This window comes from Leopardus geoffroyi, chromosome D1, assembly GCF_018350155.1.
Source record: "Leopardus geoffroyi isolate Oge1 chromosome D1, O.geoffroyi_Oge1_pat1.0, whole genome shotgun sequence".
NCBI classification, from domain to species: domain Eukaryota; kingdom Metazoa; phylum Chordata; class Mammalia; order Carnivora; family Felidae; genus Leopardus; species Leopardus geoffroyi.
Genome location: NC_059329.1, coordinates 66,064,525 through 66,186,171, shown reverse-complemented (window position 1 = coordinate 66,186,171; position 121,647 = coordinate 66,064,525). Strand labels below are relative to the sequence as shown.

Here is a 121,647-nt window from a genome sequence, read left to right as displayed (position 1 = left end):
TCTGGAACTCAGGTCACATTATACCTCCTTCTGGGAACCTTCCCTGACCATCTCCCAACCTGGGGAGATACCCAGATGCCTTGTAATTATTTAGCTCCCTAATCCCCCTCTACTGTCTGTGTCTCCAACATACAGGATGGGGGAGGATTATTCATATCATCCTGAATAAACTTTGTGAAGCTACTTTCTCCTCCCCACTTTTTGTCCCCTCAGTTCAGCCAGGTTACATACAGGGAGGGGCAGGTGCTATGGTTCCCAGTGATGTTGGTTGTGACCTCCAGGCCACCCTCCCCAAGGGAACCAATGCTTGAGAGAAGTACCCAGGAGAGAACCCAGGAGAGAGCCCAGGGTTAGTCCTTGGGGAAACCAGCTGCCTTCCAGAGTTCTTAGTAGCAGCCTGCCAGATCAAACCTTTTGCTGGAATAATAATAATTTATAATAATTATGGAGTGCTTTTTATGTTCCAGGCACTATTATGACCATTTTACCTGTTTGCACATTTATCTTATGTAATCTTCACAAAAATATGATGGCTGGCACCTGGAGAGTGCCCAAGGTCACATAGTAAATGACAAAGTCAGGATTCAAATCTGAGCATTCTGTTTCTAGAGCCCATGGTGGTAACCAAGATACTATATTACCTTCCTGGCTTCTGATCTCCAGTTTCCTGCCTACCTTCTACGGGAACCAAATCAGAGGGTCCCAAGACAAGGAGCAAGAAGCAAGTTTCTCTCCTCCTCATCCCCCACTTGTTCTCAGGAGGACCAGCTCAGAGACGGATCTGAGATTTCTCATAAGTAGAAAGGGAGCTCCTGAGTGGCTGGGGCCTCTGGAGGCCCTAGGAGAGAGATGAGGACAGCCTGGTGCATGGGAAAAGGCCTGGCTGAGGTGGTGGGTGAGGGAGTTGGGAGCTGGCAGCGAGCCCAGGATTCTAGTCCGGGTTTTGTCTCTTAGACTCTATATAAAGTTGGGGGGAAGTCTTTGCTTCTTTCTGAGCCTTAGTTTTCCCCATTTGTAAAACAAGGGTAAATACAGGACTGGCCGATCCATCTCCACCAAAAGAGGCGGCATCTTCAGCTCTCCTGCCCGAGGAAAGGGCAGGGCACGGAAGCCAGGGAGCAGGGGCAGGGAGAAGACGCTATCTGGGGTCTAGGTCTAGTCTGGAGATGGGACCAGGTGGGGTGTTGAGCTCAGTCTTGCGACCCCATTCCTGTGACAGGGCCGGTTAAGGAGGAGACGTCTGGACCGCCAAGTAGGAGGAAGAGGTGGGGGGACAGAACGTGGGCCAGGCTCTCGGCTCTGCAGGATGCGCCCACTCATCCCTCACCTCCTAATCCTGTCAAAAGGAGTCGCATCCTGAAGAAGGTAGCGGTTGCCGGCGACCCGGCAGTGGCCGGCGGCGCTGCGGCTGCCGCCTGGGAAGGTGCCTCCCTCCGGGCCCGAAGAGCATCACGTCATCCTTTCCGCCAGGCTCCCGCCCCCCCTCCCCGACGGCGCCTGCGCAGGCGCGGCGGGAGGGGGTCGCGGTGGGGGCTCTCTCCTCAGCGCTTTCCGCCCTTCTCCAAGCTCGCTCGGGTCGCGGCGCTCTCGGCGGGCGGCAGCGGCGGCGGCGCAGAGAGGAAGGCGTCCAGGATGCGGCGCGGGGCGGCCCGGTGCCCCCCTGACCCGTCACGGCAGCCGCGGCGGCCGCGGGGACCGGGCCAGGGCCGGGGGCGGCGGCCCGAGCCGCGGTAGCGGCGGCGGCGGGAGGGGCAGCCTGAGGGCGGACGGGCGGGCGCCCTGGTGCGGGGGCTCCGCACTCCGCACGGCCCGGCCCGGCTCGGCCCCGGCGCCATGAGCGGCGGCGGCGGCGGCGGCGGCGGAGGGGGCTCGGCGCCCAGTCGTTTCGCCGACTACTTTGTCATCTGCGGGCTGGACACCGAGACCGGGCTGGAGCCGGACGAGCTGTCGGGTGAGTGCGCGCGGAGCCCGGTGCTGCCTCCCTGCGCCCACTGCGGCCCGGGACCCTCGAGGAAACCTCCCCGCTTTGTCCCGGGATCTGGGCGAGGGCCGGTCCGCAGGACCCACGGCTGGCGCGGAGGAAGGGGGCATCGGGCTGGAGGTGGGGAAGCGAGGTTAGAGGCTCTGAGCCGCGAGGTGTCCGAACGGCCCCAATGCTTCTCTGCGCGTTGTCCTGTAGTAGGGGACGAGGAGGAGAGGGAAGCGTTGTGTGATCTGTCTGGTGAAGGTAGAGTGACTTAGTACAAGATAAAGGTAAGCTTGTTCTCGAACACTCGTTAGGTGAGGGAAGAAGGTATTTCACGATTAGTGCAAGTAAGTTCTACCCAGACTTTTAAAAAAAACGAAGGAGAGCAAAACAGAAACTTGGTGAGTTTTCCTGGCCCCTTCCCAAGAAGCCAGTTCCTCAAAACCAGCCCTGGGATGGGCCCCCTGTTTGATAGGTCATGAAGTAAAGTTGAGCCATGAAGTGAAGTTGAGCCACACGAAGAAGGGTAAGAACTCTCTTAGTTCTAGAAGGTCCTGTACCCCGAGGCTGTGCCTCTTTTTATGAAAAGTAATTGGTGGCCTTTTATGAGATCAGTGTCATTTGTGAATAAAAGCGCAGCAACCTAGTAGGAGAGTCTGGGTTGGGTCGTTAGGCTTCTCAAGTCATCTTTCAAAGAGGAAGTGGTAGGGGAGCGAAGATGGGGCCCAGATCAGATTTGGAAAGAATTGCAGAAGAATGTCATAATTGTAAAATCCCCATGAATTCCACTGCACTGTCATTGGAGCCTTTGAATTGCAACAGTTTTGAAAAAGTTTTTGTCTGGAGTGTCCAGTTTGTAGGTGTCATGTGAGTGGAGGTTTGTTGTTGTCATCCTGACTTGAGAGGGGATACCCCTTTCCAGTGCTCTGTCATGATGTGTTCACTTAAGTTTCCTGAAAGTGATTATGCTGTTGACTAATTTTACTTTGTTTCAGAGATAATGGGACAAGGTTGTTGGTTTATTTTTTAATTTTTTTTAATTAAAAATTTTTTTTTATGTTATTTATTTTTGAGAGAGAACGCGAGTGGGGGAGGGGCAGAGAGAGAGGAAGACACAGAATCTGAAGCAGGCTCTAGGTTCTGAGCTGTAAGCACAGAGCCTGATGAGGGGCTCGAACTCACCAACAGTGAGATCATGACCTGAGCCAACGTTGGAGGCTCAACTGACTGAGCCACCCAGGCACCCGTTTGTTTATTTTTGTCACCAGAAAAATTTCCATGTTTCTTATGAAAAAAAAAAAAAAATATTAGGTGCATACTTCAAGTGACAAAAATAGATCATCTTTTAAAAAACATGATAGGGGCGCCTGGGTGGCGCAGTCGGTTAAGCGTCCGACTTCAGCCAGGTCACGATCTCGCGGTCTGTGAGTTCGAGCCCCGCGTCAGGCTCTGGGCTGATGCCTCAGAGCCTGGAGCCTGTTTCTGATTCTGTGTCTCCCTCTCTCTCTGCCCCTCCCCCGTTCATGCTCTGTCTCTCTCTGTCCCAAAAATAAATAAACGTTGAAAAAAAAAAAATTAAAAAAAAAAAAATAAAAAACATGATAAATTGATGACTTTTATCAAGGTCAAAACAAATATTTTCTCAAATTTATAGCAGATGGAAAAGAATATCATGAAGCAGTAATGCCGTTAATACTAGGCCTTTTGTTGGGGTTGCTTTAGTGTTTCAAGTTCACTCTTTTAGGTCTTTAAATTCTTATAATAAAGATGCTAATTTTTCATCTCTGTTTCATATTTATTAAATTTTTGACTTTATGATGTAGTTGTTGGAATTCAGTTCATGATGTTGGAGTTGGGAGGGACCTCAGAGAGGAAAATGAGCCCCAGGAAGGACAGTAGAGCCTACATCCTGTTACTTAATTGGCTGACTTTTGGTTCATTGCTCCTTACACTAAGCTGCATCTCTGCCTGGCTGGGTCTTTAGAAAACGCAAACATGTTGAGAAAGAATAAAAATAACAAAGTTGTCCCCAGTGAAAGAAACTTTAAAGTGGTGGAATAAACAAGTGTTATTTTTATACTGTGCTTTTGAGTGTCTATTAAATTATATAGAAACTTGATTTTAGAAAATAAAGAGAATGGTTTGCAAATGATAAAGCATAAGAATGAAGCCGGGAATTGATTTGTTAGAGCATGGATTTTGCGGTTAATCATTCCCCTTCTGCAATACATTGGCTATCTTGGTGACTAGCGGCAATTTAGGTAACTGCTGGCATCTTCATGTATAAAACAGGTAAAGTAAATAAAAAGCATCTCATCAAGTAGACCCTCAAAAACGTTACTTTTCTTTTAGCGAATATCTGTTAATTATCTGTTTTTTCAGCAAGCTAAAATTATATCCCTGTGAAAGCTTGAGAGAATAAAGAAAAGGCGATCAATTGTATAAAATGTGTGAAGGAAGGGTATTTTTTTGTCTTTTTAAATGTGGTTGCAGTAGTGGAATGCCAAGACCATTTATTCAGTAGGTGGCCTTTGTTCGAATAGGCACTGATTGAAGGATTTCTTTTTTCCTTCATTTCATTTCTGGTGAGTTGGTAGGGGAATCTGGACTACCCAGTGGGAATCTGAATAAAATAAAACAGAATACAAATAGCTCTATGCAGGTCAGTATTGAGACTCTCCAGGGTGTATTTTCTCTCCTTAGCGAGCCTTATAGCTCCCAAACTGATGATGTCATAGTAAGTGAAACTATAGTAAATGGTGAACTGTACCCAGGTTCTTTAGGGAGGTATGAGGAGTCTATGTTCTCTCCAGGCAAATTAAGTTCTATACCTCACATAGCTTCTATGCTTTTAAAAAAGTGAATCCTGAACAAGCAAATCAAAGACATTCAGTGTTCCTTAGTTTTGTGGAGAAGGATTAAGATTCATTCTCTGGTTGCAACAATAAGCAGAGAGCTTAGATTCAATCTCTGGTTGCAACAATAACCATAGAGCTTGCTGCGTTGAATATAAACTCAAATCATTGGATTTTATAGGAGTCTCTCCCTGTCACCTCTTCCCCTTTTTTGCAGATTTAAGTATTTAGGCAAGTCATTTAGTTACTTGTTGTGCAGGGAACTGAGGAAGGTAAGAAAATTGTTTTCTTTCTGGTTAGTTGAGGAAGTATTTTGGGTTGTGAAGAGAGGAAGGTAATCAATGAATGAATCCTAAGTCTAGCCAACTTTAGGAAATAGTATCTGCTTGTTGGCTTTTTGAGCTTGTCGGATAGATAAGCAAATCTGTAAGAATTGCTTTCAATCTACGTTTTCATTACTGTTGGCTCAGCCTGAGTGGGGAGGCAGATGGCAGTAGAGTCCATTCCCACTCTTATCCTTTGATGGATGGGTGTCCTGGGCATCTTTGTTTCTCCCTTTTCTTCTTATGGTCACCACCACTGACTGCAGGAGAAGGCTTACCATGAGATAGGATTCCTGAGTTTACTTTCCCTGTTTCTGAGTGAGAATTAAGATTCCAGAATACTTGCGACCTGTTTTTTACCTTTTTTAAGTTCCTCTGAACTACCTGTGCCCAGCGTTGAGATGTAAGTTTTCTTGGTTCTTACATCCACTACTCCAGTTGTCCCAGGCTCTGAGCAAAGGACTTTGCCAAGAATTGAGGAGAAGGGCTTGGGAATATAGAAATGAGACTGGCCAGTATCCTGTATGAGCCTATTTAGAACACTGAGAATACACTGAAATCATCTCTTAATGTCACCGTTTGAAGAGAGGAAAAAATGTTTACTGACTAGGAAGGTCAGAGGCCTGGTGAGATCATACTCCTCCTTAACCATATTGAGCAATGAATTTAGAACATTAAGAATCATGGCATGTCAAACATGGAAGCACTCTTCAAGAGATTATATAACCTTATGATTTTACAGATGAAGAAACTGAGGACCTGAGAAAGAGAATATTTTTCTCCCTTGCCACATTTCATTCTTCTTTTCTGCTACTTAAGTGATGCTTTGAAGCAATCCATTGAGTAGAGGGGACAAATAAAAGGACAAGTAAAATATTTGTTTGGCAGGGGCAGGAGCAGACATTATGTCAGTTTTTCTAGTACAGGTTTCTGTTTCATTTTTTTTTTTTAATGTTTGTTTATTTTTGACAGAGAGAGAGAGACAGAGCATGAGTGGGGTAGGGGCAGAGAGAGAGGGAGACACAGGATCCGAAGCAGGCTCCAGGCTCTGAGCTGTCAGCACAGAGCCCGATGCGGGGCTCGAACTCGCAGACCACGAGATCATGACCTGAGCTGAAGTCAGACGCTCAACCGACTGAGCCACCCAGGTGCCCTGGTTTCTGTTTTATGTTAAGAAAGAATACTGTGTGTGATTCTCATGAGAGATATCTTATTTTTTTTAGCTTTTTCTTTTCATATAATTTCACACTGAACATTCACATGAATAGTAGAAAGATCTTCAACATATCCTTTTTCCAGATTCACTGATTAACATTTTGCTCCATTTGTTTTGTTTTATCACTTGTATGCGTATGTTCTCTCTCCTTAACATATATATAAACAACTTCATTGAGATATAATTCATCTACCATATAATTCACTTATTTAAAGTGTACAACTCAGGGATCCCTGGCTGGCTCAGTTGGAAGTGCATGCAGCTCTTCATCTCTGGATCGGGAGTTTGAGCTTCATGTTGGATGTAGAGATTACTTAAACTTAAAAAAAAAAAAAAAAAAAAAAAAAAAAATATATATATATATATATATATATAATTGAGTAATTTTTTTAGTATATTCATAGAGTTGCTCAATCATGCGTGTAGTCAGTTATTTATCACTGGTGCTCCTCCCCCCCCCAAGACCCACACCCATTAACAGTCACTCCCCATTTCCTTCCAACTCTCTCTCAGCCCTAGCCAACCACTAATCTACTTTTGGTATCTATAGATTTGCCTATTCTGGACATTTCATATAAGTGAAGTCATATATGGTCTTCTGTGACTGGCTTTTTTCATTTAGTACATTTTTAAGGTTAATCCATGTTGTAGCATGTATTGGTATGTTATTTCTTTTTATGGCTGAATAATATCCTGCTGTATGAATATACCATGTTCTATTTATCCATCAGTTGATGGACATTTGAGTTGTTTATAGTTTTTTTTTTTTTTTTTTTTTTTTAAATTTTTTTTTTTTTTTCAACGTTTATTTATTTTTGGGACAGAGAGAGACAGAGCATGAACGGGGGAGGGGCAGAGAGAGAGGGAGACACAGAATCGGAAACAGGCTCCAGGTTCTGAGCCATCAGCCCAGAGCCTGATGCGGGGCTCGAACTCACGGACCGCGAGATCGTGACCTGGCTGAAGTCGGACGCTTAACCGACTGCGCCACCCAGGCGCCCCATATATAGTTTTTGATCACTATGAATAATGCTGCTGTGAACATTTGTATAAATTTTTTTTAATTAATTAATTTCAGTAGGGCCCACACCCAGTGTAGGGCTTGAACTCACAACTCTGAGATCAAGAGTTATATGCTCTACCAACTAAGCCAGCCAAGTGCCCCACATTTGTGTACATGTTTTTGTGTGGACATATATTTGTATTTCTCTTGGGTATATACCTGGGAGTGGAATTGTTGGGTCATACGGCATCTGTTTAACCTTTTGAGAAATTGCCAGACTGTTTTCCAGACCAACTATACCAGTTTACATTCCCACTAGCAGTGTATGAAGATTCTACTTTCTCCATGTCTTCACCAACACTTATTATCTTTATTTTTGATTATGGGCATCCTGGTGGGTGTGAAGATACCTCATTGTAGTTTTGATTTACATATGCATGCTGGCTAAGAAGGATATCTTATATTTAACAAAAAAAAAAAAAGGGCTATTTCTTTCCAGAGATGAAGTGGCTGTAAAAAGTTTGATGAGCCAGGTTCAAACAGAGAGCCAATACGAGTTATTTATTTTTTATTTTTTAAATTTATATTTATTTATTTATTTATTTATTTATTTTTAATGTTTATTTATTTTTGAGAGAGACAGAGACAGAATATGAGTGGGTCAGGAGCAGACAGAGAGGGAGACACAGAATCTGAAGCAGGCTCCAGGCTCTGAACTGTCAGCACAGAGCCCAACACGGGGCTTGAACTCACGAGCTGTGAGATCATGACCTGAGCCGGAGTCAGATCTCAACCGACTGAGCCACCCAGGCACCCCCGAGGTTTTTTTTTTAAGGTTTATTTATTTTTGAAGGAAAGAGAGACAGAGCGTGAGCAGGGGAGAGGCAGAAAGAGAGGGAGACATAGAATCCAAAGCAGGTTCTAGGCTCTGAGCTGTCAGCACAGAGCCCATTGTGGGACTCACGAACCATGAGATCATGATCTGAGCCGAAGTCAGAAGCCTAACCGATTGAGCCACCCAGGTGCCTCAAACTAATTTTTATTTTATTTTTATTTTCCTCTACCAGTCTGCCAATTCTGTGCAGATTCTCTTATGGTCATTGTATAAAGCGTTCTCTGCTCTGAATCCCAGACTCCTAACTGAAGCAAAACTCAAATCCTGATAGCTTACCTTAGGCATCTTTGATAACTTACAGAGGTCAAGGTTGCTATAACAAGAGATTTCCTAAGTTAATCGTGTATTTCCTTTTCTAAAGTAGAGTAAAGGAGAGGTCAAGAGAAGAGACCAACACACAGAGAGCAGAGCAGTCCAAGGCAGTTTAAAATTACATGCTAAATTTAGTTGTAGAGACTGTATATTTTTCTTTTAATTTTTTTTAATGTTTATTTATCTTTGACAGAGAGAGAGAGACAGAGCATGAGCAGGGGAGGGTCAGAGAGAGAGGGAGACACAGAATCTGAAACAGGCTTCAGGCTCTGAGCTGTCAGCACAGAGCCCGACGCGGGGCTCGAACTCAACAAACCGCGAGATCATGACCTGAGCCAAAGTCGGAGGCTCAACCGACTGAGCCACCCAGGTGCCCCAAGACTGTATATTTTTAAACAGAACCTCACTTTGCACTCCTCAGGTATGGAGGATCACACTGAAAGTAAGTGGATTTTGCTTAAATGGCACTGGAGCCTTGCTCTTCTCTTCTTAGAAGGAAATCCTGAGTCACAGTGTTTGGTGCTTAAACCAGATTCTCTTAGACTCTGCTTGGTCCTTTCTTCCTTCCTAGATTAGAAATAGTTTTCTTTGCCTAAGGCGTCCTTTGGCAACACCCATTTCCAGTTTTATGTCTTTTGTAAGCTTGTTTTCTGGCTGACTCTGGCAGACAGGAATTCTTGGACTTGGCTCCTTAATTCCCTGTTGCTATCCCTGGATATGAATTACTGTCAAGAGGTCTTAGAAGTCTCTCAGAAACCTAGGTACACATGAGGGAACCTGCTGGATATGGCATAGGATCCAGCAAAAGAGAGAAAGACTTACTTTTTAGAAGCTGGTAACTTCTTAGGGAATTTAGTGCTTACACATAGGCTTTTATTGTTAGATTTTAAGATGTAGTTCTCAAAAGTTAACTAAAAATTTTTTTTTAATGTTTGTTTATTTTTGAGAGAGAGACAGCATGAGTGGGGAAGGGACAGAGACAGAGGGAGACACAGAATGTGCAGCAGGCTCCAGGCTCCAAGTTGTCAGCACAGAGACTGACTTGGGCTCAAACCCACGAACTGTGAGATCATGACCTCAGCTGAAGTTGGATGCTCAACTGACTGAGACACCCAGGTGCCCCTAGTTCTCAAAAGTTATTAAGTGAGGCAGATATTGAACATAAGTCTGTGTTCCAGATGTTCTGTGATGACTGATTTTAGTTTGGAGTATATGGAGTCCTGAACTGTAAATTTAGGAGTGACAGAGTCTTATTATGGTAGAAAATGAGAGCATATGCCAGCTCTCAAGCCATTTTCAGTATGCTCCCAGAGGTTCAGATATGACTCCATGAAGTAAGATGGAAACAGGTATAGGTATAGTTTAGATTATCAGGTTTCTCAGATATTATACTTAGGATATTTGCTTGATGGTGATCCATGGAATCTGTCATAGTTTCCTATTAAAGAGAGCCAGGTTAGTAATATTTTTTTGTTCATTAGTGTGATGGGTAAGTCGGGTCAGACTTTTGCTAGGCCATCTGTTATCTACTGTATGGGCTGAACTAACTGGGTTAGTCTATTTTTTTTTTTTTAAGTTTATTTATTTATTTTGAGAGAGATAGAGCAAGCAGGGGAGGGGGAGAGGGAGAAGGAGAGGGAGAAAATCCCAAGCAGGTTCCACACCGCCAGTGCAGAGCCTGATATAGGGCTTGAGTTCATGAACTGACATTTTGACCTGAGACAAAACCAAGAGTTGGATGCTTAACCAACTGAGCCATGAGGGACCGCTAGCTGAGTTAGTCTAAAATAGAGTTTCATGGAGTGCTGAGAGGCCTCAATAGGGAGAAGGTCTTTGGAGGTTCCTCTTGTTAAGCTTCATTCCTCTGTGAGTGTGGGATTCCTTGACTTCTAAACTATTTCTAGTTGGCACAACACACTAAAAAATGAGCATGCATTCATTAATATTGGTCATAGAATTTAAAAAGTCAGAGCTAGAAATCAGAGATAGTCTAGCCACCACTTGTGGCAGATGGTAATGATTAATATTTGCAAGTGACTTCATAGTTTTGCAGTGTACTTTTAGATAGTTTTTTAATTTTTTCAGCGCCACTTGAAAAAAAATTTTGGTCCATTGTTACCCAACAAGTTGGAAAGAACTATTAGAATCCAGGTCTTCTGTCTCCTGTCACACCATTGATGAGATTATTGTTTTGAGTCATAGATTTGGGAAAACTGAAGCAATGGCTTAATCATTGAATAGCAAGAGTTTTATATGATGTGGCCTCTTTAATTCAGTCCCCAGCCCACATTGCAGTAGAGGAGCTCTGTCAGAAGAATCAGGTCACTCATTTTCTGAATTGTAGTTAAGGTTGGTTGTTACATATATATTTTTTCAAGTCTACCCCACTCTTAATCAGTTCTGAAAATGTTTTTCATAGATCAAGTAGTTACCAAGGCTTTGTTTCTAAGAAGCTCCCTTTTTTCGTATGGCTATTTCAGGATGTTTAATGCTTCTTTGTCTGAGGTTTCTTTTCTTTGAAAAAAAAAAAAAAAAAAAAAGGTTTGCATCTGTTAGCCACAGAAATCCCTCAGTATAGGGTTAGTATATTTTGTGGTTGTAGTTTGTGTGCTGGCTGTGACTTTTGGTTTACCACATTCATTCATTCATTCATTCATTATTTATTTATTTATATTGTTTTTGAGAGAGAGAGAGAGAGTGAGAGCACGGGAAAGGCAGAGAGAGGGAGACACAGAATCTGAAGCAGGCTTCAGGCTCTGAGCTGTCAGCACAGAGCCTGATGCCGGGCTCGAACCCATGAACTGTGAGATCATGACCTAAGCCAAAGTCTGATGTTTAACTGACTGAACCACCCAAGTGCCCCCCACCCTGCTTTTTTTTAAGTTTATTTATTTTGAGAGAAACAGACACAGCATGGGTGGAGGAGGGGCAGAGAGAGAGGGAGAGAGAGAATCCCAAGTAGGCTCCGTGCTGCCAGGACATAGCCCGATGCGGGACTCAAACCCATGAACCGTGAGATCATGACCTGAGCTAAAACCAAGAGTTGGACACTTAACCAACTGAGCCACCCACATGCCCCGGTTTATCATATTCTGTATAATGAAAGAGTATGATGGGATACAACAAAGAAAGTTTCAGAATTCTTAAAGGCAGGAAGAGATGAGGAGATGATTTAGAAATAATAATCATAAGCCATGATTTATAACATAAGTGAATAAAACCAATTTATAACAAATTACATGCATTTTTATTATCATACTTTAGAATTACTTTCCAGGAATGTCAAAGGATTTGGTTCTTTTCCCCATTGTGTTGTCTCTGATGCCCTTTTCCTCTTTTTGCTTTTGTACTTTTAAAATAATGGCCCCCCAATCCTGTTTTAGCCTAGTTGTGAAGATAGATATTATTGTTAGATTGTTGAAGGAAACTAGAGATTTTATTTTAGGTGAGTTAGGTGTCTCTCCTTGTTTTTCCCAAAGTCTTTATTTGGCAACGACCATTAAAAAATTTCTTCTTATTTTTTTTGCTGATTCTAAAAACTATAGGTCATTATAAAAATTAAAACATTACAGAGCAATGTTATATTGGGGCACTGGGGTGGCTCAATTGGTTAAGCGTCAGACTTTTGCTTTTGGCTCAGGTCATGATCTTATAGTTTGTGAGTTCAAGCCCCATGTCAGACTCTGCACTGATGGTGTGGATCCTGCTTGGGATTCTTCCTCTCTCTCTGTCCTTCCCCTGCTTGTGTTCTCTCTGTCTCTCAAAATAAATAAATAGAAATTAAAAAAAATAAACAAAACAAACAAACAAAACAAAATATTACAGAGCTATGTTACAAATTCCTTTTGTCTGAGAGTCAGCTAGACAAATTTCTTAGAAGACAGTGCTTATACATAATAGTTGCTTGATAAAAGATTTGCTCTATTAATTATGAACTGATAGAGGCTGCCTATTCAGATTTTTTTTTAATGTTTATTGATTTTTGAGAGTGAGAGAGTGATCATGAGCAGGGAAGGGGCAGAGAGAGAGGGAGACACAGAATCTGAAGTAGGCTTCAGGCTCTGAGCTGTCAGCACAGAGCCTGATGCTGGGCTCGAACCCACAAACCGTGAGATTGTGACCTGAGTAGAAGTCAGATGCTTAACTGACTGAACCACCAGGTGCCGCCTCTCCACTTTTTTCCTGATATAAAGCATAGGACTTAACTTTTAGCATTTAAGCCAAGCTTCCACAACTTTTCTAAGTGCTGAGTAAGTGAAGAAATGTGGAGGTCAGTAGAAGAGAAGAATAGTATTGATTGTTTTCCCATACTCAAAAAGTCCAGGGCCAAAGTCAGGTGTAGCAGTAAGATGGTGATGGAAGAGACATTTTGTACTGCATTCCAATTGTTTTATAAATTTTAATTTATAAAGCTGAATTTTAGGGGCACTTGGTGGCTCAGTTGGTTAAGTGTCTGACTTCAGCTTAGGTCATGATCTCATGGTTCGTGGTTCAAGTCCCATGTCAGAGTCTGTGTTGACAGCTTAGAGCCTGGAACTTGCTTTTGATTCTGTGTCTTTCTCTCTCTCTGCCCTTCCTCTGCTCGCACTGTCTCTCTCTCAAAAAATAAATAAACATTAAAAAAAATTTCTTAAGCTAAATTTTATAATAGTTAAGATGAACCTGATTTTTTTTTTTTTTTAAATGAATCTGGTTTTAATTTGTCTAACCAGTTCTTTTGACTTTCCCACAATCTCTTGTTGGGGAAAACCAAAACAAATCTCTAGAAATATCAACTGCTAAACTGACATCCATTAAATTTGCTAACTCTGAAGTTCTATATGTCCAAATAGTATTTAATCCCTTTCATTGCTAGAGTTGTTTAATATTCTTCTCCTAGGCCATTTTTTTAGTTTACTTATTTATTTTGAGAGAGAGAAAAAAGCATGAGTGGGAAAGGGGCAGAGAGAGAGAGAGAGGGAGAGAGAGAGAGAACCCCAAGCAGGCTCCAAACTGTCAGTACAGAGCCCCGTGTGGGGCTCGAACCCAAGAATCATAAGATCGTGACCTGAGCCGAAATCAGACACTTAAATAACAGCCACCTAGGCGCCCCTCCTAGCCCAATTTTTTCACAACATCTATATGAAACACATTCTTTCCCCAGCATTTCTATTGTGTGGAAAGTAGTATTTAAGCACTTACGGTTTTATCTTTTAGGAAGGTATTTAGTGTTTTGTGAAGGATTGTTGGTCTGCTGATCCAGTTCTGTGGGCTGCTTAGCTCAGTTGGTTATGAGTGTGGTGCATTAAATGAGGCCAAGGTCATTGAGTCAGTTTCCATAAGGACCAGTTAGCTTTGTTCTATCTACGTTTGTGCTAGTCTTAGCCTGCCATCCCACTGACAAGGACACTGTAGGTCATAGGGAACACAGGAAGAAAGTCAGGTTAGAGTAGCATTTCATTCTTGTTATAATAGATGATAATTAAATTAATAAGTATCTATTGTTTATTGAGTACACTTCAATGCCAGGTGGGAGAGGGCATTATCCCCATTTTATAGATTTGGGACTTAAAGTGCAGAGAATTTAAATAATGTGCAAGAATTATATAGCAAGAATTGGAAGCCTGTTTTCCCTGTCTCCAAAGTTTGCTACCACAAACCTGTCTCTTACTGAAAGACCAACTTAGTGATGGGACACTTGTTTGCATAGCTGTGAGATACAATTGCTGTCTTTGAGCTAATAGTCTTCTGAGGAGTCAGGAATGGAAACCACTTAACAGCAGAGAAGGTCAGTTCCTTAAGAGAGAAGCAGATTGTGGTGTGTCCTTGGGGCTCTGGAGAGTGAACAAGTTCTGTTCTCCAGCTTTGTCGTTTATATCTTGCAAAATTTACTACGGAGGGCTTAGCTCTGGTGTGACCCTGAAAAAAAACATGGTCTCTGATTTATTCATTTGTGCAAAAACACTTGTGGACCTGTACATAAATTATAGAATCTGAGGGTTAGAAAAAACATGTTTGAAGATCATGGTATTTTTGTCTATCTAAAAATAAAACAGTTATAAAATACATATTTCTTATAGGGAATTTAAAAATTTTAGAAAGGTATAGAAATAAGTGACTCATAATTCTTCTATCCAGCTTTAAGCTGTTAGTATTTTGATGTCTTTATGTAGTTCCTTCTAGTTTTAAACATTTTTATTGCAGTATAACTTAAACACAGATCCTAAGTATATAGCTTGATATATTTTTATATGTGTATGCATGTGTATAACCATCACCCAGATCAATTCTTTCTAGTTTTTACTATGTGTGGGTGTATGTGTATATACTTTTACATATTGTGATAAAGTGAAATGTAAAATTTTGTGTTTTGATTTTTTTCAAATAATGTTGTCATGAGTTATTTCTCAATATGGAGTATTCTCTTGAAATTTTATTGATCCCAGTGAAGAGTTAATTCTAAGGAGCAGAAACTCATTCAGACAAACTGAAGTAAAAAGGGTATTTATTTCAAATTATAACATGTAATGTATTTATAAATAACATCTTAAAAGAATATCCTACGTCAGGAACATCTGGGTGGTTCAGTTGGTTAAGCCTCTGACTCTTGATCTCAGCTCAGACCTTGATCTCTGGGTTGTGAATTCAAGCCCTGCGTTGGGGAATTTCCTACATCAATATATAAATCTATGGAATATTTCAAATTTAATTAATTAATTATTTTTGAGAGAGAGGACGCAAGTGAGCAAGGGGCAGAGAGAAAGAGAACCCTACGAGGGGCAGAGAGAGAGAGAGAGAGAGGGAGGGAGAGAGAGAGAGAAGCAGGGCTCACCTGGAGTCAGTTAAGGATCTGACACTTGGTTTCGGCTCAGATCATGATCTCACAGTTAGATCCAGCCCCACATTGGGCTCTGTGCTTACAGTGAGTGGAGCCTGCTTGGGATTCTCTGTCTCTTCTCTCTCTGCCCTTTCCCCACTCGCGATCTCACACCGCCACTTTTTAAGATTCCAGTTTCTCTACATCTGTAATAAAATGTTCTGGTTTTTCTAAAATGTTTCCATTCTGCTAGGAGGAAAATATCTTGTTTTAATCTGAATGTAATTATTTGTGAGGCTGAGCATCTTTTCATATATTTCATGTACCTTTGTATATTCTAGGAATTACCTGTTCAGGTCTTTTGTTCATGTTTCCATTGTGTTGATTATCTTTTTTTCATTCATTTGTGGAAACTGTGTATTAGGAATATTTTGTCAGGAAATAAATCGAAACTTGAAAAATGCTTGCAGTGAAAAATATATATGTACACTAGTATGTATTTATAAATTGGGGTCATAAGAGAAGTGCAATTGTGTATATACTGCCTTTTGAATTATATGTCCATAATTTTCCCATGGTGATTAAAAATGTCTTAATTAAAAATATTCTCATGCCATTAAATATTCTTCATATATACGATTTTAAATGTTATTTAATTCCAAAGTACGGGTGAACTGTGGAATTTGTTTTTAATTTAAATCCAAGTTAGTTAAAATAGTATAATTATGATTTCAGGAATATAATTTAGTAATTCGTCATTTACACATAACACCCAGTGCTCATTCCAACAAGTGCCCTCCTTAGTGCCATCTCCCATTTAGCCCTTACCCCCACCCAACACCCGACCAGCAACACTCAGTTTGTTCTCTGTATTTAAGAGTCTCTTGTGGCTTGTCTCCCTCTGTTTTTATTTTATTTTTGCTTATCTTTCCCCCTCAGTTCATCAGTTTTGTTTCTTAAATTCCACATATGAGTGAAATCATGTATTTGTCTTTCTCTGACTTATTTTGCTTAGCATAATACACTCTATAAACTGTAGAATTTTTAATGATTATTTGGCACTTGGGTGATTTATACTTTTTATAAATAATTTTACACTGTATTACTTTATACAAATCTTGAGTATCTTATTGCTCTTTTTTTAAAAAAAAGTTTATGTATTTATTTTGAGAGAGAGAGAGGGAGAGAGCGTGAATGAGAGAGGGGCAGAGAGAGAGGGTGAGAGAGAATCCCAAGCAGGTTCTGTGCTGTCAGCACTGAGCCCAGTACGCTCAATCCCATGAACTTGTGAGATCATGACCTGAGCTGAAATCGAGAAAGAGTTGGACACTAACTGAGTCACCCAGGCACCCTTGCATCACTTAACTTTCTATATAATTTTGACATGGATGCAAAGTGGAGATAGGGTAATAGTACTACATACATTATCTCATTTGGGCCTATTAGCAACCACATGTGGTAAGTTCTGTTATTCCCATTAAAAATTTTTTTTAAACATTTATTTATTTTCAAGAGACAGAGACAGAGTGCGAGTGGGGGAGGGGCAGAGAGAGAGGGAGACACAGAATCGGAAACAGGCTCCAGGCTCTGAGCTGTCAGTGCAGAGCCCAATGCAGGGCTCGAACCTACTGTGAGATCATGACCTGAGCCGAAGTTGGACGCTTAACCGACTGAGCCACCCAGGTGCCCCTGTTATTCCCATTTTATATGTGAGGACACTGATGCACAATATGGTTAAATAACTTACGTAAGACTATTCAGCTAACAGATGGAAAGACTGGGATTCAAACTCAAATCTGTCAGAATGTGGAGTTTAGTTTTTTTAAGAGTAAAATACTTTATTGAAATCAATATATAATGCGGTAAAGTGCACATATCAAAGTGCACACTGTGATGTATTTTCACAAACAGATCATACCTGTGTTTCCAGTACCCCAAAATCCTTCCTGTGCCCTTGTCAGTCAGTATTTGCTCTTTCACCTACCAAGGGTAACCTGACTTCTAACAGGATTGATTAGTTTTGCCTGTCTGTAATTTATATAAATGTAATCAAAGGCTGTGCTATTTTGTGTTTGGATTCTTTTGCACATTATGTTTGAGAGATTCATTCATATTGTTATAAGTAGTTTTAGATTCTTACTGCTGTATAGTTTTCCATTATGTACCTGTATCACACTTTATCTCTCAGTTCTACTGTTGATGACACTGTGGGTAGTTTCTAGATTTTGAGTATTACAATAGTGTTATATTATGAACATTGCTGTATGTGGCTTTTTTGTGAACATTCCCTTTGTTCTTTTGCATGTTTACCTAGGAGTGAAATTGTTGGGTCATAGGTATATGTTCAGCTTTAGTAAGTACATATACTGCCATACTGTTTTCCACAGTGGTTGTACCACTTTACAATCTCTCCTGCAGTGCAGTAAGTTGCTCCCTGTTCTCATCAATACTTGGTATTTTCCTTCCTTTTTATTTTAGCCATTCTGGTGGTTGTGTAGTGGTATTGCATTACTTAAATTTGCATTTCCTGGATGACTATTAAAGCTGAGCACCTCTCAAAAGTTTATCAGACATTTGTTTTTTGTTTTTTTAAAGTAGGCTTCATGCCCATTGTGGGGCTTGAACTCACAATCCTGAAATCAAGAATCTTATGTTCTACTGACTGAACCAGGCAGGTGCCCTATCAGACATTTATTTGTATTCCCTCTTTTTAGAAGTATCCGTCTTTGGCCATTTTTCTTTCAGACGGTCTTTTTTTTTTCTTATTGGTCTAATGGATCAATTCTTTATATGTTTTATTATTTTTTTAAATGTTTATTTATTTTTGAGAGTGCATGCACAAGTAGGGGAGAGACAGAGAGAGAAGGAGACAGAGGATCTGAAGCAGGCTGTGCACTGACAGCAGAGAGCTGATGTCAGGCTTGAACTCACAAACTGCAAGAACATGACTCTGGCCGAAGTCAGATGCTCAACTGAGAGAGCCACCCAGGGGCCCCTATATGTTTTAGATAAGAGTCTTTTGTTAGTTACATGTACTGAAAATATTTCCTTTTAAAAATATTTTTACTTTTTTAGAGAGAGAGAGAGCTAGAGCAGGGGAAGGGGTAGGGGTTGGGGTGGGGGAGAGAATCTCCAGCAGGCTCCACGTTTTGCTTGATTCCATGACCCTGAGATATGACCTGAACCAAAATCAGGAGTCTGACACTCAACCAACTGAGCCACCCAGGCGCCTCTGAAAATATCTCCTTCTAATCTCTGTGTTTCATTTTCATTCTCTTAATGGTGGCTTTTGAGGAACAAAAGTTTTTAGTTATAATATAATCCAATTTATCAGTTTTCTCTCTTTATGTTTATTGCATTTTATATTCTGTTTAAGATATTTTTGCTGTTGCAAAGTCACAAAGATGTTCTGTGTTTCCTACTAAAAGCTTTATTGTTCTGTCTTTCACATTTAGATTTGCAGTCTCAGAGCTAACCCTCTTAATCACTATGCTGTGACACTACTCTGTACTGCCTGAAAAACACTCTTACCCTGCTCATGCGCGCATGCGCATATGCACCACTTTTCAATATTCTGCACAATGGAAGAGAAACATTTCTATTGCTCTCACAGCTGGGCCTGTGGTACAACAAGGCTTTGATATGACCAATACAGTGCTTTTAATAGCAGTTTAGTAAAACAAATGCGTGTCTTTGTGCTTTGATTTAGTACCAGCTGGTAAAATTTTAGTGCTTAGGAAACTGAAAAAAAAAAAAAAAGAAAAAGAAAAACGAATATTACTATAAGAGGTAGAGGTCTGAAGGGTAAAGAGAACTCACTTTTGTTATTGAGGGTAACCTGACAGGAGATTCTTAATTTTTTTTTTTTCTTTTTTCAACGTTTTTATTTATTTTTGGGACAGAGAGAGACAGAGCATGAACGGGGGAGGGGCAGAGAGAGAGGGAGACCCAGAATCGGAAACAGGCTCCAGGCTCCGAGCCATCAGCCCAGAGCCTGACGCGGGGCTCGAACTCACGGACCGCGAGATCGTGACCTGGCTGAAGTCGGACGCTTAACCGACTGTGCCACCCAGGCGCCCCACTGACAGGAGATTCTTAAATCTCCTTGTACACTCTAGAGGAAGTGAGGAGGTGGTCCTTTATTATAAACTGTGGGTTGGAATTTGGATTTAGGGATATGTTAGTGTTCTTGGTACAGCCATGTTTGCTGCTCTGAACTCTGCTTTGGGCAGATACACGATATATGTTGTCACTTTTATGCAGAAGAGGCTTCCTTCTTGGGAAGAATTTGGGAATTTCTAAGGCATTTCTGTGTCATTTTCATGGTTAAAGATTTAGAGGCGACTCTTGCATGTATGGCTGTCCTTTTGGGAGGAAAGGAGCTAATATTTGTTAGGTAGCTCTTGTGCTCTTTACAAGTATGTCCCTTTACATATGTTAACTCACTTAGTCCCTTAATGGGCCTATCAAGGTATTATTATCCCTGTGCTAAAGATGAGGAAACAGATTTATTGAAGAAAGAGCTTGGGCAGGTTACTTAAAATTCATCAGGGTATGCAACTAGTATTTGAATCTAGATTTGCCTGTGTTTAAAGTCTTGTTTCCTTTACCAATCATAGCGTTTATATCACAGGATATACTGTAGTACCTTCCTAGCTTCATCTGGAAGAGAGGCTTCTGTAGATTTGTAAGTCCTGTCTACCCAGAGAAGGAGATACAGATTTGTTCATATGTCTTCATGAATTCCAGGAGGTGTTGGTTTTTAATGATAAACTTTTATGTCTCTATAGCATTTAGCTTAGAGCTGTGTACATAGTAGGAACTCAGTCAAGATTAATAAATTGTTCGAGCATGGAATAATGTAGTAACGTAGTAGAACGGCTGAGTGTGGGGTAGACAAATTCTCTATCCCATGGTGGCTGAATGGAGAAAACATCACTCTGTGCTTATATTTATAGCTTGAATTTGGTGGGAGGGTATAAGATGTGAGGTTTTGGGTGAATTGTTTTAAATGTCTTGCACATTCAGTAAATATTTGTAGGTTGATAATATTGATGAGTTATGGAGATATTTTCCACCTTGAGGAAGAATTTAAATTTTTGGCTACACATTTTCTTGTCTCTCTGGTAGCAGAGGTGTATTCATTTTTAGAATTCTTCTTTAGCCTTATTTTGTAATAGATTGGCTAGTTCAGTGTTTGCTGCTGTGGTAAAAAGAACTGTTATAATTAGCATCTCCGCTTCCTCTCACAGTTTTATGGATTTGTTTTGAAGAACCTAAAAAGAAACAAACAAAAAGAAATGTTCATTGTGCTAAGTATTTCTTCAAGAAGGGTATTTTTTTTTTTTAATTAAAAAAAAAATTTTTTTTTCAATGTTTATTTATTTATTTTTGGGACAGAGAGAGACAGAGCATGAACGGGGGAGGGGCAGAGAGAGAGGGAGACACAGAATCGGAAACAGGCTCCAGGCTCTGAGCCATCAGCCCAGAGCCCGACGCGGGGCTCGAACTCACGGACCGCGAGATCGTGACCTGGCTGAAGTCGGACGCTTAACCGACTGCGCCACCCAGGCGCCCCAAGAAGGGTATTTTATGCTAGGTAGTACTCTAAATGTGAAATCCCAGATAACCACATTTGAAAAAACCAAAAATCCCAGGACTGAAATGAAATGGCCCCAAAAGCTCCTCCCTGCATTGTCATGGTAAATTATCTATAGATTGGAAAGGATAGAACTGAGTTACTGAGAGGAGACTGAAACCTGAGATCATTAAGCATTTATATTGGAGCATTTAATTCCTGTGAATGAATTCAAGTCTCTAGACCCAAACAAATTATACCCCAGAGTTCGGAAAGAGTTTTGGGATGAGATCATTTAGTTGCTGTCAGTAACATCTAAGGAATATGGAATTACCACAAAAGGACATATTTTCAAGACTCAGAAGGTAAGAGCTTGACATTTCTAGTCAAAATCTAGAATGACTTATTAAGGATGTAGTATGTGAATTTAGAAAAGGAAACTGATGAGTATTTTTTTTTTTAAGTTTATTTTACTTATTTTAAGAGGGAGCAGGAGAGAGAGCACAGGACGGGGTGGGGGTGGGTATGGAGGGAGGGAGGGAGAGAGAGAGAGAGAGAGAGAGAGAATGAATGAATCCCAAGCAGGCTCTGCACTGACAGTGGGGCTCCAACTCAACCATGAAATCATGATCTGAGCCGAAATCAGGAGTTGGTCGATTAACCAGTTGAACCACCCAGCTGCCCCAGGAAACTCGTTATTAAGAGCCCTTAAGGGGCCCCTAGGAACATGTTAGGTCAGATCAATCACATTTTCTTTAAGGGAGTAGACTGGTAGAAGTGGGAAATATTTCACCACCATTTTTGGATTCAGGGATTTATAAAAAAAATTTTTTAATGTTTATTTTTATTTTGAGAGAGAGCGCACGCGCACAGGGGAGGGAGGGGCTGTGAGAGATTTTTATTTTGAGAGAGAGAGGGAGAGAAAGAATCCCAAGCAGGCTCCATGCTGTAAGCACAGAGCCTGATGTGGGGCTCAATCCCACGAACTGTGAGATCATGACCTGGATTCAGGGATGTTTTGATGGGAATGATTAGGATATACATGGAGTAGGAGAGAGATTTGAGCTGTATGATGAAGCAGGTGATACAAAAGTAGCAGTATAAAAAGAAGATTTTCTAAGAAAAAAAAAAAATGTGACTTAATAGCTGTTACATCCACATGACTCCTGAAACAGAATGATACGGGCACCAGTGACAGTCACAATAAAATTTATTGCAGTGAGAGGCAACGCCAACTGATTGGGACCTACACTCTTGACCAGAGTGTGGTCTCGAACAGCCGGGGTGCAGTTTTTATAGCCGACCACAGCGTCTTATCATCACCTGGGAACAGAACAAAGAAATAGTTCCCGGATGGGGGTGGAAACAGTTCAGACATGCCCTTGCCCCAATCCAATCAAATACTAATCCAGATGATTTTCCTTGAACTTGTGTTCCCTTGATTGATAGGGCAAGGCTGTTATCTCTTAATCTACAGTGTTAAAACAAAGTTGTTGTTTCTTAAGGCTACAGGTTAGCCCTACACTACAATTTAACCCTTACAATAGCAACACTAAAATGTAAGGCTTTTGGTTGGCTGCAACTTTGATTTATGGCAAAAGTTGTGATTTTAGCTTGTGTTAATGGAGAGAGATTGTCAAAAAGAAAATGGATAGTCCTGTTTTAAATGACATCCGTTAGACCACACACCTAGATTCTAGTTCTAGGAGCTAGGGTAGTGAGGGAACTGAAAACCATGTTACATTCAAAGGAGATTTGTTTATGACCAGTAAAATGGCTCTGACAATAGCTCCCACAGAGAAGTTTCAGAAGAACTTGGAGCTGCAGAATTGGCAACATTGTTGGAATACCTTAGATTTTGATAGCAGTCACTTGAATAAATGTAGATTGGCCAGTCAGGCAAAGAAGGGTTTGAAGGTTATTCTAGGCAGAGAACAGCATCTACAAAAGAATGAAGACATGATAAAGCATGCCAAATTTTAGGAACTACAAGTGAGTTGGTGTGGATAATATCTATAGAGGGAAAGGGGATAGGTAGGAGGTAAGACTGGAAAGTTGGCAGGAGGTGCCTTATGGAAGGTGGAGAAATTAGAGCCTAGGAAGAGATTTGCATAAGGCTCAATTGATGGTATTGAACCAGGATGAATTCCAGGCTTTCTTTCTTACTTCCCTTCAGTAGCTCTCTCATTCCCTTCCTTCAAGTATGTTGTTTTAGGTTTACTTTAAAATGGTCATGGGATACCCCGTGTTTATAAAAAGATTCTAAATAAGCACACAGGACTATCTTTTACATTCTTTAGCAAGCTAAAAGAACTTATCAGAAAAGCTGTGACCTACAAGCAGTAGATTGAAATGTATTAACATTCCTAGTTATCATTGCCAGATATTATGGTTTTAACTTTTAGAGACAGGCAGCCGATGGTCTAGGTTATGCTAGAATCAAGACCTTTTTCCACTTTACCATGCTATTTGCTTAAGAGAATTCTTTCTTTGCCTAGTTTAAATGATAGATTCAAGGATAAATAGTTGCATCTATAGTGATCCAGCAGTTAATAGCTGTGCCAAGAAGATGTATTTATCAAGACCTTGGGATAATTTAGGTTGTGACTGATGTGGTTGTAGCTTATTGTTCCACTGCAGGTAGGGTTGAATTTCAGTATGGGAAACACGTTCTTCAGGCTTCTCTTCTCGTTCTTTAGTCAGGGCTCTATCTAGGGTTGATATCTAGACTATATACCATATGTGTATGGCTAGCATTTGTTCTCATTGGTTGGTGCCCACACTGTACTGATAGTTAAATATTTTGAAAATCATGTCTACTTCTAACCATCCCTATTCTCTTATTTTATCCCAGATCTAAAGTTTCTTTAATTTGTTTGTGGTTTGTTTATATAGGGAAATTGACTTTTTCTCCTCATGCTCTTAACTTTATAAAAAAAAATTCCTGTAAACAATTTTTTTTCTATTAAAGACCATGATACAGTATTTTTCTTTATATCCATTCAGTGATTTTTTTAAAGTTTATTTTTATTTTGAGAGAGAGATAGAGAGCAAGTGGGGGAGAGACAGAGCGGGAGACAGAATCCCAAGCAGGCTTCATCCAAGGAGGCGTCACACTGTCAGCACAGAGCCTGATGTGGGGCTCGAACTTAGGAACTGTGAGATGATGACCTGAGCCAAAATTGAGAGTCAGATGCTGAGCTGACTCAGCCACCCAGGCACCCCTATTCAGTGATTTTTTTTAAAAGCTAGTTTCAAACATGTATGAGATAACCAAGGAAATTTCAACACTGACTAGAGATTTGGCATTAATGTATTCATCATCATATTATGGTTATCTTAAAAGGAAAAAAGGTCTTTTAGAGACACATGCTTAAATATAGATAAAATGATATGTCTAGATTTGCTTTAAAATAATTTGGTATGAGGGAGTATAGATGTAAAGTATATTTGGACATGCATTGATCATTGTTGAAACCAAGTGATGGATACGTGGTAATTCATCGTACTTTTCATAATAAAAAGTTAGAGGAAGGTTTTGTCCTCTAAAAACCCCTCTGTGTTTATAAAATTACAATTAGATTTTTAAAAATTCTCAATCAGATATATTATTGGTAGTTATAACTTTTTTTTCATGTTTTTTTTTATTTTTGAGAGAGAGAGAGCGTGTGCGTGCGTGCTAGCATGAGCAGGGGAGGGGCAGAGAGAGAGCTGGGGGACAGAGGATCCAAAGAGAGCTCTGTGCTGACGGCAGAGAGCCCCATGTGGGGCTTGAACTCATGAACTTGAGATCATGACCTGAGCTGAAATGGGACACTTAACCAACTGAGCCACCCAGGCACTCTGGCAGTTACAATTTCTGATTGCCTTGTGCTATTTAGAAGTACAACTTGGGATTAATATACTTCTAGCCAAAGGCAAAGAAATTTGACCTTTTAGTTAGTTTATGTAATATTTTCACATATATTCCAATACAGCTTTTTGAAATATTAAAAATGATACCCCCCCATCCTTACTATTTCCTTTTGGACCTCTAGGTGGGAGCCATTGGCTTTAAAATTTTTGATCAATCTTGTTTATATTTAGATTTTTTTTTTCTTCTTTTTAGAGAGAGAGAAAGAGTGCAAGAGGGGGTGGGGCAGGGGAAGAGAGAGAGAATGCCAGGTAGGCTTTACACTCAGCACGGAGCCCGAAGTGGGCTCGATACCATGACCCTGGGATCATGACCCAAGCTGAAATCAAGAGTCAGATGCTCAACTGACTGAACCACCCAGGTGCCCCTGTAGCCAGATTTCTTAACTCAGCTGTAATTAATAAATGTTTTTCATTTTCTTTCTTTTACTCTGTGGATTGTTTTAATGGTTGGATTGTATTCCATTGTGTTGATGTATTACACTTTGCTCTTGTTATACATTTACTCTTCTTTTTCTTGTAAATAGCTCTACTATGAGAAATTGCTTTTTCAAAAGTTTTTTTAAAAGTTTACTTATTTATTTTGAGAGAGACAGAGACAGCACGAGTGGCGGAGGGGCCGAGAGAGAGAGAGAGAGAGAGAGAGAGAGAGGGAGATAGAGAAATCTCAAGCAGGCTCCTAGCTGTCAGCACAGAGCCCGATGCAGGGCTTGAACTCATGGAACCGTGAGTTCATGATCTGAGCAGAAACCAAGAGTCTGACTCTTAACCAACTGAGCCACCCAGGTGCCCTGAGAAATTGCTTTTTTAAAAAAGTGTTATTGGGGTGCTATGTTAGTGGGTGCTAGTTTTTTTTCTGGTTCCTTTTTGGTGGGATATAGCAGCAGATTAAAGGGCATGGATTTTTTTTTTTTTTTTATTTAAGCTTTTATGATGTCATGCTAGTTTGGTTGAGCTTCTGTCAAAGGTGTCGTTTTGTTGGTTTGAACCTTTTTCAATGTTTGATTCTCTGACTCCCATACCAAAGTTTTAAGGCATATTAACAGGCTGGAAAAAAAGAATAATTTGTTCTGTTCAAAAGAATTGAGCTTTCATTGGAAACCAGTTGAAGGATGGAAATGAATTAACTGTAATCTTGCCTTTAGTGAATTCATAGTTTGGTACAATACTGCCATTTAAATAGGGAGAACAGTTGCATATGCTGGCAGTGATCAGGGAAAGCTGCATAATAAAGGTGACATTTGAATACAGTTTTGAAGGATAGGAAGGACTTAGACCTAGAGGATATGGGTAGGATATGAATGGAGATGGGTAAAAGGTAGATGAACAAGGAACTGCTGGGCATGTTTAGGCACTATGGAGTCATCCTGTTTGGCTAGAAATATGCCATTCAGAGGATAGTAATGGAGGCTAGAGTGAACAAATAAAGCCAACAAGGATGTATCAGATAGATAGTATGAAAAAAGAATAGTGGGGGGAAATGGAGAGATGATGGTATTTGACTGTAATAGCTTGAAGACTATTGGCTGTCTCTGTTGCCTAATTAGTAACTCAGTTGCAGGAAAATTGCTACTCTGTTAGGCATTCTGCTAGGATCCTCAGCTTAGCATTTAGTAGTCCTACTGATTTTCCAGAAAAAGGGGGTTCTGTGTTTGTACAGTTGTTGATCTAAGTGGAACTGATTCATTTTCAGAGTTTGCGCAGACAAGAGAGTGTGAGAGAGAAGATGCTGGACATTGAGAAGGTGGAGAGAAAGAATTGACATAGTTTGCTCTTTAGACTCTTTCTAAGAAGCTGTGGTGGCTTTTCACCTAAAGCTTTGACAACAGTGGTGGCTTTTAGTCTTAGTTTTCTTCCAAGGACTGATAGAAGGCTCTAGCCTCATGTCTGTGTTTTCCTCTCAAGTAAGCGCGCGCTCTCTCTCTCTCTCTCTTTTTTTTTTTTTTTTGTTGTTGTTTCAGTAAGCTCTCTTACTGGCAGGTTGTCTCCTCCCCCATTCTCCACTCTCCACCTCCTACCATTTTAGCCTCATTTGTTACTCTTCCTGGATCTCTGCCATTCCAGGAGCAAGGAAAGGCTCTGAGGGGGCCATCTGCTAGAGGGTCCTAACTGCCAGAGAGTAGGGCAGCTTAGAGGTTAATATTGCTTGGTGCAGTGAAAGGATCCAGGAGATTTTGGGTTGATTTTAGTTAGGGAGGAAGCCTCTCATGACCTGTGGGTTGAGTATACTACTCTGTATTACAGTAGAGAATTTGTGATTTTATGGTTTTTAGACTTCTTGATGAAGATTACGTCATCTGTACTCTTAGAGTATTCCTTACACCAAAACTGTACTTCTTAACTCCTTTAAATTCTAAAGTTCTAAGAGATATCCACTCTGGTGTAGTAGGTGAAAAGAATATTAGAGTAGTAGGTGAAAAGAGTATTAGACAAGGGTGTCCGGAGAGGTTTCTAATCCCATTTTGTGTCCTACTTGTTGGGTGATTTATTATCTCTGAGCCAGTTTACTTATCTGTAAAATCTCTTTTAGGGTTGTAATGAATCTTAATGAAATAATATTTGTGAAAGTGGTTTCTATATATATATATATATACATATATATATATATATATACACACACACACACACACACATATATATGTATATACATATATATACATATACATATATATGTGTATGTGTGTGTGTATATATATATATATACATATATATATATATATATATACATATATATATATATATATATATATATATATATATATGGGCGTCTGACTCTAATTTCGGCTCAGGTCATGTCATGATCTCATAGTTGTGAAATCAGGCTCTGTGCTGGGCATGGATCCTGCTTAGGATTCTCTCTCTGCCCTTCCCCTGCTCACTCTGTCTCTCATAAAAAAAAAAATTATTTATATTTTTTAGTGTCATCTCTTTGTCATAGAGATTATACATGTTCATAGTAGGAAGTTCAGAAAATACAGAAAAGTATAAGGAAAAAATAATAGTAGTCACACATACTTCTACTTTTCAGAAGTCATGTAACAACATTTAATATTTTGTGTATTCATTTCTATAATTTTTTCTGTGTTGAATTTCTTAAAAATATATATTTCAAGAAAGCTGTCATTTGCAATTTTTAAGTTATGCCATAGGTGCTTATGAACATGTTTCTTTGCTTTAAAAATGTTGTGATTAAAAATTTTTTGTATAGTTTTTCTTATATGTCTTATTTTTTGAGGTAGGTAGGACATGAATTATAAAAAAAACCACCTCTCACTTCAGGATTTTATAAGCTCTGTAGAATAAGGTATCACGTTTCATCTGGAGTCATATTCACTAGGCTTTAACTGTGCCTCTATTTCCTTTCTTTTTTAAAATTCCTACCTGATGATATGCAATCAGGAAAACTGTGTTGATCTGCTTCATTACTCTCTACATTTCTTCTCTTTGAGATTTGCAGTATCTGAAAGATCCTTGTTTTTTTCTTTGTTTGTTGTTTTTTTAATAGGAGTCTTGGGGTGCCTGGGTGGCTCAGTCGGTTAAGCATCTGACCTTGGCTCAGGTCATGATCTTGTGGTTCGTGAGTTTGAGCCCTGCATCCGGCTCTCTGCCTGCTTTGGATCCTCTGTCCTTCCTCTCTCTCTCTGCCTCCCCCTCCCCCCCCCCCCAATAAACATTTTTTTTTTTTTAAAGAAAAATAGGAGTCTTGTAGTTTGTCCTTTGGGTGGGACTTATTATGGATATCTTTAAAGCAGTGGTTTATGGAAGTTTTGGTTCAAAAATCTCTTTGAGAATCTGATACAAGCTATGGATTCTTGCCCTAGCTCCATCAACCTGGGTTGTTTGATATATTGGCTCTCTAGGCCTGTTGCACAGTGAACAGCTTGGGATGTTCCTTTACTTTATCTTGGAGTTATCCTTTGCCACTCTCTTGTGATGGATCCAGCTTCCTGCATCCTGTATGTACATCTTCCCTGGTTGATTCTAGTTTTGGCAGAGCACCTCTTTAATTTCCATAAACTTATTGTTGTCTTTTTATTTTACACAATTTTATTGAGATATAGTTTACATACCATAAAGTTACTCCATAGCCCCCCATTGCAGGCAACTACAACTCTACCTTCTGTCTCTATGGATTTGCTTATTCCGGGCATTTTATTTATATGGGATATAATTTTTAAAACCTTTTCAGTAACATTTTAATTTTAGAATGGTTTCAGTTTTACAGAAAAGTTGTGAAGATAGTACAGGGAGTTCCCATACACTCCCACACCCAGTTTCCCCTAGTAGTCACATCTTACAGTAGATGGTACATTTGTCACAAATAATGAACCACTTTTGATACATTATTATTATTATTGTTATTACTTACTGAAGTGTGAGTCTGTTTTCATTTACTGTGCTAGATCTTTGGAGACCACTTTCATTTTGGGAATTCATGCCCTTTATTTCTGGAGAAGTTTTGTTGAATTATTGATAATATCTTCCCTTTTATTTTCTCTCTTTTCTCTTTATGGAGTAGTCCTATTTGGATAGTAGACTTCTTGGACTGACTCCATACATACTTTATTCAGATTTTCTTAGTTTTTTGCATAATACTCTTTCTTTCTGTTCCAGGATTCCATTCAAGATACCGCATTGCGATGAGTTGTTATGCCTCCTTACGCTCCTTTAGTAGTACACTTTCTTAGACTTTCCTTCTTTTTGATGACTTTGGCAATTTTGAAGAATATTGGTTAGCAGATTTGTAGAATGTCGATCAGGATATGTGTGATGTTTTTCTCATGATTAGATTGAGGCTATGGTTTTTTGAGAGGAAGACTACAGAGGTAAAGTGCCATTCTCATCATATTACATCAAGAATACATGCATATTAGCAACATGACATCACTGTTAATGTTTAATTTTTTTTTTTAATGTTTATGTATTTTAGAGAGAGAGAGAGCGCATGAGCCGGGGAGGGGCAGAGAGAGTGGGAGACACAGAATCTGAAGCAGGTTCCAGGCTCCTAGCTGTCAGCACAGAGCCTGATGCTGGACTCAAACTCATCAATCGTGAGATCATGACCTGAGCCAAAGTTGGATGCTTAACTGACTGAGCCACCCAGGTGCCCCCAACATCGCTGTTGATTTTAATCTTGATCATCTGGTAGTGTTTGTCAGGTTTCTCCAATATAAAGTTACTCTTTTTTTCCTATGAGCAGCCCATACTTAAGGGAGTTATTTTCCACCTCTTTGAGATCAGAGTATCTATGTAAATTGTTTGGTGTTCTTCTGTATAGGAAATTTGTCTGTTGTCCCTCTATTTACTTATTTAATCATTTATTGATATTAGTATGGACTCATGGATATTTATTTTATACTTTGGGTTATAATTCAGTGTGTTTGTTTTGGTCAGATTATCCTAGATTTGGCCATTGGGAATCTTTTAGTTGGCTCTTTGATGTGTCCTCATCACCATGGGTTTTTTTGAGTGCTTCCTTGCTTTTTGGCACTCCAAAATACTCCAGGCTCCTCCCATGTATTTCCTGCTCCAGTTAAAGAACGAACCATTTCTTTAAGCAATCCTGGTTCTTTTTATTGGTGAATAGTATTAGAAACCAAGATCTGGGTGCTAGCTGTGCTTGTCACTCGGGAGTTGTTGCTTCTAGGCCCGAAGATAGTCCTTTTTTTTTTTTTTTAATGTTTATTTTGTTTTTTGAGAGAGATAGAGCGCTAGAGCAGTGGAGGGGCAGAGATAGAGGGAGACACAGAATCCAAAGCAGGCTCCAGGCTCTGAGCTGTCGGCACAGAGCCCAATGCAGAGCTTGAACCCATGAGCCTTTAGATCATGACCTGAGCTGAAGTTGGACGCATAACAGATTGAGCCACCCACGTGCCCCAGATAGTAATTTTTGAAGCTTTTTTTTCTGCATAATTTTCTATTTTCTCAAAGTTGCATTGATTGATTGGCAAGAGGTGTCTTTCTTTAATCTTAGAGCCTTTCCCCATATATCTCATGATTCTCTGGCTATCCATTTACACTTAAGAATAATGCACCAAGAAGCTGATTGGAAGCTTGATGTTTATAATAGTGGGGCATTGGTTACTGAGGTTCACTATAGAATGATCTGGCTGCATAGTTTCTTCCCTGTAGTATGAGTATCTCTTGGTCTTTTTTTCTTGGGCTCGTCAGATTCACATAAAACGTTCCTCTAAATCTCTGCCTCGAGGGAGTAATTCTAGCTGTCAACTTTGTGAGAGCCAAATAGTGGAAGAGCACTGGGAAGTCTCAACATTGAGTATGTAAGATTTTTCTTATTTTTCTGTCTTTAGAATGATACCCTTGCTCTCAGCTGTGCCCGTGGTTTCCCAGATGTTGATGCTTGATGCCTCGACTATAATCCCAAGTATAGATACCCATTCTTTAAAATTTGTTTTTATTTTTCAATTGATATATAATTGACATATAATATTGTATTAGTTTTAGGTGTACAACGTAACGATTTTTGATATATGTATATATATGGCAAATGATTATCACAGTAAGTTTGGCTAACATCTGTCACTACATAGTTACATTTTTTTTTTCTTGTGATAAGAACTTGTAAGGTCTACTCTCTTAGCAACTTTCAAATATACAATATCGTATTGTTAACTATAGTGACCATGCTGTACACTACAGCCCCAGGACTTATTTATTTCATGACTGGAAGTCTGTACCTGTGACCACCATTACCCGTTTTGACTGAGACCTCACTCATTTCATTTATCCCTTGTGGGAGTAGTATGGGAGTAAGGTGGGGTCTAGTTCTTTTATTTTAAAAAATTGAGATATAATTCATGTAACATAAATAAACCATCTTAAAATGTACACTTCAGTGGTTTTTAGTTTACTCACTGTGTTTTGCAGCCATCACCACTATCTAGTTCCAGAACATTTCTGTCATCCCAAACAAACTGCACACCTATTAGCAATTAGTCCCCTGGCAGCCACTTTCTGTTTCTATGTATGGCTATTCTGAATATTTCATATAAATAGAGTAATACAATATGTAGCATTTTGTGTCTGGCTTCTTTCACTTAACATAATGTTTTCAAGGTTCATTTGTATTGTAGCATCTAACAGTACTTCATTCTTTTTAATGGCTGAATAATGTTCCATTTTACAGTTCTAAAACAATTTATATCTTCATGAGCTGATGCCATCTTCAATAGACTTTCAACCAGTCCTTCTGTTTTTAGTTCCATTTTTATCCCTACTTCCATAAGTGCCTGATGCTACAAGTTCCTGAGCTTTTTGGAGGTTGTATTATATCTTAGCTTTCTCTAGTCTGTTGTCAGGAACCACTCATCCATCTCCTTTTCAGCTTCTAAAATTTTGCTGCTCTCACCTTCATTTTCATTCTGTGGCTATGCCACCCTGACCCCTACCCTTATGTTGTTCTCATGGGGTTTTGGGGAGAGAGGCAGCAGAGGGAGAACTAAAGCATGCCTTCTCATAATTCAAAGGGGACAATTTCCATGCTGGGTCAGACTTGAGGCCCAACAGTCATTAAGTCATGAAATGATGAAGCTAGAAAAACCTTTATAGATCGTCCTCTACTTCTTTATCTTTTAGGTGAGGAAAGTGAGACCCACAAGACTCAGTAAATTGTTTAGGTCACACAACTAGTGAGTAGCCAAGGTGGGATCTTAACTCTGTCTCCTGCGTTCTGGATTAGTTGCTTACAGTTAATTTAGGCTGATTAGTTTACAATTTGGTGTTAAGGAGAGCATGAAGATTGCTCATATTTGTCCTTTGCCATTTCTTACTTAGAGATCCCAGTTCACTGGGTTTGCCTAAGCCTGTTTTACTGGAGGGGCTAGCTTTTAGAGAAAAGTGCCTATAGCATATGTATAGCCTCTGGGAGTTCTTACTCTATTTTAGTAATTCAGTATAGTATGTACTGTATGTAATTCAGTACAGTATATGTATATCCAGCTCACAAGAGGGGTTGGTTAGACTGCTCTGAAAGACCATGAATTTGATAGCTTGTTGCTTCCCATACAAAACAGAACAGATTATCTAAGTTACAGATGTTAGCCCAATGGATGTGTGCCCTGTAGGGTTTTTGGCTGGGCTAAAAGGGAGGCAATGCCTATACTTGACACCTTGTTACCAAAGTTTTGTCCTACCTGTTGTTTGGAGCAGTCCTGTCTGGATCGGTTCTCAAACCTCTGACTCTTGTTTTTTTTGTTTTTTGTTTTTTTGTTTTTTAAACCTCAGACTCTTGTTAAAACTGGGTACATCAGGGGCTCCTAGGTGGCTCAGTTGGTTGGGTAACTGACTCTTGATTTTGGCTCGTCATAATCTCACAGTTCAAGCCCCACTTTGGGCTCTGTGCTGAGCATGGAGGCTGCTTGGGATCCTGCTTGGGATTCTGTGTCTCCCTCTCTCTCTGCCCCTCCCCTGTTCTCTCTCTCTCTCTCTCTCTCTCTCATTTTCTCTCAAAATAAAGAAATAAACTTAAAAAAAAAACAAAACTGGGTACCTGAGAAGTTCAGCCATTTTAGAAATATTAGATGCAGGAGTTGGACTAGGTATGGTGCCTGGAAGATGTCAAGCAGGAGGCAAAGCATCAAAAAAAGTAATGGCTGTATACCTAAATCGAAAGTTATCTGACAAAGAAAATATGTTGAGAAAGAAAGTGAACAAATGTACCTCAAGGGGAACACAAAGGGGTAACAGATGGTTTCTGTTGCTTTTATTGAAAAGTCTGGTGAGCAGCTTTTCTGGGTTATTGCCTTAGAAGAGGCCTTGTGGTGTATCCAAAGTGGGGGGCAGCTCACTCCCTGCATTTTGGGTATTTGTAAATGTCTGACTCTTGAGCACAAGTCACCTGGTCATGTGGGCCAGGGTACAGCCTGTCTCTTCAAGGAGCAGTTACCCTCTTTCTGCTGCAGAAGCTGTACATTTGCCTCAATTTCATATGTAGAAGACATGAGGGAGAGCGATGAGTATAGTGTTAAATGGTTTTCTGTAGCTACCAAAACATACCTAGTCTTACTGTGTTTTTAAAAAATGTTTATTTATTTATTTTGAGAGAGAAAAAGAATGCATGCAGGTGAGCGGAGGAGGGGCAAAGAGAGAGGGGAGAGAGATAATCCCAAGCAGGCTCCATGCTCAGCACAGAGCTCAATGCAGGGCTCAGCACAGGGCTCAGTCTCCCAAATCGTGAGATCATGACCTGAGCCAAAATCAAAAGTCAGATGCTTAACAGACTGAGCCACCCAGGCGCCCCCTTACTGTGTTTTTTAAGCTATCTCCATTCAAAAAGTGCTGGTAGTAATGAAATGGCCATCTAAAAGGAATAGCAATGTTAATTTTTGTTTAGGTAGAAATTTGCATTCCCTTCTCTTACTGCACTGTGTCCCATCAGTCAAAGATGGCAGGAAACGATTTCTGATTTACAGGGGTTCAGAAAATTATCTGGAAGATAAGGAGAATGCTGAGGCAGCAAGTGAATTAAAGGTGAAACACAAGCTGGTTTTTCAGCATGCACGAGAAACCAAGTGTAGGTTGGTAGTAATACAATTTTCATGGGCAGTCTGTTTTAGAAATGTTTCTAACAGGAAAAATATAGTGACATCTTTTAGTGCAGGAAGTAAACTTTATAGCACGAGTGGCCCTGAATTGGTCACCATTGTCACCAAAATGATCAGTTTTAGGACATCCCAGAATGCCAGCATGCAAATGAAGGCATAGTAACCTGGTTGTATCCATTCCCAGAGGAAAAAAATTCTACTACTCTTGCTGTAGATAATGTGAATTAGACCTTATAGGATTGGTGTGGATGTGGTGAGATGAGGCAGCCCATGTGACACTTCTGTTTTGGGCCTGAAGGGAAAGATAGAGTTCAGCTGTCTTTGAAGAGTTCAGTCCAAGGTATAGCTTTGAATGCTTGAATTGTATTGCTTGAAGCCTCTGCTTTAAAACCTTGACAGGTTGTTAAAATCATTAAAAGTTTTTTTATTTTATGAGAGAGAGAGAGAGAGGGAGCGCAAGTGGGGGAGGGCAGAGAGAGAGACAGAGACAGAGACAGAGACAGACCGAAGTAGGCTCAAGACTCCCAACTGTCAGCACAGAGCCTGATGTGGGGCTTGAACCCACAAACCATGAGATCATGACCTGAGCTGAAGTCGGGTGTTTAACCAACTCAGCCACTCAAGCGTCCCTAAAAGAACTTTTTTTTGAAATTTTTTTTAACATTTATTTCTTGTTGAAAGACAGAGACAGAGTGCGATCAGGGGAGGGGCAGAAAGAGAGGGAGACAGAATCTGAAGCAGGCTCTAGGCTCGGAGCTGTCAGCACAGAGACCAACAGGGGGCCCGAACCCACGAATCAGGAGATCATGACCTGAGCCGAAGTCGGACGCTTAACTGACTAAGCCACCCAGGCACCCCTAAAAATTTTTTTTTAAATTAAAGAATGTAGTTTTTTTTTTTTTAATTTTTTTTAACGTTTATTTATTTTTGAGACAGTGAGAGACAGAGCATGAACGGGGGAGGGTCAGAGAGAGAGGGAGACACAGAATCTGAAACAGGCTCCAGGCTCTGAGCTGTCAGCACAGAGCCCGACGCGGGGCTCGAACTCACGGACCGCGAGATCGTGACCTGAGCCGAGGTCGGCCGCTTAACCGACTGAGCCACCCAGGCGCCCCAAAGAATGTAGTTTTTAAAGACATTAAACTTTTTATTTGAGGTAATTTTAGATTCATATGCAGTTGTAAGAAATAATACAGAGACGACTCTCTACCCTCTACCAAGTAGTAACATCTTGCAATGCTATTGGATGCTCTCACAACCAGGATATTGACATTACTGTACTCAAGACACAGAATAATTCCATCACCACAAGGATTCTTGTGGGTTGCCCTTTTATAGACACCCCCTACTCCCCATTTCTGACCTTTGGCAATCACCAATGTGTTCTTCATTTCTAAAATGTAATTTCAAAATGTTATGTATGTGGAATCATATAGTATATAACTTACTGGGATGGGCTTTTCTTGTAGCAGTACACTGCATGGTAGCAGTGAATTCTCTTAGTTTTGTTTTACTTGAAAATGTTTTGATTTTTCCTTCATTTTTGAAAGATTTTTTTCTGCTAATAGAATTCTGGGTTGACAGGTTTTTATTTGTTTGTTTCAGTACTTGTATGATGGTGTTCCAGGTCTTCTGATCTCTATTGTTTCTGGTAAGAAAGCCATGGTAATTTCAATCATTTCTTTTCCTTAATGTATCATTTTTCTCTGTCTCCTTTCAAGATTTTCTCCTTAATAGTTTTCTTCTTTTTTTTCTTTCTTTCTTTCTTTCTTTCTTTCTTTCTTTCTTTCTTTCTTTCTTTCTTTCTTTCTTTCTTCTTCCTTCCTTCCTTCCTTCCTTCCTTCCTTCCTTCCTTCCTTCCTTCCTTTTTTTTAAAGTTTGTGATGTACAGTTTTTATTTTCTTGGTATGTATCCTGCTTGGAATCCACTGAGCTTTTTGAATCTGTAAATCTATGTCTTTTACCCAATTTGGGAAATTTTTTATTATTTCTTCAATTAAAAAAACTTCTTTTAAAACCTCATTTGCTCTCCTTTTTTTCCGGGGCTTCAATTATATGTATATCAGGCTTGTTGCCCCAGAGATCTCTGGGGTCCTCTCCCCCACTCTCCTTTTCTCCTTAATCTTTTTTTCTCTTTATTTTTCAGATTGGATACTTTTTTTGCTCTTTTTAAGTTCACTAACTCTTCTGCATCTCCAATCAGCAGATTGTTAAGCCCATTTTCTGAATTATAGTCTATTTTTGCTGTTGAGATCTACTATTTGTTCATTTATTATGATCATAGCTGTTTGCAAATCCTTGTCTGTTAATCCCAGTATTTGGATCAAGTCAGGATCAGTTCCTGTTGACTGACTCTTCTTTTGAGAATGGGTCAATTTTTCTTCTTTCTTTCTTTCTTTCTTTCTTTCTTTTTTTTTTCTATTTCTTTATATGCTGAATAGTTTCGTTGGGTTGTGTCCTTGTTATTGAGTATGACATGTTGTAGACAGTCTGGATTCCATTACCTTCCTCCAAAGAACACTGAATTTTGTTTGTTTTGTCCCCTGCAGTGAATGGCAGTTTAAATCTCAGTTCAGTTCTTTTAGCCCTAACTTGGTTGCCTGAGGTCTGTTCCATGCATGCATAGTTCAGGGATTAGCCAGAGATTTCAGCAGAATTTATACACAGAGTTTGAGGCACCTTCTTCAGGTTCTCTTTGGAATTTCCCTCCCTCACTTCTCTGTGTTGGTTGCCTTACAGTTTGTCTTCTGGTTTGTGAAGCTAGTAAGACTGTGAATTTTTATCTGAATTTTAGCCATCTTTCATGGCACAGACTGGGACCTGCCCAGCCAAAAGCTATAAGAAGGGACACTTGGTGTCATTACCTTCTTCCAAATTTTGACCCTCTCTTTCCCTCATGATCTGCCTGCCTTTTGTTCCCTAGTATCTTCAAGTAGTTGTTTTTTTTATTTTCTATCTAGTGTTCATAGTTATCTGCAAGAGATTTGGTCTCATAGGAGCTACTCTTCTATGACTGGAAGCAGAACCTCCATCATGCTAGATATTAATTATTCTGTTGACAGAGTCATCTTTTTTTCAGTTGTAGTTTCACAGATATTTGTATTATCCTTCCCATCTCTTTTAAGGGATGAGATACAAAAATGCCCTTAGCTCTTGCTCTGTTTTCTCTTTTTTTTTCAGACTTCAAATTTTATGGAAAGTTTCTTGAGTGTATGTCAACTCTGATTACTGTTAGGTTTAGAAATTGAAATACTCCTTTTATTTGGTATATATAATCCAAGATGTAGGTATAACAAATGTGTCCTGTAGACACTTTCCTAGGAACTGATGGTTACTTTTGTTTTGCTTGAATTTAAGCTAACACTGTGTTCTGGAGAAGTTTCGTGTAATTTAACATAAACCAGATGGCGATTTGACTGTATTGGGTCTTTCTCACGTTGTTGTTTGGGACATGCCTTTTTATATCTGCTCTACCATTTCAAAACTGTTGCTTTCCCCACAGATTGAAACTTGGTGGACATTTTCTGATAATTTTTCAGATGACTTCAGACAGAAGTTTTGAGGATAATTTTTTTTAACTTGTTCACATATATGTATATTTAAAGAGAGAAATTTGCATCCATAGTCTTCTTATGATAAAAAAGGAGAAAATAATGTCCTATTTTGAGTCAACATCAACCCAGAAAGCAGTTATTTAGTAGTGAATATATTTTATTTTAGACTGTATGTAAACCTACCCATTTAGGTTAATCTGTAAGTGGTCAAATGTTTCCTGCCCAAAATAGAAACACTTGGAGCTGTGGTTTCTGATTTTTTTGGGTCATGGAACCCTTTGAGAATCTGATGAAAATTGTGTTTTCTCTTGAGAAGAATGCACATATTTTCATACAAAATTTTGTAAATAATTTCAGAGTTTAGGGGCTCCTTTGAAGCTTCTCATTTGTAAGCATCCTACATTTAGGGTTATTCAAATCAACCTAGTACCAACAGGCTAATAGCAATACAAATGTCAGTTTGTTTCTGACTTGGTCAAAGCAGAACAAGTAAACAGAGAACCTAATAGAAGTCCTTGTAAGGCGTGCAGTCTTAAAAAAAAAATCTGTTATGATTTATTTGAATTGTACTTCCCAGGGACAGATTCACAAAGATAGATCTGTACCTAGTTGACTAATTTTTAAGTTGCTGTTAGAAATGGGCCTTAGTTCTTGGTATCCAGAATTGCTGACATTTGTGGACTCTGTATGTGTTGGGCAAATAAGTAGTTACGGTTTCAGGACAATAGGACGGTTGTGGTTGTGATATCTTATTCCTAATATTGTTTGAATTTCCAAAGGTCTGAATAATTGAGGATTTAAGGGACCTGTGACATATGTACAGGTCTCAGGAGGTGGGGTATGTAGGTGTTTCTGTGGCATTAAGTCCCTGCTGCTTATTCTCAAAACTCATCCCTCACTATATTATGAAAGACTGAATTGTTTTAATAAAAATATCTTAGGTTTGTGAATCCTTTTACCCTGCGACTTTTCTAATGCTCTTCATAGGATTCTTTAATAAACATAACTTGATCTCAGGGCTCTCATACCTCTTTATACATCCCCTTTCCCCCTGCAGTGAAAACACTAGGCTCCTGATACTGGTCCAGTCTAATACACAGAAAGACTTATGTCTAGGATTGGCACTCTCTTTGGTGCCTTTACTCAGAACCTGACTCTTTAACAAGAAGTTTTTACTTAGCTTGTTTGAAGAAGGGGCAGGAGGTAGAGAGGTGATGGGGACAGAGGATCTGAAGACCATTTCTCCTTGTGATTCTTAGCTTCTTCCTCCTCTTTGTACTCCAGGTCAGCTCATCATTTTTACCTCTGGCTTCATCTCTCTGCTGTTTAAAATAGTCCCCTGTTCCATCTTTTGAATGTTCATCATGTCTTAAGGGGCACAGCCATCTTAGAAAAATATCTTTCTCTAAAGGCTTTCATTAGGGACAGTGGTAACTGCCCTGATTCCTGTTTATGTTAAAATATTTTGTGGTTTTTAGTGAGGGGATTTTCTGGCCTAGTAAGGAAGAAATGAGCAAACTGACAACTAAAAGTAATGAAGCTTAGAAGAAAGACATAGTTATCTTCTTAGAACTGAATATAGTTTAAATAAACATTCTGAGACTCTCAGACTATAGACAAGATCATTATGTCAGCTGCTTGCTGTTTAATTTTTTTGTACAGTAAGTGCAGGCTTGCCATGGTGGGCTCTTCGCAGGTATTACCGAAAGCTTGAGATTAGCTGTATATAGCTATAGGGCTTTGTTACTACCACTGTTACCAGCTGCCTGCTGATTTTGCCACTCTTCTTTAGTGAAGATTACCCGATGTATTTTGAGAGATGAAATTTGCTGGAGAAGAGCTTCAGAAAACTAAGTTTGGAAGAAGGATCAGGAAATGGGAAGTATTGAAATTGCTCTACTGGCTTTATTAATAGAAGGAAGGTTGAGTCTTGTCAGAAGTTGAAAATTATGAATAAGTGGACTTCTGATGGACAAAACCTGAGAGAAAGTGGAAGTGAAGGTTTTAGTTATAAAAGTGATAACTTTCTGACTGGAATCATTATTAATTTCTGGAACAGTCACCTCAGAATTGTTATAAATTCTTTAGAAACTTGAGATGCCTCTGGGATGATTTAGAGTGAAGGACTATCTGACTTTACATTTATCCCAGCCCTGTGTTTGTGGACAATATGTCTTCCTTAATCACCAGGTCCTTTGTGTTCCAAACCAACTTAGAAAAACTGTAGTTGGAATAGAATTTATATTATCGACTAGAACATGTAAACAGGGTCCTCTACAAGCGTGCTGTGAATGGTTGGACCACAGAGACTAAAAATCTGGAGCCTGCCAGACAGTAACCTCTCTGTGAAGTGGTTATTTGTGTATGTTCTTTTTCCTATACAGTTAAGAGTATAAGGTCCTGAGGATGGGTACTTGATTTGGTTCATTGCTATCTCCCACAGTACCTCGGGCCCTTGTATGACATAATTACTCAATAAACAGGTATGGAATTCAATTGAATTGTTTTTGATCATGTTTTCCACATATTTTTCCATGAGTCCTACTAAATTTATTTATTTGAAATATTTAGGTGCATTTAATTTGCCCCCTACTCCTTAACTCCTTTGGAAAAGCAGTATTTGGGACAGGATACTTTTGGATAAAGTACCAGTGACTTTATAGTAATTTTATATCTGTTGAGCGCTTCATCTTATTATGCTGTATTGTAATGTTTTTTCAAACCATGAGTTGTGTTAGTAGGTCTGCAATTAGTATATTTGGTTTTAATGATATAGAGTAGAAATTATGAGAGGGCATCCCACAAAGTAAGGTAAGTATTATTTTGCGAAATTTGTTTTAGGCAAATTTATATGCACGCATCATGTATGTATTTATTGCTCCATGATGTGAAGCTTGTTTCATACTGGAGTCATGGTCAAAAAAGTTTGAATAACATTGCTTTATTGTAATACTCTGTTATTTCATTTATCATATAGCATTATGCCAGTACATACAGGCTTCTAAAGCCAGGGATGGTGCCAGCCCTTTCATTTCCAGTACGACTGAAGGTAAAAACAAAACAAAATTGAGAACACCCAAAGCTTTCTGGTGGCTCTTATATATGTCTCTACAGTGGCATTTTGTACCCTTTGACCTTCTAACTTTCTTGTGCCTTTTTTGACCAGTAGGTTTTTCATATTTGTGTCCCTCTAGGTGGTGGGTTCTTTGGTTCTTCCTTTTTTCACTTTAATGTTCTTTATTTCAGTATACTCTGTTTTTAGGGGGAAAGGAGGAACAAAGGAGAATTTCAGAATTTCAAATGATTCTGAATTGACAAAATGGCTCATTCGATTTACCCTGAAATCTGCTTTCTTAATGTTCTTGAATCTTTTAGTCCCTTTGTGTTTTTTTCTGAGATCATAGAAATGCATACTTGATTCTGAATTTAAAATCATTTATGCTTCTATGTTATCAGTTGACTTAAAGCAAACTAAATTGTGGTTTTTTTGGGGGGGGAAAAAGGATGGATATAATCCTTTGTCATTCCTTGCACTTTCTCCACTCTCCCAGGAAGGTTAACCATTGGGTTTGTAGTAATAATTCATTTTCAAGAAAAGAAAAGATAGTTAGTTGTGTCCAGTATTAACCATGCTAAACCTTTTCAGCTTCTTGCTTACCTAATGACTTTAATACCTTTCCTGTTCTTAGATGGTTGGCATACTAACCTAACCCCTTTGCCTTTACTTCTGTACCTTGCTGGACTACCAAGCTCAGACATTCATAACATTGTGATTTCAAGGGACTTTGTAGAGATGATTTGCTTCATTCTTTTTCTTGCAGGAGAAAATTTTGAGCAGACACCACTGAGACGAACATTCAAGTCCAAGGTCCTTGCCCGATACCCTGAGAATGTAGAATGGAATCCCTTTGACCAAGATGCAGTGGGAATGGTTAGTATTTGTTAGCTACAAGTATGAAGTAATTTACAAAGTAATTTATAGTGGAATTGTGAGTCCAGGCTGTGGTAGCAGTGATTCCATTAACTACCAGGAACTTTTGAAGAAGGGGTTATATGATTATTATTTATGATTCTACATTTTGATCAACAAATCAGATATTCAGGATGTATGAAATACACTGAAAAGTCACAGTGTGTTTCTGTTTTGTCAGACAAATACATAGTACTGGGTCATTGAACTTTGTGGTACTGAGCTACTGGTTGCTTATAGCATTGAGATTGCACAGTGAGTCCGATTTAGAGCAGTTTTCTCTCAATCTGGGTTGTATATATGTCTGAGTGATACTGCAGAAATGGGTATTTTGTTTCATCATAATTTTAGATAGGACAACATTTTAAATCTCATGTAGAAGAATACTACTGTGAATAATCTAACTTTTATTGAGTATTCACCTTGTGCTAGACAGTGTGATAAGCATTTTACATGAATTAACTCACTTAATCTTCATAATACCCCTTACGTAGATGATATTAAATACACACACACACACACATATTTATACATGAAGAAACTAAGATCCAAAGAGTGATGTGTTTAAAGTCACTTGACTAAGAAGCAGTTGAGCTACAATTTGATCACTATGCCATAGTCTGGTTCCAGTGCTATGCTTTTCATCTCATCTTTGTACTGCCTGTATTAATTCTTAATAGCTTTCTGTACTTTTTTAGAGGATGATCTTGTTTGATGCACATAATAGCACTGTGAAGTAGGCAGAGTAGACTGTATTATCTTCATTTCACAGATGAGGAAACTGAGTATTAACCTCAAGTTTTTTGACTCCTGGTTCAGTGCTTATTTTATTTTTGACATGCTGTATTCTAGAAACATCTAGGTTTTGGGAAGTCAAGTCCAAAGGTAATGGATATACCATAAGGTTATATGTTATATCCTTTTATTTGTTAACCCAGGCTGCTGGTAGATCATTTGTATAGCCTGGTTTTTGTAAGCCTGGAAAATGGGGACCAATTGATATAGGTCAGTTTGATTAGCTATCCAAGTTTCTTTATATAACCCATCTGAGTTAAAGTGAAAAAAACTGCATCTTTATCCTGATTATGTCATCTCCTTTATGTGCAATGCTCCCTTTTTTCTGTGAAAAGAGAAGTTTCTCTTGATGGCAGAATTTTGTGAGCTGATAAGGATCTAAAACTTTATGTTTATTTTTAGGTGCAAAATTTTATCTGTCTAGTTTTTAGGTATATTTCTAGCATCCTTTCCCAATAAATGCTGTCATGCTTAACCACCTACTTAAATTCTCCAAGCTTTCTCTTACCTCCTTATCTTTGGGCATTTTCTCCCTGTCCCTGAAATACCCTTCTCTCCCTTGTCTACCTCATGAATTCTAACATAACCTCATCAACAAGCCTTTTCTGATGTTTTTGGGTTGGGTTGTCCATTCTGTGTTACCCTAGCACTTTGTTTCTGGATAGCCCTGATAACTGCATTGTAATTTTATTTACTTGCACGACTTAGAATTGACGATCTTGAGGACAGATCTTTTCCTGTATTGATCTAGATCTCTCAAACACCTAGCATAATAGGTACTCTGTGAGTAAATCAACAGCGATGGTATTCTGAAGAGGACCAACAGTGAGTTTTCACCACTTGTTTCCTTGTTGTCTTTTGCAGCTATGCATGCCCAAAGGGCTGGCATTCAAGACCCAGGCTGATCCCAGGGAGCCCCAGTTCCATGCCTTTATTATCACAAGGGAGGATGGCTCTCGGACATTTGGGTTTGCCCTCACATTTTATGAGGAGGTGACTAGCAAACAGATCTGCAGTGCAATGCAGACCCTCTACCACATGCATAATGCTGAGTATGATATCCTACATTCTCCGTCTGCTGATGGCCAAGATGACAGTGGCATGGACGATGGTGAAGGCACTCCTGGGACTAAGCTTCAGCGCTTCAACTCCTATGACATTAGCCGGGACACGCTCTACGTCTCTAAGTGCATTTGCCTCATAACACCCATGTCCTTCATGAAAGCATGCCGGAGTGTGCTGGAACAACTTCACCAGGCAGTCACTTCACCTCAGCCCCCTCCACTGCCCCTTGAGAGCTACATATACAATGTACTCTACGAGGTGCCACTTCCACCTCCTGGCCGGTCCTTGAAATTTTCTGGAGTTTATGGGCCAATAATCTGCCAGAGACCAAGTACTAATGAGCTTCCCTTATTTGACTTTCCTGTCAGAGAGGTCTTTGAACTGCTTGGGGTGGAAAATGTGTTTCAGCTTTTTACTTGTGCTCTTCTGGAGTTTCAAATCCTGCTCTACTCACAGCGTAAGTCAGTGCTTACTAGAGTTCTCTCCCTGCATAGGGCCTCCCTTCTTTCCGTATCAAATGCAGTGGCGCTGATGGTAAAGGTCCAGGGCTGTTAAAATTTGAGCAAAACTCAGATCTTTTGCAGGTAGGTAGTAGATGGAAAACCGATAGAACACAAGAGGGTCACAGTTTTTACTTGGCTATCATCACCATGGCCTTTTGCTGGACACTTCATTCTAGGAGGGGATCCTGCTTCCTGACATCCCTTCTAGTTGATGCTGAAAAGAGGGGTAGGAGGTGATGGTTCTGGGAAGCTGACTTTCCAACATTCTGCAGAGTTATTTCTGCCCCTTCCACAGCCTGACAGTAAAACTGAGGATTCACAAACAATGATCCTTCATATATTTGAAAAAAATATATTTGATAAAAGGAGGATGTGTTGCTTCTTCTTTCTGTTGTTTGTTATAACTGAATTGTTTTTTATAAATGAGAAGTGAACTGAATGTGAGCAGCAGATTTGGACAAAATAGTAAAGTAGATCAGAAGGAAACAGATGTTTATTAAATGAACCAGAAAAGTAATGTAAAATGTATTCATTCAGTACTTATTTATTGAGAGCCTAGTGTGTGCCAGGCATTGTTTCAGGGTCTAGAGACACAGTGATGGACAAAACAGATAAAAACCCTTCCTATAATGGAACTGATATTTTAGTGGGTAAGGAGAGGTGATTATATAAATAAATAAAGTTTATAGTGTGTAAGGTGTTAATAAGGTCTGTGGAGAAAAGTAAAACAGGAAAGAGGATGGTATTTGGAGAAGGGAAGTTCCAATTTTAACAGAGTGATTAGTTTAAGCCTTCTCCGAGTGACCCATGTCATATCTGTAAGAAAAATATTCTAAGCAAAGGGCATAGGACATATAAAGGTTTTGAGACAAGAATGTGCTTGTTATGTTCAAGAACAGTGAGAAAAATGAGTGGATGGAATGGAGTGAGAGAGCAGGGATATAGAAGCAGATGTTAGAGACTTAACAGCAGCCTAGATTTTTTTTTTTTAATTTTTTTAATGTTTGTTTATTTTTGAGACAGAGAGAGACAGAGCATGAGCAGAGGAGGGTAGAGAGAGAGAGGGAGACACAGAATCCGAAGCAGGCTCCATCCAGGCTCTGAGCTGTCAGCACAGAGCCCGACGTGGGGCTCAAACTCACGAGCTGTAAGATCATGACCTGAGCTGAAGTCGGACACCCAACCGACTGAGCCACCCAGGTGCCCCTAGATTTTATGGTCTCATAAGGACTTTGTTACTCTGAGATGCATAGTCATTGTAGGTTTTAAGTTTTTTGACTTTTTATTTTGAAGTAGTTTCCAGCTATGGAAGAGTTGCAAGAAGTGTTCAAAGAACTCTGTATGTTCTCCCACAATTCACCAATTGTTAACTTTTGTTGGCCACATTTGTTTTATCATTCTCTCTCTGTATATGTGTGCACATAACTGAACCATTGAGAATCATTGCAGACACCATGGCCCTTGACTCCTAAATGCTTCGGCTTTCATTTCATAAGAACAGGAACATTTTCTTACATAACCATAGTCTGATTATCACATTTAGGAAACATAACATTGTTACAATATTGTTATTCAGGTTCTACCATTGTCCAATAATGTCTGCTTTGATAATTTTTTTTTTTTTTTAAATTCCTGATCCAGGATCTAGTTGAGTAACATGCATTGCTTTTACTTGTTACTTCTTCATGTCTTTCATGACATGGACATTTTTGAAGAGTGTAGCAAGGCATTCTGTAGAATGTCCCTCAATTTGGGTTTGTCTGATGTTTCTTCATGATTAGACTCAGGTTATATAATTTTTGGCTGTAATACACAAAAGTGATGTTGTGATTTTCTCAGTGCGTTACATCAGGAGGCACTTGATGTCAGTTTGCCCATCTTTGGTAATGTTAATTTGATCACTTGGTTAAGGTTATGTCTGCCAAGTTTCTTTCTTTCTTTCTTTCTTTCTTTCTTTCTTTCTTTCTTTCTTTCTTTCTTTCTTTCTTTTCTTTTTTTTCTTTTAACATTTATTTATCTTTGAGAGACAGAGACATAGCACAAGTGGAGAGGATGGGCAGAGAGAGAGGGCGACAGAATCCAAAGCAGGCTCCGGGCTGTCAGCACAGAGCCCGACACAGGGCTAGAACCCATGAACCATGAGATCATGACCTGAGCTGAAGTCGGACGCTTCACTGACTGAGCTACCCGGGCGCCCCTGCCCAGTTTCTTAACTGGAAAGTTATCCTTTTTCCCTTTGTAATTAATAAGTACTTTGTGGGGAGTTAATTTGAAACTCTGTAAGCATACTACTCCACTTTGAAGTTTGCCCCAGTAGATTTAACATCCATTAATGATTCTAGTCTGAATTAGTTATTACCATGATGGTTACAAAATGGTGATTTTTCTAGCTACATCTATATTAATTGGTTGGCATTTTACTACAGGGAATAACATTCATTCTCCTTTGTTTATTATTATATGGGCTCATAGATTTTTATTTTATCTTATTTTACATATATATATATATATATATATATATACATATATATATATTTAATGTTTATTTACTTATTTTTGAGAGAGACAGAGTACAAGCAGGGGAGGGGCAGAGAGAGAGAGGGAGAATTTGAAGCAGGCTCCAGGCTCTGAACTGTCAGCACAGAGCCTGATGTGAGGCTTGAATGCACAAAGCTCGAGATCATGACCTGAGCTGAAGTCGGATGCTTAACTGACTGAGTGAACCACCCAGGCGCCCTAGATTTTTATTTTATTCAGTAGCGTAGATACCTGTAATGAAGTGCGAATGTTATAGAGGTGGAAAAAGGAGGATTAAAACCAGAAATATGATAGGTGACATTTTTCCATCAGAGTGTCTTCTTATTTTCTAAGAATATGGGTTATTGTATCCATAATAAGAATTTTAAAGAGGTTTGAAGGCAGTTGAGAAGATTTGTGTATAGAATCAAATGGAATTCAGGATCCAAAGTCATGTTTACAGTAAGGTCAAGAAAAAGCTTTTTCCAAAAAATTCCTGGACATTGTTGAGCATGGCTGACCATAAAATGCAGTGGCCTTCTATTGGCTGTAGGTTATGTTCTGTATTAATAGAGTACTTTAAACAATTCAGGTTGGATTTCTTGAAATAGTTTTTATTTATGATTCAAAGGCCTTAGGTAGATGAAAATCACTCTGGACTTCCAAAAACATGTCATCACCACTCAGTTAGTTTTGACCACTGCTTGTCCTGCCTTCTGAATAGAAAATAAGCATTACTTAAGGAAAAAGAATGCAGGCAAAATTGTAAGAATCTCAAAATATAATCCACTGGGTGACTGAAGTGACATTTTTAGGAATTTTTAACTTGTACAGATCATTTTACCTACTCCTGGATATTTGTTCTTTGGTCCATATATAGCTTTTTAAAATAACTTATTTTTAAAAAATATTTAAATGTTTATTTATTTATTTTGAGAGAGAGGGAGACAGCACAAACTGGGGAGGGGAAGACACAGAGGGGGAGAGCGAATCCCAAGCAGGCTCCATGCTGCTGTCATTGCCAAGCCTGACGTGGCGCTTGATGTCACGAACTGCGAGATCATGACCTGAGCCAAAATCAAGAGTTGGGCACTTAACTGACTGAGCTGCCCAGGTGCCCCTTTAATAGCATATTATTCACTGGTTGGTGCAAAATTGTACATAGAGCAGAAGTTTTTTATCTGAGTTAGTAGGGTAGTAGATTGGATAATTGGAAAAGTCATTTCAGTCTGAGAATCCTAAAAATGATACATATATCCATTAAACATTGTATTTTAGGGTAAAACATGATTGTATAGTCACTAGTCTTCTGATGAAGGGTCTAGCTATTTCCTTGGATAATGGGTCCACTAATCAAATGTCTGCACTGTTTTTCTTGCATAAACCACACCTATAATTCATTAACTAGGTTTTCCAGATACATTTGTTTTAAAGGGGAGTGAGAACTTAGTGAACTTTACAAAAGAACTGGAATGGAGACTACCTGTAGATTTTTGTAGTTTTCCCTAGTTTTTTGCACTTAATTGCCTCATGATATGCCTAATTCAATTATAGTATTTTTTAGCAACTTTGCATTATTCAGTCTTTTTAAAGCATTTAATTTTGTTTTCAGAGAAAATTCTTTTTTTTGTCCTCATTTCACCATTTATTTACATAATATTTGGTTAAATTATATAATTTATCTGTGTACACAGATACGTTATGTGCGCTAGTTGAACTAGCGCAGATAAGTCTTGTAACAAATGTAACTGGTTTTTGATAAGCATACATTAGTTTTTATTGCAAAAGTAATACATGCTGCTTAAGGCATACAATCAAAACAATTCCAAAGGGAATACAATGAACTCTCCTTTCCTCTCTCCCACTGGTGCTAGCAAGAGATCAAGTTTCTTGTATATCCCTAGTGAAAATAATCGTTTTTTTAAAATGTCTATTTATTTATTTATTTATTTATTTATTTATTTATTTATTTATTTTGAGAGAGAGAGTGCATGTGTGTGTGTGTGAGAAAGAGCGGCGGAGGGGCAGAGAGAGAGAGAGAGAGAGAGAGAGAGAGAGAATCCCAAGCAGGCTCCGCGCCACCAGTGCAGAGCCTGACATGGGGTTCGATCTCACAAACTGAGATCATGACTTGAGCCAAGATTAAGAATCATATGTTTAACCAACTGAGCCACCCAGGTGCCCCATAAATAATAGTTTTTAAAAAACAAATAAATAATGTATGGGCAAACAAGGCAAAGAACGTTGAAAATTTCCCTTTTTCACCTAGAATTCTATTTCTATGAAGTGACTTCTTAATTTCTTAGTGCCTTCCACCCCCCCAGATTTTTTTTAAGCAATTAACTATTTTTATGTTAAGTGTTGAGTACATATGTATTAATTGTAATGTTCTTTAAAGTATTCATATACATTATGATACATGTATGGTATATTAAAAATTGATGCTAAAATTTAATATACATATGTATATGTTTTAAATATGGTATATTAAAACTTAGAAAAAAGCCTTTCAGTTATGTGATAGGAATTTTAACACATTGCTAAAGGTTATATAATGAGGTGTACCCCTGGTTATCCTTTAGAGAGATTACCACTGTCTCCTGTTTCCTTCCAGACATAATCATGAATATATGCTTTTTAGAAGCAACACAAATGGGAGCATGCTAATCATTGTTTTGCACTTTCTTTAATAATGGATCTTGGAGATATTGGACATAGAGATTAGTTTATTTCCTAAGAACAAAGAATACACAAGAAACATCCTTGTTCATACAGTTTTCATAGAAGTGTGAGTATGCAAGGGCAGTTTATGATTCGGTTTCTAATGTGCAGGACTTGCCCTGTAGATTGTTTAGGAGTGGACTTATCTGTAGAGTGTTCCCAAGGCTATTACCTTTCTCTGCACAGAGACAAGTCATAAAGACAAGCAGATTCCTCCCTCCTTCCTCACCACGAAGCAGTGGTCATTGCAATCCCACTATGCTTTGCATTATTACCTCTTTTTGTTAAAAGTAATTGCTCAGTTAATGTTAGGGGAGCCATAAGAGAACACACTTGTCTAGAGCTGAAGTGTTTCCAGTTGATTTGATTGTTTGAAATGGTTTGGATGCACATGACCTTCAGCTGCATCCTATTTATTGGTTTTGCCTTCTTGGAATGATGAGCACAGACACAGGCAATGGCAAAGGAAGTGCTGATTTGATCATTTGTGCTGTGTACACAAACGGGTTTTTGCTATTGCATACAGCTCTTGGAGGTCAGCATCCTAGTGTGGGTACCACAGATTACTGGAATCCTGAGGTATTGTTTGCTAGGCCATCCTTCAGGTGGGATGTTGCTTTTTAAAAATATAAATATAGAGAGAAAAAGAAACTCAGAACTCACATAGACCAGAAAGGCCATACAATTCCACGTTTCTAGTATCAATAAAGTTAAGCCACATAAATGGAAAGCAGCTTAGTCTTGAGAGGAGATTATGCCTGACCTCAAAAAGTGTTTTGTTTCTAAGAATCCTATAATTTCAAGTGCATCACAAGGAATTCTTCAGAGATTTCAATCTGAAGCAAATAAAGTTATCCACTCTTACAAAAATAAGTGGTCTGAGTTTTAGATGCTAGATTACATTTATCCTGAAGAGTAGGGAAAAACCAGAACTAGATTTCTGTGATACTGAAAAACTTGCTTTGATGGAGCAGAGAAGGCCTCCTTCTCCAGACTCTAGCATGCTCTGTGTTATGGCTATAGAGCAGATGTTCCCAGACACTGCAGCTAGGGACCATACATAGTAGTCCAGTGCCAGGAAGTCTCATGACAGAGGCATTTTTGGGACTCCTTTACTTAGACTGTCTGTTGGCCTTCTGTGAGATGTTACTGTCCCTAAGCAGACATGCCAGAAATGCCAGCCACATAAAACACCTGCTTTACTGACTTTGGGTAAAGGAAGGAGGAAGTTGTTTGGTTTTCTCATGATTAAAAAGACCTCTGGTACCTCTGCCCCCCACCCCCTAAGATTCAGAAATATATGTGTGTGTGTGTGTGTGTGTGTGTGTGTGTGTGTGTGTGTGTATACACACTGAAAATGGGGGTGGGATATTTCAGTGAATATTTATTCAGAATACGTGTTTGAGAGCCAATGTTCAGACATAGTAGTAAGACTAAACCAGCTTTAAATACCACTTGAAGGTTTTCTCCCACGCTTTTACATTCTTTTGATTCATCTTAATTTTGAATTTTAAAATAAATTCTTAGGATGTCTGAGATTCTCAAGATTGTTGCTCTTGAGTAGATTATTTACAGACATTCACATGTAGAAGAATATAGGAATTGAAGTCTTATCTGGAAAATCATGAGAATTTGTCTTAATAATGATTATTGGGGCGCCTGGGTGGCTCAGTTGGTTGAGCGTCTGACTTTGGCTCAGGTTGCAGTCTCGTGGTTCGTGGGTTTTAGCCCCACATTGGGCTCTGTGCTGACAGGGTGGAGCCTGCTTTGGATCCTTTATCCCCCTCTCTCGCTTCACCTCTCCTGCTCACGTTCTTTCTCTCAAAAATAAATAAACATTAAAAAAATAATGATTGTTGGAGTAGTCATTGAGCAGAAGAATTTCAGCAGAAAGATAAAATAATAAGTTGTATGGTGTCCCATGGAATTGGGGTATCAGGTGAAGAAGAGACTGAAGATAGAGCTTGCAATGGTGTAAATTTTGTTACTCAGGTTTTGTTTACTTTCATGTGGGACTAAATAGTTTTTCTGAAATTATATTATTTATATAAAACCTAATTTAATTCTTCAAAGATTGCTTTTTATTTTTTTTAATTTGGGAAATGTTTTTGTTGTTGTTTGAATGAGGTGGGGAATCTTCACAAAGTAGTTTTTTTAAAAAATTTTAAGTTTATTTACTAAATATTAAAAAAAATTTTTTTTCAATATTTATTTTTGAGCTACAGAACATAAGTGGGGGAGGGGCAGAGAGAGAGGGAGACAGAATTTGAAGCAGTCTCCAGGCTCTGAGCTGTTAGCACAGAGCCTGGCCTGGGGCTTGAACTCACAAACTGTGAGATCATGACCTGAGCCCAAGTCGGATGCTTAACCGACTAAACCACTTAGGCACCCTTTTACTAAATAGTTTTTAATACAGGAATGACCATGCTTTGTGTGGGCACAATGAAAAATGAGACAGACTCTCTCCTTGAACTCTTACTAGTTTGCCCTGATCTTTAGTGAATATGAGAAGCTCATGTTCTTTTGTCCTTCTGCTAAACTATTTTTTTTTTAATTGATGATCAAATCTCTGAGTTTACTTTTATGCACTGATTGGTTATATCACTCATTTGTCAAGTGCCTTAGTTTCCCCAAAGAAGCATATGAGGCATTTTCCTGTAGTACCTTTAAAATGTTCAAGATAATGAAATTTTAGTCAATCTCTATTTATTTGCATTACTAGTTAAAAGACTATTTGTAGGTCATGCTCTTTTTTGCTTAGCTGAGAGTAAGGTGATAGGCAGTTTTCAAAGCTTTATTAGTGAGCAAATGTAGGGTACTTTACTGAACTTCTACATAGTTGGTACATATCAGCTTTTGTTCATTTTTACTCAACCTTCCTCATTTTCTGGAAAGCTTTTTGTTACTTATAACTCTTTTATGAACCAAGCTGTGATTTGTTTAAATGATGGGGTGGGTTTTTAGTATATGAAACCACTTTAACCCTAATGAAAGCTCATTTGAAATCAACCATTCCAAAGGATATTACTCATATGATTTTAAAATTTATGTTCCTGCTTTGTCCTTAAATGCCTGAAACCATTTTACCATTTGTGAAGAGTAATTTAAAAAAAAGTTTTTTTAATGTTTATTTATTTTTGAGAGAAATAGGGACAGAGTGCGAGTGGGGGAAGGGCAGAGAGAGAGGGAGACACAGAATCCAAAGCAGACTCCGAGCCGTCAGCACAGAGCCCAATGCGGGGCTCTAACCAATGAAGCGCGGGATCATGACCTGGGCCGAAGTCGGCTGCCCAACTGACTGAGCCTCCCAGGTGCCCCTGTGAAGAATAATTTTTAAAATTTCACTTGTAACTGGTCCATTTTATTGGCTTTGCCAGTGTATTTATTACTTATTGTTTTGTAAAACACGTCCAGAAATTGTGTTCTAAAGGAAAGCAAAACTTTGAACACAAGCCTTCCCTCCCAAACTAAGATCCCTGACCTAGAGTTAAGAGTTTTGAGGCCTGAAAGTCAATGTTTTGAGTCTTTCGTATCCTCGGGAAGCTTTTCATTGATCTGTTAAAATAGCATATTTGTGCTGTTCCCATTGAGGAAAAGTTCCAGGTGAAAGACAGACTTGGCTAGTGTAGAAAACCAGCTGCTGCATGCTGTGTGGTTCTTTGGTCTTGATCTTGAAGGCAGAGCTCACATTAGTTCCTTATAGGATGCAGACATATCTGAGTGGTAAAAGAGCCTGTTTTGGCTTCCATGCTGAATGAAGACCCTTTTTTTTTGTTGTTCCAGTTCCCCAACCCCTTTCTACTTAAGAGAATCTACTTAACATTCTGGTTTAGTATTTGGAGCAAGGTGGTATTTAGGATTTCTACTGTATTTCCACACTAAATTTTATCACTTGCGAGAACCTGTATGTGAGGGTTAAATTTCAGCTGTGGTCCACTGAGGTCTCTGGGTTGTCTTTCTGGTACCCACAAGGGAATCACACTCTGAGCATACCCTTGCTGAAGTTTATCCTGACTGTTTCTAAATGTGAAATTGTATTGAAGTTTTTAACTTGTTATTTGGCAAGCAGGTCCTTTGTTTTTGACTGGTTTGTTTTTTGTTTTTTGTTTTTACCTAGATTACCAGAGACTGATGACTGTGGCGGAGACAATTACAGCCCTCATGTTTCCTTTCCAGTGGCAGCATGTCTATGTCCCTATTCTCCCGGCTTCTCTCCTACATTTTTTAGATGCTCCTGTTCCATACCTGATGGGCTTGCATTCCAATGGCTTGGATGACCGGTCAAAGCTGGAGCTGCCTCAAGAGGTAAGAGGAATGCCGAGCTTGAGTGCTGGTGCCGTTGGTCCCAATCCAGGATTGGCGGGAGGATGGCTTTGGGATGAGCCCAGGGTGGTGTCACCAAGTTTATTTTATTTTATTTTGAGGAACATAAATTACTTTCCAGGAAATAAGTAAAAATGATGAACATTTAGCTTAGTTTATGTTGTTCCAGAAACACTTGTCATCTTTATTATATGGCATACATACATTGTAATCCCTGTGTTTATACTATCATGAATTGCCTTTTTCATTTGCAGTTTTTCTTTTTTTTTTTAAGTTTATTTTTATTTTGAGAGAGAGTGCACGTGTGCACCAGTGGGGGAGGGGCAGAGCGAGAGGGAGAAAGAGAATCCTAAGCAGGCTCCGTGCTGTTGGCACAGAGCCCGACATAGGGCTCCATCTCACAAACTGTGAGATCATGACCTGAGCCAAAATCAAGAGTCGGATGTTTAACCGACCAGGCCACCCAGGCACTCCATATGTAGTTTTTCAAGCCAGTATTTTACATACTTTTCAAGACATTTATTAGAAAATCATTTTATTATGTAAAACTTTTAAATATACACAATGCATAATGAATTCTTGTGTTCTTAACACCTAGCTTCAGCAGTTATACATATTAAATTATATTTAAGAAATTTTTTATTTTAGAGAGAGACAGAGCTTGAGTGGGGAGAAGGGCAGGGAGAGAGAGAGAGAGAGAGAGAAAGAAAGAAAGAAAGAATCTTAAGCAGGCTCCATGCTGAGTGTGGCTTGATCCCATGACTCCAGGATCATGACCTGAGCCCAAATCATGAGTCAGCCACTCAACTGACTGAGCCACCCAGGTACCCCTAAATTGCATTTTAATTCTATACCTCTCATACCCTTATTATTTTAAGGAAATCCCACATAATATAATTTCATAATTACTTCATTACACCAAGTATTAATAAATCAGTGAGTTTCTTTTATAGGCCAAGTTTATATGTAATAGTTGACTTGATCATAGTGATTCTTGTGGTGCTGAACCAGCTTTGAAAACTTTCCTTTCAAGATAAGGAAGACCTTGAGAGAATGCTTTTCCTCTCTTGCTATGAGGATGGTCTCCTCTTTCCTATTGTTTCAAATACCAAAGAATTAATTAAAAATATGTATTTACTTGTTTATTTTCTACTTTATTCTAAAATATATTTGGGGCGCCTGGGTGGCGCAGTCGGTTAAGCGTCCGACTTCAGCCAGGTCACGATCTCGTGGTCCGTGAGTTCGAGCCCCGTGTTGGGCTCTGGGCTGATGGCTCAGAGCCTGGAGCCTGTTTCCGATTCTGTGTCTCCCTCTGTCTCTGCCCCTCCCCCGTTCATGCTCTGTCTCTCTCTGTCCCAAAAATAAATAAACGTTGAAAAAAAAAAAATTTAAAATATATTTAAAGCATGATTAAAATAAGATAGTTTTATTTTTTTTATTTATTTTTCTTTTTTTAATGTATGTTTATTTTTGAGAGAGAGAGAGTGTGTGTATGTGAGCAGAGGAGGGGCAGAGAGAGCGAGAGAGAGAGAGCCACAGAATCTGAAGCAGGCTTTGAGCTGTCAAGCACAGAGCCCGGCGTGGGGCTCGAGCTCACAAACTGTGAGATCATGACCTGAGCTGAAGTCGGATGCTCAACTGACTGAGCCACCCAGGCGCCCCTTATTTTTCTGGAATTATCCATAGAACTGGTCTACCTTTTTATGTCATTTTGTGGCTGGTATGAAACTACTTGGGGAAAGGGCTTTCGTACACTGAATTTCTCAGTCATTAGAAAGGCCTGGGAACAAGACTTTGGAGGATACATACACTGGTGTTAACATGGCTTTATTTCCTCACTTCATCAAAATGTTTTTGGAGGGAGATTTTTGCATAATTGAGTAATATTAGTATTAGTAAGGAGACCTCCAAAGAAGAGAACAGTCTCACGGACTTGTTTCTGAGCTTCATTCATGTCGTTGGGCATGTCTGGGCAGCATCCTTGATGAAACCCTGATAATTAGATCACACCTGTAATATTTAAATTATAGTCAAATGCATCTCTTTTTTCTCTCTCCTCTGGTTTTACAATCAAAATGTCTTCCTCGTAGCTTCTTCTGTTTCCACCCCCTTTGCTTCTTTGGTTTTATAGAGCTTTGTGTTGTTTGGAGTAGGACAAGATTGATTAAGGAAGAAAAGATCTAAATGATAGAGAAAATCATTGAGTTGGGGTATTAGGTTTTTATGTATGTTTGTCTGTTTTACTGGTAAATACACATGAAGAGTAGTTATCAAAGATTGGAGATTGGGGAGTTTCTGTTTGCTTTGTTTTATTTTTTTAAGTTTATTTATTTATTTTGAGAGAGAGAGCATGCTCTCCAGTAGAGGAGAGGCAGAGAGAGAGAGACAGAGACAGAGAGAGAGAGAGAGAAACCTGAGCAGGCTCTGCACTGTTAACAGAGAGCCCAATGTTGGGCTTGAACCCCTGAACCATGAGATCACGACCTGAGCTGAAATTGAGAGTTGGTTAGGATGCTTAACTGAGCCACCCAGGTGCTCCTTCTTGATGGTTTAAACAAAGGCATAATTTAAATTGACACCTCTTCATAGTAAACCTAATTATAATTTTGTAAAGTCAAAATAAGAATAAGAACAAAAAATGGTAGAAGGTGGGAAACCTAAAGAGGTGTGCTACCTACCAGTCTAATGAGTAGGACTCTAGGCAAGAAGCCACTTTTCTCAGTTTTATTTTTATCTTTGGCATCAACTTGACATATGTTTGGGGCAAGTTCTGTTCCCTGTGGGATCCCTCAGCATCATTTTTTGGGTGCCTCATGTATATGGGTGTATGAAGAGGCTGCTAGGAGCCCAGCAATTTTCTTAACTGGGGGATTCGGTGAGACTGAGAAACCAAGTGTTGTTTGAGAAACCCAAAAGTTCACTCTGTTCTGATGTTGCTGCTGCTTCCACTTTTGCAGTATTCCCCATCATTGCTACATCCTTTGCCTTTCCTTGTGGTCTGCTGGGGAAGGGGAGGCATGTAGAATACCTGTGCATACTTAATAAGTAGTTCTAGGATTTCAGAGTCCCACTTCATCCAGACTGGCCCTCTGAGGGTGACATATTTGTGTGGGGTGTTTGATAGCTGGATATTTACCTTGATTTTTAGCAGATAACCTCTAGAATATCTGAGCCTGGATAGTTCCCCATGGGGAACTTTAAGTTGGGGAGAACTGACTTTCTCATGGAGTAAAGCACCATGAAAGGTATACATAATGAATGACGACTCATAAATAATATCTCTGAAAGACAACTTTGGGATGTCTCACAAATGATATATGGTGGTTTTTTGTTTTTGTTTTTGTTTTTTTTTAAGATTTTATTTTTAGGTAGTCCATACACCCAACATGGGACTCAAACTTATAAAGTTGGAGATTAAGAGTCATGTGCTCTATGGACTGAGCCAGCCAGGTGCCCCATAAATGATATATTAAAAAAAATTTGTTTTTAGTGTTTATTTTTGAGAGAGAGTGTGAACAGGGGAGAGGCAGAGAGAGGGAGACACAGAACCGGAAGCAGGCTCCAGGCTCTGAGCTGTCAGCACAGAGCCTGATGTGGGGCTCAGACTCACGAACTGTGAGATCATGACCTGAGCCGAAGTTAGATGCTTAATCGACTTAGCCACCCAGGCACCCCGAATGATATGTTTATAGTAAAAAATTCTAACAGTGCCCCTATGAAGAATAAAGGGTGGCTTTATTGGGTGGCTCAGTCGGTTAGGCATCCAACTCTTGATATTGGCTTAGGTTGTGATCTTGGTGGTCATGAGGTCCCTTCTGATCGTGGAGCCTGCTTTGAATTATTTCTCTCTCCTCTTCTTTCTCTGCCCCTCCCCCGCTCACACTTGTGAGCTTACTCTCCCTCCCTCTCTCTAAATAAACACTGAAAACACCTTCCTTTTAAAAAAAGAATAAAGTAAAAATTACTTCGAATTTTTTCACCCAGAGATAACTACTTTTAACATTTTGGTGGACATCCTGAGGTATCTTTACACTACTGGAGGGACTTTGAGGCAGAACTAATGGGCCTGTGCAACGGTGCATCATCAGGGTAGTGGAGCAAGCTTGATTTATAAAAGGGACTTTCTCCAGAGGGATGGAGACTGTACATTTCCTGGATCCCTAAATCAGAATTCATCAGTCGCTGCCTCATCTTGGGGCATCAGAAGCCTGTGAAAAAACCCTTTGTTTCTTTTTATACCAACACATGAGTTCAGTTGTCCCTGAGCAAGGGAAAGTGCTGAGCTGCCTTTGTGAGGCATTCTTTGTCCTGTGCTTCTCTTTTGGGTGCTATTGTGTGAGTCCAGGAAGGAGTCATGTTGTCCATATGTCAGGGGAAGCAGGCAGAGGATATTAGAATAAAGGGTGTGTGTGTGTTACTTCTTTATGTCTTGGGTCTTTCTGTCTTTCCTGATGGTTTTTCTCCTTTCTCAGGACACTCCTTCAATAGCTTTTTTCCCAATAATGTGTGTGTGTTGAGCTCCTCCCCCTCAGTAAATAACATGGGAATAGACTAGAGGTGAGGCTGGCTGTGATTTGGTGTTGGGAACTCAGGGTGGGAAGGGGCATTGTGACCTCCTGCAGGAAAAGATTTGGGAGACTTTCTGGGATTTGGGGGATCCATGTGGTTATTACCCAGAGCAGCTAAGTCTTCTCATGGCTTCTTCCAAACAACACAGGAGGTTAATTAACTGAGGAAAACTGATCATGTGGGTTCAGTGCCTCTTTTAGGCTTCTTGTCCCTCAAGCTGTTTTGTAGGACTTGTCCTCTTAGCTGAGGAAAGGGGTGCATGAGGAGTTTGAGGTAGGTTTGCAAATTACTTCTGTTTGCCAGAGCCCTCAGTGTGCTGTGAGGAAACAGTGTGAGGCTATGTATGAGTTTAGTATTTGAATGACGTCCTATTTCACTTTACCTTTTCATTCCTACCTTCTTCAGCCCAACACTGCAAAGAATGGCTATACTGGTGTCTACTCAGAGGTGCCTATCTAATCTAGCCCATCTCTAAAGTGTGCGTGAGTTGTATTCTCCCCTCTAGCTACCTCCTACCAGGAGTGTATCTATAATATAGGGACATAGCATGTGGAGTTCATAAAATTCTTTACAGACATTCTGTATTTGCCTCACATCAGTGGGAGAAAAGCCAACCAAGCATTGTTGAGTGGATGCAGTTATTTTTAGATGCTTCTGTGTTTCCAATTGGGCAAAATGCTTTTTTTCTATAAAAAGAGGAGAACCAGTGGGGTAAATGATTGCATTGTTTGCCTGTGGTGGGTTACAGAGCTTTATTCTGACGGGGCTTATGAGGCAGGTGATCTTCATGACTAGATTTAATTGTTTTACTATCTTTTTTAATGGCTTGATGTGAAAGCATTTATAATTTTAAATAAATCTTTTTTAAAAAACTGTTTTATTATTCTTTTTGAGAGAGAGACAGAGCATGTGTCGGGGAGGGGCAGATAGAGAGGGAGGCAAGGAATCTGAAGCAGGCTCCAGGCTCTGAGCTGTCAGCACAGAGCCCAACACGGGACTCAAACTGGTAAACCACAAGATCCTGACCTGAGCCGAAGTAGACGCTTAGTCTACTGAGTCACCCAGTCACCCCTATAATTTTAAAATCTTAACAGGAAAAACAAAAAGCCAATTTTTAGGTGTTAAACACTTACTGGCCCTTTTTCTAGGCAGGGCTCAAACTTGTTATTCAGTGGAGGAATTACAAAAAGTGAATTTTAAAGTGATTCTTCTTTTAATCTTTGTATCTTAGATAAGAGAAATTTCTCTCTCTCTCTTTTTTAACTTTATTTATTTTGAAAGAGAGAAAGAGCAAGCTGGGGAGGGGCTGAGAGAGGGAGGGAAAATCACAAGCAGGCTCTGCTTTAGTGTGGAGCCAGACATGAGGCTTGAATCCATTAACTGTGAGATATGACCTGAGTCGAAACCAAGAGTCTGGACGTTTACTGACTGAGCCACTCAGGTACCCCAAAAGTTCTCCTTTTTGATTATAGATTGGTAAATTGAATAGTTTCATGCACCCAGCAGATGTTTATGCATGGACATGTTAAAACATGCAGTTTTAATAGATTGAGAGCTTGTGGAATAGTTGTATTTAGCTAGACTTATGTTACCCTCCTGCCTCTTCTTTTAGGATGCAAGATTTACTGGTATGGGGAAAAATAGAAGGATCAATGGATCGGCACTTTGATATAACATAGAGGTGCCATCCTGAAGGAGGGACTATTTAATAATGGAGCTGGAAAAATTGCTTGTCCATAAGGAGAAAAAATAAAAAAGGATCCCCACATTCCACTGTAACAAAAATCAACTTGAGATGGATTAAGAAGTGATAAATGTCACAAGCAAAAGTTTAAAATCTTCTAAAGATAATATTAATAAATGTATTTCTAACCTCTGAGTAGGGACTTTATAAACAAGATACAGAAAGCACTATCCATAAAATAAAAGATTGAAGGGAGCCTAGGTGGCTCAGTTGATTGAGTGTCTGACTCTTGATTTCAACTCAGGTCATGATCCAAGGGTTGTGAGATTGCGCCCGTCACTGGGTTCTGCATTGAGTGTGGACCCTGCTTGAGATTCTCTCCCCCCACCCCCTTCTGCCCCTCTCTCCCGCTCTCTCTCTCAAAAAATAAAAAATAAAAAATTAAAAAAAGATTGATAAATTTTATTTTTTAAATTAAGAGAAAGACATCTTAAAAAGATATGATAAAAACTAGAAGATACGTGTAACATATATAACCTACAAAAGTCAGCATTAGGAGATTGTAAAGAACTTGTACAAACCAGTAAAATGATAAGCAACCCAGTAGAAAAATGGGCTAAAGACATGAACAGGTATTGCACAAAAAATACACATTTTTTCACTAGCAACCAGAGAAGTGTAAATTAAATGCACCCAAATCAGTGGCAAAATTAGGAAATATGATGATACCAAGTTTTGGAAGGATTTGGATCAATAGGATCACTTTAGATTGCTGGTAAAAATATAAACTGTTATAACCACTTTGGACACAGCTAGGCCTTATCTTATAAAGTTGAACATTTGCATAGCTTACCACACAACAGTTCCATTCCTAGGGTACACCCAAGAGAAGATCTTGCATCCGTGTCCAAGAAAACGTGTAAAAATGTCAAAGCAGTAAACAGGAAAGAACTTAAATGCCCTTCATTGGGAAAATTGATAAATAAATTGTGTTATATCCACATAGTGTGGAATATTATATAAGAGTGAAAATGAATAACATAGCTACATACAACAAAATGGCTGAATTTTAGTAGCCTCCTGTTGAGTGAAGAAAAGTAGTACCATAACATTCCTTAAGGAGTGGTAATCTTTTCATAAATTTAAGAAACAAGCAAAAACTTAAAGGCATATATAAATTATAAAACAAAAGCCAAAAAGGTAATAGAGAATTCTGGATAGTGGTTACCTGGGGAATGGGAGTGTATAGGTTGGGGATGGTATTGGGGAGGATTAGATAGATAAAGTATCTGGTAATGTTCTGGTTCTTGGATTGGGCAGGAAAAGAATGTCTTTAAGATTGTCCTCAGAAAGTTTTCCATTTACATTCCTTTTTTTTGGTTTGTTTTTTAATTTTTTTTAATGTTTATTTTTGAGAGAGAGACAGAATGAGAGCAGGGCAGGGGCAGAGAGAGAGAGGGAGACACAGAATCCAAAGCAGGCTCCAGGCTCTTGAGTTGTCAGCACAGAGCCTGATGTGAGGCTCGAACTCAAGAACTGCGAGATCATGACCTGAGCCGAAGTTGGATGCTTCACTCATTGAGCCACCCAGGTGCCGCCAGTTTACATTCCTAATAACAGTGTTTGAGATGTTTGTTTTCCTATTATTTGGCTGGCATTGGACATTATAAATCTTGTAAATCTTTGTCAGCACAGTAGATGAAAAGTATTTTGTTTTTATTTCTTAGATTATTAGCAAAATTGAACATCTTTTCATATATTTGATGTTAATCAGGTGAAAGAAAGTTCTTCTGTGTTTGCCTTCCATAACCAATTTCTACTTTTCAGTTGGGTGAATTTATTTTTATCTTAATGATTTCTTTGGCTATTAACCTTTTACATGTTATACATAACAATTACTGTTTCCTAGATTGCTTATCTTTTAATTTTTTTATGGCAGTATTTACCTTTATGGTTTTTAGCTCTATATAAAGTTTAGAAAGCCCATTCCACCTTAAGATAGAATAGTAACTTTTTATAGTTTATTTTAATGCTTTTGTGGGTTTAATTTTTTTAATGTTTATTTATTTTTGACAGAGAGAGAGAGAGAGAGAGAGAGAGACAGAGCATGAGTGGGGGAGGGGCAGAGAGAGAGGGAGACCCAGAATTTAAAGCAGGCTCCAGGCTCTGAGCTGTCAGCACAGAGCCTGACGCGGGGCCCAAACTCACGGACTGCGAGATCATGACCTGAGCCGAAGTCGGACACTCAACCGACTGAGCCACCCAGGCGCGCCTTGTGGGTTTATTTAACTTTTTTAAAACTTTTTTAATGGAAAATGTTGAACACGTGTAAGAGTAAAGGGACTAGTTTTTATACTTTCATAAAAACAAAATGCTGGGGTGCTGGGTGGCTCAGTCAGTTAAGCATCCAACTTCGGCTCAGGTCATGATCTCACAGTTCATGAGTTCAAGCCCCACATCGGGCTCTGTGCTGACAGCTCAGAGCCTGAAGCTTGCTTCTGATTCTGTGTCTCCCTCTCTCTCTGCCCCTCCCCTACTCGCATTCTGTCTCTCTCAAAAATGAATAAACATTAAAAAAATTAAAAACAAAACAAAATGCTGTGTATACATTCCAAATTACCACAAAAATATTTCTGGATTTCTTTCTCTACCCTCCTCCTCCCAACTCACCTTACTTGATTATTTTGAAACAGATCTCACACAGCATTATTATGTTACTGAAATATATTTAGTTTGTATCTCTAAAAGATACTCTTTTTAAGAAAATAAGGTAGAGTTTTTTAAAATTACTTTTAAATGTTTATTTTTGAGAGAGAGAGACAGAACGTGAGTGGGAAAGGGGCAGAGAGAGAAGGAGACATGGAAGCAGGCTCCAGGCTCTGAGCTCTCAGCACAGAGCCTGACACAGGGTTCAAACTCACAAACTGTGAGAGCAAGACCTGGGTCAAAGTTGGATGCTTAACCAACTGAGCCACATAGGCGCCCCTGTTTTTTATATTTAAAGCTTCAATCTTAAATTTATTTCTGAGTATGGTATTCTATTTTAACATTTCTAAATGTACAGCCATTGTCCCCGAAACATTTATTCAGCAATCCATCCACAATAAATGGGTCTGTTCAAGGTTCTCCTTTTTTTTTTTTTTTTAATGTTTATTTATTTTGGAGAGAGACAGAACGTGAGTGGGGAAGGGGCAGAAAGAAAGAGGGAAACACAGAGTCTGAAGCAGGCTCCAGGCTCTGAGCTGTCAGCACAGGACCCGACATGGGGCTCGAACTCACAAACTGTGAGATCATGACCTGAGCCGAAGTCAGACGCTTAACTGACTGAGCCACCCAGGTACCCCAAGATTCTCTTTTTCCAACAGATTACTGTTTTATGTTTATATTACAATCCAGTAAGGCAAGTGTTTTCTTAAAATTTTCTTGGCTGTTTTATTTTTTCAGGCAAAATTCAGAATCAGTTCATCAGACACTCCTTTTAAAACAAAAATCTGGGATTTTGAAAAAAATTACATTAAACTTACAAATAAGTAGGGGCATTATTAGCATCTTTTCAATATGGAATTTTCCTACCTAGTAATATTGTTATGATATCCATTGATTGAAGTTATTCCACAGTGATAATAACAATGTTAATTGGCATTTGTTATGTACTTTGAGCCTAGCTATAAATCTCAACATTTATTGTCTCATAATCCTCAAATTTATGGTATAGGTAATATTATCATTTCTGTTATGAACAAAACAGAGATACTCTTAAGCATTTAAACACTGCAATGGAGGAAATAATAGTTGTCTTGGTTAGCTAGACAGGTTCATGGTTATGAGATAAATATATATATATTTTTAATGTTTATTTCTGAGAGAGAGAGTGTGTGAGAGCACCAGCAGGTGAAGGGCAGGGAGAGGGGGACAAAGAATTCAAAATGGGCTCCGTGCTAACAGCAGAGAGCCTGATGGGGGGCTCAAACTCAGGAACCGCAAGATCATGACCTAAGCCGAAGTCAGACGCTCAACCAATTGAACCCACCAGGCATCCCGAGACAAATATTTTTTAAAAAGCCTTTTCTAATGTATCGCTACAAAGAAATTCCAATGGGAATAGGAACTATAATATATTTAAGTTAAATTGAATAAGAAATGCGTAAGACTTCTAAGGAGAAGGGTGGATGGTTAAGAGCTTGAGTGTATGTCTGAAGTCAGGCTAGAGGAGTTTGGATCTCAGTTCTACTACTTACTAGCTGTGTGACTTTGAACAAGTTACTTAACCTCTTTATGTCAGTTTTGTCTATAAAATGAGGATAGATGGATATTGCCAAACTGTTCTATGTTAATCTAGATTACCTACCTCACTAGCAGTGTATGAGTGCTGTCTCTGTAGGTCCTCTCAAAAGCAACCTTAAAACCGGAAGGAATCACAGAAATCAGTAAGAGCAGCCACCAAATCTTACAAATCAGGACTAAGGCTCAGAAAAGGATGATGGTATGCTCAGGGTCATAAAGGGAGATAGTGATGGAGTGAGATATGGAACCTAGACTTTTTGACTCACTCCTGGTGTTCTTTTTACTATTATAAGAATTCATGAATTCATCAAACATTTTATGAGCATTTACTGTATGTGTGGATTTTGCACTAGATGCTCAACATCTGTGTCATCACAGAATCCCTACCCCTCTCTAAGATAAGTGTTTTTATCTCTTTATAACATTCATAACTGAGGAGACAGAATCAGAAGATTAAGTAACTTTCCCTAGAAAGTGGCAGGGGAAGATTGGAACCTAGGTCTATTTCCTTCCTGAGCCCCATCTTCTTTGTATCATATCTCATATATGCCTATTTCAAATATTTCCTCTTCCCTCTCCTGTTCATTATCCTTTCTAAAGCATCTTCTTAATGCTCTGGAGTTGTTCACATTCATCCTGTTTTGACTGCCAGGCTAACCTCTGCTTTGTGGACATTGACAACCACTTCATTGAGCTGCCAGAGGACCTGCCTCAGTTTCCCAACAAATTGGAGTTTGTCCAGGAAGTCTCTGAGATTCTCATGGCATTTGGCATTCCCCCTGAAGGAAACCTTCATTGCAGTGAGAGTGCCTCCAAGCTGAAGAGGCTTCGGGCCTCTGAGCTTGTCTCTGACAAGAGGAATGGGAACATCGCAGGCTCCCCTTTGCATTCCTACGAGCTCCTCAAGGAGAATGAAACTATTGCCCGGCTGCAAGCCTTGGTTAAGAGGACTGGTGTGAGTCTGGAAAAGGTAAGATGCTGTATATGAGTTTGTGACAGGCTTGGTCTGTGCTAGGGGGCTGTCCTGCTGAAATAAAGTGTGAGATGAGAAAGCACCTAGTTCAGGGCAAGGCTTATTTTCGAGCAGTGAAAGAATGCTCTTGTGTGGGAGACTGGATTTAGCTCTTGCATATATTATCTTAGTAAATGCTATATAGATCTAAATTTGGGTAGCTTCTCACCTGGACATCAAGGAGAGCCTACTGTCATTCTTTGTGAACACGACAGCAGAGTGACTTGGAGGGATGACAGTGGTAATCTTTGTGTTCAGACCTCTTTAAAATCCATTGCCCTGTGAATTTCATGGCAACCTATAGCATACAGGGCAGATATTGTTAACTCCTTTATAGCTCAAGAAACCAAGGCTTAGAGAGCCTGAGTGGCCCAAGATTAAATGCCTGGTAAGTGGCTTAGCTGAGGCTAGATCCTGGTCCTCTTGATGAAGTTTTGAGGGTGATGGGGGGTTCATGGGGTCTGGAGCTGACAACCAAGAAAGAATTCTTGAAGGCATCATTGGTGCAAAATGGTGATTTTATTAAAACACAGGGACAGGACTTGTGGGCAGGAAGAGCTGCACTGGGGTCATGATGGGTAACTCATTATGTATCATCAGGTTGGAAGGGGGTCAGGGATAGAGTAAGTCTCCAAGGAATTTTGGAAGCAAGGTTTCCAGGAACTTGAGGGCCTAGCTGTTGTGAGGGAAATACCATTTGTTACCATTTAGTAAAACCTCAGTCATGAGACCCTTCAGATGTATATTGAGGGGTCAGAAGCTTGGAGTATGATTGCTGGCATATATCTTGGGGCAGTTGAGATAAAGTAAGTAGACTTACAGGATCCTTGAGATTGGGATAATGTTAAGCCAAGGTTGTCTTTTACACCCCAGCAGAGTGTCATCCTTGAGGCAGCTGAGTTCTTAGAGGGAGGTCACTATGCCAGTCTCAAGCACTTGTCAGTGGGCTGTAGGCAGTAAGGGAATTTAATTTTTCATTTGCCTTAATTTCCCACATTACCACGGCAAGCACTTAAAACCCTTTCCTTTGTTCTTGGGTAGCCAGGAGTGTCTGAGGAATATCACACATATTTCACCTTGGAGGGGGAAGGGGGCGGTGGTGGTGGTACCAGCCTGTATTTTGCCCTCAGCTTGCCTGACACTCCGTCATCATATTCCCCCTGAACAATTTTGACCATTACATCTTTAAGGTTGCTGAAGGTGGAAGGCCTCATCTTCTGTAGCTTCTTCCTGTTGAGTAGGGGCGTAGAGTTGTCCCTACCTGTATGGGTCAATATTGGTCACTTGGGGAACATGTAGGGAGGGTTACAAAAACATAGAGGCAGCTGAATCCAACGTGGGCAACATGTATGAACCTCCTTGAGTAGAAAGGATCATCTGTTAGCTTGAAGTTATTGCAGTGATGGAGTCTTGGCACCAGGCAGAGAGGCATGGGAGAAAATAGCAAAACATAATTAGAATAACTAGAAAGATTGGCCCAAATGAAAGTCCTTTGGTAGCTGACAGAAATCATCCAGTCCAAGAGTTTAACCAATCATTAAAGGAAAGAGAGGGATGTTTAAAGCACCAATTTGAGTATTCATGTCAGTTAGAAATCCAGAAATATTTTTGTGGTAATTTGGAATGTATACACAGCATTTTGTTTTGTTTTTAATTTTTTTAATGTTTATTCATTTTTGAGAGAGACAGAATGGGAGTAGGGGAGGGGCAGAGAGAGAGGGAGACACAGAATCAGAAGCAAGCTTCAGGCTCTGAGCTGTCAACACAGAGCCCGATGTGGGGCTTGAACTCACGAACTGTGAGATCATGACCTGAGCCGAAGTTGGATGCTTAACTGACTGAGCCACCCAGCACCCCAGCATTTTGTTTTTATGAAAGTATAAGTTCTACCTTGTGCAGCAATTAAAACATCTAAATGCCATCCTGTTTTGTAGAACTGTTTTAGGCATTTGAGTTATTTTAGTATTTAATATAATGTTATTTTGAGAGTCATTTAAGGCTTTAACTGTGTAGTAGGTGGTAAACAGCCATCCTATAGACTCTTGTTTAATAAGCAATTAGGTAATTAATAAGATGTACTTTTATAGAAACAAGAAAAATACAGGTTAATGGTTAGAGCACATTACAAACCCTGTGTCTGCCAGTGCTGCCAGTGAGATTTTTAGATGTGAGACTTGAACCATCCTCAGATGGGAGTGGGAACAGGCAGCAGGAATCCAATTGGTCTTTCTGGTTTGTAACTCACATGTCTGTGGTGATCCTTTTGAACGGCTCATTGTAAGAAGGAATTGTTAGTAGAAATTGGGGAAAGGAGAATGCAAAAGAAAGGTACAACCATCATAAGAGAAATTTGAGCTTTTCCACAGGTTCACAGGAATAAGAAGGCACATTAGTTTCCTTATTGATTCCCTGTAAAGGGGGTATAGATTTTATTTAGATATGGGAACCTATGAAGAATGCCTCTCTAATTTTACTGCATTGGGAGTATATAATATGACCCAATAGGGGCCTTTTCATTTTGGAGTTAAGCCCCCTGCTGTATTAGACTTTTAATCCTTTAACTAAACTAGGTCTTTTGGATTTATATGGGGTGGGTTTCTAGTAACTGTCAGATTGGGTTTGGAAAGGATGCGTTTTGCAGTATTTAGAGATTTATGAATTAACCTGGCCTCAAGTGAATAATTTAGTAAAATACTATAGTCTTTATCTATTGATAGGTTTACAGTGAGAAAAGTCTTTTTATATGTAGTTGTTGAGGGAATCCATCCCATTTTCCAGTTGTTTAAATAATATGTCCATGGGGTCTTTTTTCTCACAGAATGACAAGCAAGGAGATTGTCCATACCTGTGCTATTGTGACAGTTTTTCTGAATTTTACCTCAAGTTGTCTAGTTTAGGCAAACAACAAACATTTAAAGACCATCAGAATTAGAATTTAACATCCATAACGTTGCGTTATTGAAACATCATTTTTCTCTCAAAAAACCTTCATTTCCAGAAACAGCCAAATCAAGACTTAGTTTGTTTGTAGTACAAGTTCAGTTTTAACAAACTTGGCCTAATTATTTACGTAAACTCAGCAAGAATAGCAATTGATCATAAGGATCTTTTAAAGTTTGTTTTGCTGGAGCCTTTTTATAAGAAATCTCCAGATTGAACTTTTAGTTGCCTCTCTAGGCCAGAAGCCAAGTGAAGTACTTGCCATCAGACATGCCTGCAATACCTGTAGATTTGGGAGAATTCCTCTTCACAAGGTCCCCAAGATATCCTGAGGTTCCTGCACATGCCAGGAAGTGACATTCTTTACTCACGTGGTAAGGCTGTTGGGAACTCTGTAAACAAGGTGACAGGCCAACATTTCCAAGGGGCTTTATCGTTCTGTTTCATAAGTTCAACCTTGGTTCCTTAAAGCTTTAGGGTCATATCTGAGTCTATGCATGTCATTCAAATAGGACATTCTAGTTAAAGCCCCTTGGTAAAATAACCAGTATTTCCAGTGGTGTCCTGTTACAAGATGAACAGATTCCTATTGAACTTATGCAAACAATTGTAATTGCCATGAAAGAAAGAATACTGAGAGTTTTTGAATTTCAGAGGGTTTAGGTAGAGAGAAAAGATAAATACTTCAGTTTACAAATGAATACTTTATGACATCTCTGTATGTTATACATATCTCAAGAGGAAGTTTACTTAATCTGGAAGAGCAAACATTAGAGAACCAGCAATATTTCGAACGAGTCACAAAAACTGTAATCTTTAGTTTATTTAGTCCCATGTTCCTAATTCTTGTTCAGTTTGAATGCAGTTTTTTAGTTCTGGAAGTTCTTACCCATGTTAGTATTAATCTTAAAGATGTCAAATATTTGTCCTAAAAGTCCCTTTTATGAATCTCCTTGAAGATGAAATAGTTTTGTGAGAGAATAAGAACAATTATAAGTGACAAAGTATCAGAAATGGACATTGTTAAAGATCTGATGAGTTCATTATGATGCAGTTGACAAGGAAATTCGGTTATTTCTGTAACACATTTCAATAATCAGAATATCAAGTGATAAAGCATTAAAACTTTAGGAATTTCATATATATTTGAGCAGTTATAGCATTTACACATGCAATACAACCTAAGGTTAACCATTATTTGACAATGCTTTTCCAAGTAACTTAGCATATAAAATAAAAAGGCCTAATTGGTCAAAAAGACTTCATTTACCCTTTAAATCCTGGGAAATTTGTTAAAATTTAGAAAGTTATAAAGCACATCCTAAATAGGATTACAGATCATTACAAATCTTATTTCTTTACCCAAGCTGGCAATAAGAAATCCTAAAGGCAAATAGGTAGTATTATACAGTTGTTAGCAAAACCTAGCTCCTTTAATATTGAGCAATTTTAAGTAATCAAAGACCTGATAAAGATGAAATGTAATATCACCTAATGTAACCTTTGTTTACATTTTCTTAATGAGAGCAGATCAACAATCTAAGAAAACTTTGTCTTTTGAAAAGAGAGAAAAACAGAATTTCAACCTTATACCAGTGTACTGTTTAAATTTTTAAAAAATTTTTATTTTTTTTTAATGTTTATTTTTGAGAGAGAGACAGAGCATGAGTAGGGGAAGGGACAGAGAGAGAGAGAGAGAGAGAGAGAGACAGAATCCGAAGCAGGCTCCAAGCTCTGAGCTGTCAACACTGAGCCCAACTCGGGGCTCGAACCCATGAACTGTGAGACTATGACCTGAGCTGAAGTTGGACGCTCAACTGATTGAGCCACTAGGGTACTTTTAAACTATATTAATCTCAACCTTAGTCCATCCTGACTACACATAAATTCCTTTTCAAGATTTTCCTTCATGAACCTTCTACAGCTTTCCTTTGCCTTCAAATTTTGTCCCAAGCCATTTCTCTCCAACCAATCTCATTTAGGACAAAATTATTTTCTTTTACCGTCAACAAAAAATATATTTCCATTCCTTATATATTTCTTATATTATCTCCTACTTTCCTACATATGGAGTTGCTTTTCTTATTTCCATCAGTCTTAAGTACATTTAGCAGAATTTTAACTCTTGGAAACCTTAGTCTCCAATGAAAACTTAATAACCAATCATAAACCGTTACACCAGAGTTCTTTAGAGGGCAAATTCATGAACCAGTTAAGCACAAAGCATGTTTTCCAATAGACCCAAATAGCCTTAGTTTCTCTGCAATAAGGAGTTAAAAGCACAAACCTATGTTCAGTAATCAAAGTTTTAGCACTCTATCCTATTTGGAAAAGACCTAGATGTCCAATGAATTTAATCTCGTTTATTGTGCAAGCAAAACTTCAAAGTTTCAGGTTACCAAAGACTTTGAAAGCTCTTAACAATTACCCATGAAAACTTTGAAACAGACAAAATTAACCATCATTTTAAGTCATCTTTTTGCTAACAAATTGCAACAGAGATAACATGAGCTTATTTGACCTTTAGTAAACCTTGGTAGAATACAAGTTTCATATTTAATGCTGATAACTCTGAAGACATGTCTATCTTAATTAAACCAGCACACTTAAATTAGTTTAAATAAACGCTGAGTTGTTTCATATGTGTCCACTTAAGAGAAAGAGCATCCCAGGGCGCCTGGGTGGGTTAGTCAGTTAAGTGTCTGACTTTGGCTCAGGTCATGATCTCACGGTTCGTGGGTTCAAGCCTTGCGTTGGGCTGTGTACTGACAGCTTGGAGCCTGGAACCTGCCTTGGATTCTGTGTTTCACCCTCTCTCTGTCCCTCCCTGCTTGTACTCTGTCTCTGTCTCTCTCTCAAAAATAAATAAACATTAAAACAATTAAAAATAAAAAGAGAAAGAGCATCCCTTTTGTCAGGGATGGCCTGTGTTTTCTCCAGCAACCTGGGTACTATCAGGAGGAGGCCCGTTTAGACAATTATCATCCAGTATATCAGGAGGGAGTTTACCGGCCTGGTTACTGACCAAACACATTGTGCAAGAGGCTCTTGGGTCCGGGTAGAGCCATGAAGGCCTGGACCTAGGGTACCTCCATCCATTTGCCCTGTTTACTAAGGCCATGCAGTGTTATAGGAGATCAGTTCTTTTCTACATTTTGCAAACCAAATTATTTCCGTTGGGTTAAAAGGCATCCCAAGAGAGAGTCCTTGGGGACTGAGGAGAAGCTACCCTGTTCCTAGACAGAAAAGTAGAGAGAAAGTAGAAAGAAGGTCCATTACCCCTGAGAATCCCCCTGACTCCTGGGTGGTATCCCATGCGCAGGATATGTCAAAGGTTCCTGGTGTCAAAGCAACCCCAAGTGTCCCTCGAACGAAATCACTATGACCACCAATCAGTCGATTAAGGGCTCCTGAAGGAGGGATGCTAGCGTCCCCCTGCTTGCACATTGCATCCTAGGCTACAGATGGGTGCCTGGCGTTTGGACCAAGTTTGCCTTGCTGAGAAGGCCAAGAAACCACCATTTTGTAACCCATGGAAAACACTGGAAAAGTTTTACAAGGGGGAATTCCCCAATTTTGTAATTTAAGTAGTAGTTGATAGAGGACATTGATGGAAAGCAGCACAGATAGAAATCCATTATGATCTTAGTAAGGTTCCAACACACACAGTCTTTATAGCCAACTTCCTTAGGAAATGGCCCCCGGTAGGGTTTTAATTCATTTGGGTACTGGTTTTGGCCAGTGGAGATCTCAAGGCCAGAAGCTGCTGGACCAGAGACCTTGAGGAGGGAACCTCACACGGGAGTCTTAAGATTGGTAGCCATCTTGGTGATTTAGGTGGCTGTCCTGTGCCCAAGAGAGACAACTTTGTATAAGGACAGGAATAAAGAGAGGGCATCAAGTTTCTGGGTCTTATTACCATTCCAGCCAGGGTACTAACTTAACAGTCAGAAGGCAGGCTACCCCATAGAGTAGCCACAGGCTAGAGGATTCCAGCCGACATGAAAGTGTTCCAAAAGACCATGAGAGTAAAGGAGGAAAAGAGAAAGGGCTCACCAAATTTACACCAAAACTCAGAGTCCAGATGAAAAGACTCATCGCCCCACACACTGGGTGCCTTATGATTAAATTTTGGGGTAATGGTGGGGTGGTCCAGAGCCATCAGCCAGGATAGAATTCTTGAAGATGTCTTTGGTACAAAAAAGTGATTTTATTAAAGCACGGGGACAGGACCTGTGAGCAGAAAGAGCTGTACTATAAGTGTGTGTCTGTGTGTGTGTGTGTGGTGGGGGGGGGGGGACCGGTTTATGGAGGGGGGAGGGGAGGAGATAGGAGTTTCCAAAGAGACTTTCACATGCTAAAGACGTACTGGAGGCCTACTATTGTCAAGCTAAGGTTGTTTTTCCTCTAGCAAAGCATTAACATTAAGACAGTTGGGAGTTCTTAGACTTTAGGCTATAATGGGATTGCCTTTTTCTGGTAAACTGGTGGAGACTCTTATCAGTTTAACCATTTGGGTTTTTTGTCCTTTCCTGTTTTGGGGTAGCTTGGAGTGTCCAAGAAGTATTATATATACATGTCCCACCTGGGGGGTGGGGAATGCTTTTAGCCTACATTTTGCTCTCAGCCTGCCCCTAGCTCCCTCATCACTCTTGAATGGTAGTCCTATGCTCTTTTGGGGATGAAGTTAGTTTTTCATTTCTTGACTTTGATGGGACTATCAGCTTTCTGTAGTTTTTACTCATCTCTTCACCCTCCTCCATTCTCACTGTTAAATTATTTTTATAAATTATGTATAAGCAAATGGGACAATGTAATCACTTTGGCTTTTTTTTTTTTTTTTTTTTTTTTTTAGTGAAGTGTGAAACATTTCATTTTCTTGTTCTATTTAGGTAGTAGAGCAGACTTTTTTTTTTTTTTTTTTTTTAATTGTGGCTAAAGAGGAGCAGGGAAATATTTAGAGAGGTTGGACACAGTAAGGAAAAATTCTTAGGGAGGAAGATAAGGACAGTGATGTGGGGGAGAAAATCAAAGAGATGAAGGGAGAGCCAGAGTCTTACTCTGTTGCTTTGCATTATCATTTTCTCATTGACTTCCCAGATTCCCTCCTTTCTCTGACCCTCGAGATAAGTAGCAGCTTTTCTTCTATTGCTGAATCTCTCTCTGCCTGTAATCTTAATCTCTATTTTCATTAAGTTCCTGGGTACCTGCAAGTGGAACACCCTCATTTTTCTCTTCTGCATGTCAGAATCTCTTTCTTTTTTTCCTTCTGATGTTTTTCTCTTTTGTTTCTTTTCTCCATTTGCTGTGAAGTAAGTGACCACTGGAAGGGGGGTGGGGGTGGAACGGATGAATTGCATTTTGGGGAGGATAAAGGAAAAGCTTATATTTTCAACTGTTGTTTGATTTTTGGTAGCTGGAAGTACGTGAAGACCCCAGCAGCAATAAGGACCTGAAGGTTCAATGTGATGAGGAAGAACTGAGGATTTACCAGCTAAACATTCAGATCCGGGAAGTTTTTGCAAATCGTTTCACTCAGATGTTTGCAGATTATGAGGTGTTTGTTATTCAGCCCAGCCAGGATAAGGAGTCCTGGTTTACCAACAGGGAGCAGATGCAAAACTTTGATAAAGTGAGTAATCCTGCTGGCGAGGTGGTGAGAAATGAGAATAAGCCAGACCCTCCTGAAGATTTAACTGAAGATGAGTTTTTCTTTCATTATACATATATGCTGGAAACAGAGCTCTCAGGTTAAGGTGCACGTGCAGGTTGAACATCAGGATTCTGGGAAGATTGGTTGCCACAGTAGGTTACCTGAGTAAGTTTGGGCTAGTGTGGCAAAATTTCAGGATATCTGAAATTATATGAGTGTTAAAAAAAATGAAGAGATTTTGCTGTTTGCTTTTCATAAAGACCTAGGAAACTTGAGAGAAAATTTAACCTACTGGATACCTTCGGTGTGTTGCCTTTGCTGGTCAAGGCTGTCAATGACTGTGTGTTTCCTTTTGGTCCAATCAGGCATCTTTTCTGTCAGACCAGCCTGAGCCATATCTGCCCTTCCTCTCAAGATTCCTAGAGACCCAGATGTTTGCTTCTTTCATTGACAACAAAATCATGTGTCATGATGATGATGATAAAGACCCTGTACTCCGTGTATTTGATTCTCGAGTAGACAAAATCAGGCTGTTGAATGTTCGGACACCTACTCTTCGTACATCCATGTACCAGAAGTGTACCACTGTGGATGAAGCAGGTGAGGCCTTCTTGTTGCTGTACTCTCCTCTTGGATTATGTCACTAAAGTGTCCCTGTTTCTAAATATGCCAACTTCTTTCCCTTTTTCTGCTTTACATAAATTATTCCTATTGCCTGAAATACTCTTGCCTTTTGTTTTGCCTGGCAAACGTCTCCTTTAACACTGTGTCAGTTAGGAATGGGTCCTGCTGTAATAGAGAATCTAATCAACTTTGGGTTAGACAGATGGGGGTTATTTTTCTCAAATTAGCAAGGAGTGTAGAATTGGTGGTTTTTGGTGTTAGCTCAGTTGCTCAACAATGTAATCAAGAACTGAGATTCTACTTTTTACTCAGTTATCCATAGCATATTGACTTTTATATTCATACTTGTTGCCTCATGGTTACAAGAGGCTTTCTATGTTTACATTCAGGGCAAGAAGAGGGGAAGGTTGATGCCAGCGGTATTTTCCCTCTTGTATCAGAAAACAAAAGCTTTCCCAGAAATTCCCAACAACTTCTGTTGTCTCATAGGCTACAACCATGTTCTATGACCATCCTTAAGTGCAAGGGAGGCTGTGAAAGTGAGTATTGAACTGGGTGTAATATTACCCTGAATGATATCGGGGCTGTATTAGCGAGAAAGAAGCAGTGAATGAGTTGTGATTAGGCACTAGTTGGTGTTTGCCACAAAAACTTAGCTGAAATGTCTCTTCCTCTGTGGAGCCTTCTCTGATGACCTCAGACTGAGTCAGTGAATTCCTCCTCAGTGCTCCTGTGGTGCTTTGTTGTTGCCTCTTCTCTATAATCTCTATTCATTTGAGCTATTATGGGAACAGTTTGAGAGCAGAGACTATTTATTCATTTTCTTGCCCCTAATCTGCTAGCACATATAGATGTTAAAAGTTGTTTGCTACATGCATGATTGAAAAGACCTTTTTGTTCAGAGTCCCTGTCTAGATCAGTTTAGGTAGAAAATAGTCTCATCTGAGGTATCACATTAAGTCATGTGTTCACTTCTTTGTGGGTTGTTGAGTGTCCTTGTTGTAGCCTTTTTGTGTATTTTGTTCATTCACTTAACAAATTGCATAATACCTATTACACGTTCAACATATGGTAAGTGCTCAGCAAATATTTACTGAGTGAATGAATGTGCCTGGCATTTTTCTAGGTTTTGAAGATAAAACTGGTGACAATTTGGACAAAGTCCTGCCTTCATCAACCTTACATTCTCTAGCCTTCTGTCTTTACCTTGTAGCTCTTGTTCTAAGCCTTTCATTAAGATGACAGTCCTCTTGGCTAATGAGGACATGTTGCCTATGCAAGTGGACTGCTCTAACACAATCATTCTTGCTTTCTGGAACACATCAGGCTTCATATTCCTGAACCCTGCCTAAGGTTTTGGTCCTGGGAAGCTTGACGGATTTTTACAAGAATGTGGAAACGTTTAGAGTAACATCTCCCAGGCCATCAGCTTAAATCAGGACTTCCTGATCTTTTCATATTTTGCTACCTTTGAAAATGATAATATTTGTATATGACTCACTGGAATAAAGGGAGAAGTTTGCTTATAGCTAGAGGCTATGGAGCTAGCAGCTCTAGTCACTTGAGGCCTTGCCCATCTGTCACAAGTGTCTAGGCAATCAGTTCTCAGCCCATCTCTAATCCATTTGTTGAACACCAAACACTGAAGCATGCTGATTTGAATTACTCTGGTCTCAGTTGTGACCAGGACTTGTGTCTGTTCTCATGGAATATGGAAGGAGGGTCAACTAACCCTCATTCATGTGATTAATTTCAGCAAAATTGGTGTCACAGACCCTTAGGCAACTCTATGTACTCCAAATAGTCTAAACTTTTTTTACTGTTTATTTACTTTTGAGAGAGAGAGAGAGAGAAGTGTGAGCAGGTGAGAAGCAGAGAGAGGGAGACACAGAATCTGAAGCAGGTTCCAGGCTCTGAGCTGTCAACACAGAGCCCAACACAGGGCTTGAACTCATGGACCATGAGATCCTGACCTGAGCTGAAGTCAGATGCTTAACTGACTGAGCCACCCAGGTACCTCTGTACTCTAAACATTCTAGAGCAAGGTTCTTGCCACTGGCCTCAGATCTCTAGCCTGGAGGACTAGTTCAGTCACCTCATTCCATCTTACACTTTAGCATCTTGAAGCAGGCTTATTGGAAAATGGTAAACACATAAATAAGAGGATATTTTTGGAGATCCTTTAAAATGCTACATTTAAAAGGGATCTTGGGGCACCTGGGTGACCTCGGTTGAGCGTCTGACTTTGGCTCAGGTCATGATCTCACGGTTCGTGAGTTCAAGTCCCACATCAGACTTGCTGCTGTCAGCCTGTCAGCATGGAGCCTGCTTTGAATCATCTGTCCCCCTCTCTTTGCCCCTCCCCTGCTTGTGCTCTCCCAAAAATAAATAAATATTTTTAAAAGGGGAGGAAACGGGAAGATGGCAGAGCAGCATGGAGACTCAGGTTTTCTTGTCCCTAAAACACAGCTAGATCGCACCAAACCATTTTGCACACCTAGGAAATTGATCTGAGGATTAACACAACAATCTGCATAACTTGAGCCACAGAACTCAGCAAGTTCCCAGTGCGGAGAGGTGAACTGGGGGAGAGAAAAGCTGTGGAAGGTAAGAAGCTGTTTTTGCGGAGAGAGGGCAGAGAAAGAGCAATGGGGAGAGTGTGACAATTTGGGATCATGCAAGAAAAGCACTCCCCTGAAAGTAGTTGGAGAGAAAGAGAGAGAAAGAGTGAAAGCACTTGCAGGGGACTGAACAAGAAATCTGTTCCCTAGAACCATTGACGGGGAGAAAGGAGAGGGTTTCAATACCATTAGGATTCTATAAACAGTTGAGTACAGAGTCTGAAATTCTGGAGCTCAGTGCCTGGCAGTGTTCTGGTGAGGAAGCAGGCGAATCCCCAGGAGCAGGCAGTGGGGTCTGAGGGGTCCATTTGCCACAGCGGAAGAAGCGGTTCCCATATATGTAGAGCATTTGGCTTTCACTCCATACAGCCTCCACACAGGCAAAGGTCCCAGTGGACCCCGGAGAGCAGTCACATTTGCTGGTATTGGGACAAAGACACCAGCGTGTGGTGAAACCTGGTGCCAGCTGTTTGTTGTGATTTGCCATAATCTCTGAACCTTGCTGCTGTGTGATCGCACAAACATTCTCTGGGGCAAGCCGGCACCCAGCCATTGCTCAGTGAGACCCTCCCCAAGTTGTAGGGGTCTCTGAAATGAGGGGTTTGAAATGCATCCCCATCTGAGGTAAAACTCTGGAGGGAGGTGCTGCCTAGCAAGCTGATGGCTTGGACATGGACAGGGTAAAGGTGGGGAGTGGACAGAGGCCTGAGAAAAAGGAAGGGTGCTTGATCACAGGTTGGTGAGAGTGCAGAGTTCCTGTGCCAGAGACTAGGGAGCTGGGTGAAGCCATTTTCATCTCTCAGGTGCATGCAAGTGCATGTGCGCCACACTGATCAATCCCAGTAAGCTAAGCAGCGCTATCTACTGGAGAATGGAGCCATTACACCACGCCCTGCCCAACTGCACCCTCTAAGCACATCCCCTAGAAGACCAGCACAAATCTCTCTGCCTGCTTAGTGTATGGACTATAGAGTGCTTCATAGTTTGAGTTTTAGAGGAAACTGGATATAACTTCATTTGGGTTTCATTCTGTTTGCTGGTTCATTTATTTGTGCTGTTTTTTTCTTTGCTTCTGTCTTTGTTTAAATTTTTCTTTTTTTTTCTTAGAAAAAGAAAAAAAAATTATTTTCTTTTTTGAAAATTAAAATTTAAAAATTTTTACTACATTTTTAATTAAATTTTTTAAATTCTATTTCATTTAATCTATTTCATTATATATATATTTTTACTTTTGAAATTTTTTCTTACCTTTTTTCTTTCTTTCCCTTTTTTCTCTATTCTGTCAAGCTTCCTTCAACAAGCAGCCCAAAATACACCTAGGATCTAGCTTCCTTTATTTGATTTTTTTGTTTTGTTTTTAATTTTTTGATTTTAATTTTGTTAATTCTTTTTCTTCCTTTAAAATTATAAAATGAAGGAATTCACCCCTAAAGAAAGAACAGGAAGAAATAACAGCCAGGGGCTTACTCAACACAGATATATCTGAACTAGAATTTAGAACCATGATAATAAGAATACTACTTGGGGTTGAAAAAAAGCATAGAATCCCTTTCTGCAGAGATAAAAGAAATAAAATCATCAGGACGAAATTAAAAATGCTATAAGTGAGATGCAATCTCAAATGGATGCCATGATGCAAGGATAGATAAAGCAGAGTAGCAAATCAACAATATAGAAGACAAAATTATGGAGAATAATGAAACAAAAAGGGAAACAAAGGGAAAAGAGCATGATACAAGACTTAGAGAACTCAGTGACATATTAAAAAGGAATAACATCTGAATCATAGGAGTCCCAGAAGATAAAGAGAGAAAAAAAGGGTCAGAAGGTTATGTGAGCAAATTATAGTGGAAAATGTTCTTAATCTGGGGAAGGACACAGACGTCAAAATCCCAGAAGCACAGATAACTCCCATTAGATTCAGCAAAAACCTGCCATCAGCAAGGCATATAGTCAAATTCACAAAATACACAGACAAGGAAAGAATTTAAGAAAGCAGCAAGGGAAAACAAAAGTCCTTAACCTATAAGGGAAGACAGATCAGGTTCGCAGCAGACCTATCCACAGAAACTTGGCAGGCCAGAAATGAGTGGCGAGATATATTCAACGTGCTGAATTGGAAAAATATACCAAGAATTCTTTATCCAGCAATGCTGTCATTCAAAATAGAGCGATAAAAGGGCGCCTGGGTGGCTCAGTCAGTTGAGTGTATGACTTTGGCTCAGGTCATGATCTCCCAGTCTGTGGGTTTGAGCCTTGCGTCGGGCTCTGTGCTGACAGCTCAGAGCCTGGAACCTGTTTTGGATTGTGTGTCTTCCTCTCTCTGCTCCTCCCTGGCTTGCACTCTGTCTCTCTCCCTAAAAAATAAATAAACATTTAAAAAAAAATTAAAAAAAACCCAAAAAACAAAATAGAGCGATAAAGAGTTTCCCAGACAAACAAAAACTAAAGGAGTTCATGATGATTAAACCAGCGCTGCAAGGAATTTTAAGGGGGACTCTCTGAGCGGGGAAAAGACAAAAAAACCCAAAAAGACCAAAAAGCAACAAAGACTAGAAGGACCAGAGAACATCACCAGAAACTTCAACTCTACAGGCAACACAATGGCACTAAATTTTTTTTTTTTTTCAACGTTTATTTATTTTTTTGGGACAGAGAGAGACAGAGCATGAACGGGGGGAGGGGCAGAGAGAGAGGGAGACACAGAATCGGAAACAGGCTCCAGGCTCTGAGCCATCAGCCCAGAGCCTGACGTGGGGCTCGAACTCACGGACCACGAGATCGTGACCTGGCTGAAGTCAGACGCTCAACCGACTGCGCCACCCAGGCGCCCCTGCAATGGCACTAAATTTGTGTCTTTCAGTACTCACTCTAAATGTCAATGTACTAAATGCTCCAGTCAAAAGACATAGGGTATCAGAATGGATAAGAAAACCAAACCCATCTATATGCTGCTTACAAGAGACCCATTTTAGACTTAAAGGCACCTGCAGATCGAAAGTAAGGGGATACGGGGTGCCTGGGTGGCTCAGTCGGTTAAGTGTCCAATTTCAGCTCAGGTCATGATCTCATGGTTCCTGAGTTCGAGCCTCGCATTGGGCTCTGTGCTGACAGCTTGGAGCCTGGAGCCTGCTTCAGATTTGGGGTCTTCCTCTCTCTCTCTCTGCCCCTTGTGCACTCATGCTCTCTCTCTCTTAAAAATAAATAAACAAAAAAAATTTTTTTTAAAGGTAAGGGGATGTAGAACCATCTATCATGCTAATGGTCACCAAAAGAAAGGCAGAGTAGCCATACTTATATCAGACAAGCTAGATTTTATTTTTTTATTTTTATTAAAAAAATGTTTTTTAATGTTTATTTATTTTTGAGACAATGCGAGAGACAGAGTGCAAACAGCAGAGGGGCGGACACAGGGAGACACAGAATCTGAAGTGGGCTTCAGGCTCTGAGCTGTCAGCCCAGAGCTGGATGCAGGGCTCGAACTCACAAACCGTGAGATCACGACCTGAGCCAAAGTTGGACGCTTAACCGACTGAGCCACTCAGGCGCCCCAAGACAAGCTAGATTTTAAAATAAAGCCTGTGACAAGGGATGAAGAAGGGCATTATATCATAATTAAGGGGTCTGTCCATCAAGAAGGCTTAACAGTTGTAAACATTTATGCCCCCAAAGTGGAAGCACCCAAATATGTACGTCAGTTAACCACAAACATAAACTCATTGATAATAGTACCATAATAGTAAGGACTTCAACACCCAACTTAAAGTAATGGACAGATAATCTAAGCAGAAAATCAACAAGGAAACGATGGGTTTGAATGACATACTGGACCGGATGGACTTAAGATACTTTCAGAACATTTCATCCTAAAGCAACAGAATACACATTCTTTTTGAGTGCACTTGGAACATTCTCCAGAATAGATCACGTACTGGGACACAAATCAGCCTTCAACAAGTACAAAAAAATAGAGATCACACATTGCATATTTTCAGACCACAACACTATGAAACTCAAAATCAACCACAGGAAAAAATTTGGAAAGACCCTGAATACTTGGAGATTAAAGAACATCCTTCTAAAAAATGAATGGTTAACCAAGAAGTTAAAGAGGAAATTAAAAAGTACATGGAAACCAATGAAAATGAAAACATGACAGCCCAAAACTTCTGGGATGCAGCAAAGACAGTCATAAGAGGGAAGCATATAGCAATCCAGGCCTTCCTAAAGAGGGAAGAAAGGTCTCAAATACACAACCTAACCTTAAACCTAAAAGAGGTAGAAAAAGAACAGCAAATAAAGCCTACAACCAGAAGAAGGGAAATAAAGATTGGAGCAGAAATCAATGATACTGAAATTTAAAAAATAAAACCCTGGTAGAACACATCAATGAAACCAGCAGCTTGTTAATTCTTGGAAAGAATTAACAGAATTGATAAACCCCTATCCAGATTGGTCAAAAAGAAAAAGGAAAGGACCCAAATAAGTAAAATTACAAACGAAAGAGGAGAGATATAACCAACACCACAGAAATACAAACAATAATGAGAGAATATTATGAGGAATTATATGCCAATAAATTGGGCAATCTGGAAGAAATGGACAAATTCCTAGAAACATAAACTACCAAAACTGAAACGGGAGGAAATAGAAATTTTGAACAGACCCATAATCAGTAAAGAAATTGAATCAGTAATTAAAAATCTCCAAACAAACAAAAGTCCAGGGCTGGGAGGTTTTCCAGGGGAATTTTACCAAACATTTAAAGAAGAGTTAACACCTATTCTTTTGAAGCTGTTCCAAAAAATAGAAATGGAAGGAAAGCTTCCATACTCATTCTACGAGGCCAACATTACCTTTATTCTAAGATCAGACAAAAACCCCACTAAAAAGGAGAACTACAGAGCCAATTTCCCTGATGAACATGGATGCAAAAATTCTCAACCAGATACTAGCAAATTAGATCCAACAATGCATTAAAAGAATTGTTCACTGCGATCAGTGGGGTTTATTCTTGGGATGTAGGGCTGGTTCAGTATTTGCAAATCAATCAATGTGATACATCACATTAATAAAAGAAAGGATAAGAACCACGTGATCCTCTTAGTACATGGAGAGAAAGCATTTGACAAAATACAGCATCCTTTCTTGATAAAAACCCTCAAGAAAGTAGGGATAGAAGGATCATAACTCACGATCATAAAAGCCATATACAAAAGACCCACCATTAATATCATCCTTGTTGGAGAAAAACTGAGAGCTTTCCCCCTAAGGTCAGGAACATGACAGGGATGTCCACTCTCTCCACTGTTACTCAACATAGTATTGGAAGTCCTAGCCTCAGCAATCAGAAAACACAAAGAAATGAAAGACATCCAAATTGGCAGGGAGGAAATCAAACTTTCACTCTTTGCAGATGACATGATACTCTATATGGAAAACCCAAAAGATTCCACCAAAAAGCTGCTAGAACTGATCCATGAATTCAGCAACGTTGTAGGATAATAAAATCTGTACAGAAATCGGTTGCATTTCTATACACCATTAATGAAGCAGCAGAAAGAGAAATCAAGGAATCAATCCCATTTACAATTGCTTCAAAACCCATAAAATACATAGAATAAACTTAACCAAAAAGGTGAAAAATCTATGCACTGAAAACTATAGAAAGCTTATGAAAGAAATTGAAGAAGACACACACAAAAAAGGAGAAACATTCCATGCTCCTGAATAGGAAGAACAAATATTGTAAAAATGTCAATCTACCCAAAGCAATCTACATATTCAATGCAATTTCTATCAAAATAATACCAGCATTCTTCACAGAGATAGAACAAAGAATGCTAAATTTGTATGGAACCAGAAAAGACCCCGAATAACCAAAGCAGTCCTGAAAAAGAAAACCAAAGCTGGAGGCATCATAATTCTGGACTTCAAGCTGTATTACAAAGCTGTAATCATCAAGACAGTATGCTGCTGGCACAAAAACAGACACATTGATCAGTGGAACAGAATAGAGAACCCAGAAATGTTCCCATAACTACATGGTCAGCTAATTTTTGAGAAAGCGGGAAAGAATATCCAATGGAAAAAATTGTGTTGGGAAAACTGGACAGCAACATACAGAAGAGTGAACCTGGACCACTTTCTTACACCATACACAAAAATAAACTCAAAATGGATGAAAGATCTAAATGTAAGACAGGAAGCCATCAAAATCCTAGGGGAGAAGACAGGAAACACCCTCTTTGACCTTAGCCTCGGCAACTTCTTACTTGACATGTCTCTGGAGGTAAGGGAAACAAAAACAAAAATGAACTATTGGGACCTCATCAAGATAAAAAGCTTCTGCACAGCAAAGGAAACAATCAGCAAAACTAAAAGGCAACCGATGGAATAGGAGAAGATATTTGCAAATGACATAGGGTAAAGGGTTAGTATCCAAGATCTATAAAGAACTTGTCAAACTCAGCACCCAAAAAACAAATGACCCAGTGAAGAAGTGAGCAAAAGACATGAATAGACACTTCTCCAAAGAAGATATCCAGATGGCTAACAGACACATGAAAAAATGCTCCACATCACTGATCATCAGGGAAATACATATCAAAACCACAATGGGATACCATACTTGTCAGAATGGCTAACATTAACAACTCAGGCAATGGCAGATGTTGGCAAGGATGTGGAGAAAGGGGAACCCTTCTGCAGTGCTGGTGGGAATGCAAACTGGTGCAGCAGCCACTCTGGAAAACAGTATGGAGGTTCCTCAAAAAATTATAAATAGAACTACCCTACAACCCAGCAATTTTACTACTAGGTATTTATCCAGAGGATACAAGAGTGCTGTTTTGAAGGGGCCCATGCACCCCAGTGTTTATAACAGTGCTATTGACAGTAGCCAAAGTATGGAAAAAGCCCACATGTCCGTTGACTGATGAATGGATAAAGAAGATGTGGTGTGTATGTATGTGTGTGTGTGTATATATATATATATATATATATATATATATATATATATATATATAGTAGAATATTACTTGGTGATCAAAAAGAATGAAATCTTGCCATTTGCAACAATGTGGATGGAACTAGAAAGTATTAATCTAAGAGAAATTAGAGAAAGACAAATATCATATGACATATATATATCATATAATATAAATTCCACATATGAGATATAAAACAGATGAATATAAGGGAAAGGAAGTAAAAATAATATAAAAACAGAGAGGGAGATAAACCATAAGAGACTTTACATATGGAGAACAAACTGAAGGTTGCTGGAGGGGTGTTGTGTGGGGGAATGGGCTAAATGGGCAAGGGGCATTAAGGTGGACACTTGTTGGGATAGCACTGGGTGTTACATGTAAGTGATCAATCACTAAATTCTATTCCTGAAGTCATTATTATACTATATGTTAACTAGGTCAGATTTAAATTAAATAAATAACTAAAATAGGGGGATCTTGATGGCAATCAATTCTACTCACCCACTAATTTTATAGATAAAGACATTCCTTTGATTCACCACTATATCTGCAGGGCCTAGAGTAGCACCTGGCACATTTTTTTTTTTTTTTTTTTTTTTTAAGAGAGAAATGGGGAGGGGCAGTGAGAGATAGGGAGAGATAGAATCTTAAGCAGGCTCCACGCCCATCACTTAGCCTGATGCAGGGCTTGGTCTTACAACCCTGAAATACTACACAACCCTGAGATCATGACCTGAGCCAAAATCAAGAGTCGGACACTTAACTGACTGAGCCACCCAGGAGCCCCTGGAATTTTATATAAATGGAATCATACATTGTTTTCTTTCTTTTCTATTTTGTCTTGCTTCTTTTACTCAGCATAATTACTTTGAAGTTCATTTATATTGTTTATTGCTGAGTATTATTCCATTATATGGATATTACTGCAGTTTATTTCTTTTCCTGTTGGTGGACGTTTGGGCTATGAACAGGTTTTTTTGTTTGTTTTTTTGTTTTTGTTTTTGTTTTTTTTTTTACATGTTTTCTTTTCCCTTGAATAAATACCTAGGAGTGGAGTGACTAGATCATGTATGACAGGGTGCCAGTGGGGGAGGGGCAGCTGTCAGCACAGAGCCCGACATGGGGCTCAAACTCACAAACAGTGAGATCATGACCTGAGCTGAAGTCGGACGCTCAACCAACTGAGTCACCCAGGTGCCCCTGTATGTTGACTTTTTTAAAGAAACTGACAAATTGTCTTTCACAGCACATTTTATATTCCTGCTAGCAGTGCATAAGAATTATAGTTCCTCTACATTGTTGCTAACATTTTTTTATGGTCAGTCTTTTCGATTTTAACCCTTCTAATAGGTTTGTAGTGATATCTCATTGTGTCACAATGAGATATCACTACAAACCTATTAGAATGTGTTGATTTGGGTCTTCCTGATGATTAATGATGTTGAACATTTCTTGGTCTGCTTATTTGGCATTCATTCATTCATTCATCTTTTCTGGTGAAATGCTTATTTAAATATTTTTCCCCTTTTTGGAGGTTGTTTTCTTATTGTTGAATTTTCCAAGTTTTTTATACATTCTTCATACAAGTACCTTATCAGATACATAATTTGCAAATATTTCCCCTACTCTGTGGCTTGTCTTTTCATTCTCTTAACTGTTTTCTGAAGAGCAGTGTTTAAGAAAAACAGTGCTTTTAAAATGTTGATGAGGCCTGATTTATCGTTTTAAGAAAAAATGGATCAAATCTTTAAAAAAATAAATGAGACGCCTGGTTGGCTCAGTTGATAGAGCATGTAACTCTTGATCTCAGGGTTATGAGTTCAAGCCCGACCTTGTGTGTAGAGAATACTTAAAAATAAAATCTTAGGGGCACCTTGGTGGCTCATTCAGTTAAGCCTCTGACTCTTGATTTTGGCTTAGGTCATGATCTCATAGTTCCATGAGTTCAAGCCCTAAGTTGGGCACTGTGCACTGACTACATGGAACCTGCTTGGGATTCTGCCTCTCTCTCTGCCCCTTCCTGACTCGGACTCTTTCTGTCTCTCTCAAAATAAATAAATAAACTTTAAGAGAAATCTTAAAAAAAAGAATGGGGCCCCTGGGTGGCTCAGTTGGTTAAGTATCCAACTGTTGATTTTAGCTCAGGTCATAATCTCATGATTCATGAGATCGAGGCTCACATTGGGCTCTGCACTGACAATGTGTTACCTGCTTGGGATTCTTTCTTTCCTCTCTCTCTGACCTTCCCTACTCACACACTCTCTCTCACTCTCAAACAAACATTTAAAAAAAGGATTATACTTTTGCTATTATATGTAAGAAATTTTTGCCTATCCAAGGTCACAGATTTTTTTTTTTTTTTTTTTTTTTAGTGTTTATTTTGAGAGAGAGACAGAGATTGTGCATGTTCGCATGTGCATATGGGAGAGTCAAAGAGGGAGGGAGAGAATCCCAAGCAGGCTTCATGACCTCAGTGCAGAGCCCAGGGCGGGGCTCCATCTCACAAACTGTGAGATCATGATCTGAGTGGAAACCAAGAGTCGGATGCTTAACTGACTGAGCTACCCAGGTGCCCCACAGATTTTTTTTCCCCTCTGTATTTCTTTCTAGAAGTTTTATATTTCCAGGCTTTATATTTAGGTCTATGATCCATGTCTTGTTTTGTTTTAAGTTTATTTATTTGGAGAGAGAGAGCATGAGCAGGGGTTGGGCAGAGACCGAGATCGAGAGATGATCCCAAGCAGGCTCCAAGCTCTCAACATGGAGCCCAGTGTGGGGCTTGATCACATGAACTGGGAGATCATGACCCAAGCCAAAATCAAGAGTTGAACACTTAACCAACTGGTCCACCCAAGCCACCCCTATAATCTACTTCAAGTTAATTTTTTTAGATAGTGTAAGCTAAGGATCCAAATTCATTCTTTCCACTTTTCTTTCTTTCTTTCTTTCTTTCTTTCTTTCTTTCTTTCTTTCTTTCTTTCTTTCTTTCTTTCTTTCTTTCTTTCTTTCTCTTTTTCTTTCTTTCTATTGAAATTGCCTTGAATCTGTAGACCAATTTAGGGAGAATTGATGCCTTAACATTACTGAGTCTTATGTTCCATGAACACAGCATACCTCTCCATTTATTTAGACCTTTAGTTTCTTTCAAGAGTGTTATATAGTTTTCGGTGTGCAAGTTTTGCATATCTTTTGTCAGATTTATCTTTTAAGTGTATCATTTTTTGAGATGTTATTTTAAATGGTATTGTAAAATTTTAATTTCTCATTGTTCATTGCAAATATATAGAAATACAATAGAGTTTTGTATGTTGATGTGTGCCTTGCAACCATACCATACTTTTTTCTAATTGCTTTCTGTACATCTAGCCAATTTTATACATAGATAATATTGCCTGCAAATAATGATAGTTTTACTTTTTCCTTTCCAATCCAGATGCCTTTTATTTGTTTATCTTGTCTTATTGCACTGGCTAGAACCTTTACTATAGTGTGAGACAGATGTGGTGATAATGGGCAGTGTTGTCTATTCTTGATTTGGGGGGAAAGTATTTGCCGTTAAGTATGATGTTAGCTGTAAGTTTTTCAAGGGATATCTTTTATTGGTTGGTGTTTGCTTCTGTTACTAGTTTGCTGAGAGTTTTTATCAGAAGTGGATGTTGTATGTTGTCAGATGCTTTTTGTGCACCTATTGAGGTAATTATATAGTTATTAGAATTGGTTTTTTAATTTGGTGAGTGATATGCATTGATTTTTGAATATGTAAATCAACTTACATTCCTGAGAGAAACTGTATTTGGTCATGACATATTATCCTTTTTGTATATTATTGGATTAGATTTACCAAAAATTTGTTTATAGAATTTTTGCATCTGTGTTCATGAGAGCTATTGGTACATGTCTTGGTCTGATTTTGTATCAGGATAATGCTGGCTTCCAAGAATAAGTTGGGAACTATTATTTTTCTTCTCTTCAGTTTCTTGGATTATTTATTCTTTAGAGATTTGGTGGAATTCATCACTGAAGTCATCTGGACCCGGAGTTTTTTGTGGGAAGGCTTTATAAAGCTATTTGTTTGTTTGTTTGTTTGTTGGTGTTTGTTTGTTTGTTTATTTATTTATTTATTGTTTATTCATTCAGGGAGAGAGAGCACAAGCAGGGGAGGGGCAGAAAGAGGGAGAAAGAGAATCCCAAGCAGGCTCCATACTGTCAGCACAGAGCCCAGTGTGGGGCTCAATCTCACAAAATGTGAGATCAGACCTGAGCTGAAATCAGGAGTTGGATGCTCAACTGATTGAGCCACCCAGTTGCCACAAGATTTTTAAGAAATGTTTATTTATTTATTCTGAGAGAGAGTGATAGAGAAGGAGGGGCAGAGAGAGAGGAAGAGAGAGAATCCCGAGCAGCAGCAAATTCAATTTTTAAAACATATATAGGGCTATTCAGATTATCTATTTCTTCTTGAGTGAGCTTTTGTGGTTTGTGTTTTTCTAGGAATTTCTCCATTTAACCTATTGTTAAATTTGTTGACATTAAATTATTTGTAATATTCTGTTGTTAATATCTATAGAATCTGTAACAATGTTACCTCTCTCATTCCTGACACTGTTAATTTGTGTCTTTTTCTTTTTATGCCAATTAGTCCAACATTTTACATTAGTTTTACTGATCTTCTAAAAGAACCACTGTTTGGATTTATTAATTTTCTCTCTCTTTCATTGACTTTACTCTGGCCTTTATTGTTTCCTTTCTTGTATTTACTCTGGATTTAATGTCCATGTCCTTTTCTGGTTTCTTAAGGTGGAAGCTGAGGTCAGTAGTTTTGAGAACTTTCTTTTCTAAAATAGACATTTATTGCTGTAAATCTCCTCTCAAGTAATATTTTAATTACGTATTCTGATATTTTGTGTTTTCGTATTTCTTCAGTTTCAAACTTTATTTGTCTTTTGGTTTCTTTTTTAACCCATGAGTTATATAGAAGCATGCTATTTAGTTTCAAGATGCTATTATTGATAATTGTGGTTAGAGGACATAATTGTATGATTCAAATTATCTTAAATGTATTGAAACTTATGGTTCAGAATATGGTATATTTTAGAAAATGTTTGACTTATTTTTTGTTGTTCTCATTCAGAGAAAGCAATTGAACTGCGTCTGGCAAAAATTGACCATACTGCGATTCACCCCCATTTACTTGACATGAAGATTGGACAAGGGAAATATGAGCCAGGCTTTTTCCCTAAGTTGCAGTCTGATGTGCTTTCCACTGGGCCAGCCAGCAACAAGTGAGTCAACCCCAGAGATTCTCTGATCCAGCTCCCTAACCACAGTGATGAGGGTTCTCCCATATCAGGGCCTGAGCTTGTGGAAGATCCCTGGAATTTTGTAAAGCAAATATGAAGATGACCCAGATCATCCAGGTTGTTCATTTGTTTGAACAAGAATACAGGTGACAAAGTATAATTTGCTCCTGTCTCTACTCTGCAAATTGGGATAGCTCCACATGCCCAGAAGCTACAAAAAGTCAGACTACAGATAGCTTGCAGTCATCTCTCAACTAAATCCCATACCACACCTAGCTAGCTAGCATTGTGTCTTTAATAAGTGGTGGTTGAAATAATTGGAGTCTGAACCAAAAGTAGATACCTTAGTGGGGTTGCTCTTTTTTAGTTACTTTTGGAGATGAGTGTGTCAAAGCCCATCCAGAGAAGGAGTATAGTTCTGGGTCTGCATGTGAAGTTTTTACATGTGTTTTAAGAGAGATATGTCTGTGTTCCCCTGGGGAGTTTTCTCTTTCTTGCCCAGTCACTGAGCTCTCAGCTACTTTTCCTCAAGGTCTCTGAGCTATCTCTGTTGACTGTTAGGTATTTTTCCCATGCCCAGCGTTATTCCCTAGACATTCACGTTCTCTCTTATCAGTAACCTGACCTTACTTTCTTAGTGCAATGTTCATAATTGCCTGCTTGGATTCTGTCAGGTGGACAAAAAGGAATGCCCCTGCTCAGTGGAGGCGGAAAGATAGGCAGAAGCAGCACACAGAACACCTGCGTTTAGATAATGACCAGAGAGAGGTAAGACATCTTAAGGGTGACAAACAGTGGCTCTTGACTATTCTACACTCTACTTCTCTTTCCCATTTTCATGACCTCTGATCTGATTCAAATGTCTTAGTAGTGATCTCTCCCATAAAGATGGGTTAATACTAGGGTTAGTTCCTGATACCTGATACTGGGCCTTGGTTATGACAAATCTAGGATATATGATGTTTTGCAAGTGACCGCTAATAGGTCCTCTCCCTGAGCCAGGCCCTGTTTGCAGCCCTATCAGGAGTAATGTCCAGGCTTTCACTGTCCTTTCAGTACTCAGTCATGCATATGCTTCCTGGGGAGTGTGACAGGAAAACTCAGAAGATAAGAGTCTGAGATTTGGAAGAAATTCTTTTAAAATTTGTGAGACTTTGTGTGTGTGTGTGTGTAATATGGTAGAAAAAAGTTAATTCTATTAAAGTGAGAAGGAAGAAAAGCTGAACTTGGGTTAATGCTGTGAATTTCTGAAACGGGTATGGGGGACTTTTCTTCTATTTTTTGTGTATATTAATTTAAAACAGATAATCTTTTCTTTAAAAATTTTTTAAATGTTTATTCATTTTTTGAGAGAGAGAGCAAGCATATGAGGGGGGCAGAGAGAGAGAGGCACAGAATCTGAAGCAGGCTACAGGCTCTGAGCTGTCAGCATAGAGCACGACAGGGGGCTCAAACTCACGGACCAAGATCATGACCTGAGCCAAAGTTGGTCGCTTAACCGACTGAGCCATCCAGGCACCCCTAAAACCAATAATCTTGACTTTTTTTCTTAGAGAAGCAAAAGAGAGGAATGTTATCATTAGGTGCCTGAGGATTGGGGATTCCTGAATTGACCTGAGTTTACCAGCTGAGTTTCTCAGCTCTACTATAACTCGTTCCCAGTGAAGTTTCTACTTCTAAACCTCAGGATGGAGATCCTGCCTTAGTTGCAGAGAAGTTGTAAAAATGGGGCTTCACCTTCAGAAACCTATTTCAGGAACTTCTCTTTGAGAAAAGAACCTGCAATTTGCATTTTATACATTTAAAACCTATTAAAGTATATTGTTTTCATATTAGTCTGACACCTCAGTGAATTGGAAAATAAATACTATTTTGTCTTTGCTGTTTTTTAAAGGAATAAATTAGAATTGCAAGGTATGGTGATGAATTTTTAATTTTTTTTTTTTTCAACGTTTTATTTATTTTTGGGACAGAGAGAGACAGAGCATGAATGGGGGAGGGGCAGAGAGAGAGGGAGACACAGAATCGGAAACAGGCTCCAGGCTCTGAGCCATCAGCCCAGAGCCCGACGGGGGGCTCGAACTCACGGACCGCGAGATCGTGACCTGGCTGAAGTCGGACGCTCAACCGACTACGCCACCCAGGCGCCCGGTGATGAATTTTTAAAAAAGGTTTATTTATTTTTGAGAGAAAGGGGGTTGGGGGAGGGCAGAGAGTGGGAGACAGAATCCCAAGCAGGCTCTGTGCTCAGTGCAGAGCCCTATGTGGGGTTTGAACTCACGAACTGTGAGATTATGTTTTGAACCGAAATCAAGTGTTGGACGCTTAACTGACTGAGTCACCCAGGCAACCCTGGCTATGAATTTTTAACTGCTGATTTATAGGATATGATTGTGCTTAGCATTTTTTTTTTTTTTTAATGTTTATTGGTTTCTTTTGGGTGGGGGGAGGGGCAGAAAAAGATGGGGAGGGAGAGAGAGAAACCCAGGCAGGCTCTGCACTGGCAGTGCAGAGCCCAACACAGGGCTGGATCTTACAAACTGTGAAATCATGACCTGAGCCAAAATCAAGAGTCAGGTGCTCAACCGACTGAGCCACGCAGGCATCCTTGTGCTTAGAGTTTTTGTTTGTGTGAGGGTGGAAATGAAGTGTTGAGTATTGGTGTTATTTTAGAAGTGTCCCCTGGGTCTTCCATCTCACCTCCATATTCTTTCAACAGTGTTTATTGAGCATGTTTACTTGGTCCAATCGTTGTAATAAGCACTTTGAAATATAAAGATGAGAAGGAGATAGACTTGTCCTCAGGGATACCAGTTTATTAGGGAACAAAGTCAGATACACAAATAACTTTAGTAGAATAGTCTTTTGGAAGGATCCTATGAGAGGCAAGTCAGTGTTTGATCACTGATTAGAGAAAGCAGAGGTCAGTTCTACCTGGGGTATTATTCAAACAAGACTGATGGAGCCATCATCTCTTTAAGTCTGGGAGGATGATAGGGTTTTGAGAGACAAAGAGCAGTCAAGTGGAAGATATAAATGCAGGATCAAACACTTGGTATTTGTCTTGTAATGGAGGCTGTAGGCTGAATATTTTGGAGTAAGGAGGTACAGGAGGTAGGTAACAAACTAGGAGGCAGGTAGTCCAGGTGAGAGAATTGAAGCCTAACCTTGGGGGTTGGTAGTAGGAGCAGATTGAGGGACCAGAAGGTAGAATGGACACAATTGTACTACTGGAATAAAGTCTGGGGTAAAAATATTGGTTGTGAACTTGAGATATTGAGAGGATGTCAGTGGGTTCTATGTTAAAACAAATAGTGGGGCCTCTGGGTGGCTCAGTTAGTTAAGATTGGACTCTTGATTTCGGCTCAGGTCATGATCTCATCATTTGTGAGTTTGAGCCCCGTGTTGGGCTCTGCACTGGCAGCGCAGAGCCTGCTTGGGATTTTCTCTCTCTCCCTCTGTCTCTCTGCCCGTCCCCTGTTCTCTCTCTCTCAAAATAAATAAATAAACTTAAAAAAATAGTGTATGGAAAATCACCAGCACATTGTAGGAAAGTGGAAAATGCAGTTATTATTTTAAATGTGCAGTCTTCTATTATATGTGCAGTCTTCTTTTCTAGGCTCTAATTTAGCAAGGCTATACTTTATGATAGTAAGGGTAGATACCTTTGAAATGGGCAGAGGAGTTAAATTCCTCTCAGCTTGTTGGAGAAAATGATTTTCTCAGTAGTACTCTGAAATTTGGGTGGGTTTGTACATTGAACTATACATGTTGCAGCCATGTGTTAGCTCTGTGTTAACCATGTGTGGGTTTTTTTTACCTCTTCTATCATTAAAGCAAAGGTAATTACAGTACTCATGGAATGCCTTACATCAAAGAAAACAGAACTCATGTTGTCTGTTTTTCTCTTTGCTGCAAGAGTTGTGTTTTAAACTTGCCACTCCCAACTTTGAGCATAGGAGAGACAATAAGAAAGTGCAGGTGATAATAGTGCCCTCTTCAGGCTCTCATTAGTACTGGTCACCCATGGTAGACACAAAGAGCTTTTGATTTTTCTGTTTGCTGTAGAAGTACATCCAGGAAGCCAGAAATATGGGCAGCACCATCCGCCAGCCCAAATTGTCCAACCTCTCCCCGTCAGTGATTGCTCAAACCAACTGGAAGTTTGTAGAGGGCCTGCTGAAGGAGTGCCGCAACAAGGTGAGCCATGGTTTTGTGTGTGTGTGTGTGTGTGTGTGTGTGTGTGTGTGTGTGTGTGTGTTGTTTCCCTTGGCAGCCACGGGGAGACACATCTTGGCCCTGATCACTCTTTCTTGGCTTTAAAAATATTGTTAATATAATGGGATACTACTGATGTTGAGATTCTGTTAACTTAGAATTAGGTGTATTTGCTTTAAATAAATATACCATTAATAGAGAGCAAGCACACTTTGCTTGATATTAACATATATTTTTTAAAACTGAAAGATAGATATAGTTTTCAATTTTAGACATCTTATACTATTTATATAAAATCCTTGTAGTTGAATTGTCTTCAACAGATTAGTCATACACACATGAAAATGTTTTTGCCTCTCTGTTTTAATTTGATAGAAGTGGTCTCATTATTTAGATACAAGAATTTACTGAGTGCCTACTGTGTGCCAGGCCAAAGTGTGTTGTTGGGATATTTTTCTCAATTCTACAGACAGTAATTTTTTAAAGGTTTTTTTGAGGTATACTTGATACACAAAAAAATTACACACATATTTTAATGTATACATTTTGACAAGTTTGGACATACATATACACCCATGATAATATCAACCACAGTCAAGATGCTAAACTTATCTATCATTTCCAAAAATTTCCTTGTGTTATTTTTTTGGTTTTTGTTTGTTTCTGTGGGTAAGTATACCTAACATGAGATCTGTCTCTTAACATATTGTGAAGTGCCCAATAATCTATTGTTAATAATAGGTACTGTGTTAAAAAAAAATAGACACATAGGTAAATGGAACAGAATAGAGAGCCCAGAAATAAACCCATGACTATATGGTCAACTAATCTTTGACAAAGGAGGCATAAATATGGAATGGGAAAAAGTCTCTTCAACAAATGCTATTGGGAAAATTGGACAGCTATATGCAAAAGAATGAAACTAGACTACTTTCTTACACTATACACAAAAATAAACTCAAAATGGATTAAGTATCAAAATGTGAAACCTGAAACCATAAAACTGAAAGAGAGCACAGGCAGAAATTTCTCTGGCATTGGCCATAGCAACATCTTTCTAGATATATTTCTTGAAGCAAGGGAAACAAAAGCAAAAATACTATTGGGACTACATCAAAATAAAAATCTTCTGTACAATAAAGGAAACAGTTAACAAAACTGAAAGGTAACAACATACTGAATGGGAGAAGATAATTTTCAAATGACATCTGATACAGGGCTAGAATATGTAAAGAATATATACAACTCAACACCAATAAAACAAATAATTCAATTAAAAATGAGCAGAAGGCATAAACAGACATTTTTCCAAAGAAAACATACAGATGGCCAACAGACATATGAAAAGTTGCTCAACATCACTCATCATCAGGGAAATACAAATCAAAACCACAATAATGAGATATTACCTCATACCTGTTAGAATGGCTAAAATAAAAAACTCAAGAAACACCCAAGTGTTGGCAAGGATGTGGAAAAAAAGGAACCCTCATGCCCTCTTGGTGGGAATGCAAACTGGTGCAGCCACTGTGGAAATCAGTACAGAAGTTTCTCAAAAAATTAAAAATAGAATTACCCTATAATCCAGCAATTGTACTACTGGGTATTTACTCAAAAACATACTCATTCGAAAAGATATATGTACCTCTATGTTCATAGCTGCATTATTTACAATAGCCAAATTATGGAAGCAGCCCAAAGGTTCATTAATAGATGAATGGATAAGGAAATGATATATATATATATATATATATATATATATATATATATATATATATATATATAGACACACACACACACAGAATAGAATATTACTCAGCCATAAAAAAGAATGAAATCTTGCCATTTGCAATAACATGAATGGATCTAGAGGGTATAATGCTAAGTGAAAGAAGTCAGAGAAGGACAAATACCATATGATTTCACTCATATATTGAACTTAAGAAAGAAATGAACAAAGAAAAAAGACAAACCAAAAAACAGACTCATAACTATCGAGAACAAACTGGTGGTTACCAGAGGGAAGGTGGGGGGGGACAGATGAAACAGGTGAAGTGAATTAAGAGTATACTTACCATGATGAGCAAGCACTGAGTAATGTGTAGAATTGTTGAATCACTATACTGCACACCTGAAATTAATATAATACTGTTAACTATACTAGAATCAAAAAAAAAAATAATAGATGCTATGTTGTGCAGCAGACCTCTAAAATTTACTCCTCTCACATACTGAAATTTTATACCTACAGAACAACAATTCCCTATTTTCCCCTTTTCCCCCTCTGGCAACCACCATTCTGTTTGCTTCTATGCGTTTGACTATTTTAGATACCTCATATAAGTAGAATCATGTAGTATTTGTCTTTTTGTGACTGGCCTGTTTCACTTAGCATATGTCCTCCTGGTTCATCCAGGTTGCTGCAAATGGCAGGATTTCGTTCTTGAGCACTTGAATTGTTTCCATATCTTGGCTATTGTGAATAATGTGGCAATGATCATAAGGTACAGATACCTCTTTGAGATTCTGATTTCAGTTCTTTTGGATATATACTCAGAAGAAGGATTGTTGGATTAAAATATAATCATTCTTAGTTTTTAATGTTTTAGTTATGAATGTAGTTTCTAATAAAAATAGCCTTTCAACCAAGTCGGTGTACCATACTTTTTAGGACAATTCAACTAGCTTGGTCTCTACTACATCTTGTTTATTCATCAGTAGAAAAAAGATTTTCCTGCATCTTCAGTTTGTTAATGGTGGTCATTTATAGAATGAAATCAAATATACTTTCTTTTACAGAAGACATTATTGCAGTCACAAATTAGATGGATATATCAGTACTGATATTTTGAATTCAGGTATTTAAAAAAACAGCTTCTATCAGCTCACTCTGAGCCATTGGTATCCATTATTTTCCATACAATGTTGTCTTCTCTGCTATTAAGAGCATAGGTGATGCCACCTTTCTTGAAAGAAGCCTTTTCTCTTGTCTCTGAGTTTTGTTTTCCAAGTCGAGGACATTTATTCTCAAGTTTTGAGGTGCCTGCCTAGCCAGTGACACCTTTCTTATGTCCACTGTCTGGTCCACAATGACTATGAAATACATCCTAATTTCAGAGATGTTAACATGCAGAGAAAAATGTACATAATTCGTCTAGCAGTGCCAAATGTTGGTTAGCATATGGAGCAACAGGAGTTCTCATACTGTTGGACGTATAAATTAGTGTGACCACTTTGGAAAACGGTGTAACATTATCTAGTATTCTTCTCCTAGATCTTTTCCCTACAGAACACTATAACCCAGGAGGTATGTACAAGTAGTTTACAACATTCTTTGTAGTATCCCCAAACAGGAAACAATCCAAATGCTAATCAGTAAGAGAATTAATAAATAAATTGTGAGTATATTCATATGTTGGAATGCTATACAATGATGGAAATGGACAACAGCTATACCCAGCAATGCGTGTGAATTTTACAAAGTTTAATGAAAAAGCAGATCACAAAAGAAAACATATAGGCAAAACTAAACTACATTGTTTAGCAATGCAAATATAGGTGATAAGCATTTCTTTGCTTTTCTGTATAGTTCTGTTGTGTAGGTCAGGATAGTAGGCACTTCCAGAGTGGGAAGGTGATGAGAGAGGACACATGGAACGCTTCAAAGATATGGATGGGCAGTGTTTCATTTCTTAATTTGGGTGATGGTTGTAATAGTGTGTGTGATATATAACACACATACACATGCATACGTATACACACACATAATACAGGTATATGAGATATATTTTACAGAAAAAGTATTAAAAATAACAACACTGGAAAGAAATATGCCAAAGTATTAAGAATTGTTGCTTCTGAAAGGCAGAATTAGGGGTGATTTTCTTCCTGTTCTTTAGATTTTTGTATGTCACAAATTTTTAAAAAAAAATTTTTTTTTTTTTCAACATTTATTTATTTTTGGGACAGAGAGAGACAGAGCATGAACGGGGGAGGGGCAGAGAGAGAGGGAGACACAGAATTGGAAGCAGGCTCCAGGCTCTGAGCCATCAGCCCAGAGCCTGACGCGGGGCTCGAACTCCCGGACCGCGAGATCGTGACCTGGCTGAAGTCGGCCGCTTAACCGACTGCGCCACCCAGGCGCCCCTGTATGTCACAAATTTATAACATAACTAAATAAGTGTTAGTTAAGGACTTGAACTCAGTATTCATGCGGAGTTAGATTCAGAGGCCAGATCTTCTCTTTCTTTGCTGTGTGATTTTGGCAAGTTCCTTAAGTTCTCTGACCTCAGTTTCCTTATTAGTAAATTGGGAACAATAATAATACTTACTCATAGAGTTGTAGTGCTTAATACAGTGCCTGGTACACAGTAATAAAGGTTGCAATGATCATTACACAGTGTGTGTTTTTTGGTTTTTTTATAATAAGCATTTGGAAATTTTACTTAAAAGTAAATCATTTGTCCTTAATTTTTGATCCCTTTGACGGGTACTTCAGATGTATTTCTAGCATTAAATACTTGAAGGTTTGTTTGGTAAGATCAGTTAAACAATGAGAATCAGAGAATCTCAGAAGTGAGCATGACCAATTTTATTTAATTTTTTTCAGTTCATAAATGAAAAAACTTAATCCAGAGTGAGGACATCACAGAAAGAAGTAGGCCCAGGATCATACAGTGATTGCTGTTTTCTTATCTTTGAAACTAAACTTTAAAAATATATATATTTATTTATTTACTGTGAGAGGAAGAGAGAATCCCAAGCAGGATCTGTGCTGTCAGTGCAGAGCCCAACCTGGCGCTCGATCTCCTGAACTGTGAGATCATGACTTGAGTCAAAATCAGGAGTTGGATGCTTAACCAACTGAGCTACCCAGGTGCCCCTATAACTAAACTTTTAAAGAATGTACCATAACCAGACGTACATGGTGGAGAATAAATATACTGTGTCTCTTGGTCTTGTTCATCTTGTCCTTCCCAGCCCAGCAGATGTGCTGTGCAGGTGGCCACAACCCTCTCTAGTTGCACATGATCCTGCTCACTGGGTTATCTAATCCTGCTGACTGATTCCTTGTAGACCAAGAGGATGCTGGTGGAGAAAATGGGCCGAGAGGCTGTGGAGCTAGGGCACGGGGAGGTGAACATCACAGGGGTGGAGGAGAACACCTTGATTGCCAGCCTTTGTGACCTCCTAGAGAGGATCTGGAGTCATGGGCTACAAGTAAAGCAGGTAAGGAATGTGTAGACTCTCCCTGCTGAGCAAACTGTCTTTCTGTTTTCACTTACTAGCTTTCCCATACTTCTCCAGCTGGCTGGCTTTGAAGAATGGTGCATGGCATGGTGGAGTGAGACTTGAAATAGCTAAACAAACTAATAAGTAAATAAATATGATCCAAGCTATTTTTTTTTTAATTTGCTTCATAAACCTGTGTGTTTGTGAAGACATTTTTAGAGTGGCATCTTCCTTTTTGTGAATAGAGCTGAAGGCCAAATTGATAGATCCTTTTTGGCATCTGGCCCTAGTCTGGAAATGGAACACAAAAGAGAGAACTTGGAGCTCCTAAGTACCAGATGTCCTCTAAAGGTCCTTCACTGTGCACTCCCAGTGGAAAAAGGTCTGTCATTAACATTTCTTTTATATGCAGATAGCTTAACTATCTAAAGATTTGAGAAAAGACTGAATGACACTAAGTTTGATTTTTACTGCTGAATACCAGAGAATTTCCTTATTTCAGAATACTCTACAATGAGTATTTGGTTAAGATGGACAACTTTTATTTTTATACATTTTTAAATTTGAAAAGAACTTGAAATCTTTTCAAAAGCAGTTTTAATATGGATAAATTAAAAAATATATGTAAGAATGTTGCAACTATTTTTTTGAGAGCCAACAGTGTCCAGCACTGTTGTAGGCACTTGAGATACCTAAGTGAACAAAACAGACCAAGATCTCTGCCCTTCTGGAATTGTCATTGTTATGGGTATAGAGACAGTTTACTACATCTGTTCTTCAAGACATTTTTCTATGCACATATACCCATATACAGTGTGTATTTAAAAATCCAACTACAGTGAGATACCTTTTCACATCCGCTAGGATAACTAAAAAAAGACAGACAAAACAAGTTTAGTAAGGATGTGGACAAATTAGAACCTTCACACATTGCTGGTGGGAATGTAGAATGGTGCAGCCACTTTGGAACATAGTCTGGCAGTTCCTCAAAATGTAAAACATGGTGTTATCATATGACACAGCAAGTTCACTTCTAGCTGTGTACTCAAGAGAAATGGAAATATGACGTCCATATAAAAACACGTACTCAAATGTTCATAGCAGCCTTATTCCTAATAGACCAGAAGTAGAACAATTCAAATGTCCATCAGCTGATGAATAGATACACTAAATGTGGTATGTCTGTACAATGGAATTTAATTCAGTAGTAAAAGGAATGAAGGATGATAGATGGTTCAACATACTAAGTGAAAGAAGCCAGTCACAAAAGACCACATATTGTATGATCCTGTTTATATAAAATGTCCAGAATAGACAAATTCGTAGTCAGAAAGTAGATTAGGAGATGTCAGAGGCAGGAGGGAAGGAGGAATAGGGAGTGACTGATAATTCTTTTTGGGTGATGACAATGTTCTAAAATTAGGTAGTGGTGATGGTTGCACAACTCTGTGAATGTACTAAAAACTGGATTTTTTTTTTTTTTTTTGTTAAAGAAAATTGTATAACTTTATACGTGTGAATTTTACAGTAACGTGAATTATATCTCAGTAAAACTGTTTTTACAAAAATCTAGATGGGATCATACTGTACATAATGTTTTGTAACTTGCTTTTTCTTTTTTTAACCTCAGAATATTTTTTCTGTGTCCTTATCTAATTTTTAGGTGATACTGTAATGTTTAAGAGTTCAAACTAGGAATCAGATAGACATGGGTTTGATTCCCAGTTCATAACTTTATAAGACTGATCAAGATATGTAGCTTTTCCAGGCTTCTGTTTCTTCCTATATATGATGGAATTTTTAAAGTACCCACCTCCATAGGATTCTTGTGAGGATTTAAGATAGTTCATGTGAAGCACTGAACTCAGAGCCTGGAATGTGGGAGGTACTTTGTGAATGTTTATGGTCATTACTCTTCTCAGATCTCAGTTTTAGTTACTGTATCCACTGTATACATTTTCCATATTTGAATCAATCCTTTAATACTGGTCATTTAGATTATTTCTGATTTTTTAATATTATAAACAATAATGTGATTATAAAATTTTTTAAATGCTAAAAATTGTGCATCACCAAATTCCTAAAATTTTGAGATTCCTGTAGTATAATAGCAACACCATGGGCTTTGGAGTCAGGAAGCCTGGGATTTTTGAATCTTAGCTCCACTGGATGACTTCCAGTAACTTGTGATTTTTGAGTTTCATTTTTTTTTATCAATACTACAGAGTTAATCAAGTCTACCTTTGAGGGTTATGATAATTAGATATAATACAAATAACCTGGCGTGTGGTAGGTATATAACATATGAAAGCTATTATGCTAGGCTCTACATGAAGAATTTGTTTCTTTACTTTTCTTTATAACAAATGAATAGAATATAAATAATCATTTTATCAATTTCCTTGAAGTTGAGCGAGCCTGGCACTATAGTTGAGCTCTTCAGCTTTTTGGTAAAACATACGCCACCAAAACTTTTTAATATTTGCCATAAAAATTTCTAGAGCATTAGTGAGACTTCTCCTGCAGTTTAAGAACTAATACCATACCATGTTCTAAACCTGTCCTCTGAGGCTTTGTAGCCATATTCTGCAAAAATTCCCATAGTATAAGGAATATCTTTTGGAGCCAATTTGATTCCCTTCTCAGTTTGGATGGATAGAGGCTACTTGTTTAGTGAGAAACTAGTTCAAAATAATGGGGACTTTTCAGTTGAGGTCCCATTTTGTTCTGAAGTCTGCATTTGGAGTGCTAGAAGTAAAGCACTAACAGTGTCACCAGAGGGAAGCAAGGGTATGTGCTTTTTTGGCAGGTCATTTATACCCTCAAAGACACATGGATGTTCAGCTGAGGATTGACCAAGACTATCTATGTTGGGTTTCTACAGCATGTCCTCCTTAGGCCTCTACTTTGCTAGCTTGTGTGTAGAGCGCTTCTCTCCTGCTGAGACATTCTTTGGTTATGTCCTAATCCAAAAGCTATAACCTGGTTACCTGGTCTCCATCATGCAGATTATGCATGATCATGCAGTGACCAAATTTACTCTCAGAAGGTGATTTTACTGCCCCCTTCTGAGGGCACCTTACTGATCAATTACCTATTTTATCTACTTAGAAAGTAGAGAGAATCCAAACAGCAGGTTTTGCTGCTAGCTTTCTAAATTTTGTTATTAGCCATACAACTGTCTACACGCAGGGCTGCCTTCAGCAAGTCCTCTTAAGCTCTGTTATCTTCACAGCTCTCTTTGGCTTTCAGTGACATTTTTCAAGGAGATGTGTATCCTTCTCTAGTATATTCTTCTGACAATAAGAGGTGAGGTTTGGTTTTTCATACTGGTTTTGTAACTGCTGCCCTTGGGGTAAGTGAGAAGGGGTTGTTTCGTACCTTTCATATATATGACATCCCTGGAGAATCTGGTGCTACTTAGATCTTGCTATCTCTATATAACTACCCCAAATGGGTGGTTAGGCTAAATTGAACCTTGCAGTCTCAATCAGCCTCTTCAAAAGAGGAAAAAGAATAATCCACGTCTCCTGAACTAGAAAGACCTGTCAGCCCAGCTGCTGCTCTCTCACTCCTGCCTTTGCTCTCCCTCCTCATGAGTAAAATCACTGTGAGCCAGGGCATCCTCCTGGCATGGCAGCCTGGTGTTGCTCTAGCCTTTGGCTCTTCAGTATCATTGCCTCTCTGGTGACCAGCTATATTTAGTGTGTGTCACATTCACACAATTCTGTTAAGGGAGGCTGCCTTCCTGGTCTTCCTAGATTCTGAGATACAAGTGACAAGCCAAAGTCCCTTTCAGGAGCCTACTTTAATGGTTTTGGTGGATAAGTGGATGGATTTCTAGAAGTTGAATTATTAAATCAAAGAGTGTGAGTATTTTAAGCTCTTGCATTGTCTTTCATATTTATTGTATTAATATACCAGTTAGTGTATAGGGGTTGTAAGTCTCACTGATGTTGTTAAACATTATTTTTTCCCCAAATATTTGTTTTTTTGATGAATAAAAAAATAGTCGTTTCTAGTTTTAACTTGTGTTTTTTAAAAAAATGCCATGATGATTATTCGGTTTTGTTTTAAGCTGTCTAAATCTTTTTTCTTTTCTTTTTTTTTTAAAGCTGGTTAAATCTTGTAGGATATCCAAACATACAGCAAGTTTATGTTACCAACTTGCTGATTTATAGATGAGGGTTTTTCTTCCATTCAGATGCTTGCTTTTTTCTCCTAAGATAGATCAAGTTGGTGGATGGAAACAAAATAAATACTCAGTATTCTCAAGGGACAAATCTTGAGACCTTAAAATCTTCGCATTCATTTGAGAGCATAAAACTTTCTTCAGAAAGTATAACTTCAAAAGTTAAATCTCTTTTAGACAGTCTGTATAGCATCATTATTGATAGCAGTGGTTCTGATATTAGATAGATTGAAGCTTGAATCCCAACACTCTGCTTACTAGCTCTGTGATCTTTTATATGTTATTTAATCTTTGATCCCCAGTTTGACCTTGTCTAAAGAAAATGAGGATAGAGCTACCTATCTTGTAGTATTGTTGAGAGCGTTGAATAAAATATATTTTGAACATTTAATGTAGTACTTAGTTTATAGCAAGCCTCAAGACATGGTAACTTCTATTCTTATTACTATTCTTTAAAATACAGAACTAAAGTCATTTATAAAATTATTATAATAAATCCTACTACTAAAACAAACATAATACTACATTTATATTATGTCAGCTATATAGAAACATTTGCCATGAATCTGATATAAAGTTTTTTTTTTAAGTCACATACAAGGGTCACTGTGTACTGCAGGATGGCTAGAAAAAGACAAAACAGTTACTGGATGGCCAGCTGGGCTCACTCACCACCTAGGCAAATTGCTCCCTCACATCAGGCTTGCAAATGCTAATCAAATCTGTGCCTTGGTAAAATGACAAATTGCTACATGTCTTAGTTTAAACTGCAACTCTTACATTTCCAAATGCTAAGGTTCTGTTACACTGACTGTAGTTAAGTACCTGCAGCCTTCTTCAACTTTACCTTCAAGAGTAAATCTTCATCTTAGTGACAGCTTCTCCTCAGCCTACACTAAAGACAATAATGCCTTTAAATATTTAAGGAAACTCAGGAGTTGTCATGGAATCTTATAGACTGGGTATTAGCTCCTATGTACAAAAGCCATCATGCTCTACGCAAGCTGGCCTTTAACCAACTCAGAAGTTGATAGGTTATTTGCTTTTTTCTTTCTTATAAACTGGCCCATTCACAGATTCTATGTGGCCATGCCCTCCTTCCTGTTTCAAGTGGTGGGCCACTTCTCTTTTCTCCCTTCCATTCTTCTTTATATTTCCTCTGCATTTTAGTAGGGGGATATATTTGTATATGTTGCACTAGGTGTACATCAAGATAAGACATAGTACAGATATTTTTTACTAAAAGCCCATATCTATATGTTTTATCTATGACTCTGTTCACTGGATGCCTTGGTCTCTGAAATCTAAACTGACAGGAGTTTCGGGGCACCTGGGTGGCTCAGTCGGTTCAGCACCCAACTTGTTCGGGTCATGGTCTCACAGTTCATGGGTTCGAGCTCCACGTTGGGCTCTGTGTTGAGAGCTCAGAGCCTGGAGCCTGCTTTGGATTCTATGTCTCCCTCTCTTTGCCCCTCGCCCACTCATGCGCTCTCTGTCTTTCTCTCTCTCTCTCTCTCTCTCTCTCTCTCTCTTAAAAATAAATAAATATTAGAGAAAATTTTTTTTAACTGACAGGAGTTTCTTCTCCCTTGTGTTGGTTCCAGGGGAAATCAGCCTTGTGGTCCCACCTGTTACATTATCAGGAAAACCGGCAGAGAAAACTCACATCAGGAAGCCTCAGTACCTCAGGTAAGTTGGTCTCTGTAGCATTGGGGAGAGCCCCCTTCATCCATTTTCCCATCTCCCACTGGAGTGATCATCTGCGGTAGACTATTCCAGGTCAATGAAGCCTTTGTCTGGAATGTTTTCTTTTTTAAATATTAAGCTACTTGGCTCTCTGACCACAGAGTATGCCAAAGCAATGGGGTTTGCTTTCATGATGTGTTTCTATACTTTTTTTTTTTTTTTTTTTGAGTAAATTCTACACCCAACATGATGCTTAAACTCGTGACCCTAAGATCGAGAGTCGCATGCTCTACTGACTGAGCCAGCCAGGCGTCCCTGTCTCTATACCCTTTTGATGAGTGAGATAGGTGACTTATATCAGCAAAAGGCCAGTGTTTATAAATTTTCTTTTTTAACGTTTATTTATTTTTGAGACAGGGAGAGACAGAGCATGAACAGGGGAGGGTCAGAGAGAGGGAGACACAGAATCTGAAGCAGGCTTCAGGCTCTGAACTGTCAGCACAGAGCCCGACGCAGGGCTAGAACTCATGGACTGCAAGATCACGACCTGAGCCGAAGTCGGCCGCTTAACCGACTGAGCCACCCAGGCGCCCAAGGCCAGTGTTTAAATGAATTTAGGTTTTCAGTGAATTTGTGTGTTACTGGTGTCCTGTGTTTGGAATAGGTTGTCTTCATAGGTTTTTGTTTTATTTCTCTGAAATGGGCATTGAGATGATCTATCAGTTAAGAGAGCCTGTTTGTCAATGTGTTCTACCTTGGAGTTCCTCAGAGTCAAGGCCTGATGTGAATGATCCCTTAAACACTTCTTTTTCCATTTCTAATTTAATAAAAATATTAGAGTTGGCAGGGACCCCAGAGATTATCTAGTCCAGCCCCTTTATTTTACAAGAGGAGGAAACCGGGATCCAGGAGGAATTGAATTTTTTCAGGATCACACAGGACATTCATGGAAGAGGCCAGATTAGGAGCCAGGCCTCTTGTCTCCTGGTCTGGTGTTCATTCTGTAGTGCCCCTTCCAAGACAATACTCCTCCTTCCTTTACTTCTTGGCAGCATCTCCCCTTTGCATCATCCTTCATTTTCTTCTCTCTGCCAGGAAGTTTGTTTACTTTTCTTGGGTGTTCTTATCCAAATGGTAAAGATCAGTTCAAATGGAAGTAAAGAGATAGGCATGAATTCCATGGTTTCTTTCCTCTTGAGCTAATTGACTTCAGCTAGCACTGAAAGTGGGGAGAATAGTTGGCTGGAAACCAGGTACAAGAGCTTCCTAAGCAGCTTGATGAGGAGTTCTTTCATCTATTCTCTGGATATTAGAACAAAAATTCTTCTCAGGAAGGCTATAGAAGTTACTGCTGAGGGATAGACTATATAGCCAAAAATTCTCAACAGTTAAATGATGAAGATACTATGTTTTATGTATTGGACCAGACATATGGATATAAATATACAAGCATACCTCAGAAATATCATGGGTTTGGTTCTAGACTACCACAAAAAAACTGAATATTATAAGGAAGTGAGTCAGGTGAATTATTTGGTTTCCCATTGCATATAAAAGTTATATTAATGCTACACTGAAGTCTGTTAAGTGTGCAATAACATTATGTCTAAAAAATGTTTATACCTTGATTTAAAAACACAGCTACAAACAATGCTAACCATCAGTTGGAGCTATCAGCAAGTCATAGTCATGGATCACAGATCACCATAACAAATATAATGACAATGAAAAATTTTGACATATTGTGAGAATTATCAGAGTGTGACACAAAGACATGAAGTGAGCAAATGCTGTTAGAAAAATGGTGCCAGGGCACCTGGGTGGCTCAGTTGGTTAAGTGTCTTGAGTCTCTTGATTTTGGCTCAGGTCATGATCCCAGGGTTGTGGGATTGAGCCCTGTGTCGGGCTCTGCACTAAGCATGGAGCCTACTTGGGATTCTCTCTCTCCCTCTGCCCCTCTTTCCCACTCATGTGCTCTCTCTCTCTCTCTCTAAAATAATAATAATAGGGGTGCCTGGGTGGCTCAGTCGGTTAAGCACCCGACTTTGGCTCAGGTCATGATCTCATGGTTCACAAGTTTGAGCCCCACATCAGGTACTCTGCTGTCAGCACAGAGCCCGCGTAGGATCCTCTGTCCCCATCTCTTCCTGCCCCTCCCCCGCTCTCTCCCTTTCTCTTTTAAAAATAAATAAAAACATTAAATAACAATAACGATAATAAAAATGGTGCCAGTAGACTTGCTTTGACACAGCGTTGCCACAGACCTTCAATTTGCAAAAAACACAGTATCTGTGAAGCACAATAAAGCAAAGCATAATAGAATGAGGTATGCTTGTGTCTAGAGATCCTAAGTATTCTGGAACATGTTCTTTACGCATTTGCTTGGCTCTTTTGTAGCCCATTTTGAGGCAAGACCAAGTACATGAGTAGTAGCTCCAAATGGAAATAGTGCTTCCATAGGTTAGTGATGAGAACATGCTGGATTAGGAGCTAGAAGATCTGTGTTCCCTCCAGTCCTGATTTTGCCACTTGGTGACTGAGGCAAAGCAGTGTTCTCTGAATCAGTTCCCTTCTCTGTGATACTTTCCTTGGCTATCTAACATTAGGGGGTTAAATGAGATAATACGGGTAAGAGTATAACATTTGATACCTAGTAGGTACTTAATAAATATTCATGAAATGCTAAGTGTTACCAAAGTAACCATTTCCTGTACAAATTTGGGTAATCAGCTCTTTGGATAATCCTGTTTCTTGAGACATGAACAACTTTTTTGTTCTAGGAATACTTCTTGATTCAGAACGGAGGAAGTCTGATGGCAGCTCAGTCATGTCTCCCCTGCGAGTCTCCCTCATTCAGGATATGAGGTCAGTCTGGGTTCATATATAATAAGCCACTAAAAGCCTGTTTTCAGTTACTCCTTAGGTGTCTATTTTTTTTAATTAAAAAATTTTTTAAAAATCTTTATTTACTTTTGAGAGAGGGAGAGACAGAGTGTGAGTGGGGGTAGAATACAGAGAGAGGGAGACACAGAATCCAAAACAGGCTCCAGGCTCTGAGCTGTCAGCACAGAGCTCGATGTGGGGCTCAAACTCATGAACGATGAGATCATGACCTGAGCTGGAGTCGGACTGAGCCACCCGGGCACCTCAGGTGTCTACTTTAAAATTTTTTTTTTTTTATTCGACGTTTTTATTTATTTTTGAGACATAGAGAGACAGAGCATGAACGGGGGAGGGTCAGAGAGAGAGGGAGACACAGAATCTGAAACAGGCTCCCGGCTCTGAGCTGTCAGCACAGAGCCCGATGCGGGGCTCGAACTCACGGAGTGTGAGATCATGATCTGAGCCGAAGTCGGTCGCCCAACCGACTGAGCCACCCAGGCGCCCCCTCAGGTGTCTACTTTAAATAGCAGGGTCTCAGTGACTTGGGCTTCTATAGCCTCTCTGTTAACCAGGAAGCCCTCCTTATTGGTCTTGTGCTTCATGATGCTGTTGTAGCGCTATACAAGCAATTGGGTTTCCTGACAGTTTTGGCGAATTATACCAGACTTATCACAAGACCTTAGGGTTCCAGGGTTAGCTTGGCTTTTTGAGAACTGTGTTATTCCCCCTCAGCCCCCCAAATTGTAGTGAGCCTATCTGCAAAGCTACATGGAAGCTGAGGATTTAGAGAACAAGAGAGATGGGCTCTCACCAGGCTTCCTTGACTTTACAGGGGAGGTGTTAGTAGTCAGTTCATTTTCTACCCCACTCCCCATCAACTTTTTTCTATTCTCCCTTCAGGCACATCCAGAACATCGGGGAAATCAAGACTGATGTGGGAAAGGCTAGAGCGTGGGTGCGATTGTCAATGGAAAAAAAGTTACTTTCCAGACACCTGAAGCAGCTTCTCTCAGACCATGAGCTCACCAAGTAAGGCCATTCCACCTAGATTAGAACCAGGCTCCCAGGAATGGTGGGGAGAGATTGGAAACTCTTGTGTGGGAAGGGAGAATATTCACTACATCATTTCTGTTGTATTCAGCTGAACTCAAATTGCATATGAAGGTTTTGTAGCTTTTCCTCTTCTCCCTATCTATAGAGGGAAAATTCTGTTTGTTCTTCCTACCTTTTTTAATCTGCATGTCCCCAAATAGCTTTCTTAAAGAGATAATGAGAAGGATGGGGTCCTTATTGGGTACTTGAGAGTTTTGGGGCTCCCTTCTCCTTACTGCACCCAGGTGATTTGTATACCTCTTAGGCACAGGGCATTTTTTGGTCTCTTTCCTGTCCTAGGGAGGAAAGGATTAGAGAATGAAAAGAAAACTTCTAAGAGCTCCCCTTATCTGTTTTGTTCTCTCCTGAGCTCAGGGCCAGCCCAAGTCCTTGCTCTTTCTCTTTCCACCCTGTCTGAGTCTCCCTAGAGCTCAAAAGGGCTTTCAGTTAACCTTCCTAGGCCCTTTCTCTCCACGCTTTCCACCTAGAAAGAGGAAGAGGAGAGATTCCATCACACTCACACTTGCAGGGGCCATTAGCCTACAGTTCCCTTCTCTGGATTTGAGATTCCTTGTATACTTTCTGTACCCTAGTTACCAGGGGAGGAGCAGGAAGGAGGGCTGTCCTTCTCTGCCTCTTGGACTACCACCTCTCTACCTTTTTCTATGTTTGGCTCTTTCTTCATTGGCAAACCTGTTGGGCACTTTTGTTTAACATTTCCGTAGACATCTTTTCATGGTGTCCTTTATTATTTGACTTCTCCAAGGATGATAAAGCAGAGGAGTGGACCTTGGTGAAATTTAGTGTAGCCAGTTGATTAAACCTGCAGAATCTATTTTTATTCAAAGTGAAAATAAAATTTTTTAGATTGTTTATTGTGTATAAATAACAAGCAAGAATTAGGTTTAAAACTTTGATAGGTTAGAGTGCTTACCTTGAGAGGTTTTAAAACAGCAATTCTTACAGAACTTAAAAATTAAAAAAATTTTTTTTTAATGTTTATTTTTGAGAGAGAAGGAGACAGAACACAAGCAGAAGAAGGGCAGAGAGAGAGGGGAGACACAGAATCCAAAGCAGGCTCCTGGATCTGAGCTGTCAGCATAGTGCCTGATGTGGGGGCTTGAACTCAAGAACGATGAGATCATGACCTGAGATGAAGTCAGACGCTTAACTGACTGAGCCACCCAGGCGCCCCATTAAAGCACTTAAATTTGATTGCCTATAGGTACATAAGGGTTTAGGAATAAAATTTGGAGATTGGGAGAACAACTAAAAGAGAACAAGTGAACACGTAAGTGTGGAATTTGGAATGGACGTGTTTGAATTCCAGCTTCTGGGGACAATTGTGCGTGGTTAAAAAAAAAGAAAAAAATCAGTGTAGCAGGACAGGGCAGCAAGTCTTTCCTGCTGGCCAGTGTGGGCGTCGTCATCAGGAGGACAGAGAGGCATCTGAGAGGGGGTCAAGCAAAAGAACTTTGTGAAGTCTGGGGCAGTGTATAGGTCTAGGGTATGTTTGATCTTAAAGGCCTAGGCAATAGCAAATAAGGCACAGACCTTGGTCAGGAGGCTAATTTTTCTTTCTCTTCTTTTCTCTTCTTTTCTCTTTTTCTCTTTTTCTCTTCTCTTCTCTTCCCTTCTTTTTCTTTCTTTCTTTTTTAAATTTTGGTTTCTTTAAACCATAGCCCTATTAGAGGAAATTAGCTCAGAAGTTACTCAGTCCTAGAAACTTTCCATCTGATATCCTGGCCCCAGTGCTGCTCCCGTGAATGGAAAATGAGTTTTGCTGCCATAGATTGTATTTTGGATGGGGTATGGGGAGAAAAAAGGGGCCTTTCATCAAAACCTGCTTACTCCTTCTCCCTATCCTGTTCTCTCTTATCTTTCTCTTCAGTCGACTTAAAGTTTTAGCCACATCATACCACTCACCCTTCTCAGGATGTCTTTAGTCCTTTCAGGGCCTGGTCAGTTTTCTTTGCCAGAGTTTGTCTAGATGCTCCAGAGACTTGGTCTCTTCTTCCTCCAGGCACCCATAGCATTTGTCACAGTATTTGTTCAAACCTGCTTCACCACTGATGGGCTGTATTATTATCTAGTTGCTTGCTGCTTATTACAGTTTGCTTTCATTGAGGGCATGAATGAGCATGCTGCCTAGCACCTAGAAGGTATTAAATTGGGCACATAAAATGTGTGCATAACTGCACAGACAGGAGGAGGTAGCCTTGGAGAGTGTATCTTGATAGAATGGTCCTGACTCTGCGATTTCCAGGTACCCTCCAACACTGTTGGCAGCTTGGAGAAGGGGGTAAGGTTGAGGCAGGATAAGGGAGCTGTATAGTTTAGGGGGAAAAGTTAGCTCCTATACAGTGAGCTCACGTGGTTTCTCCTTGACCTCCCTACAGTGATGCTGTGTGGTAGCTGCTCTACCTTGACACTCACTTTGCATGACTGCCGTGACCTTATACCATCCTGTTCTTTTTCTCTCCCCCTACTCTTTCCAGGGTGTTGGCTTCCACATTCCTCAGTTCTCTGCATGTACACACATTCTTTTCACGCTTTTTCTCTCACTTAGTGATCTCACCTATTCTCATGACTTCTGTTACCTATCCGGTGACTTCCACATCTGAAGCTCAAGCTTTGACTTTTCTTCTGAGCTCCAGTCCTGCATTTATTTCCATTCAGATATCTTACCTTTAGCTCAGAGAGAACAAAACCAAGTTCCACAGAGTCTTCACCATAACCACCTTTCAAATTTTTTTTGTTAATGTCACCACTCTTCTCTCTGAATCTGCTTTGAAATTTGGGGTCTAGTTTGACTCCTTGCTTTGCTTTACCTTCCACATGCACATTTCAGGTCCTTAACTTCTGCCTCCACCTGTTTTCTTATCTGGTGCTGCTGTCTTAGTTTTACTCGTATGCCCTTTCACCCCTCAGCTACACTAAAATGAAATTATCTGAAACTGGTTGTGGCTTTCTACTTCTAAGGTAGATTGCCAAAACTGACTACTTGTAGGGCAAGTTGCAAACTCTTTAGCCTGAATATTTAGAGTCTTTCTTCATTTGACTGTGGCCTAACCTTTCAGCCTCATTGCTAACTGATCACCTCCCTGGGTCCTCAACTCCAGCCAAACTGGTTTTCACACCCCGTCCTCTTTCTTCTGCAACACCTGTCTAAATTCATGCTGTCCTTTAGGCCTCTCCTTTTCTAGGACCACTGAAGCTTATTGCTCTTTAAATTCCCAGAGAGAGCCTTTCATTTGCACCTCATTATGGGCAGTGTTATACCATGGCCTTTACCTAATTTATTCACCTGGACTGTATTTGAGGATAGGTGTTTCTCTCTCCAGCACCTGCATATAGTAGGCCCTGGCTGGTGAATTAATCTCTTGGGTGTGCCTTATAAATAGAACCTCACAGGTTTACTAAATCTCTACCTCTTTGGCCATGGTGATTGCAGTCTTGGCAGCCAAGATGGTTACCTTCTTGGATTCTCTGTGTATTTCTCTGTGCTGAAGGCCTGTGCACATGGCTATTTATGTCCCCTCTATTTGGGGAAGGTATCATTACTGTTACAAAGTGTCTACAATGTCAGGCAAAGGAGTTGGCCTTTGATAAATAAGTGAGGATGGGGATGGGGATAGGAGAAAATTTGAAAAGAGGGAAGGACATGATGTGTGCAGCTCTTCCTTGCCTGTGACCTGGGTCATTCCCTTTATTAACTCTGAAACTGTCCTGTGCTTACATTCACATTCAGAACAGTGTTCTGACTCAGGGGTCTTAGGTCTGCTGAGGGTGTGAGGCTGGCTCTGGTAATGAATGGCAGTCACAGACCTTCTGTCATTGCTATTCCCACAGCACACACTAGCTAGTGATGCCTTAGCTAGAAGCCTGAGAAGGCCTGTGTCATCCCTGAGGGGTGATAGTTCCAGCCCCCAGTTTAGGAAAGGAGGTCCCATGACCTCTGACACCTCATTATAGTAGCATCAACCCTTAGACACAGGTAGAGTTTGGTTTTTATTGTTCCTGCTGTAGTTTCAGCCACTTTCCCTCTAGCCCTCATTTCAATGGAGAAGCCGGCTTTGTTCCATTTTTTAGGTGGCTTTAAGGAACTTGAAGCTTGACATCTTACTCTTCCCTTAGCTGTCTCCTTCCAGAACTGAGTAATTCTAGTCTCTTTCCCCTCCTTTTGGCTGGGGGACTGATGTATTGCCTCCTCTCCGACAGAAAGTTGTACAAGCGCTATGCCTTCCTGCGCTGTGACGACGAGAAGGAGCAGTTCCTCTATCACCTCCTCTCTTTCAATGCCGTTGATTACTTTTGCTTCACCAATGTCTTCACAACTATCCGTGAGTAGCCCTGTGTTCCCCAACTAGCCTTCTCAATGCCAATCTTCATGAGCTTGCTGGAGGCTAACTCACTGTCCCCTTTTTAAAGAAAGAAGATTGCCACTTGCACTTTCTACTTGCCTTTTGCTTCTGTGGCAGAGAGGTGCATTAGCCCTCCTTGGAGGTTGTTTTTTCTCCAAAGCTTCTTATTCTTGTTCTTAACTGGGAAGTTCAGTCTTTTTGGCCATCGTGTTGTTACTGTTGTCCTAGTACTGCTCTGGGGACCTAAGGCAATGAAGGTGGAGTGGAGTCGGGCGGTTGGTGAAGTTCACTGCCCTGTTTGTACACCTGTAAAGAAATCTCCCTTTTGTTTTGGGCTGAGGGAATCATTCAGCATCCTGGGTTTCAGACCAGCCCACAGGGAAAGACAACTCTTCCTGAAGTAGCAGAAAAAAATCTAGGTTGTGGTGGGAGATTTGGGTCCAGGCCTTGCTGTGTCCTAACTCATTATATTTCTGTGAGCAGAGTCGATCTCTGCTGTGGGCCTAAGTCTCTGTTTACAGAGTGAGGAAGAGGGTTCAGTATGGTCTAAGGAAGGGCCTTGAAGCCTTACCTTTCTTTGGTGCCAGGATGCCCTGTTCGGTAGGGGGTAGTCTCTGAATTTGCCCCATGGCTCACTGTGTGGCCAGTGACTCAGCAGCTTCAGCAGTGTGGAATCTTGTTTCTACATGACACCCATCCTCCCTCTCAGAGATGAGGGTTATAGGCTACAGGAGAAACAGCACTGTACTGGAGCTTAGGAGATTCAGGGGAACGATTTCCCTCTCGGTACCTCAGAAAAGGCATTGTAAGACCGGTATGGCCTGTCTGGAGATTGTTATTAGAGTTCATGAGGTTATAGACTGAAAAGTGCTCTCCAAAGCAATTCAATACAACATGGAGTTGGTGATACTATTTAGGGAACAAGTTCACTTAGCTCTGGGCCTGAAGATGGGTTTGGATCTTTGATGTTTGGGTAGTAACCCTAAGAGGAGTGAGACTGAGGGTAGGATTGGCTAATATTCTAAGCCAGCCAGAGATTAGGTCCTGGGACCTGCTGCTCCCAGCTCCGCTGGGGCCAGTACAATAGGGGCCACAGTCATGCCAGCACACCTGGACAGGTCAGGGTCCTTTCATGTATGGGAGGGATTCCTGATCCTTCTCAATGCCTTTGTGGCTTCCCCAAAACAGTGATCCCGTACCATATCCTGATTGTACCGAGCAAGAAGCTGGGGGGCTCCATGTTCACCGCCAACCCATGGATCTGCATCTCTGGAGAACTGGGTGAAACACAGATCCTGCAGATTCCCAGGAACGTGTTAGAGATGACTTTTGAGGTATGTGTTATCCAGGGACCACAACCCTAGGCTCAGTGGGGATCTGAGTTTGTAACAGCTGCCTACAGAAGTTTTCTGCAGGGTTTTATGGTGGTCTTGCCCTTATAGTATTATGCATCAACACAGTTGACCTGTCCTGAGATGATCAGAGGCTGGAGTCAAGGATTGGTCCAAGAACGAGGGAGCCCACCCTGTCTAAGTGGTCTCTGGCTGGAAGGCACTTACTCATCTGGACTTATGTGTCTCCCTGCCCACGGTGTATTGAGAAATCCCCAAGAATTCTTTCAGTTGCTGAGCCTGTGTCACAGACAGCTCTGAATCTCAGACTGCTTCTGCTCTTAAGCCCTATTCTTCCTCTAGGTAGTGGCACCTTCTTTCTCAGTCATTTCCCCCTCATGAGACAGTGCTGTACTACCATCCTTAGTGGTAGGTGGAGCCATGAGTTCTTCCTCTGCAGATGCTGAGGGGCCAGATTGCAGGCAACCAGTCAGATCTGTGCCTCTGAGCAATGCCTTTCTTTTCTCTTATTTTCTTGACCTACACGCCTTCTTTATCTGACTGTTCTTTCACAGTGCCAGAACTTGGGGAAGCTCACTACGGTACAGATAGGCCATGACAACTCTGGACTGTATGCCAAATGGTTGGTGGAATATGTGATGGTCAGGAATGAGATCACAGGACATACCTACAAGTAAGTGTTCCCTCGGCTAAGATATCTAAGATAGTGGGGCAAGGTGTACTGCCAGGTGCCAGGGGCTGTGTTTGATCTGTGGGTATGTGGAGTTCTCAAGAAGACTCTTTAGGTTGTGGTGGACTGAGGTAACTTCCTGTTTGGCCCTGTCTTATGTGCCTGAAAAGAATTAGGAGAGATTTCGAAGCAAAGATATATGATGTTGCTGTACACAGGTTCCAGGCCACCCATCATTCAAGTGGCTTCTTGATGATGCACAGTGGGATGAATGGGCAGAGTCTTGAGGGATCCCTAGCCTGGTTTCAGAGCCTGTCTCCAAGGTTTGGCTTTTTGATGGCTTTTGCTGAGCAGCAAGGAGAAGGGACACTGGAGGAACTGGCAGCTCTGACAGGCCATTGCCTGACCTTTAGGTTCCCATGTGGCCGGTGGTTGGGAAAGGGCATAGACGACGGGAGCCTGGAGCGGGTCCTGGTTGGGGAGCTGCTCACGTCCCAGCCTGAGGTGGATGAGAGACCGTGCCGGACCCCGCCTCTGCAGCAGTCCCCTAGTGTCATCCGGAGGCTCGTTACCATCTCACCCAACAACAAGCCCAGTAAGTGGGAGGAGGTCTGGGCCCTTGTGCTACCCAGGTGGGGGATGTGGGCACATCTCTGGAAGCCCTGATATGGGTATCCAGATCCCAGCCTATGCAGCTGCCTCAGGAACCAGCTGTTCTAGCAAAGTAGCCTTAGGCATTTGTCACCTTCCTCTCAAGAATCAATGTGTGTGTCAGGCTGAGGGGGTGTCACACTCCTTAGAGGTCTGGAAGGAGAAGGGAGAGTTCATACAGCCTGCCCTGGTCCTCTGTACCATTTTGTTTATGATTCTAGAAAGGAGAGGGATCTACTTTCTGGCCTTGTCCTTCATGATTCCTGGGCCTCGCAGCCAAGTTGTGGACCTCTTTTGGTTGCCAGAGATTCCAGGGTAAAATGGGAAATAAACTTTACCTGTATCTTTTAGAGATGGAACTCTAAGGTATTAACTTTTGCTTTCCCCCCCAAGATTTTAGGAAGGGCTAGCTTAGCAAAGTTGGATAGGCAAGAGCCACTGTTTCCAGGGTCCAGCTTCCCAGTGTCCTGCTTCTCCCATGAGCCCTTCCTATGTCCTCAGTCTTGTGCTCAGTTAGCTGAGCACTATTAGCCTCTGAGATTGGTTAGGGATGTCTTCTTGATTTTTATCAGAGCTGAACACTGGGCAGATCCAGGAGTCCATCGGGGAGGCAGTCAATGGAATTGTGAAGCACTTCCATAAGCCTGAGAAAGAGGTGAGCCTTTCTGCCCTCCAAACCTGGGCTTTATATTGAATAAGAGAGAATGATCTTTTTCCAGGGCCATGTACTATGGGCAACGCGGAGTCTAGAGTGTGTGTCTCAGTTTGACATTGAGCAGATTGTTTCCTCAGGGGCCTCTGCCTTAGGTTACCCTGTTTTCACTATACACTGATGACCCAACAGAGTCCCTGGGCCCCTAATAAACAGTGTGTGTTCCTGTCTTCTTCTGGATTTGTCTGAGCCTCGCTGAACAGAGGTCACTCTGACTTTGTCCCACTTCTGAGGACCCAGATCCATCATCTGTTCATTAGCTATTCACTGACAGCTGCTCTGTGTCATTCACTGTGCCGGGTACTGGGGGAAATAGACAAGATCCCAGCCTATCTTTTGCTGCCCTCCCAGCTGTGGGCTATGGGTCTGGGGAAGCAGTGGTGGGAAGGCAGTTTGGCTGAGGCAAGCCTGGCACTCTCTCCTGTTTCCTTCCAAAGCGAGGCAGTCTGACGCTGTTGCTCTGTGGAGAATGTGGCCTTGTCTCGGCCCTGGAACAGGCTTTCCAACATGGATTTAAATCCCCCCGGCTCTTCAAAAATGTCTTCATTTGGGATTTCTTGGGTGAGTTGGACCAGGGTCTGAGGGTGGGAAAGCATGCAGAGACATGGGAACTCACCAACATAATGTGGGTGCTGAACGCTGGAATCTGAGAGGCAGAAGTCCAACCAGGTGACTCTCAAATTAGATCTGTTGTTTGTTTGCCTTGACTTTTCTTGAAGTTACTCAGTCCTCACACTTTCTCCTTGTAGGTCCAAAAGGCCAGTTGATAGCATTTGGAGCCCAAACACTGTGTTGTACCCACTTGAAGAATTTTTATACAAGAAGTTTCTCCCTTAAGGGTTTCTTTTTTCTTTTTTTTTCTTTTTTATCTTCAGAGTAGAGAAAGGACCATTTTCTATCAAGGGCCACATAAAGAAATTTAAAACCTAAGAACAGGGACTTTACATTTTGAAATGTGACCAATGATGTCAAAATGTTCATGTTATTCACATTAAGTTACCTAGCATCAACATGAAGAGGCCCATGGCTAGTGGCCTGCAGGGCAGTCATGGATGGGTTGGTTTTGAGAGCCTTTGTCACTGGCAAACTTTTCTGCTCTTCACAGAAAAAGCACAAACCTATTATGAGACTTTGGAGCAGAACGAACTTGTCCCTGAGGAAAACTGGCATACAAGGGCCCGGAACTTCTGCCGATTTGTCACTGCAATCAATAATACTCCCCGGAACATTGGCAAGGACGGCAAGTTTCAGATGCTGGTGTGCTTGGGAGCCAGGTACTGCAGCCTCATGGCCCAGAGTGTACGGCGCCACCTTGGAGGTGGTGCTAGGAGCCTAGTATGGTGCAGGGGGTGGGAGCGGCTAATGACCAGATGCCGCCCAGCAGGTGAGACCTTGGAAACCCTTAATTTCCTTCATGTACCAAGCCTATGTGTGGGGATGTGTAGGGGTGGCAATGAGGGTGTGTGTAACTGGGTGGAGGCCCATTTTGATGGGAAGGAATAAAACCATCCCACTGGTGAAATTTGAAGTAGAGTATATCTAGTCATTCCTTCCAACAACCATTCAAATGTTTCAGGCCTGATGGAAGACAGTGGGAATAAGCTGAATAAAACATGGTCCCTACCATTTAGAAGCTTACTTGTCCTAATTAAGTACAGTATAAGGCAGAAGGTTGTGAGAGTCCCAAAAGGAGCATTCATAAGGTATGCTGAAACTATAGAGGAGAAAGATCAGAGAGGGGAGGAGGTGGTATTTGAGTTGAGCTGTAATGGAAGGGTAGAAGTGGGGAGAGAGTTTGAAGCAGACAGAGCTAGCAGAGAGGCCCTAAAGGAAGCAAAGAGTGTGGGGTTAGGAAATAACAGGTAAACTTGGGAAGGGCGGTTGTAGGAAACAGTTGAAAGGATGGGGGCCTTGGGGAGCTGGGACAGGGAATCCTTCCATATTAGAACAGAGTTGTTTAAACAGGTGACTGAAATGATATGAATTTGATACCATGGGTGGTATGCATCAGAGTGGATAAGATTGTTAGGGACTATTCCAGTGGGTGACATGAGGGTGTGAAAGCCAAATAAATTTAAGGCAGTAGTTTATTTGGGCCAGGGAAGAGAGGGAGTTGGCGTTGTACTTAAAAACGGACTCTGGAACCAGATTCACTAGGTTCATATCCTCAGATCAGCCATTTCCTAGCCATATGATCTTGGACACACTACTTAACCTTTGTCAATTTCTTCATCTATAAAGTGGGGCTAGTAATAGCACTGATAGCATCTGCCTCATATCACAGGGTTGTTATGAAGGTTAAACTCTTTTTTTTTTTTTTCAACGTTTATTTATTTTTGGGACAGAGAGAGACAGAACATGAACAGGGGAGGGGCAGAGAGAGAGGGAGACACAGAATGGGAAACAGGCTCCAGGCTCTGAGCCATCAGCCCAGAGCCCGACGCGGGGCTCGAACTCACTGACCGCGAGATCGTGACCTGGCTGAAGTCGGACACTCAACCGACTGCGCCACCCAGGCGCCCCGAAGGTTAAACTCTTAAAACAGTGTCTGGCACATGCCAAATGCTATGTGGATGTGAGCTTTTAGGATTATTCCTGGTGGTGTTAGCTCTGGGGAGGAGTAGTGCTCTGGGACAGATGGGCTGTTGAGATGGAGGAGGTGGTGTTGATTGGTCCTGGAGTCTGGTTGGTGGTGGGCCGGTCTAGGGAGGCAGGGGGAGACAGGAGAGGAGGTGTGGGCCTTGTGGCAGGTAACTGGGTTGATTTGGCTCAGATTGGGTTGCTGTCCCTGGGACTGAGTAATCCCTAATAGGAGCCTTTTAAAGCTATGTAAGGCCTCTTTGCCAAGAGCTATTAGGGGAGGGAAAGGGGGTTGGGGGAGCTATCCACTTCTCCAGCTTTAGACTTTGTTCAAGGAGTGATGGAGCAAGTTTCCTCCTTGGCCTTGTACTAACTGTCTCCCTTCCACTTCCCTTCTGACCCATCTGGACTGACCCTTCTCTGCCAGAGATCACCTCCTACACCACTGGATTGCCCTGCTGGCTGACTGTCCCATCACCGCACACATGTATGAAGATGTGGCGCTCATCAAAGACCACACACTTGTCAATTCCTTGATCCGTGTGCTGCAGACATTGCAGGAGTTCAACATCACGCTGGAGACATCCCTTGTCAAGGGCATCGACATCTGACCTCCCAGCACCAGCTAGCAGTAGGACTGAGAGAGACTCACCCTGCAGCTCTGACCCTTCTACCCAAAGGGATTTAAGCGAGTTGAGCAGGAGACGGAGAAGAGATGTACACTCACTGTAAAAAGAAAAGTAGAGGATTTTTGGAATAAATAATCTATTTTAGAGTTTATTTGCTGATTTGCTTTTTACACACTTTCATGTGAAAGAGTGATAGGGAGAGGGAGACGAGGTTGGTGCCGCTTATTTTGAAGCTGGTGCCCTCCCTCGCCGTGGCCGCTGCTGGGAGCCTGCGGCCTCCCCAGACTGAGCCTGCATCGCGGGCGGGGCAGTTCTGCTTCCTCACTGCGCTGGTCATGAGGCCATTCCACATTGTTTTTAAACTAATGTTTTCTAGATTAACATTGTTACAGATATTTGGCTTTCACCGGCCACACACAGGTGTGCTGGGTGGGAAGCCCCAAGCTCCAATCAAAGGGATTTTTAGTAGTGCCTCTGTAAGCACTGATGAGTCAGTCCCACATCTTTTCTGTTTCTGTCAGTATTATTTGGAACGGAGACATGCCGGGATGCACCATCATGCAGAAGATCATGCTTCCTCTTGGCACACAGCTGCACAGAAGTAAACATAAGCATGTCTTAACAGGGTTTCTTTTTCTTTTTTCTCCTATTATTTATTTAACCCTCCATTGTGTGTTTTAAGTCTTTCTTTTTCTTTTCTTTTTTCTTTTTTTAAAGAAGGAAAAAGCTTGTCACAGTCTAACTGGCTATGTTATTATTGTTAAATTTATGTTGTTTTGCAACCTAGAAACCAGCTACAGTATGGCCCACTTAATAAAACACCTGAAACAAAACTGCATGGATCCCTGACTTTAATGGGGGTTTGTGAGCAATGGGTGGTGGGGGGCTACGGTTTGGTCTGTGTGAGAGGACCAGTGCGAGCTCCTCCCTCCGCAGCTGCCCACGGTGCCCCTCAGGACCTGGCGTCTCCTGGGTCTGGGTCCTTCCCACTGCAGCACCATGAGCTTTCATAGTTGTCAACTCAAATGGCTGTTTGAGAAGGATGCAAATAAGGGTTATTTTCCCACTCCACAGAGGAGGAGGCTGAGGCACAGAGGGGGAAAGACCTGGCCAAGGTTTCAAAGGTTGTCACTTGACTGAGACAAGAGTGGGTATTTCTTGAAGGGTAAGGAAGACCAGGGGTGGAAACATAAGGCACATGAGACCGTATCTGCCCTCGGGGGAAAAAAAAAAAGGTTTTTCTTGAGAGAAGGATTTGTTTTTCCCAGGATGATAGGTGGTAGAGCTTTATGAGGGTCCTGGAAACCAGCTTCCTTCAGTTTTATTCTTCAACCAAGCTGCTTTTGCAGGAAGTTCCAGAAATGTAGCATGGTCAGGTAGGTAGCGGGCTCAAACCAGTTCATATCCTCTTTTATGCTTCCGTGATTTTGCCTGTACTATTCTCTCTGCCTGGAATGCCTCCCCTGGTGCCTACTTCCTGTTCATTGTTCAAGGTCACTTTAGGAGTCACCCACTATGAAGCCTTCCCTAATCTTCCCTGGGCGCAGTTAATCATTCCATCATTGTGTTCCTGTAGTTGCTTAGATGCTGGCACCTCGTATCTGGATTATCATTGCTGCTTTCATGTTGGGCCTACCTCCCTAGGCTGTGAGCTCCTGGAGGGGCTAGAGAAAGTCTGTCCTTCATCTCCCTCCCTGGTGACTGGCTGGTGTTGGTGAGTGCCTACCTAAGGCCTTTGAAGAGATGAGGAAAGGGACTGGTTTTGAGGACAGCTGCAGTGCAATATCCTGCCAGCAGGTGGTGTGAACGGGCCATGGGAATCCAGTGTTTTGGAAGTTGG

The 121,647-nt window shown here is 40.0% G+C and overlaps 1 protein-coding gene across 9 annotated transcripts; it reads left to right on the top strand.

Annotated features, from left to right (window-relative positions):
* The first annotated feature begins 1,833 nt into the window (after positions 1-1,833).
* DENND5A (DENN domain containing 5A) lies at positions 1,834-120,640 on the top strand. 9 transcript variants are annotated; one of them, XR_006714058.1, is made up of 24 exons: positions 1,834-1,951; positions 40,951-41,022; positions 41,795-41,904; positions 43,603-44,260; positions 53,662-53,849; positions 65,057-65,374; positions 73,773-73,988; positions 74,375-74,609; positions 75,074-75,172; positions 89,378-89,528; positions 90,221-90,314; positions 93,615-93,746; positions 98,841-98,993; positions 104,793-104,877; positions 107,655-107,739; positions 108,658-108,786; positions 113,071-113,192; positions 114,402-114,547; positions 115,120-115,238; positions 115,649-115,830; positions 116,459-116,541; positions 117,036-117,159; positions 117,704-118,895; positions 119,126-120,640. XR_006714058.1 is itself a non-coding variant. In XM_045484445.1 (24 exons), the coding sequence occupies exons 1-24, from the start codon at positions 1,834-1,836 to the stop codon at positions 119,787-119,789; spliced, it is 4,023 nt and encodes a 1,340-aa protein (XP_045340401.1). In that variant the 3' UTR covers positions 119,790-120,640. The 9 variants fall into 9 exon arrangements, 4 of the variants coding, with proteins under 4 accessions (XP_045340401.1, XP_045340402.1, XP_045340403.1 ...); XR_006714057.1 differs by having other exon boundaries at positions 75,023-75,172; XM_045484445.1 differs by having other exon boundaries at positions 75,023-75,172; positions 117,704-117,872; positions 119,606-120,640.
* The last annotated feature ends 1,007 nt before the right edge of the window (positions 120,641-121,647 follow it).

What these genes read in the sequence shown, in the direction of transcription:
- DENND5A (XM_045484445.1), top strand. Translation starts at nt 1,834, where the DNA reads ATGAGCGGCGGCGGCGGCGGCGGCGGCGGAGGGGGCTCGGCGCCCAGT. An exon ending in AGCTGGAGCTGCCTCAAGAG is followed by an intron (nt 53,850 to 65,056) that starts GTAAGAGGAATG and finishes TTTGACTGCCAG; the next exon opens with GCTAACCTCTGCTTTGTGGA. An exon ending in CTCACCCAACAACAAGCCCA is followed by an intron (nt 115,831 to 116,458) that starts GTAAGTGGGAGG and finishes GATTTTTATCAG; the next exon opens with AGCTGAACACTGGGCAGATC.